The 144,179-nt window shown below is 45.6% G+C and overlaps 1 protein-coding gene across 2 annotated transcripts; it reads right to left on the bottom strand.

Annotated features, from left to right (window-relative positions):
• Nucleotides 1-27,843: 27,843 nt before the first annotated feature.
• On the bottom strand, nucleotides 27,844-126,969 carry LOC126534730 (uncharacterized). Of its 2 annotated transcripts, XM_055072571.2 has the most exons (9): nucleotides 126,434-126,969; nucleotides 96,213-96,308; nucleotides 79,130-79,300; nucleotides 78,060-78,085; nucleotides 66,105-66,251; nucleotides 59,713-59,729; nucleotides 56,539-56,597; nucleotides 40,261-40,353; nucleotides 27,844-28,022 (listed from the first exon to the last, which is right to left on the bottom strand). In XM_055072571.2, exons 2-9 carry the CDS (start codon nucleotides 96,277-96,279, stop codon nucleotides 27,886-27,888), a joined length of 717 nt encoding a protein of 238 aa, XP_054928546.1. In that variant the 5' UTR covers nucleotides 96,280-96,308; nucleotides 126,434-126,969; the 3' UTR covers nucleotides 27,844-27,885. The 2 variants fall into 2 exon arrangements, with proteins under 2 accessions (XP_054928546.1, XP_054928547.1); XM_055072572.2 differs by lacking the exon at nucleotides 79,130-79,300 and having other exon boundaries at nucleotides 126,434-126,967.
• Nucleotides 126,970-144,179: the final 17,210 nt, after the last annotated feature.

The raw sequence follows: 144,179 nt of genomic DNA, 5'->3' as shown, positions 1-144,179 counted from the left end.
CTGCGTGACGTTACCGCCTCGAAGTAGCATCTTCGTCCAGCCCTTTTTGCTGGATCGAGAAATTGGCGTCGCACGAGGTCTGGTACATCTCGAAAACAGGGAAACCACGATCCTAGTTACCAACTTCATTGGCGAATACAAGGAGTACCACAATGAGGCTTTGCGAGGCATGCCGCAATGGCCTACTTTGAAACAGTGACCGTTCAACGCCAGTGCTTCGGTGATGACAATCTTGGTTCCGGAGCCAAGCGATGTGCACTTGACCAGTCCCATCAATATCAACCCACAACTAAACCAACCCGAAAAGGAGAGGCTCCTCACTCCGCTATCGTCATTTAGCGACGGTGTCGCCACCACGTCGAAGCTGAAGCACATTCCTTTAACCAAACACAGAATAATCAACGAACCGACCGTCCAACCTGTTCGCCAACACGCTTATCGAGTGTCGCAGAGTGAACTGGATGTTATTCGGCATCAAGTTAAACAAATGCTAGACAATGATGCAATTCAGTCATCGACAAGAGTTTGGGCTTCACGTGTTGTATTAGTTAATAAAAAAGATGGTTCACTACGATACTGTATTGATTATCGCAAACTGAATAAGGTCCCAAAAAAAGACGTTTAGCCCCTTCCTGGGACTGAAGACTCGCCGGACAGACATCCGCCCGATGTCCAAGCTTGCCACAGACACAACATACATCCCACTACTTTGGATACAAGAAGCACCGGACCAGAGTTGGCCCATATCTGACGAAAGTGGGCGCTTTTAACCCGTCGACCACAATAATAAATCCTGTGTTTTTGATTCGTTTGACCGCCATAGCCAGCGGATTGCGATCGTTAACAATGTTCGGCTCAAGTGTCGCGGGGCCATCCATACCATCTACGTTGCGGCCATCCATACCGTCTACGTGTAAGGCCGTCTACGAGACGGCCTTACACGTAGTGTGTGGGGCCGCCTCGTACGCACTGACTTCGAAATCCTTGTTTGCCACTCTGATTGACCAGAGTCTCACATATCGTTCAGCGTTGCTCCTTTCTGGCGTACTAGCCACCAAGATATATTGAATAAAGTTAGGGCAAATAACATCATCCCTAATCTGCTCAATACTGAGGCCTGCTGCATCTACGATTACCTTGCCCATCGCTGTAGTGCTAACTTTCTCCAATTTCAGTCCACCCCGTGGGCGAATGACTATATTTATGTGTTCTTGTGGCATCGGTGGCATGCATGATTCTTGATTGCCGAGTCTCCGCACCTTTCACCTGCGCCCTGTCGTTCAGGCATCTCGCCTGGCGAACCGCCATCACCCAATCGAGGCATCGTCATAGCTCTAGATTTTCGGCTGGACACTGTCCCCCATCCCAGGTCTTCAGTAAAGTCCTCCGCCGGGAGCACTTCCCCTTCAACGTGCATTGCTGCCATGCCGCGCTAGGTCTACCAGACGCTAGCTCTCGGCCAGCGTGACCTGAGCACAAAACTTCCAATACAGTCCGAAAATGGGGTGGCGCACCTCGAAATCAGCCATCCGCTGAATCTTCTCTTCTTGACGGATCCGATGATATCAAGTTTGCACCACGAAATGATCAAGAAAGGCTCGGAAGCTTCGAATAATACGGACCCATAGAAGCCCACAAGCCTCCTTCGAACTTCGTCGTCGTCTTTTTATATTAGGCTTATGCCATTTCTTAAAAGACCACTTTTTGTGGAAATGTGCGTTCAAGTAGCTGACGATGAAGTTGTTGCTGTTTCAAAGTTCGGAATGAGCGTCTTTGGTTTAAAGCTAGAAAACAAGAAAAAAATACAATGGTAGGTTTCGTTTTTGTCAAGCGTTTTAGTTCTAACCAAAGTAGTCAGTGAAAGGAAAATGACAATCAAGCTAAGGCGACCGACGATCTGCACGCAGCCGCAAGCCTACATACGCTCCAATGTGAGTAGCCTGCCAAAGTTAGGGTCATGTGTCAGCTAGCAGCTCAAGCAATCCTTACTTTTTTTGGGTTTCTGCGACAAAAACGAGAAGTGGGAAAGCAGAGAAACCGAAAGTTGTGGTAGGAAGGGGCAATGTAACGGTTAGCGTGCCCAGCTCCCAAATGCAGAATGATGTGATTACATGGGCTTGAATCCCGGTTGTTTGTTTCTGAAGACTGCTTTCCGTGCTCTTTGGTGACGGCGTAGCTCACAATGAGGCGGCAGCCTGACGGCAACGGTGGCCCTCAGCGTAAAAGAATAAGCGGCCGTGCAAGGTCACAGCTAAAGCCGGAAGAATATATATTCAGAGGAAATGCAGTAGGCTCCACTCGACAAAGATAAATAAAGGGATGAATAACGAGCGGAGTTCTTGAGCGAGGGTGTAGACCTGTGTCACCAAGGGCAGCACCACGCGGCTATCAGTGTGATCAGCGGAAATCATCGAATGCATGTCAACTGTCGGGTAATTGATACTTCATTACGGTCGTTGCGTGTTTGTGTTGTATCTGGCACGAGCAAGTAGTGTAAGACATGACACTGGAGAGAAAGCGGCGAGCGAAGTCCGCGAAACGTACTTGGGGAATCGCCATATTGAACGTTAACGCCGTGTTGAAGGAAGCCTGCGACTTCAGCTAGTAAAGTCGCGAGAAAGGCTTCAGTGGTAGCATACCGTTGCGTATATTTGATAAACCCAGCGACATATGCACACTTTGCAGGAATAAACAGAGGAAAGGGGCCCAGTGAGCTGGACAGCCTTTTCTAGCTCTGGCACAGTTTGAAAAATGAATGTGGCGAAGTATCACGCACAAAATAGTATATGCCAGCTTAAATGAATAAGGGCGGTCTCACTTGCGCGACAAACCATGGTGGCCTGCCACCAGGCGATCATGGAGTTGCGAAGATGTCAGTTTACAGTGGGTGCTTGAGAACAAAAGACGAGCACAACAAAGATGTCCGAGGGTTGTTTCTACAAGCTCATATACCCTCCCTGCCCCTAAAAAAAAGCTTGCGAATAGGGGCATCAGAAGATCTAGCACTACGGTGCTTGTTGTTCTCGTTCAGGATGACGTCAACATTTCATTCAACGTTTATTTCTGAGAAAATAAGTTCAAGTCATGTTTATTTGGAATTCAATGGCGGGCGTAATCAGGCAAAAATTTAAAGCATTTCATTAGAGGGTGCCTGAGCACTCTGTGTAGATTACGTACGACAATGATAGCAAGAATACAACGTTATTAGAGAATATAATTCGAAAGCAAGTTCACTTATTAAGACGGTGTAGTAAAAAGGAAGTACCTCCGCAATATAGCCGTGGAGGGCCTAAATAATGAACAGGCTGAAAAAGAACAGTCTTGTAAATCTGTAGTAAACTCGATAGACCATTCGCGTCTTGGCAACAGGATCGGGTTCCAACTAAAGGCAGGAAGTCTAGTGGGCAAGCCGGCCAGTTGGCTCTCGCCGCTTAGAAATCCCGCAAAGTACGCGTTGACGCCAGGACAATACGCCACAGTACGCCAACAAATAAAGACAACTTTTTAAAGTGATGCTCTCTTTGCTTCTTCCTCCGACTTTTACACTGGTGCTGCCTCACGCGCCGTGTTGAAGAGGGGTTCAGAGCGTACAAATACATAAAATGAGCGTGGAAAAAAGAAAATGCGGCGCAAGAAATTGGTTTGGACCTTTGCATCGCGTCACACGTGCATAGTACCATCTGAAGTTCCCTGGACGACGTCACATTAGCCTCTTAACAGCTGTAATTATCTGTGACTCCCCGGAAAAGGCATTGAAGAAACTGCAGCGCTTATCCCAACATGCAAGTCCTGAAGAGAGCTACATAAAATGGAAGGGCGGGGGCAAGGAGAAGAGGTGGAGAATGTGTATTCATATAGGAGGTTATGAATACTTATTCTCTGCCTCTCCTCCCTGCCCCCCTCCCGTCCATTCTATATAGCTCTTTTCAGGACTTGCATGTTAGAATAAGGGTAACCGGTGCAGTTTCTGCAATGCCTTTTGCGGGGGTCACAGATAATTACAGCTGTCAATAGCCTAATGTGACTTCGCCCAGGAAGCTCCAGAATGGAATGGAAAAGAATGGAAGGGAGGGGGCAGGGAGAAGAGGTTAAGAATGGGTTGAGCCGAGGTATTCGCGAAAGGAACGACTAACACCCTTGCCATTCTTCGCTCGCCGTTCTCATACAGGGGGAAGGACGGGGCATGGAAAAGACGACGAGAGAAGATACCGAAACTCTACTACTAAAGACACCACAGCGGTTTCGGAGAAATGAAAGCAGAGTACTCTACGTTCCTGCTATACGGAGTACGTCACCACGGCGTGCCTCATAACCCGATAGTGGTTGTGCACGTAGAGCACCATAATTCTGCCAACATGTCTGCGGCGATGCGATGTTCCATATGAAGCAACGACAATGCTGAACCCTCTCACATGTTACAAACAATGGTGCTCAACACCTCAAGCAAACACGGCTTGGTCTGTGTTGTGTGCTACGCAGACAGAGAGTAGCAATGCACGCAAGGTAACAGTTGCCATCCACTCACTACTCTCGTTCTGCACTATTCGCTGAAGAAATCATACATTCGCAGTCAGCATTACAGCTAATTAACGTAAATCAAAACAAACAACGCAGAAATCTTGGCTTACATCGATTCGTACAGTGCATGGGATCTGCATAATCTTCAGACTATGAATTTATATGCTTATGAAAGAACGCTCATTATTGCAATAGTTGCATTCGCAGTGAGCCAAAGTGAATGAATGAATGAATGTTTGGTTTTTATTGGCGCAAAGGCCAGGTATGGCCAAAGAGCGCTAAGCCAGTGTTGATGAATTCGCAATGTAGTTATGAGTTCAATGAGGTTGATGTGACGTGGCTGTAAAGGGGCCTTAAAAATAGTCGCTCTAGAGTGCGTAAAATCTATCTGTTATAAGATTATGTCGATGATAATAACATGTTCTGTGAGCAATAAAATCCATCGTGAGAGAATGATACATTATAAGAGATATGTGAGTAGGTAAAATTACCTGGAGCACTGCTGCCTCGCCAGAGCCCTTGAAACACAAGGGCCTGGAGGCATGTGCTATACAGTATGACTATCACAGCGGCATCCTCTCAAGAGAGGAAGCGCTGCGAATGTATGGGACTAATAACGTGTAGGACAACATCTCTGAGGAAACCTAGGACACTTTGTATTACAAAGCGGTTCTGGACCGAGAAACATTACGGGATGAAGAAGAATGTGTTGACGGTATGCTAAGGAAAAATGTCTCCTTCTCTCAGATTCGGCTTTCCGACACTCCAGGAGGACGTGGAGCACGGTCAGCCTCTCCCCGCATCTGCCACAGTTTGGAGGGTCATTTCCGGTGAGTAAAAAGTTATGGGTGCCAAAAGTTATGGGTGCCAACCCTAATTGTGGCTTTATTACGTGCAGCTTATTTGTTTCCCTGTCCCACAAGCGTTGCCAGTAGTTTCGCAGTTTCCTGCGCAAGAAGGGCCTTAGATCTGTGACAGGGACTGCAGCAGTAGGATGAACAGAATACGATGCAATTGATGTGGCCATCTGGTCGGCCAGAACGTTAGCTTCGATGCCCCTATGACCCGGCACCCTGCATATGATGACATGCTGGTTACATATATATGCTTTACATACGACGGAATATAGTTCGTTGATTACTGGATTTTCGTGCTAACAAAATGACATCAAAGCCTTCACAGCGCTTAGGGAGTCCGTATATATAACAGATTTTTTGAGTTTTGTTTTCCTTATATGCTTTACAGCCGACAGTAGTGCGTAGGCCTCAGCCGTAAAGATGCTTGTTTCCGGATGCAGTACATCGGATTCCGAGAAGGATGGGCCGACGGCTGCATAGGACACCCCCTCGCGTGACTTCGATGCGTCTGTGTAAAATTCCGTGCAGGAGAGTTTGTATTGAAATTCCCGGAAATGCATTTGGATTTCAATCTCTGCAGCGTGTTTTGTAACTTACATGAAAGATATATCGCATTGTATCATCTGCCACTCCCAAAGAGGCAGCAGCTTAGCTGGAGGCATTAGGCGATGTTTGAGGATTGAGACATCCAATTCAACACTAAGCTCCCTCACACGAAGTGAGAAGGGCTGTCTTACAGAGGAACGATTATGAAAGAGTGTATCATATGTCATATCGTTAAGGGTATTAAAACACGGATGTTCAGGATTAGAGTAGACTTTACGGAAATATGTTTGACTGATGTATGTTCTCTGGAGATGGAGTGACCACTCATTTGATTCGACATACAAACATTCAATGGGACTTGTTCTGAAAGCGCTAGTGGCCAGTCGAATTCCTAAATGGTGTATCGGATCTAGCATCTTTAGCACGCTCGGGGCTGCAGAATGATAAATCATGGCACCGTAGTCCAATCGTGATCGAATGAGGCTCTTGTGAAGATTCATCAAACATTTTCTGTCGCTGCCGCATGTTGTATGGGATAAAATTTTCAATGAGTTCATTGTTTTTAAGCATTTCACCTTGAAATACTTTATGTGTGGAATAAATGTTAGTTTGTAGTCAAGTCTGATACCTAAGAACTTGTGCTCTTTGTTCATAGGGATTTGCTGGCCATACATTTCGATATTGGGATCTGCAACGAGGCCTCTCTTTCTTGTGAAAAGCACACAAGAACGTTTGTTCAGGTTCACTTTAAATCCGTTTTCGTCTGCCCATTTAGATACTTTGTTCAAGCCCTGTTGTACTTGCCTCTCAAACACTATAAGGTTGCAGGATTTGAAACCTATTTGTATATCATCTGCGTAAACAGAATAAAAAATGGCTGGCAGTAATGAAGCAGGAAGGGTGTTCATTTTCACGATAAAGTGTGTGCAGCTAAGCACACCTCCTTGAGGTACACCATTTTCTTGTATAAAAGGTCGCGACAATACATTGCCGATTTTCACGCGGTAGGCACGTTTGGACAGATAGCTTTCTATTATGTTTAGCATATTTCCACGGATGCCCATCCCCGTCAAGTCTCGCAAGATCCCGTATCGCCACGTCGTGTCGTACGCCTTCTCCATATCGAGAAATATCGATAAGAAGACCTGTTTATACAAATGCATTGCGGATATTTGCTTCAATGCGTACAAGACGATCAGTCGTGGACCGCCCTTCTCTGAAGCCACACTGTTAGGGATCAAGCATATTGTTCAGTTCAAGGAAATGTATTAGTCTACGATTAATCATTTTTTCAAATAGCTTACAAAGACAACTTGTAAGAGCTATCGGGCGATAACTTGCCGCCAAGACGGGAATAACAATAGCTTCCTTCCATGAGCATGGGAGGTATCCGGCAGCCCAGATAGAGTTGAAAAGTGCCAGAAGTGTCATTTGTGTGTCTTCGTGTAAGTTCTTAATCATGTCATAGATGATTCTATCAGCTCCCGGTGCAGAGCTTCTACATGTGCTCAATGCAGCTTTAAGCTCGGAAATGTTAAAAGGACGGTTATATGGTTCATCCGGACGGCATTTACGATCAAGTGTCTTCATCATCATCATCATCATCATCATCATCATCATCACCAGCCTGGTTACGCCCACTGCAGGGAAAAGGCCTCTCCCATACTTCTCCAACTGGCACGACGGCATTAACGATCGAGTGTCTTAAGTTCAGCTAACTGTTTATATTGAGGAATGATTTTGTGTAATGTGTGGAGCTTGATACATGTTCGAAGTGTTCGCCCAGAGCGTTCGCCTGGCCCTCCAAGGAAGGCCCTGGTCGTCCACTAAGGGCAGAGGGTGGATTTGTTGCCCCTTTATCTTTCTTACACCATTCCAAACTTTGGACTCTTGGGTGTAGGAAGTGATGCTTGAGAGAAATCTCTCCCAGCTAGCCCTCCTTGCCTGTCTCCGTGTGCGCCTTCCTTGTGACTTTGTCAGTTTAAATTCTGTGAGGTTTTCTGCAGTCGGGGAGCGATGCAGCAAACCCCACGTTTTGTTTTGTTTCTTTCGTGCCAGTCTGCAATGTTCATTCCACCAGGGTACCCGTCTTTTACAAGAGAGACCTTGTGTTTGGGGAATGAACTTTTCAGCTGCGTCGATTATAAAACAAGTAAAATATGCTACTGCTTTGTCTATGTTAAAATCAGTGATAAGATCTCGTGATAAGTAAGTTGCTTCCTTAAAATCATTCCATTCGGCGGAGGCTAGTTTCCACCGTGGTGTATGTAGGGGGCATTCATGTGGAGGCATTGAATTTACCATTACAGGGAAGTGGTCACTTCCATAGCGATTTTTTATTACCTGCCATTGCAAGTCCGGGAAAATTGAAGCCGAGTCAATAGACAGGTCTATTGATGAATATGAAATATTATGAATATTATAATAAGTTGGCTCCTTCTTGTTGAAGAGGCATGCACCGGAGTTCACAAGAAAATTTTCAATGAAATGACCTCTCGCGTCACATCGCGAGTCTCCCCACATGGTGTGGTGGGCATAGAAATCGCCTGCGAGTATGTAAGGGTCCGGAAGCTGGTCAATTAGGTTATAAAAATCACTTTTTTCCAAATAAAAATTAGGGGGTATGTATAAGGAACATACAGTGATCAATTTATTAAAAAGAATTCCCCGAATTGACACTGTCTCAGGGGCGTCTGAAGGGCGACCTGGTGACAAGCTACGGACTTGTCTACAACTATTGCTACACCGCCAGACGAGGTGTTCGCCTCGTTGCGGTCTTTACGGTAGATGGCGTACTGACAAGGAAAGTTTGTTTGTGTGCATTTAAGATGTGTCTCCTGAACACAAAGCACCTTTGGGTTATGTTTGTGTAAGAGTTCTTTAATGTCATCGAGGTTGTGGATAAGACCTCTAATGTTCCAGTGTATTATTTGTGTAGCCATATTGTTCGTGTTTTTATGCTGTGTGTCAAGAGGAGTCAAGTTAGAGAAATGACTTACGGAGCCTTTTCAGGCCCCATGATTATGGTACGGGTTTTGTCTTTCTTGGAGCGGTCGCAAGACTCGCGCCGCTCCCGAGGCGCTAGATGCGCCTTCTGGCTCGGGGTTGCGTCCATCGACTCTTGGGAGCCGCTGGACTTCCGCTCACACGAGCGGGAAATTTTCAGCGTAGGCCTTGCCTCGAAAAGCGGGGCCTTGGAGGCCACCGACCCAGAGGTCGATGGGCCCTCCTTCAGGGACGGCGCAGCAACGCTGGCTGCTGACGCCAGGGGGGCTGGTGGCAAGACCGCAACCACACTCGTTGTGGGCTGGGCTGGAGCCAGAGTCTGCTGCGACGTTGCCCCCTTGCGCGCCGCACCAGTAACCCTGAGATATGGAAAAAGGAAACACGTTTCCGCGCTTCTTGAAATGAGATGTTTCCTTTGATTTTCATTGTGATTATGTCTTTTTCTTTTTTCCATGTAGGGCAAGTTCTAGAGTATGCTGGGTGTCCACCATCACAGTTGCGACAGCGGAGTGTGCCATTACAGTTGTTTGATTCGTGTTCGTCTTCGCCACACTTTGCACAGGTTAGTCGGCCACGGCAGCTTTGCAAACCATGGCCATATCTCTGACACTTGAAGCATCTTCGGGGGTTTGGGATGTAAGGGCTGACTCTAATTTTGGTATGTCCCGTTTCTAGGGTTTCTGGTAGCACGCTCGATGCAAAGGTAAGGATGAGATGCTAAGTAGGAATATCTTGGTTGTCTCGCTTGACCTTTATTCTTTGAACTTGGATAACATTGTGTTCTTTCCAGCCCTCCAGGAGCTCTTCCTCGCTTAGGCTCAATAGATCTTCATCAAAGATGACTCCTTTGCACGTGTTCAATGATCGGTGGGGAGTAACGGTGATTGCCACATTACGGAATGCTAGGAGATTAGAGAGTTTGCCATGCTGTTGAGTGTCGCGGACCTCAAGAAGAAGGTCGCCACTGCTCATTTTCGTCACTTTGTAGCCAGCACCTGGTGTGTCAGTAAGGCATTTAGCTACGATGAAAGGTGAGGTAGTTCTAACTGTCTTTTCGGGATCTTGACTGTGTATCACATGAAAGCGGGGGAAAGTTTCTTTGCGCTGGCTGAATAGCTGAAAAGTTTCTTCGGTGCGTCCTCTTTTTGAAAGAGGACCATGGGAAAGGGGAGGGGGGAATGACGTCTTAGCCATGCAGAATATTTTAATTTCGGCAGCTACGCCAGCCGCCCACCACCGAGCTCAACAAGGACACGCCACAAGTCCGGGAGGAAACGCAGACGCCAGCTGTACGTAGCCACTATAACCCAATATAAAATACCCAAGGTTGGATACATACCCCATGTTAACCCTTGCCGCCACGGAGAAGGAAGTAAATAGAAGAGAGAAGGAGACAGGAAAGGTGGAAAGTAAGGGAAAGACGAAGGTTGTAGGAAGAGAGAGACAGGAAAAGGCGACTGCCGATTTCCTCCAGGTGGGTCAGCCTGGAGGTGCCGTCTATGCGAAGCAGAGGCCAAAGAGGTGTGTTGCCTCCGCCGGGGCGCCTTAAACGTCGAAGCACCCAGCATCGGCTCAACCTCCAGGATCCCCCTTTCCCCAGACACGGCTAAGCCGCGCACGGCTGCACGCGGGAGGGTCGAACCCTCGTGTGCTCGGGTACGTGGTGTTGCAACAAACCAAACGCCTGCTGACGCAGACGCCCCTGCGGGATGAGCAAAAGTGGCTGTCGTATTCATGGTAGAATTGATTTAAGCGGTTTGATTCCTATCGCCGTTATATTATTGCCAACTTACGTGGAATTGTAGGCGTCCAAATGGGATGCAAGTGACAGGGAAATCAGGAGGTTGATGAGCGACAAGAAGGCAGAAGCTTGTTCAAGACCACGGGAATATAAAATGATTGTTTGAGGAGCGTGTTCAGGGGGCCATGCTATGGTTTCAAAGTCTATTAAAAGTCCCCAAAAATGGGAACCGTGGCCGACAAAAATGCGAACATTTGGGGAAAGCTCAAACCGCTGAAAATCTCAGGACAGCATTAGCTTCAATATAAAAGATTACCTAAAAATAGAAAAACCGTAACATTTAGAGGATGGCTAAATTTGGCACAAATAAATTGGTGTTGAAGCAATTCTGCTGAAACACGATGCTGCGATATAAAGCAAGAATGTCGGCAACTGTTGAAGAGAGGTCAAGTAGGTCCTGTGGCGATGCCAGCGCCTGGCAGGTGTCTGACGACTGCACGACTGCAGCGAGATGCCTGGTCATAAGTCGTGACAGGGTGATTTGGGTCTGCAATTTTGGACGCGGACTCCACATTATATACAGTGCACACTACGGTGTCATTCTTCGACAGCTGGTGCCGATTCTCGGGCAATGAGGATGGAAACAAATGTTCTTACATGCCGACTGTCACCTTCCTTGAACTGCCAACATTCCTTACCCACCGTATTTGCTTGGTCGCTATGGAGTTCGACTGCTAAGCACGAGGTCGCGGGATCGAATCCCAGCCACGGTAGCCGTATTTCGATGGGTGTAAAATGCGGAAACACCCGTGTACTTAGGTTTAGAAGCACGTTAAAAAAATTCAAGTGGTCCAAATTATTTCCCAATCCTCCACTACGGCATGCCTTAGAATCACATCGTGGTTTTGGCATGCAAAACCCCATAATTTATTACGTAACATTCGTTAAGGATGTCTTTGGCAGTCGCACAACTCTTCAATTCAAGTAAGTGTCAGGAATTGTTCGCGAGTATGTGGGTAGCCTTTATGGCGTTCTGTACTTTCTAGTCTACATTGCGACTATATTATAAAAGCGGAACGGCAACATGGTGGACAATGTGGGGAACAGACAAATCCCTCATATATTAATGCACAAAAAATTTAGACTGCCGTCTTCCTTCGCGAATGTGGATAACAATGACAGAAGACTACGTTGGGAACTAACAGCAAGTACTATATACTCGTCATACCAAAACGTGTACTTGGCGCAGTGGCCGGTAAATGGACGTAATATTGTGAGCAGCTTCGACCATAGCATGCCAACGGATCACGACACAGAGAAAATTTGCTCAATTCTTGTGTCGTGCCTTTTACTTCAATGTGCGAAACCAACATATCCATGTATATATCCTAATGCTTAAGCAAATCTCGATTTGCAGCTGCTGCGGAAGCCCATGAGTGCGGATAGGAAAGTCACTGGGCAAATAATTGGGGGCACCTTAATGAAATCGATAGGTCAAGAACAAAAGCTGTCCACGACGGCGTCTCTCGTAGACGCTGTGCGATGTTCGGACGTTAAGAATGTGCCGACTGAAGAAAGGCTACCACGGAGTGCGTCTGACGGTTACCCTAGCTTCTTTACTCCGCAGCATCAAAAGAAAATAAAGCAAAACAAAGAGAGGACCGTATCATGAGCCCGGAATCAATCATGACTAATCGCGACTAAACGTTCTTAGGATGATGAGCCATTTCCAGACGATGAGCGGCTACGCTTTATCAAAACAGTGATAAGGCTGGCCGGACCAGCATTGGGGCGAAGTTGAATGTGCTGGGATATCCTCTTATTATTTTATGTTTGTTTTGTTTCGTCATCACCGCGTCAGCACGGGAAGTTTGAAAAGTTTAAAGGGGCCCTGAACCACTTTTCTCTGAAGCCTGAAAAGCACCTTCGGAGAAGTATTGTACCTCCCAGGCACACATAATCGAAGTTTTTAAACAGACCTAGCAGGAGCGTAGATATCCCGATAGGAATATTTATCTCCTTTACTCCTCAACGCCCTCCGTTCCGGCGGAGGAAGGCGAAGCCTATGGATTGCCCCGCCGACGGTGTTACGTCAGCAGGCTTCAATGTAGTGTTTCTTCTTTTGCTGCTACTTTTCCCCGGAATTAACGGGTGCTGGGTTCCGTTGGCAACATGGTATTACCGGTCACCTGCATCTCAGTACGCGCGGCTGTGCAACTGTGCACTGTTTCTTCGTTCGATTTCTTCTGTTCATTCTTCTGGTCCTCCAAACCGCTATTTGTCACGTCGTCTGTGCGCAGCCTGTTTCAATAGTGTGCGTAGTCACATCGCCAGCGCGCCTAAAAGAGACAGCCGATGGATTGCGCTCGCATTGAACGTATGACTAATGAAATGGGCTTCGACCTTTATGGCGCAACGCCTCTAAGGTGTAAAACTCGGGAACCGGATGACCCAGAGCCTCCAGAACTTCCAAAACGCAACAGTCACATGAATTTGTACGTGAAAGCTTACATCTTCACTGTACGTTGCCTTTACTGAGCGATGAGCAAAACGTCAACAAGGTGAATGCAGGAACCAACGTTTCGACAAGTGGACTTGTCTTCTTCAAGGCGACGTACGCTTTCCTCGCCACAGTATACAGTATACTGTGGGGAGGAAAGCATACGTCACCTTGAACAAGACAAGTCCACTTGTCGAAACTTTGGCTCCTGCATTCACCTTGTTCACGTTTTGCTCATCGTCTTGAATTTCCATCTCCCGCATTCCCCGCCTTTTCTCTTTACTGAGCGAGAAACATACGTTCAAGGTTCACGTCTATGTTGCTATTCTCCGTGTGCTTTCCAACCTCTCTTATAATTGGCGCAAGAGCTTAGTTGCTGAAAATATGGTTGGTTTCGCTTGTTTGCTTCGCTTCGCAGACGCTGTCTTGCGCAAAATTCATCGTTTTCTGAAGGCTTGCGTGCGAGCGCTTTTGTGTGGGTAATGGCTGCTGGCATATGTGCTACGCCGCAACGACATACAGCTGTGTTGTTGTCCTGCAGAGCGTTAAGCGAGCTGTGTCCAAGCGGGTCGTTTGTGCTTGAACTGTCGTGTGCGTCTTAATAAGCAATATAGCGTTGCCGGACCAGCTGCCCGGCTGCTTTTAACACGCTGGCTAATAAGAGCCAACCGTACCAGCAGTGTAGCGTTTGACAAATGGGCGGCACTGCAACGCATAGTTTCATTGGTAAAAGGCTAACATCGTTTGCTTTCAAGAAATATCTGGTTGCCTGGCTATGAACGCAGGTGTACCTGTGGGCTGTGTGTGGCGAGTGAAAACGCTGTAGAGAACCTATGCTCCCGAGATATTTCGAAGATCACTGAAAAAGGCAACGACGACTGCATAACTCGACAGGCACACTTTTCAAGCCTTTGCTTGAACCCAGCAATATTAGAAGCGATGTACTGGGAAGTGACAGAAAATTGTACCAACGTCACGGGGGAAATCCACAAGGAAGACCTGCAAAGCATGCTGTTAATGTGGCTTTTTCATGCGTACTTTTTGCTTCCAGAAGATATCGCTTCGTGGCCTCTCGGATGTTAACCCAGTGGATATAGAAGAGGCTTGCGCCACACAATCGAGTGGAGCTGCCTGCTTCTGTTCTCACAAGAATAAGGGAAGGCTTCCCATCTGCACCTTATGTCGGCTTCCAGTACCCTGCACTATGAAATGGGCTCGAGCAACTATGCACATATGTGGCACATTTATTTGTAGGGGTGTGCGGATACTATAAACTTTTGAATAACGAATCGAACATTGTCCAATTTGATTCAATCCACGAAACGAATACTCACTGTTCAATAATGAATATTCACTATTCGATTAGCTCATCAAGCTAAACAGCCACCACTTGAAAATGCAAACATTTTCCTAATACTTCATTTTGTTGACTGTACACAATCAAGCATGGAATTAAAGCAAAAATGTAAGTTTTGCCCCATCCACAGAGGATGTGACGTACTAGAGAACATTGCATTGCTCAGACCACCATACCTTTGCAGCTAAACACGATCCCTCGCAATAAAATGTTGTCAAGACACGGCATTCCGTAGTTGCTATTGTTGGTAGCCTATAGAAATCCAGCGCATTTCTCCTCTCAACCGATTAAATGAGGATACCTTTCATTGCAACATACTTTATAGAATAATGTCGCCATCTGCTATGACCATTTGAGCTTGATAGTGTTTTATTTTTTTCACTCTGCCCTTGCTGCAGACAGTGCACATCTGGTTTGGCTGCAAAGGTATAAACACATAATAAGTTGATCTACAATGTTACCTTTATCATCTTTGTACAATAATGCATGATCACATATGCTTGAAAGGGCACCGATTTTCGGAAAATTGCTATTGGTTCCTTTGCACTTTTAAGAAAGCATGGTTTGTAATCTGTGGTGTGCTGATAGAATACTTCCTTTTTTTGTGAATACCAAGATATGAAAATTGTTGGCGAGAAGGTTGTACATTGTTTGCAAACTATTTTGAAAGGTATTCTACATTTGATTCACTTCTGGCGTTATCATATTCGATTCAACTCCAAAAACTCCTATTCGCACCCCCTACTAATTTGTATAAATCAAGAGGAAGCATGTGCTTTAGCGATTGCTGTGTTTGCATTGTCTGGTGCACTCCTTGGTAATTATTGCCACTGAAGAAGCTTCTACATTTTGAATTTCATCACTAGCCATTACAATTAATAATCAACACAGTGCGCACACAGCCAACATTGCTGAACTGCTGAGGGTTTTCTTTTTATTATGCGTTCTCCTCTGTGTACCTTCAGAATTGTTCGAGGCCTACTGCTTACTGCTGGGAAGAATTGGGCTCCAAAGGGATGACTCATAAAGTGCAGTTTGATTTATTCATTTCAATACAGTCAGGGCCCAGTGGGTGTGGGTGCAATTAATCAGCATAAAAAGCACGCACAAGCAATGAATAGGAATACTTATGGGACAATATATTAGGTGAAATATCTCATAATGTATTCGCTAACAGCAGTCTATAAAAATGATACATATTTAGTTCAGGTAATGGAGGAGGTAAGGTGGTCCCATTCTGCGAGTGTTAGGAAGGAGTAAGGTAGACATTTTGTTTCTCATGAGGGAATATAAATTGCATGGTGAAGATGTTATGGCACATACACAGCTCTGAAATCACTTCTTTTTTAGCGCTGGAGATTTCAAACATCATCTGGAAAAAGAAGTTGCACAAAATTATTCTTCAAAGCTGTAAATTAAGAACAAGATGGTCTGCCTACATTAAACCAAGACTGGCTTTGCAGGAGAAGCTGGAGGAGGCAAAGTAAGCTGATCTGTTCTGAGCAGGTTTAGTGACATCGACTAATGTAATTTGTCCAGTATCTCACACTGATGATACAAACTCGAGTTTGGTATTGTTAGTGTAAAGCAATAACCCTAAATGCTATAGAGCCCAGTACAGTTCCTATGTATCTAGCCAAGGGCTGAGCTTGCATCACAAGTAATATGATTAATGTGTCTATACAAAGCAAGACTACTGCTTATGTCAATTCCTAGGTATTTGTACAGTTGTGATAGTATTAATTAATAAAAGCAAAACCAGACATCCACCCGTTCGTAGCCATTGCTACAAAGGAAACCAAAGGAAATATTGTAGCTGAATGATGTAGGTAGGTTAGAGAGATGTGAGGCTGACATAACTTTACATTTACTGGGATTGAGAATTAACCATTACGTAGATCTGATTGCTGAACGTAAATATTGTGCTGGTTATTGACATCTCTATCTTGATGTGATTGAAGGACATGTATGCCACCCTTAAGAGCTATGCCAGCAGTAGTGCACCTGCTGGCAGGGACACCTTTGTTAGAAAGACCCCAAGGATAGGGCCAGACTAAATAGAATATCCTGACTGCAGGCAGCAGTGCAGCCAGCAATGTCACCAGGTCAAGATGAGTAAAATTGGCCGAGCTGGTGCCCAGATACTCACACCCGTTACTTTAACAGCTGTAGCACCATGAGAGAGAAATCAGTGGCCAACTACGCCCTTATCCAATGCCAAAAAACGCCATAAGCTGGAACACAGTAAAGGAAGCTATGTTGCTGGAGGATGAGGTCTGCAAGTCTGAAAGCAACTCATCTGCTACTGGGAAAGTGTTCGGAGCTGTATCGAGGCTGACCGTTAGGACTTTCCTGAGGAAACTCCAGGCACTCAGCATGCCAGTTCCAAAATAATGACCCGGCAAACCAAGAGCGTTAAAGTAGGTATCTGGAACGTTAGAAACACCTATCAAGGAAAGTTAAAGATAAAAAAGGAAGAGATGGTAATAGCAAACATTTCTATTCTAGGGACTACCAAGCTGGAATCGGCAGGCATGGAGTGCTTTAACTTTAAGGACTTCGTGATTTTCTACTCAGGCAGCGAAACGATGAAAAGGCATGCTGCAGTAAGTAAGCAAGGCAGTAAAATATTCTATGCTAGGCTATAACACACTCAGCAATTTCATTACCTGATTTGAACATAGACACCACCTTCCCTACCTTCCATTCTGCTGGAAACTACAAGCACTCAATGGACTGGGTGAAAAGGTGTAATGAAATGCAGGATGTTGCAGCTGACTGGTGCCAATCTTTAAAACTCCACCTGTGCTACATGAGCATTCAATTATTCATCGTTCAACGTCCTCTTGGGCAACTCGGTATTCCTTTACTGTATACTTGGGGAGGCAATTAACAATACTTTATTATCCCTTTTACTGTTGTGATGTGATGCAGCCCCAGCGTTGTTTTTTTTGCTCAGATATTATAAAACGAACACAGTGGTTTAATTCTGGCTGTTCAGAAATGAAAAATTAACAAGGATAATGGCAAATGTTCTGGTGTGGTTCTCGCAGCTGTCAAAAGGAACATGGCGGGACAGAAACATGGAAGTTTACCAATACGTCAGCGATGCTTCATTAACTGTTGAAGTATTGCCTTAAACGCAAAATTTTCTACCGAGAGGTAGGAAAGCCTATTGACCAATATCTAAATAATTGCTTTCCATGATTTGCTGTGATTTTAATTTCTCCGGCCTGCAAGGAAAGTGCGCAAGATTTGGAAAATACCACATGACTAGGCAAGTATGCAGCAACATTAGAGCGCTCAAGTATGCTACTAGCACGCATTCGATGCTGTACGCAGACTGAAGGCACAGACAGGCCTCACGCAACGGAGATGGATCAAATACGATTATCTTAGCATCCGCGTTTGTGGAGATACATTTTCTGATAAAATAAATGAAGCCATGGGATATGCGATAAGTAACGCATGGCAATACTTGAATCTCTGTTAGCGTTTTGCTGTTGGGAGACAGCGTAAAGAGCTAGGAGGATTTGACTTTTGCTACTGAAGTATTAGATACAACAGGTGTGTCCACTGCCTATAACTTTGACTTGCAGACTTGCAGCCTATTCCTGTCTGCGGCCTGCATGCAGCATTAACTATTTGTTGGTAGCCTGTTTGAGGACACTAATGTCGCTGTGTGCAAGTGTCTACTCATGTGGCAGTTCTTCAAACGTCGCGCACTTTCCTTGCAGTCCATAAAAAATAGGGTGCTTTAGCAGCCCCCTTTCGTTCTTTATGTATCTCTTGCTTCCTTCATTTTTTCCGAGTAGAGTTAATTCAAGAAAATTCTATGGAATAGCAACTTACCCAAACTACTGCCCTCGAGCACAGCAGCTATCGCCACAGAAAGAAAATACTTAACTATTTTCAATCAGCCCTACAACCGCTTCATTGAGAATTTTGCTTTTAAAAAAATATTTTAAATTATTGCTAAAACCTAACCTCACAGTAAAAAAAAATAATAGAAGTTGTTCGCGACGACAGTGAATGATATTAGGTTGTTTGCATCGTCATAACGTACACATGAATTTCTTAAGGCTTGGCGCGGTTTGGCTGAAACATCCTGCATATAGATAGATTATTAGTAGCTTTATTCGGCAACATTGAATTGATCTGAGGAACAGCAAAGCAAGACATCTTGAAATAATGAATCAACTTGAATCTCTGCAAGGTCAACAAAAGCTCTATTCTGTCAAACCAGTGCTGTAGAATCCCGTAAAGTGGAGGAAGGTTTATGAAAGCGAGAACTGTCATCTAAATTTACCTGGATTGGTTTCCTTGGGAAGCTTTATGCTACATGCAAATGTATGACAATTTTTCCTTTCAGCAACAGGTGGAATCATTGAAATGTAAAGGTAATTGGGCACGTTTGATGCTTCAACAAAACATCAGAAAAGTTTTAGCAGAGGCATCGTTTCAGACCGCTTGAAATTCTTTGCTATCTAGTTCTCATCACATTACCATTTGTATTTGTCAGTGGTATGAAGCTCTTTATTACACTTGAACATGCTCCACAATCTTGGCAGGTTAGTGCAAAGAATAGAGTAGTCGAAAATGTGCTTAGAAAGATAGAAGAACGTAGTTGAAAGATGTGGTTTCCTTTTATTGCTGCACAATAAGGGTAGCAGTAAGTTGCCTGACAAGTTGAAGTATTGTTTCTTGCGATATGGAAAACGGGTGTTTGTTATTTGACAGTATTTTTTAGTGTCTCAGTATACCACGGTGTGCATCTCTTTGAAGAACGTTTACCTCACGGTACACACTTAGTTACAAGCAGTGCAATCTTTTTAGAGGTTTCAGTTTTCGTAAATGGTACGGTAAAAAAATTGTAGCATGCATTTGTCACGACAAAATGCAAGCTCGCTAATTGCAAAGTACTCGGCTTTCGCAAAATATAATTGTTTTGTCACAACTAATTGGATTAACAAAAGTGCCTTTTATGAGAAAATGGCTTAAACCACGAAAATGAGTGAGTGGATTACTAAATCAGTTTTGCTCGTAAGAGATTTGGTATAGGAGGTTAGATGTTGTAGGATGAAAGCCAAGAAACAAGATGCATAGAATTAAAATTTAAATCATGGTTAGCAAGATATTACCTTTTGGTAGATGTACCGACAGCGATGGAAAAACGAGTATTTCTCTGAAATTGAGATCGTTTGCTGGATCTAAATGGTTGGCGTATGCTGCACTTAGCAGGCGATGAGATAGCCAGGGCAATGCACTCTAATAGTTCATAACGATATGAACAAAAATCACTACTAAAGACACGATAAATTATGATATTGGACACAATATTGTCAGCTAAAGCAATCAGGAAACCACCATTGGTATTGAGTCGCGCTTGCACAGGTAAATGGTTTAGTCTCAGTCATGATGCAATAGCCTGCTAAAAATGGACTATGACGCAGGACAACGTAGGAAGCAAGGAGGAGAAGAGACGGAAGAAGGAGAAGCTAGCCCTTCCTTAGGCAAGATGTCTGAGTGCTTTGGCGACAGATCCTGGTTTATCATAAATTTTGGCTCCATGAAACCTGGTAATCGCCCTTCCGCGAACATGATGACTTCAGGCGAGTGCCTTCGGAAAGTACTTGGAAGTGTCGGGGCCTGTGTCTCTCGAAATATTATGCTCCTCACAGAGCTGCTGCAGGATCCTGTTTTCATGAAACGCAGTGTCAACAGACATGTCATCTTTCTGAAGTGCTATGAAGCTGAGAACTTCGACATTACGGAAGATGACGCTATAGAAATTGAACTTGAGGTAGCTTCCAACTACGAGAAGATCCTTTACGAGATCTGATGCCCAGTTCATCTTGGAGCAACGACAACAGTCTGCAAACACCAGCGACCCATCTCCAAGGAAGAACGATCCATATGAGCACTTGGCAGACTGCTGTGTCCCAAAGCCATGTGAGTGCACCATGTCACCAGTCAATTGCGCTCCTGAGACATCAGAAGCCTATGTATGCCAGCGATGTACGTCAGTGGCAAGAATTTTAGGATCACTACAGTGAGACAATCCACCAAAATAACGAGCCGCCACTTAAAGAAAAGCTCAAGTATCTATTGATGTACTTGACGGGAGGTGCTAAATGAGCAATAGAAGGAATCGGGCGGCCCGACAGCAACTATAACATCGCTGTGACGATATTGAGAAAGCGTTTCGGTCAAAACGAACTTTTGGTTAATGAATACATCGACCACCTACTTGCGTTTTAGCCGGTTAGGACCCCGAAGGACATGAAGAAGCTGCGCCTGCTGCACGACACCCTGTGATTCCACATAAGCATGCTCGAAAGCCAGAGGATACGCACCATGCTAAATACGTTAATTAATTTTTCGAATTCAGGTCGACATGCCGGAGGAGGGCATGCAAGAACAGTCAGCAGAGCAAACCAGCCACTCGACCACGGAGGATGCTGACCTGGGCACAATGTCAAGATGTGCGCCTAGCATTCCTCCCGTGTTTGCTCGGTCAGTGACAATACTCCTTGACTATTCTGTGAGAGAACTGGCACCTCGTAGAATGTACCGCACACCTCCCCGCCAACGAGAAATAACCAGGCTGCGCATTGCTTGTATGGAACACAGAATCATGTCGCTCACTTTTGCAGAGTTTCCTGTGGTCTGACATGCAACAAGTGCCAACGCAGACACCTTACAGTACATTATGTGTTGTTAAGTGCCGTCGCAAGGACCGTTGCACGCAGTGCAAGTGCGCAGCTTCCTGTGTCTGGGCTAACTCCATAACTGTTACCACAGCCAGAACGGGTGACACAGGAGCAAAATCTGTGCTGCTACAGACTGATCACATTTTTGCGGAATGTGCACACCGACGACTCATGGTTTGTGTGATGCTAGACAGCGGAAGCTAGCAGTCATTCATTCACACCGACATTGCCAGTGTCATGTAGTGCCAAGAACTGGGTATTGAAATACCTGTTGGTGATGTTCAGCAGTGCAAATCCTCGGCATCACTTCCTTTGTCGACGCATTTCTGTTACGCTGCGTATACTATTAAACAACACTCACACTGGAGGCTCTAGAAGTACCTCAGGTATGCTCCATGATTTGACGATCCGACCGGGTTCGTGAACGAGGGAGGGCTCGGGGCACCCTCCGTGAGACGGACGCTCCGCAGCGTGGTGGTGATGAACGATGACTTACCGCCGAGCAGCTGAGCTCGTCGGTGTTTATTGGGTGCGGTGCCCAATGTTGCCTAACGAGCATGGCAGGCCACCGAGCCTGGCGGGCCAACGAAGATTATGCACGAGGGGGCGTCACATGCTTGTTATACCACATTACCCCCATTTTGTCGACAACAAACGTTGAAGTTCAAAGTACGAGGCTCTGCCTCCGCCCTAGCCGGTCGACGGTGCCTGCTATGCAGTAGAGTAACGGTCCGGTCATCTCCGCCGTCGAGTACTCCGCCTGGGCACCACTATTGAAGGGCCGGGTGTGGCAACGCCGGGTGCTACCTAAGACAGCCTCGCGCCATCCGGAGGGCCCGCAGTGGTTGGCCTTGTGAGTGGTGCCGGACTTGACACCGGCCCAACAGGTGCCGCACCATTGGCAACGTTGCCGCCTGCGAGGTGGGCGGTGCTCCGCTGGAAGCGACGGGTGCTGCCGCTAGTCTTCTTGCGGGCTGGAACTCGGAAGTGGCAGTCGAGGGTGCTGGCCAGGTCCCGAGACGTGGCCTGACATGGTCGGCGTGTCTGTACCACGTGACCCCGTCTGGCATGCAGACGAGCAGCGATGAGGCGCTGGCAGGAAACACCACTTTCCGGCAGACCAGGGTGGGCCAGGACGAAAGTTCCTGGTGAAAACTGGAGCTCCCAACTCCGGCAAAGGCTTGGGACGGCACCCTCGGCGAGCAGCCAGCTCCTGCTTCAGCTGCTTCAGGACCACTGTCGATCGGAGGTCCGGATGCAAGACGTCCAAGGATGTCTTGACCATTCGCCCCAGCAGTAGCGCACAGGGGCCACGGCCAGTGACATCGTGGGGCGTGGTCCAGTACTGAAACAGTATCCGGGCAATCTGCGTCCGCAAATCCCCAGTCTGGCTCTTCTTGAGCTTGTCCTTGATGGTTTGCACCACTAGCTTGGCTGCCCCATTTGAAACAGGGTGGTACGGTGGAACCATCAACCAGCGGATTCCGTTTTTCGTCAGCCAGGCCATGTACACTGTGCCGGCGAAAGCAGGACCATTGTCAGGCACGATGGCGTTCGCCAACCCCTGGGCGGTGCAGACCTGTCGTACCGCTGCAATGGTTGCGCTTGCTGATGGAGTGGTGACAGGTAGAACCTCCACCCACTTCGAAAAGGCGTCCACCATCACCAGGAAGTAATGGCCCTTGAAGGGCCCCACAAAATCCACATGCAGACGGGACCAGCGTAGCTGTGGGAACTGCAAGGGGGTGATTTCCACATGACGTGAGGCCCGCTGATGCTCCTGGCAGATTTGGCAGCTTTGCTCCATGTAAGCGATGTCAAGGCCAGTGCACCCACCAAACATGGGACCGGGCCACCATCTTGGTCTTTTCCACGCCAGGATGACCCACGTGCAGCAACTATAGTACCCTGGACCTTGTCGGATCGCCACTCTGGAACGCCACAGTAGGCAGCCCTGCTGAAAGCTCAACTCAGCGGCCTTGTGGCTATAGGACTGCTGAACAAATTCCTCCCCACGGGACACCGCCTTGTCCTCCTGAGACACGACTGGGTCTCGGCTGGTGGCTTGCGATACCACTGATCTGGAGAGCACCTCCGGGTGCGCGTGCTCCAGCATGAAAACTTCAGCAGGTTCTGGAACAGCATTAGGCACCTCTGGCATGGGCAAGCGGCTCAGGGCATCAGCATGTCCCAGGTCTTTACCCAGACAGTAAACAAGCTGGAAACTGTAAGCTGCCAGCCTCAAGGCCCAGCGTACCACTAGAGGTGATGCCTGCACGGGAACTACCTTGTCAGGCCCCAGCAGCCCCAACAGCGGCTTGTGGTCCGTGACCGCCTCGAACTTCCGGCCCCACAGATAGAGGTGGAAGCGTTCAACACCGAATAAGAGGGCCAGGCCTTCCTTGTCCAGCTGTCTGTAGCATTGCTCTGCAGCATGAAGCCGACGCGAAGCAAACAACACAGGGCATTCCTGGCCATCCTTCTCCCGGTGCGCCAGGACGGGTCCGATGCCGTACGGCGATGCATCTACGGTGATGACGACAGGCTTGGCACGATCGAAGTGTACCAGCACTGGAGCCTTGTGATTAGCTCCTTTCTGCGCTGGAAGGCCCGGTCCTGTTCGTTCTTCCAGAACGAAGTTAGTGCTAAAGAATTTTTGACTCATGCCAAGACGCCTAACAGAATTTCGGAGAGCTAGTTTAATTTTTCCGGAAAGGCAGTTGTGAAGAATTGATAGGCGACTAACTTTTTACGGGCTTCCAACATCCGTATATTATAGAGTTTCATTGAATCTGAAGGGAAATCCAGGCGTTTGTACTTTCCAACAGTAAATCTAATTGCTTTCCTTTGAATTTTTTCAAGTTGCATAAGATCTTTTTTCTAATGCGGTTCCCATACGACGGAAGCATACTCCAGTTTTGACCTTATGCTAGCATTGTAAGCTAGACGTTTTGTACTAATTGGTGCATATTTAAGTTTTCTTTTGAGGAACCATACTTTTCTGAGGCCGGCTGCACAGATATTCGATATATGTTCTGACCACGTGAACGTGTTTATTAGCCTAACGTCAGAATATTTAAACGTCAACTTCTGAAATGGGATTGTCGTGAATTGAATATGTGAATGCGATAACTAGCTTTTTCTAGTAACACGGGGTACTGCTGTTTTTTCTGAGCTTGAAGCCATTCACTAACTATTGCCCCAATCTCCAATTCCATAAATACTGTTTTGTAGCAAGATGTGATCGTTAACAGAGGATATATCTTTGAACACGACACAATTATAGGCAAACAACGCCATAGATTCTGCACCCGGAACTACCTAAACTAAATCATTGACATAAGTAAGAAACAACAACGGGATGGGGGCGAAATGCGAAAACACCCGTGTACTTAAATTTAGGTGCACGTTAAAGAACCCCAGGTGGCCTAAATTTCCGGAGACACCCTCCCCCCCTTCGGCGTGCCTCATAATAAGAAAGTTGTTTTGCCACGTAAAACGCCACAGTTTAAGAACTGGCCTAAAACACTGCCCTGTGATACTCCCAAGGTAACAGGCAGCACCGGAAATCTGTATTTTTTTATTTCTACAAATTGGCTTCTATTGAAAAGGTACGCACTAATCCATCTGACAGTGAACGAAAGAAGGCCGAGGCATTCTAAATTATACAATAGCTTACCATGTGGCACTTTATCGAAGGCCTTCAAAATGTCGAGGAACAGACTATCAAGCTGTCCAGCGATATCAAGCACACCCAAGAGCTCATGCACAGTGCAAACCAGCTGAGTGACTGTGTACATAGCTTTTCTGAAGCCATGCTGATGTGGTGACAGCATTTTACGCTCAGCAAGAAACTCTTGAATGTAACGCAGAACAGCATGTTCCAACAGCTAGCAACATGCGCTTATGACCGAGACAGGGCGCTAATTATTTACAGAAAGCCAGTCACCTTTTTTGTGGATCGGTTTAACACGTGCAATGCACCAATCACTTGGGATGACAATTGTAGTTACTGACAGGTCAAAAACGACGGTCAAAAATCCAGAAATTTGCTCAACATAGCGTCTAAGAAATGCGTTCGCAATGCTGTCAGAGCCTGCTGACCTTTTAATATTCAGATTAAGAAGCATAGCAGTAACACCTTCACGAGTAATTACTAGTGTTTTCTCCGTTGTCGCCAGAGATCCTTGATAATCGTATTCGACTAGCTCAGAAAATGCAGTCTGAAAATACCGATTACAAATTTCCGCGAATTCCCTTGGTTCATATACAATTCGGTCGTCTACATTTAATGTATGTATACCTTCATTAGTTTCACTTATGTGGCGCCAAAATTTTTTTTTTTTTTGGGGGGGGGGGGCAGACGTAATAAAATGGTCAAAGTGTTGCTGAAGAAGCCTCTTGCATGTCTAACTTTTTTCATTAAATCATATTTTAATTCAATGACCCGAGACGTAGAAGTTTTGTGCTATTTTCTTAGGCGTTTTATTCGCCGTTTCGTCTGTATTATAGCTCTACTGATCCAAGGATTTCTGTGACATTTGTAAATTTCCTTTGTAGGAATGACATGACCAACGCAATATTCTTTAGTTGAGCGGACAAATTGCCACAAACGCCCAACATCCTGACTGAGAGTCAAGATGCGTGTCCAAATAATCAATTATGGCTGTATTGGCAGCCTTGTTAAAATCTATAATTACAGTCGAAAAAGACATTTGCCTATTTTAAACAACTTTTTCAGTCCAGATAAGAAATACTAAATTATGGTCTGAAATTTCAGGTTCCACGAGAACAGTTCCATTGCTAAACATTTTGGTAATAAATAACAGATACAAAGTTGAATTTCCGTGAGTGCAGTGTTTTACAATTTGCTCAAGAATAAGAGAGTACATAATATCCACTAGAATACCACTGCTAGTGGAACAGCCATATTGTAAACTGTTCCATTTAATACAGGGCAGATTAAAGTCTTCAGTAACAATCAGGTTTCTACCGGACAGTTTTAGAAGATGATTGTATAATTTGTCCAGAAAGGCAAGGCTTGTATTCGGAGGTCGATAAACGGCGCAAAGAAAAAACGTGATTCCCTGAAATGATACCCTTAAGATTAAACTTTCATGTTCACTGATTCGCATAAAAAATTGCTTGCGGCTTTCGTGGACCACTCGCTTTTGCCGCTGTCAGTGCCGTCGTAGGCCCATAGATGCCAACGTCTACAGCCCATAGACGCCAACCATTGGCCGATGCTTCACGACGAGAAAAATTCCCGAGCGGGAGTTCACGTGTGCATGCACACACTTTTAGTGTATTAGCAGAGCTAGATAATATCCAAAAGACTCTGGTATTAGTAGGATGGAATAATCAAATATGATGAAAGAATCGATGCTTTGAGGCTCCCTTGCACCTATATCAAAGGCCAAACTTGAAGGGCTACCATACGGGCACTGCCCAAAGAAGAAAGAAGCGAAGAAAAGGAAAGGAAAGCAAAGGCAGGGAGGGGGTTAACCAGGTTTGACCACAGAGTTCACCGCGACAGTAAAGGCCGTCGATAAGCTGAGACATCTTCAAAAAGAAAGTGCAGCAGCGCTCTTGGTTCTGTCTGTGGTACCTTCTGTAGTGCCATAAGCTTGAAGAAGCACACAATGTTTGTCTTTCATTGTGAAAAGAAGCTGAGTAGATGCGAATATGTTGTACTGTTTCATCTACATAGCAGACACTGCACGACACACTTCCAAATACATTATGCTGATCCTGCGCTCTGCGGAATCGAAGTTATGCGGAGCACCCTGCACGGTGCTGGCAAGTACACTTCTGAGAGTCCTTTCAAATTCTTTTAGGTTGTTTTTGTTCCCTAAGGTTTATAAAAACGGCTCAGCAACCGATTACTCAATACCAGCGTTTACAGTGCCAGCCGAAGGAGCTCGGTCCAGCGCGTTGCGAACTTTTCATGCACGTTCCTAATTCCTGCAGTGGCAGCTAAGGTTTATGATAAACATATACACTAAAATAGGATGAAACAGATGTTATTAGGGGACCAGAAGAGTATTTTCTGCCGTGAGAGAAGTGTATAACAAATCATTACTACGTGTAACTCCTACAACATTTACCTTGACTTTAATGAAATAAAGTTTGCTTTGTTGCAGCTGGTGGTACGTGGTAAAACACAAAATGTGTTTCCGTGCCGTGACTTTGCATCATGGGTCAGTAGCTAGCCTGATTACATGCTCTGATTCGTTTGTATTAGGCGTCCTTCAATAGTTTATTTGGTGCCGTATGCTCCTATAGCCATCGCAGATACTCCAGTGTGCGTCTCAGCTTTTGATAAAAGATTTCGCAGGCCGCCCTTAAAGCAGAGTTACTAAGGCTTGCTCATACATAATTCTTGTCTGCTGCTGAATCTCATATGAAACCTACAAAAACCGTGTTAGCTTGTTGCGCTTGTCGGATTGCGTTACATCTATGACTTGTAAAAAAAAGACGAAATAAATAGGTGTAGCCAGATTCTAGAGCGAAATACTTGTGGTGTCTTCTCTCACACAGCATTAAGAAAAGGCGTTCCATGTGTGATAGCTCGAAATTTCTGACAGACCAGATTACAGGTGGACTTGAAGAAGGCACAATTTTCTTCTATGAAAGTTTTCATGCGTTTAATTACAAGTGTGTAGGTTGTGTTTATTTACTACAATCGCTGGTCTCTTGCAAAAGGCATCAAATATGAAGTCACAACGCCAATTGCGATTTCCGACAACACTTCTGCGGACCCAGTAGGTGCATTCCGTTAACTCTGGAATAAAGAAGGAAGCGTTTAAATTAATGTCCCAGTAATGCGCACAATGAGGCATCAGCTAGGAATGAATCTTATTAGGAGACGAAAGGAATATTTTCTAGAGTACTACAAGTATATAACAAATGCTTGCTACACACAACTTACGCAACATTTACCTTGCTTTTAATGCAATAGATCTTGCTTTCTCACAGCTAGTAGTTCATGGTAAAACACCTAATTAAAGGTGTTTCCACACTGTGAATTCGCATCATGGATCACCAGCAAGCCCGTAAACATACTTCGATCCAGCAGTATTAGGCGGCTTTCGAAAGTTTCTTTGGATGTGCATTGTTCTAAAGCCATCGCACTTACTTCAGTGCATTTCTCAAGCTGGAATGAAAAATTTTGCAGGGCGCCTTTAAAGCAGCGTTACTAAGACTTGTTCATGTACATTTTTTTTTATTGCCGCTGAATTTCATACGGTACCACGAGTACCACGAAAATAGTTTTATGCGGTTGGGCAAGTCGTCTTGCGTTAAGCGCATGACTTTACATTGCGCTTCATCTGAGAGCATTGCGGTTCACTTTGCTCAGCCACAGAAAAACAACGCGAATATGCGTGCGCTAAGTGCTTGGCAATGACAGGGCAAAAGAAACGGAAGTTAACGCTTCGCTCAGTATGGTAAGGAAACCATGAGAGCACCCATGCAAGCAAGAAAGATATACTTCGCAGAAGGTTAGGGTCACTTAAAGCGAAATCATCCAACTGTTAAGCTCTACCAGCTCTTATTGCGAGGCATTGTTTGCCTCATGCATGACTCGTCCCAAAAACTACTTCTTTTTTCCTCGTAATAACATCGAGCAAAGCTATTAGGCCATCGACGCGTGCATACTTCTCCCGCGTCCACACCAGTTACCGCTTTGGGATGACTGGCGTTTTCTTCACGTCACGTCGCATGGCAACCAATTGCAAAAATCCAGGTCACGCATGCGTTCCCTATATTCTACCACCCTCGGCGTCGGCACCGGTACAGGTCGTGACGAAACAAGTTGTAACATTTATTTGTTGGAGCACAATAAATCATGCCCTTGTCGTGATACTATCGTGGTCGCCTTGCGCTTGAGTTATGCAAACATGTCCGTGCATCTGGGCACGCGCTTAAGAACCCCATACGATGCTGGGTGGCCCACCGTATGTTTTGTATAAGATAGGTTGCCACTGTCCGTGATATCTCCATAAATATTTGGTTTACTATTTGAATTCAAAGCACATATACGAACCAGACAGAATTAGAAGGGAAATGGCAGCTTACTGGTAACTGTCACAAGAATGGACACAGCGCGCCTGGTGGTTAAAAAGTACATATAACCATATGTATGTATGTGTGGATGCGTGTGTGCGTGTGTGTGTGTGTGTGTGTGTGTGTGTGTGTGTGCGTGTGTGTGTGTGTGCGTGTGTGTGTGTGCGTGTGTGTGTGTGTGTGTGTGTGTGTGTGTGTGTGTGTGTGTGTGTGTGTGTGTGTGTGTGTGTGTGCGTGCGTGTGTGCGCGCGCGCGTGTGTGTGTGTGTGTGTGTGTGTGTGTGTGTGTGTGTGTGTGTGTGTGTGTGTGTGTGTGTGTGTGTGTGTGTGTGTGTGTGTGTGTGTGTGTGTGTGTGTGTGTGTGTGTGTGTGTGTGTGTGTGTGTGTGGGATGTGCCAGTTCACGTGGACCAAGATTTTTAAGAAAAGCAAGACCGTCGAGAAATTGCACCCAGTGCATGGTAGCCGTAGTGATGCCTACTTACAGCCAGTTTATTTTTAATCACGAAGTATTTGTTAATTACTTTTAATTAGCGAACTTTTTAATTATTCCTTGAATCGCGAACATATCAATTACAAAGTTATAGGGACCTCAAATAACCTCCGAATCAAGCATTCGTATCGTGTTCAGCTGCACCTCGTTGGTTTTTCCGACAAAAAACACAACCGCGTGAGAAATTCAAAGTTCGAAATACAAACGCGCTCACGTGCCGCTGCTAAAGCGCTGCCAAGGAAATAGCCACGGATACACGGCTTTACCGGCGCCGGCAGCTCGGTACAGGGCTTCACACTATGTGATGGTCGCAGCATCATGAGAACACGCCGCTGACGCATTGAAAAGCGTAGCGGAGGTTTAGGGGCGATTTAGAAGCCTGAATATATTGACGGCGCACTTGCGACTGTAATATTGCGCGTTCATCTTATTCTGTAGATAGGCGCGTCAAGAATGTATGTTGCTTTTGTTCCCTTGAGCAACACAAACAAACCTTGCGCAGGCTGTCTCCGTCTAAGGCGTTTTGGCGTATCAGTACGGCCAACATATGCTGCTTTCGATTACGTAAATCCTATTTGCTTGACGTGCCAGTGAATATTTTATAACGGGAGATCTCAAGGGTATACATAACACGCCCGTGACCTGCTCTTCAAGAAGACCGTCATGCCTATCAGTTATGATCAGAAGGCTAAAATGACCCTGACTCTGGGGACGGCGCACGGCGACAAGAGGAAGGCAGCCAAGCTATTCGGGATGTGGCATTGTGGAGGACGCCATAGTCCGTCAACATTACTTAGAAGGTACGAAGTCCTTCGCGTGACACGTAGCTTCACAAGAAAGCGACACAGGACTGCGAGGGTTGTTCAAGAAGCGGAAACGGATGTTTTGGAATTCTTAGCTGCTAACCCAGGAAAGTGGCCAAGAAAGAGCGGCAGCCACAGGACTGCTTGTGAACTTTTTCTGCTTAATTGTGCAGAAGTCGCCTCTCCTTTGCGCGGTCATGTGCTGCTTCTACGGCGCCAATGAATGGGACTACGTCAACAATCCACTTTATCGCCATTCGCGCTGTTAAGCCCTCTGCTGCAGTCGCAGCTGTTTGGAAGCTCCCATTTTACCTCTTGGACCAGCTGGTACCATCGTCGACGTCGCCACTCGCTGCTGATTTAACCGCCCGGCCGTCGTCTGTCCTGTTAGATACGGGACCGTTTCCTGAGCCTACTTCGAGTTCCCCAGACCTCATCGAATCGCACCACAGCTAATTAAGGAGCGCAGAAACACGGATGCCACATTCCTGAGGCACGACACGTGCAAACAAGTTGGCGGACCCCCCATCGTGTGCAGCCGGTGGACCTAATCACTGCTTGGCTCTTCCCGAAACTGTGGCGCGTAAAGTGGGTCCGGAAGCAAAACGGCTGTAATGCGCCGTGACAACCTGGCGGCGTCGCCCCCTTCCCTCTGTGGTGACGGCGCATTGCAAGTCAGCAAGGCAAGACCGCAGGGGGACCAAGGAGCGACTCTCTTCGCCGGGTGTGACTCCATCGCACGGGCGCCTACCATTGGCCGCAAATGACGACACCCGAGCGGGCTCGCCGATTGGCCAAAAATGGCATCACCTGAGCGGGCCCTTTCATTGGCCGAACGTGACACCGAAGGGCTTAAAAGACGCAGACCGGGAGCAGCAGAGGAGCATTCCTAGAGATTCTAGAGCATTCCTAGAGCATTCCTGGATTCATCGCTTTCGAACTTCTTGCGACGGGCCGCAGCGTCCAAGTTGCTGCCGGCCCGTAATGACTTTACTACTGTTAATTGACGCTCAGTGTAAATAATGTAAATAAACTTCCCAAGTTTTTCATCTCGAAGTCCTCCTCAACTCCTACAGTCCCCTTCAGTGGCAAGGACGGAGCGGCAGCCACAGGACTGCTTGTGAACTTTTTCTGCTTCATTGTGCAGGTTGGTGACCGCCCGTTTTTGTACTCAAAGCGTTCCAATAATATAAACCTGCTGCTCTTCGCTGGACCATGTTTTGTCCATGAATATGTTTCTGACTGCATTCATGTCCTTAGGTCGTTGTTGTCCGGCGACACAGAACTAAACCCAGGTCCGGACTAGATGTTAGCACCAATTTCCAACCTTTCTGGCAAAGTTAACTCTCGTCACGTGGCGCTTCTTGGTGTACTAAACCAAGTTCAAACCAATCAAACTTTATTAGAACAGAAATTAATCCATCTTTCTACCAGGCAAGCTACAGTGAAGTCAACGGTAGGGTCATTGAATTCAGGTCAGCATGTTCCTGATCTTCTGCAAATAGTATGTACCGCCGTAAGAAACGAGACGACTGCACTCAATTCCAGACTTGACGCGTTGGAAGACAGGTCGCGTCGAGATAATTTGATCTTCTACGAGATTGCCCACAGGTGCTTCCAATAAATGGCACAGAGTAAAAAAATATGACATTATATCGCAAAAGCTTGATTTTGACCTATTCGTTGAAGCAATAGAACGCGCCCCCACAGGCTCGGCTCCTATGTATCAAATAAGTGCCAACCTAGTATTGTTAAGTTTACATCGCCGAAGCTAAAAGATAACGTGTTTTCTCAGGAGAAGTATCCGTCTCCAAAGGTTCTGTTAGTGAATATTTTTGGAGGGCAGCTCGAAACACCCGGAAAAGGCTGCTTGAATTTGGTAAAAACTCTGGACAGCCATTCTCGCTGCGCGTAAACAAATTATATGTTAAGAACATTCCATATTTGTATTGACATGTTACTGACCGCGTGTGCGAAGTTGACAATCACGAGGCACGCAACACCGCTAACATTGATAATGCTCCCTGCGTCCCTGCCTCAAATGCCGGCAGCTCACGCGCACTATCAGCGTAGCTAGCATGAACGAACTCATCCAGCTAGCTGTCCCTCTTGGATTCCAATGTACGTAGTTTGCGCAACAAATGCGATAGTTTATCACCGATAATCGACACATGTTCCGCGGATGTTTTAGTACTAACGGAAACGTGGCTTCCCTCTGTAAACACCAACCATTAAATACTGCATTGCGAATCGGAGTACAAATTTTATCGTTCTCACTCTACTGGTCATCCAGGCGGTGATGTATTAATAGCTGTCCGGAATACCGTTGCTTCCAATGTTATGGTTGACAGTAACTTAGAATTTCAGTGCATGTATATCTATAGGGCATAAAACATTGATCTTCAGCGTATATTACAGACCGCCCATGTCTTCTGCCACATTTTGTCACGACTCACATGATGTCCTAAATAAGCTAACTATGCAATTTCCCAACTGCCCTTTATTTCTTTTCGGGGACTTTAATTTACCTGCTATTAATTAGACTACTTACCCGCCAAGCTTCGCGGCAAGTTCGACGGAATCTCTGTCCTTATTAAATATTTGTCTGCGATTCAACCTTAGGCAACTTCTCCTTCAGCCTACCCGTTGCTCACCTCATTCTGCTATGTATTAAATTTGCTGCTTACGACAACTCCAGAACTCGTTTCACCCCTAGTTCTTTCTGCTCGGCCTAAGTGATCATTGCTTTATTACCTTCAGTATTCAGGCCTGTACGCCTCACAAGAAGCAGACCAAATTTATTAAAGATTATAAAAACGCCATTTTCTCTGCTATAAATAACAAACTTGCCAAATTCATCACTGACATTATGCCGAGCTTTTGCGGTCACACCGTTCAAGAAAATTGGTCTCTCTTTAAAGAAAAAGTCGCCTACTTGGTGGATCGCTACATTCATTAAAAATGCATTGTTTCTTCTTCCAAAGCTCCTTCATTTAACCCCCATCTGAAGCGCTTGTTAAAAAAAAAATCATTCCGCCGTGCGAAAGTGACAATGACGCCCCGGCGATGGTACGAGTACAACTGCGCAGATCAAGAGTACAATAATGTCATTGCGCAGGCAAAAGACGTGTTCCACAATTGTACCTTGCCCAGTCTCCTTAAGGATAACCCTCGGCAGTTTAGGAATGCAGTTCGCGGCAGCAAATTTAGCACGATTCACTTGCTCGACAGCAATGTTGATGCTGTTCCTAATGGTGACTGCTGTAATGTGCTAAACAAACTTTTTGTTTCTTGCTTTTCTGGCTTAACAGCCTTTTCTACGCAAACAATCGCCGGGTTTGGTTGTGTTCCAGTGGATTTCGTCTCTGTAAATTCAGCTTGGGTGTGGCGTTTGATAGAAAATTTAAAGTTGTCAGCTCTGCAGGTCATTAATGACAACATAAATTCAGTTCTTAAAAAATACAAAAGTTTACTCTTCTTTTGTTCTTGTTGAACTCTATTCGCAGTCTTCACAGACTTCTATTTTGCCAAATGATTGAAAGGTGGGTTCACAAATCAGGTAACACCCATTCTTCCTTAAACTACAGGCCAATATGTTTGACCAGGCCAGGGTACCCTGTATACTTCTCCAGCACACCCTTTACTCAAACTTGGCGTCTTTCCTTGAATAAAATGTTTTTTCTCCTTGTCATCACGGTTTCAGGAAGCACTTCTCTTGTGAAACGCAGATACTCTATTACTGACGATCTTTTTGGAGCTTTTGAGAAATATTTCACAACCAATTGCATCCTTTTAGGTTACGCTAAAGCCTTCGACAACGCTAACGAAACGTTCAATTAATGGAAATGAAAGCGAATGAAAAAACAACTTGCCGCAGGTGGGAAACGATCCCACAACCTTCGCATTTCGCGTGCGATGCTCTACCAATTGCACTACCGCAGTGCCGCTTCCCCATCCTCTTTCTTGGGTATTATAGTTCCCTAGTAAAACATTGGGAGTGTTAGCCAGCGCCACCACTGCGAAGGTTGTGGGATCGTTCCCCTCCTGCGGCAAGTTGTTTTTTCATCCACTTTCATTTGCATGATTTATTGTTTCTTAATTTCATTTATTAAACACACGTAATTTCTCCTACGTTGTACTTGGCGTTAGTGTTTGTTGGCTTCTTATGATATGACTAATGAAAACTGGCCCCTTGGTTAACCCCCTTTCTTCTCCTTTATTACATAATGAGGGTCTCGAATCCGGCAAGATTGTTGCCTTCAGGTAGCATGTGTGGGTCTATTAACCAGCTGCCTTCACCCAAAAAGATAACGTTCTCATGACGCCTGCGGCAAAAAGGATGTTCCACACCCGCCGCAAAGGTCTGTGAGTGGTGGCTTTGGGTAACACTCTCAGGGTTCTACTAGGGAACATAAGTACCCAAGAAGTGGATGGGGAAACGGCGCCGTGCAGGCTCAAGTGGTAGAGCATGGCATGCGAAATGCGCAGGTTGTGGGTTCTTTCCCCACCAGCGGAAAGTTGTTTTTTTCATTCACTTTCATTTCATTGATTTAACATTTCTTTATTTCATTTAATAAACAGGATTGATTTCCCCTATGTTGCCCTTAGTGTGGGTGTTTGCTGACTTCTTGTGATATATATATACAGGGTGTCCCAGCTAACTTGGACCAAGATTTTACAAATACCCAAGAGCTCGAGAGAAATCGTACCGACTACATAGTAGCCGTAGTTGTATGTCCTTACGGCCAGTAATTTTTTTCATCACGAAGTACTACCTAATTGCTTTTAATTAGTGAACTTCTTAATTAATGCTTGAATCGCAAACATATCAATTACAAAGTTGTAGGACACCTTAAGTAACCTCCGAGTGCTCAGCTTAGTGCTCAGCTTTGTCTCGTTGGTTTTTCCGAGAAAAAGCAAAAGTGCGCGAAACATCTAAAATACGAAATGGAAACGCGCTCGCGCGCCACTACTCAAGCGCTCACAAGCGAATAGCCACGGATACACGGCTTTACTAGCGGCGGCCGCTCGATACAGGGCTTCACGCTATGTGATGGTCGCGTCATCAAGAGAACACGCCGCTGACGCATTGATAAGCGTAGCGCAGCCTTGTACGATGCGGCGATAAGAGAATGCAGCCGTATATCTTTCAATGGTTGCTTGTAGGAGCTTGAGTAGCGGCGTGTGACTGCGCATCTATTTCGTATTTCGCGTATTTCGCAGGCTTTTGTTTCTTCATGAAAAAAATAACCAGGACCACTTCACCACGAAATAAATGCTTGATTCGGAGGTTATTTAAGGTGCCCTACAACTTTGTAATTGATATGTTTGCGATTCAAGCAATAATATAAATGTTCACTAATTTAAAGTAATTATTTAGTAACACTTCGTGATATACCGTTGTGGGTATGCGCCATAGTATGAACATTATCATCATTATTATCAACACGCGGACATTCTTCTTCGTCGATCCTCCGTTGTGCTAATGTGACATTGTGTGGAAGCCATCAGCGCGCGGCGATAACCTCAGAGCTGTTTGGCGATGGCACTATATGTACCACCCGCATCATGTCCGATCCCCCGTTGTGCTTATGTGCCATTGTATAGAAACCGCCATTCCAATGAATGTGTAACGACAATCTGAAAGTGCTAGTTGGTGTTGGCTCGAGAAAAGTTTACGTGCGGTTGTTCCTTAATGGGTGTTGCACGTAGGGTGGGGGTTGGAGTGGGAGGCAAGTTTTGAATGCCGTGCCCAGACGCGCTTCATTTTTTTAAAGTAATTACAAGTTTACTCGGCGAGAACCCGACCAGCGACCGACCGACGGACCGACCCAACAAGCCGAAACCACGGAATGCAAGGCAAAAATAGCTTCGGTTTAAAAATTACGCAGGTGCCAAGCAGTGTGGCGCTATATAGTATGCGAAGCAATTTGCATTTAACTGGCTGTCTAGCATCGTTTCGCGATCCGTCATGTGCCACCAGAAGACGCAGTATGACATTTCAATTCATTCAGCACAATTTAGACGAATTTACATAAACTTCTTCCGGCACCCAAAATATTTTTAGATTTCTTAAACCAAAAGTAACTAAAAACTATACAAAACATGTGTGCATTCGTGACAGCAACCAACACTGTCAACAGTTTTATTACGCTGCAAGTTTAATGAGCAACTTCTTTAGATTGGTATTAAACAAGTTCAAGGAATGAAAGCATGTAGTATTGTAATGAGTCTTACTTCAAATCAACGTTCCTAAAGATTCCAAGGAAATCGACCGTTATTAGTGCACACGTTGAGAATAGGAAACTATACCTAGTGCACTCAATGTTTTATGTAGACTGACTGGGGTAGCAGCATTTATTTGAATTTTCTCCTGCGTATGTGCAAACATCAAGGAAGCAGCGTTACATGGGATTAGGTCATAGACAATTAATATACAGAATGCTTTAAATTGGTCTGATGAGTTCGGAACGTGTGGGGAGTGCTTTATTATACGAAAAGCCCCTTTTCTTTAAATTCAGAATGGGCGGAAAGTGTGTCCGATAGGTTAATCTCGAAACAGCAATGCCATAATTGATTCGTGAATGAGCTAAACCGTACTACAGGTTAACTAGAATGGCTTGAGCAATAAAATGCGTGCAGAAATTTCATATCCACCCTGGGGTTTTACATGCCGACACCACATTTGTTAGTATAAAGCACGGGCAGTGTGGGACTATGAATCAACATTGACCACCTGGGGTCCTTCTAACACGAGAAATTGTGTGTGTGGCGACAATGACTAAGGCAACGGGAGGTCGTCGACGATAACACTATCATTATTTTATTATGGCAAGGAAACACAGTAACTAGTTCTGTTACAGAACCATGGGCGAAACGAGGATATATATATATATATATATATATATATATAATACAACGGGGATTGACTCACAAGTGAAATTAATTTATCAAACCAATTTTTCGGCCATCGGCATCCATGCTACCGCCTATCCGATTTTGGAGCCCAGCTCTTAGGCACCCATTCATGCGTTTATCGTCGGCATCCATCGGCGTCTTCCCTCAGCGTTACTGCGCGTAAGGGCGAATGAGGAGTGGAGCGGGGATGATAGACGGTGGTATAGAAAGGAGAACGCGAGGAGGAAAGCGGAGGAGGGTGTTGCGAAAGCGTGAGAAGAAAAGCGCAGTGCCGCGCATTATGAGCTCTGTAGAAACGACGGCTACGAGATTCGCCAGAGTAGTGTGCCGTCGTCTGTCTATCGATGTCATGCGGCTAGCACGTCCACCGATACCATATGTGGAAACAAAGCGCTGCGTGAGCGGAGGTCTGTCTGCCGCGGCTGCTGTGAATTGCGCTCACACGTCACCCACGCGCTGCCTCTCGCGAGTTGCCGATTAGTGAGGCCGTCGTGCCACACTTCGCTCCGTTTGCAATTTGCCGCATGAGACAGAATGGCTCGCGCCAGCCGATATATCCCGAAATTAAAGCACGTATAGAGTTGTGCTCAAATTTAGCGTTAGGGAGTATTGTAATCGTTGCTAAATTTCTTTCCCTACACGCTGCCAACGAAGTAGTCTGCTGCTCTTAGGTAACCAGACCGTTGACGTCCCAGCAGCCGCCGCGCTGGCTCAGCGGCTATCTCGTTGCGCAGCTAAGCACGAGGTCACGCGATCGAATCACGGCCGCCATGGCCGCATTTCGACGGGGGCGAAATGTAAAGGAGGCGACGTCCCTTGCATTGGGGTCACGTTCAGAATACCCTGGTGGTCAAAATCAAACCAGAGTCCTAAACTGCAGCGTGCCTTATAATCAGATCGTAGTTTTGGAAAGATCTGATGTAAAAACCCTGAACTCATTCACTCACGTCCGACCTGCTCAGAAACCAACCAATCCAAAATTTCCCTGGCGCAGCAGATTGCCCGCAATCCCAGTAAAAGTGACCTGACATAGTCCTTGGCGTAAATGCAAATTTTTACATACTAAATATGCGCAATTCTTATATAAATATTATTAAGTGCTTCAGGCCTCTTTTGTGCCTACGCTTGTGCTTAGCAGACGAATAGACAAAAATCAGAAAATATTCCTCAGAACTCCACCTTCGTTCGTGGGTGGTGTTGTTTTTAACGAAAGGGCATCCTAATACGCTAAAACTATTTACTAAGTACGAACAAAGTCGATCAAACATCGTTCGAGTCTGTTTAAACACAGCTTGTTTGTTGCACAGTTTGCATGAACGGTAACTCTCTTGTAATTCAGTATTTAGTAAGGGATATCTCAGTGACGACTAGGCTTAGATGCTACACATTATGGCTGGAGAAAAAACCGGTATTTTCGGGTGCTAAGACTCACAGCAGCGTCGGACATGTGAAATGATGCAATAATGGATGCAATGATAATTAATTAATAGAGGACATTAGTGGAGATTTAATAATTTTAGCTCACACAAAGCAATTTAATGATGGAAACTGACATGAACTTGTCCATTTAGTAAGGATGCTGACACTACTGTGAAGGGTCCCTTTCCCTTCCACCTCTTAAATTCAACCACATCAGTTGTACCCCGTTGTTGTCTGTAGAAGTAGAAAATGAAGGTTTAGTAAAAAAAATGATACGCGGAAAGGCTAAGCGGGAATAAACCGACAAGGCTTGGCACAACAATCTCAGAATGTTGATCAGCATCGCTATACTAAGTTAACATACATCGATCGTTGTAGCACAGCGCATACTCTGCAACGTTACTTTTGATCGCTCCTAACGTGGCTGCACTAAGGCCATGCACGGTTTCCAACATCACTAGCACACTTTGATCGTCATGCTGGAGGAAGACTCTTAGCCCTCACTATATGACGTCCACCCGAAGATGTGCGTCTTATGTATCTTGTTTGAGTTACGGATGTTCGACCAGCTTCGATTGTGCGAATGAAACATGTACGTTAGCGATTTACAAAAAGTTAGACTTAAATGGCTTTTATAGTTTTTAAATGTATAATTTCTAATCGAGTTAAAGAACGCGCTTCTGGACAAATTACACTCGCCACTATAGTCTGAATACCAGCCAAAAAGAAATTGCCATTTCGTCTAAAGTCCGTCGTTTTCTATATCTTCCGAAAGCCTTCTATGAAGCGCCCGGTACAGTTGTAAAATGGCCGCTTGATATGATTTTCAGTCACTTCAAATGGGGTCTGGTGAATTATCGCTGTGGAAAAGCGACGCTTAATGTCGCACAATGCCAAGCAATTATTTTTTTTTCTATTTGTTTGCATTGTCCGTTGCATTGAGAATCATGCTTCAAACGTTATATATGCATACATATATATATAACATAAACATGTAGATACGGAAAGGTAAGCCCGATGCCTCCCGATGCAGCGTTTACATAAACGCTGGATCTAATTTCTGACGGCCCTCATATGTGAGATTCATCTAAGCGCCGCTAGTTGCACTCCAGAGCACGTGAAGATTATTTTGGCAGGAACAAGGTTTATGTGATACGTACACTTGGCCCATTTGCTGATGTCGGCTATGAAAACGCAGCACATTAAAAAATAACACCGCTTAAGGATACACACCACACACCACAGATGAGGATTTATGGTCCTGTTCCGGCTAGTTTTTCTGAGTATTGCATTTCCTATGCACTTAGACCATAATTTTGCTTACTTCCAAGTGGAGGCAGCCTTGCCAGAATGATGCAGTCGTCGCTGGCGTGCAAAACAGGGAAACCGTCCATTCCATACGGCAGTAAGTCCGATGCTGAAACACCACAAGGAAATCGCATTCATTTATGTCTCGCAATACAGCCATATGATAATTCGCGCAGTAGTCACCCGCTGAGCAACAGGCATGAGTTCCATTTACTGCCGTAGCGGCCGTAAATCAGGTGGGCGCGGTTAGCAAGCGCGTTCCTGTAGCAAGCATTGCAGTAAACGCCTTGGGTAGCAGAGCTTGCGCACTAATGCACCAGTGCACAAACTTGTACACTTTGAGCTAGCTTTTGCCTTAGTAGCATGTACAATACATGAAATGCATTTGTCGTTGCTTAACTACTGAGAATCACTCTTTACTCTTCGTAGGCTACTGAGTGTTGTTGATAATTTATAATACTTGTCGCATTGGTGACGTTGTGTATTTCATACTATAGCGGGTGCGGGTGTGTATGCCAATGAGTGCACCTGCTTTATTTCTGCTTACCCTCCAAGAGAGTAAATCCTGACAAGCCAGAACTTACCACCTACACGTGCCTCAAACTTAGTAAACATTATGTATGATAACGTTCGATGGCTTGCTCATCTAGCAGCCACGCTTCGTACACATGCAGCAGCCCCGCTTAACCCAGTCGCCTGTCGTATATATGCGCCCATTGTGACCGGAGTGCCAATCCGTGCGAGCAGTGTTCGCGTGTGCATTATTGGTCGTATACGTGCTCGCAATCAGTGCTTCCCTCTAGCCTTGCCCCACATGCAACCAACCCTTTCATGGACGTCATTATAATCAATACAACGTAATCTGCATGCGAAAGCCGTTATTCCCGCTGTGGATCGCCACCATGAAGCTTTACCGTCACTGCGCTGTCGAACTTCTGAAAAAAACGAAAAACCCGTACGCAAGTAACTCGGCATTTAAACCTCACAAGGCTGCATCGTCCCCCAGAAACACAGGACGAATTTCTTACGCTCCATTCTTCTTTTCATGAATCATCTCCCTATGTTATTCACTTTGAACGGTACCAGTTTACTGCATTTATCTTGCGTTTGGTCTAGATGTTTAAGTACTTTAGTTTTGTTTTATTGATCACAAATGGTTCACAGTTACGAGCTCTTCCTTTGTAAGTAACCTTATTTTCAAAATCAAGAAAGGGGCTGACAGATGGAATAGAACATTGTGATATAAAGGTTACAACCAGGGATAAAGTGCCTACGAAAGGCTGGCCAACGTTTCGTTAGGAGGACCTATCTTCGTCAAAGGCGGCCTCGACAAACATGGCTACTCCTTTTGCACCAACCTACGCGAACATATCTATGGGGATTCTAGAAGCAGATTTTCTATCGCGCTGTACTGACAAGCCCCACCCATACCTACGATACATAGACGACATATTCATAATATGGGGACATGATCAACACAGTCTAGATAAATCTGTAGCATTTCTAAACTCTTTTCCTCCAGCTATAAAATTCACATTAGAATATTCCACGGAGCGCAGAAACTTCCTGGACGGAACAATATACACGGACAATGGGGCACTAAAGACAACGCTTTATAGGAAACCTTTCGACAAACAACAGTACCTAGAATATACTAGCCACCATCCCAGACATTGCAAACAAGGCATCTTTAAAGGACAAGCCACACGACTACGTCGCATTTGCGTTGAAAACCAAGACAACCTAGACAGACTCGATCAACATAAAGAAACCCTATCAAATAAAAACCACCTAAACAGAGACCTTCAAAAGCATACACCACTGCAACCAAACTTGATCGAGCTGAGGTCCTCAAGCCCCGCCCGAAAATCACATGAACAACAACGCCTCTTCTTACTGCTAAATTCTCAAGCGCACACCCAAACACCCTCAATAAATACTACCAAATTCTCTCCAGAAACCAGAAACATAAGATTTTTCCCTACCCGGCCTGGGTAGCTTATAGACGCAACACTACTTTTAAAGATATTCTTGTACATCCCCAACTAAGGACAAAGATGAAGTTAGGAACCGGTTCCTGTGGCCGCCCTAGTTGCTCTACATAGAAACGTATTCAATCTATTAGTACAGTAAAAAGTACAGCTTCGAATTACTCACAAAAGATAACTTCAGGTTTCACCTGCAGATCAATCAACGTAGTTTGCTGTCTAGAATGTACCTCTTGTAGCAAACATTACATAGGTGTGACTGTACAACAAATTCACACAAGACTCGACGGTCACCGCGCGGATACAAAACACAATTTACCTAAAGCAGTAGCCAGCCACATCAATGAACATTGTCATATGTTCGACAAAGCAAGGCTCTAAATACTACAAACAAATTTCTATTACCTTGCGAAAGGAAACATACGGCATCATACCTCATACAGAAGTTTAATTTCCTACACCCGACGGGAATTAATTTGACACGTGGCAACTTAGAATCTTTAAAAGCGGCAACTTAAATCTGAAATTCTCATATGAACCAAGGCACAAGACATGTTATGCCGCGAGCTAACCTTAATTCATTAACCTAACCCATTCGTCCACTTCGAAATTCTTTTTCCAGCCTATTTCTCAATTTAACATACTCTTTCATGTTTTCGCGTTTATATCAACTGTACGACCCCCTTTTCCCAAGTACACCTGCCCCCACCCGCTTCTGAGCACGTCACTCTCCTATTTGTGATTCCGGTTTCTGTTCCCCCCCTTTTTTGATCTGTTTAAATTATATATTTTTTGAAACACCCTCACCAACACATTCGAAAGTTCCAGACGCCAGCATGCCTTTTTCAGCGCCTGAGCCACACAGGGTATCGCCATTTCTGTATACCGCCTTAACGACACCTACGTTGAGCTACTGCGGCTAACGTCCCTTGAAAGACCATGCCGCTGAATTCCAGTTACCCCGTGCATTGCACCCCAGACTCCTTGTCGCCATCTTAACTCCTTCACAATTACTCGACGCATTTGTGGCTACGCTACTAAAGTCACTTTTTCAACTGATGTCATTATGGATTTCTTTTTTTTTACTCGCGCACTGACCGCCTGACCGGCTCTTCTAAAGCCACAAAAGCATGCCGCCAAAGACACCCTTGAATGCTCCCTAACCTCTCGCTTCCCCAACACCCTCCCATGCCCCTCTTTTTATTTTCTTGTTCTTCTTTCCCCTCTTGTGTCCCCCCTTTATTTCCTTTTTTTTCCTCTCCTTTGCTTTCGTTCCTTTTCCCTCCGCCTTGCCACTCTCTTACTCTTGTTCCCTCGTCTTGGGAACCACGCTCACAGACGTCAGGCGACAGCGCTCATTCTCTTTGAAGTCTCTCCCTTTACAACCAGCCGCCACCGACAACAACCGCACGTGACGTCACCGTACTAAACCTTTAAAACTAACATGCCGAGAATGACGAGGACACCTTTGACGAAGATAGGTCCTCCTATCGAAACGTTGGCCAGCCTTTTTGAGGCGTTTTATCCCTGTTTATAACCTTTATATAACAGCGTATTTTCAAAAGAAATTTTTTATCTTGGACAGCTTACGCTCTTCGTGATTGGCTTGGGTGCCTTCGCGCCGTAGTTGTTGCCCGGATATGACCACTCGGCGTGCCCTTTTAGAACAAAACGAATGAAAAATACACCTGAACGAGTTCCAGGCCACGGAAATGCCAGAAGTAACCGTTGTCGAACCACTTCGACAATCAGCACCACCTAAATGGCGGCGCATCGTTCCCCACAATCTTTAGTACTGTGTGCTGTTCCGGAGGTGCTGCAGAATGGAAGGCCTGGTAACATGAACTTCAGGAAAGCAGGACCTCTGGCGTAGGCGTTCCAGCTTTTTGTTGGTGCTCTTCTGTGATAACGCCAATTAAATCTACGTTTACTAACAGGCGTGCATAGAAAAAGGGCAGAGGGAGCGCACTGCGCCAAACTAATCTTGGCTTCAAACCAACTCGTATCCGAACCTCCTCCTTCTCAACAAGTTCTAGCTAACCTTATACCTCCCCACCTGCCCAGGCTGCGGTGCAACACCAACGACGTTCCACGAGGCGATTGAATGCCAAGAACTACCAACGGATATCCGTGTTCTAAAATCCCCCCAACCAACATATGAGCAGAGGGAGGCGATCCCCCGTCGCTCCGAGCCTCAGGTCTGGCTGGTCCTGATACGAACAGCACGAGTGGTGGCGGCAGGGATTGGGGTCCTGGACTAAGGGCCCCAACCACATACCTCCTTTCACTTTATATAGAAGCTTTATTTTTTCTTTCCAGCAGCGGAAACCGCCCCGCGGCGATGACGACGCTGTGTTTCTGTCCTCTCCTTCCCAGGCACACGGCACGTGCTCATACTGCTGCACCAGCTGCTGCAATAATCATGCCTTAATATTAGGAAATATTCTCAGGGGGAAAAAGGGTAGGTGTGTTAAGTGTGGGTAGCCGGTCACGTGGCTGATGGGATTTCTAATGAATGAATATATGATGTTTAATGGCGCAAGGGCCAGGTGTGGCCAAAGAGCGCCATGCTAGTGGTAATGAGGTAGCAGTGGACTGATGTGTTCTGTGAACTGAATGTGACGTGGCTGTAAAAGGCCTAAAAGAGTTGATATATATTCCATAAAATATACGCGTAGTAAAATTATGGGAATGATTATTGACGTGTACTATGAAGATTAGAATGCATAAAAAAAGAATGATGCAATATATTGTCTGTGAGGTGCTGAAATTGTCTAGAGCACTACTGCCTCACCAGAGCCCTTGAAAGTCAAGGGCTTAGAGGCATGTGCTTTACAAAGAAAACTATCGTAGCAGCACCCTCTCGAAAGAGGATGCGCTACGAAATTAATGGGCTTGTGACATGGAGCACAACATCTTTCAAAAAGGCGAGGACTGCTTTGGTCTTAAAAAGTGGTTCGGCACCAAGGAACATAGCCGGATGCAGGGGAATACAATGGCTATATGCAAAAGGGAAATGTTTTCTCCTGTCTCTTTCGGCTTCCCGGCACTCCAGGAAGACATGGAGGACGGTCAACCTTTCGCCACATGTACCACAGGTTGGAGGCTCATTACCGGTTAAGAGAAAGTTGTGAGTGCCAAATGTGTGTCCTATTCTCAGTCTAGTGAATAGGACATCGGTTCTTCGTATTTTCGTAGTTGGGCGCCAGAAACCTAAGTTCGGCTTAATTAGGTGAAGCTTATTACTTGTTTCTGCGTCCCACAAGCGTTGCCAGTGGCTTCGGAGTTTGTTTCTTAGCAAAGGCTTCATGTCTGTGGCAGGGACAGCAGCAGAACGAATGCCTTGCGATGCTATTGATTTGGCGATCTCGTCGGCAAGAACATTTCCCTCGATTCCTCTATGGCCAGGAACCCAGCATATTACTACATGCCTATGTGATAGGTACATGCTACATAAGAGTGAGTAGAGTTCATTGAAGACAGGATTCGTATGCTTTTGAAAAGAAATAAGTGCTTTTACAAGACTTAACGAGTCTGTGAATATGATGGCTTTGTCGAGTTTAAGTTTCTTTTTATGTTTTACTGCACACAGCACTGCGTAGACTTCTGCAGTGAAGATACTTGTTATAGGGTTCAACACGTCAGATTCAGTGAAAGAGGGACCAACAGCAGCGTAGGATACGCCAGCATTTGATTTTGATGCGTCTGTGTAAAACTTGGAGCAGGAGTACTTCAATTGAAGCTCACGGAAATGCATGGCAATTTCAAGCTCAGGAGCGTGCTTTGTGACCTTTACAAAGGATACGTCACATTCTATCACCTGCCACTGCCAGGGCGGTAATAGCTTAACTGGAGGCATTAGGCGATGTTCGAGAAATGGGACGTCCATTTCTTCACCAAGTTCTCTTACATGCAGTGAGAAAGGTAATCTCATAGAGGGTCTATTACGAAAAAGCGTTTCACACGTCAAGTCGTTAACGGTTGTGAAACACGGATGTTCCTTATTTGAGCGCACTTTCAGAAAATAGTTAAAGCTGATATATGTTCTCCGAAAATGAAGTGACCACTCATCGGACTCGACCTACAAACTTTCAACGGGGCTTGTTCTAAATGCGCCAGTGGCCAGGTGGATTCCCAGATGGTGAACGGGGTCTAACATCTTTAGCGCGCTCGGGGCGGCAGAGTGATATACTACGGCACCATAGTCTATTCGTGATCGAACTAGGCTCCTGTAAAGATTCAACAGGCACTTCCTGTCGCTACCTCATGTTGTGTGGGATAGGACTTTAAGTAGGTTCATTGTTTTTAGACAATTTGTTTTTAGACATGTTATGTGTGAAATGAATGTAAGCTTGGAGTCAAGTATAACACCTAGAAATTTGTGTTCTTTGTTAAAAGGAATTTGTTGTCCGCCCAGTTCTAAAAAAGGGTCTGGGACCAGGCCTCTCTTTCTTGTGAAGAGAACACAGGAACTTTTGCGGGGGTTGATTTTAAATCCATTTTGGTCTGCCCACATGGACACCTTGTTTAGGGCCTGCTGTACCTGTCTCTCGCAGACTGTGATGTTGCAGGATTTGAAACCTATTTGTGTATCGTCTACGTAGACGGAATAAAAAATAGCTGGTGGTAATGATGCCCGAAGTGTGTTTATCTTTACGACAAAGAGCGTGCAGCCGAGTACTCCACCCTGGGGTACCCCAGTTTCCTGTATGAATGTACGCGACAGTGCAGGACCTATTTTCACCCGAAATGTACGGTTCTGTAGGTAGCTCTCTATAATAGTCAACATATTGCCGCGGATGCCCAGCGCCGAAAGGTCGCGCAGGATACCGTACCGCCAGGTTGTGTCGTACGCTTTTTCCATATCCAGAAACACAGATAGAAAAGATAGTTTGTGCACGAAGGCATCGCGAATGCTCGCTTCGATGCGCACGAGATGGTCAGTTGTAGATCGCCCTTCCCGAAAACCACATTGAAATGGGTCAAGCATTTTACTGGACTCTAGGAGATGTATGAGACGGCGATTGATCATTTTTTCAAAAATCTTTTTCATTTTTTCAAAGAGGCAGCTTGTAAGCGCTATGGGACGGTAGCTAGTGAGCAATGAAGTGTCTTTACCATGCTTCAAAACAGGGATCACAATAGCCTCCTTCCACTTTGATGGGAGATAACCAGCAGCCCAGATAGTATTGAGAATTGTAAGTAGCGTGATTTGTGTGTCGGAGTGTAGGTGCTTAAGCATATCATACATGATTCTAACGGGGCCCGGTGCAGAGCTCCGACATACTGACAAGGAAGCTTTAAGTTCCGCAATCGTAAAAGGACGATTATAAGGATCGTTTGGGATGGATTTCCGATTCAGTGGCTTAAGTTGTTCTATTGCTTTATGCTTAATAAAGTTCTCCGAATACTGAGTGGGGCTAGATTCGCGCTCGAAGTGTTCACCAAGAGCATCAGCCTGGTCTTCCAACTTGTTTCCTTCTTTATCAACAAGGGGCAACGGCTGAAATTGTGTTCCCTTTAGTCTCCTCAGCCCGTTCCATATTTTTGCCTCCTGTGTGTAGGAGTTAATGCCGGACAAGAATCTCTCCCAGCTTGTCTTCTATGCCTGCCTTCGCGTCCGCCTTCCCTGCGATTTAATGTTTTTATATTTCCATCAGATTTTCTGCAGTGGAGTATCGGCGCAGTATGCCCCACGCTTTATTTTGTTTTTTCCGCGCCTCCTTGCATTCCTCATTCCACCATGGAACTCGTCTTTTGGATGAGGTACCCCTTCATTGTGGGATGAAGTCATTCGCTGCCTGGATGATAAAAGCGGTAAAATACGCTACCGCGTCGTCAATACTAAAATCGGTGATAAAATCTCGTGAAAGGTACGTTGATTCCTTAAAATGCTCCCAGTCGGCAGAAGCCAGCTTCAATCGAGGCGTATATGAAGGGCATTGATGTTCTTCAATTAAGTTTAAAAGTATTGGAAAATGGTCACTTCCGTATGGATTTTTAGTAACACTCCACTCTAGGTAAGGGAAAAGATCTGCGGAGCCGATAGATAGGTCTATGGAAGAGTGTGAGTGGTGATACATATTATAATAAGTCGGTTCGTTTTTATTGAAGAGGCATGCTCTCGTGTTTACTAAGAAGTTTTCTACTAACCGACCTCTCGCGTCGCATCGTGAGTCTCCCCACATCGTGTGGTGAGCATTAAAATCTCCCACAAGTACGTAAGGTTCGGGAAGTTGGATAATAAGGTTGTAAAGGTCTGTTTTTTTGATATGATGGTTCGGGGGAATATAAATAGAGCAGACAGTGATTAATTTATTAAAAAGAATGGCCCGAACTGCCACTGCCTCAAGGGTCGTCTGAAGGGCGACGTGTAGGCTAGCTACAGACTTGTCCGCTATTATAGCTACTCCGCCAGAGGCGTTAGCCTCATCGCGGTCTCTTCGGAAGATGAAGTAATTGCGAAGAAAGTCTGTGTTTCTAGGTTTCATATGTGTCTCCTGAACACACAGCAACTTGGGATTGTGTTTGTTTAGTAGTTCTCTAATGTCATCGAGGTTATTTAGAAGTCCTCGTGCATTCCACTGTAGTATTTGTGTGTCCATTATGCTATTTGCGTTTATTACTGTGTGTTTAAGACTCGAGGATTAGCTCACGGGCCTTTTTCAGGCGCCGTGACGGGAGTTTTGTCTCTTTTAGAGCGATCGAGAGTGCCTCGCCACTCCTTAGGCGCTGGTGGCGCCGTCTTGCTGGTGGTTGCGTCCATTGCCTCTTGCGAAGCGCTGGACACGCGCTCTTCCGAGCGCTTTGTTTGGCGTGAAGGCCTCGGCACGTTGGAAGAGGCCTTTGAGGTCACCTGCCCGGAGGTAGATGGCCCCTTCTGCGGGGTTGGCGCAGCAGCGCTAGCTGCAGCCGCTGGGGGGGGGGGGGGGGGGGGGGGCGGATGGCGTCACTGCCGCCTCAGTGGGTGTGGGACGGTCAGCCGCCGGAGACCGTTGTGGCGCTGCCCCCTGACGCGCCACTTCGGCAAATGGCGCTGCCCCCTGACGCGCCACTTCGGCAAAACACAGCCTGCAAACGCCAGCTGTACATTACTACTATAACCAAATATGATATAACCTAGGTTGGTTATTCACACAAAGTTAACCCTTGCTGCCTGGAAAAATTGGAAGTAAAGAGAAGCGAGGAGAAGACAGGAAAGATGAAAAGTGAGAGAAAGACGAATGCTAGAGGGAGAGAGAGACAGGAAAAGGCAACTACCGATTTCCCCCAGGTGGGTCAGTCCGGGGGTGCCGTCTATGTGAAGCAGAGGCCAAAGGGGTGTGTTGCCTCCACCGGGGGCCCTTAAAGGTCCAAACACCCAGCATCAGCTCAACCCCCAGGATCCCCCTTTCCCCAGACACGGCTAAGCCGCGCACGGCTACACGCGGGAGGGTCCAACCCTCGTGTGCTCGGGTACGTGGTGTCACAACACACCAAACGCCTGCTTCCGCAGACGCCCCTGCGGGGAGGCGATTTCTAATAAAGTCGTGAATGTATGTGTGTAAATTTAGTGCAATGGGCAGTGGCCTCCTCCGGACCACCGTCAGTTACACTTCGCTCCTCGAAGAGGCAGCTGCTGTGAGCTGCTAATCAATACTTTGCAGTGTGGTGAGCGCGGTTTAGAGCAAAAATTTGGCTCGTCAAAGAGGTGCGTCGTAAAGCTAACGCATTTCCCTCGCCATTATCGCTAAATCTCCACTGAATTCTTTTTGTTTATAGCAAGGAGCGCTAAGAACGGGACTAAACAGAAATGCGCTTTCGCAGTCATGCCAATTAGCTTACCAACGAGCGTTCCTGCTATGTAATAGCGGCGGACAACATGACCTGGAAATGAAAAGAAAAAGCTACGAGGGGGGAGTTTCTTCACGTGTGTATACCTACAAGCCTGTGAATGTTGAAATTCGTACTCAGCTGACAGCGGGGGCAGAGGGATGAGGGGAATAGCAAGAATATTGTTTAAGAGCTTTTCCTCAACCCATGACCGTTCAGGCATACATACACACTTTGTTGACGATGATTGCATATGCAGCATGGAGTTTTAGACCACAGTTACCTTATTCCAGCGACTCTGGTGTGGCGAATTTCGCTTGCTTTAGTACTGACGTGTAAAATGCGAATGTGCTTGTACCATCTTGCATCCCTTCCAACATCACAATACTTCCTATTGTATGGGATCGTTGAGTGAAACATATTGGTGAATACATTTGTCGTAAAGCTTGGCGCAACTTTCGTACAATCGTAAACTGAGTTCTAACGATGCGTAAACATTACCAAAGTTTTGGAAGAGTTGGCAGGTATGCATGTGTTACTGCACCAAGTAATCGGGCTGTGTTTGACAGCGCTTTCAGCTTCTTGGAACACATACTTAATTGGCGTAACTTCCAGTTACAACGGCTTCGTGTTTACCCAAACGCGAAAGAGAAAAGCAGGAAAATTAGTCGTATTCAATCCTCATTGTTGTATTTTATCGTTAACATGCGGCTGCAAGAAAATGATGCCTATACGTTCTCTTTCCCAGCATAAACTAACGCGAATTAGAATCTACTATTATTTTCAAGGCTTGATACTGCTCGCGCGAGTTTTGTCTTTGTAGTTTTTCCTTCCCTGCCACAAAAATTTATCCGCGAGCACATCTGCGCTTGTGGAGCTGGATACTGAAAGTGACCTTCAAGCAACCCTCACAAGCAGACGAGAGAAAAATATCGCGGTCAACGTTCGCAAGAATCGAGTAGACCTTGCGTACTAAAATAGTGAGAGCTTTAAATGATCTATGATGAAATATACTACGGCCCTTATTTATCGCCAAATTTAGAACGATTCCTAATGTAGTAGACAGGCGTTGCGATCGCCGGAGGAAAGCCTTTTCAGCATTAGCAATCATCTTGAATTATCTCCGCGTTTACTGCTGAAGCTCCTAAATATTTTATATCGAAATCCTCGCGCGCGCCTTTGGAGGCTAACTCTCAGCTGCCGCTGTTCTCGATCTATGCATAATAAGTGCTTCTATGTACATCTGCTAAAGTATTTCGCTAATTATAGTAGCGTACTAGGCACTGGTGCCTAGTAAGCTACTATAACGTCTTGTAATTATATATAATAACCATATGTTTGCAGTGCTTCGCAGAAGCTCGCAATAATTCCGGAGCCTGTCAAGCTGCAGGGCACATGATGTTATATGTAAAATAATCGATAGCTTCATTCTATAAGACTAAGGCAAGTATGTTAAATTACGAGAGACACTCATAAAGTTTGTTGTATATGCACCATAAATTTGAAGCACGTCAACCCGAGAGGCATCAACGTGACCACACGTTCCTTTAGCTTCAGCTTAATATAAAAATTGTGTCTTACGTACATGGGCACATTGCTAAGGGGCGGGAGAGGGATTTGACATCAAAACAAACTAGGTACGTAGGTCTGCACATGAAAGAGATCCTGTATTGGATGTAGCGTTGCCTCTGTCCTGTGCAGTATTTTCCTCGCAACGAATTGACAGTCTCATTTGCACCTCTATGAACAACGATCATGCGGTCCGTCTGTCTAGATGTGTTGAATATTTTGGGTCTTCTTAAAGGGAGACGAAAGGCAAATAATAAGTTGACATGGACTGTCTAAAGACCAGTCCAGAAATCTCGCAACGCTTGCATAGTGCCAAGAAACGAGTTTACGAGAAAATTGCATCTGAATGGCGCGAATACGTTTTACAGCGAAGTTGTATATCTCTACCACCCAAGGAAATTTTCGTGTCATAAGCAAAAAACTGCCCACACATGAGCCGATCCCGGAGATAGTGCAGTACCGGCCCCACCCGCGGCGGAGGTGAAGCAGGCGTTAAGCACTACCCATATGTGGGTCGATCCCGAAAATATTGCAATGCCGGGCCGACCCACGGCGGAGGTGAAACAGGTGTTAAGCACTTCCTATACGTGGGCCGATCCCGAAGATAGGGCGATGCCGGGCCGACCCCGGAGAAGCAGGCATTCAGCACTCCCCATACATGGGCCGATCCCGAAGATAGTGCAATGCTGGGCCGACCCGCGGTGGAGGTGCAGTACGCCATTAAGAGGCCCACATACACAGCTTCGCTGGTCATCCTTCTTCACAGAGTGGAAGGGCACTGCGATTTTTTCGAAATTCAAATCTTCCGCCACCCAACCGAAGGAGTGGTGACGCTTCATACGCTATCCCCACGTTTTTGTGCCGTTGGTGAGTACAACGGCGCCCGACAGACGGCGGCACCGAGCCAAGACAGAGCGGTGGATTCGCCATCGCAGTTGCTTTTTGGTCAAGTGGCGTAGACCGTAAGGGCATCCCGCGACATAAGATGGAAGTTGAATTCTCTGCTAGTTGCCGTTTGTGCGACTTTCGCAAGCCCGCAAAACCAGCGCTGCACTACGCGATAACGAAACTGCTGAAACGCGAAATTGTAGGCGGCGCAGAATCGAGCGAAAACGAAATCTTATGACTGCTCCCGTCGTTGTCAATGGTAACTTCAATTAGTCTTTTTTTCTAAATATGAAGTATAATTGGATATGTAGCATTTTATTTCGTCGTATAATACAATACAATTATGTTTCTTGCATTAAGTGGCTGAGCACTAGTGACGGAATTCAACTGAGGAGTGCTTGCGTCATCGGGCAAGTGCTTGAATGTCCCGGAGGAGTCTCTAATCGTATCCTTCATTTACCCTAGTAGCTCGGTTATTAAGTACCTGTTCGCGAAAATATTGACACCTTAGATATTCTATAGCACTAATCTATCACTCTAGCTGGACCTAACATTTGCCTTTAGTGTCCCTTTAAGGCTTTCACCAAGGGTCATATTAGATATTGCAGCACAGGATATTTTCTATCTGTTAAGGGCTGCTGTCGCAGTTATATTTCTCTTACTAGCTGCCGCCAAACAAGGGCATTAGGTTACTCAACTTGCAACTAACGTTTCACGACAATGACCATGTGTGCTGAACGTTTTCACCCCGGACTGAGAAGGCACTATTGCCGTATCATTCTAATCAGAATAAACTGGTTTAGAGGGGTGTAGCGGTTGAACGCCTTCTGGAGGCGGTGCAGAAGGCCCGCTGCCACGGCATGGTGTGTTGCCTGAAACAGCAGGTTGAGAGGTTGCTCACAGTGGGCTTCCTTCTCTCGGTCTATGGGGCTGTTGCTGAAGCCGGATCGCGGAAAATGAAGCGCCTTGCAGGCCAGAACTCGCTGACATCAGAGCGAAGGACGGAATTTGAAGTGCATACATATATAATATCTCCCACAACATTAAGAACGTGGCTGAGAGACGGGGTGTAAGGGTTTCATTAATGTGTAAGCAACCTTTGGCGAGCTCCCCATCCCTGTCATGCCAAAAGTGTAATTCCTTTTGTCTGCACAAAAATGCGTCATTTGCAAAGCTAGGGCACTTAATCATTATGGTTGTGTGATCGGTCCCCATCTGCGGCGCACTGTTTTTTCATCCACTTTCATTTCCATTAATTTATCGTTCCTTTATTCATTAATTCAGCACAAATAATTTACCCTATGTTGTCCTTGGTGTCAGTGTTTGTTGGTTTCTTGTGATATAACTAATGAAAATCGGGCCCTTTAGTTAACCCCCTTTCTTCTCTTTTATTACATAACGAGGGTCTCGAATCCGGCAACATTGATGACTTCAGGCAGCATGTGTGGGTTTATTGACCGGTTGCCTTCACCCAAAAGAGATCACGTTCTCGTGACGGCTGCGGCAGAAAGGATGTTCGACATCCGTTGCCATGGTCTGTGAGTGGTGGCGCTGGCTAACACTCCCAGGATTCTACTAGGAAACGTGAATACCCAAGAAAGCAGTTGGCTAAACGGCTCCGCGGTAATCTCAATTGGTAGAGCAGCGCACGCAAAATGCGAAGGTTGTGGGAAAGTTCCCCCCCTGCGGCAACTTTGTTTTTCATCCACTTTCATTTCAATTAATTTATCTTTTCTTTATCTAATTTATTAAGCACAAATAATTTCACCTATGTTGTCCTTGATGTCAGTGTATGTTGGCTTCTTGTGATATTACTAATAAAGATCGGGCCCCTCGGTTAACCCCCTTTCTTCTCGTAGGGTACTCAATATATAAACAGCTAGGGCTTCTTAAATAACGCATGGGGAAGCTTATAGTAGGCGTGGGTCAACTTGAAATTTGGGGTTGGGCCAACATGAAATTTGAAGGTAGGTCAACTGAAATTTAGTGTGGTCCAACATGAAATTGGGGGGAGTTAAAACTTGAAATTCGTGGGTGGGCGAAGTGCGAACCTGGAGTGGGCCAACTGAAAATTTAGGGCTGGGCCTTTTTGAAGCTTCAACTTGGGTGAAATTAAATTTCGGGGTAAACCAACTTGAAGCCTGAATTTCTGGTGAACTTAAATTTGTGGCAGGGCCTAGTTGAAAGCTGTGGGTGGACGAACAGAAATTTGGAGTAGGGCAAACGTATTTGGGGGTGGGAAAACATGAAATCGGAGGGCGGGCCAACTTGAAATTAGTGGGTAGGCGACTTAAAAATTTGGGGAAGGGCGATGTTGACATCTAGAGGCCAGCCAACTTAAATATGGGAGTGGGCCAAGTTGAATTTGTGGGGTGGGCCAACCTAAATTTGCCGGTGGACCATGTTGAAATTTAGGTGTGGGCCAACTCAAAATTAGGGGTGGCCCAACTTGATGTTTGCATGCAGGCCTACTTAAATTTAGGAAGTGGGCCAACTTGAAGTTTCAGGGCGGGCCAACTTCAATTTCAGGGTGGGCCTACTGATATTGGCGGTTAGAACAGCTGAAATGTGGCGGTGGGCGAACTTGAGATTGTGTGGTGGCCCAATTCAACGACGCCGAGCGCCCCTCGAGTTACGGACATCTCACGGCAAAGCGAGCGCATTGAGATGCTTGGGGCGTTTTCATTGGGCCTTACCGAGGCACAGTCAGAACACAGCCGAAAGCTTACGTCGGCAAAGAACGCGCGCATAACAAAGGTTTGCGAGAGCCACATCGAGCCACATCGAGGCAATGCAATCTCCCCTCACGCAACGCTTCACGCTCTACTACGGCAGCTGGGGTGCCGTTTCGACCAGTATGCTCCGTCGAGGCGCGCTCATGCCCGGCGTTCCGGCTTGATTGGTATGATTGCATTGAAGGGGCCCGATGGCACGAGAAAATCAGACACTTGTCTACTACAGCCTGAGTATTCTTTGCCACCGCAAAGTCAATGGGTATATGCGCATAAGTTACCGAAGGCAAGCAAGCAAAACTAAGCAAAAGCGAACTCACAGCCGACCGAACAAATGATTGCGCATTAGTAGACTTCATTGCATTTTTGTATTTTTAGCACCTTGCAAACTGGCTAGCGTATACGCGAGTATTCGGAACGAGGGAAGGCAGAGAGGGAGGGGCCTGTAAAGTTAAACACGTGACAGTATTTTTCGAGTGCAAAACTGGTGTTGTTTACCGCAATCTGTTGGCATATGGTAAAGTCTATATAGGCCAGACAGGCAAGTGTGTTAATAAGCGATTGCACGAACATAACACACCCTTAAGCAGGGACCAAAGAAGCAATTTGGCAGTTCAGTGTCGCGGTTGCAAGAAATAAAATGAAACTGTGGCAATGTTCGATCGTTTTACCTTTAGGGAGGGGAAAGATTAGATATGAGCGGAGAGCCTTCAAAGACTTTCACATTAGAAATCAGAAAAAAAATTGTATCGTTGATACGCCTTTCTGTTTAACCAACAAGGAACCTGTTTACCTAGCGCGTGTGTAAAAGGTGATAAAACTGACATTGCTACACGTGCCTTGGTAGGAGTACAAGATGTGAATGAGTTTAATTTCGTGTGCGGCAATGTACAATTCGATGTGAAATCAATACGTGTGTCTTGGGAGGAGGTGAAGATGCGCATGCATCGGGGGTTAGGTGCGGCAATGTGAATTCCAATAAGTCAAAGGTTAAAGTCCAGCGTCCGTCCTTGTATAACGCTTTTTCCTTGTTCACGCACCCTTGTGTGTTCACTGGTACCCCCTTTTCGATTTCATCATGCACCGGCTGGCCCAAGAGCATGCGCTAATGTTTTCTATTACGGTAACGATAGTAGGAATTTTACGAGAGCCCCTGGCGATTATTCTTACTCTGTTCAATTACAGCATTTTTTTTTGTTTTAGGTGCAGAGCCTCTTGCTAGTCTTCGTATTTAGCAAGCAATGACCATACAGATAACTTGTATACGTTCACAGGTGCGTTGGTAAAAATTCTCTGAAACCTCACCTTCTTCAGCTAGGACTCTTTCTCCATCGTATTCCGAGATCATCCTTAGGTCAAACTCCCTAAAAGAGACATCCTATAGGTTAAAGATCATATAGATTTATTGCAGCACACACACCTGTTTTGCTGCAGATCCTCGCGTACTTTTCAACCTTCACCCACTTAAATGCAGTAAGGATGTGTGGTATTGCTGAAGATATAAATACCCTGACTACAGTTGCAGCGTGGGGGATAGAAAAACATAACAAGAATTCTTGATGAACGTTCCTAATACCTATTTTTTTGTTTCGAGAAAAATTGTTTTTTCAATTTTTGCTTTATAGTAGTTCACAATACTCATGATCCCTCTATATGCCGCATTCACCCATTAGACAAAGTGAGTGAATAAATTTAATTATTTCCTGACATTTCTATCCGGGATATAACCGGACTAATTTGTCCTGTGCGCTCTTACGTAAAAAATCGGGGCCTGTATTCACGTTTTGATGCTTAAAAAATTAGCATGCAGAGGTTTTACCTGCCAAAACCACAATAATATTATGACACACACCCTATTGAGGTGGTATGCGCATTAATTTTGACTGCTTAAGTTTCTTTAACGTGCTCCTAAATCTTCTACACGAACGTTCTTACATTTCACTACATGGAACCCGCCACCTCGAGTTCAGCAGTGCTGCTTCATATCTACAAATCTACCGCGGCTGGTGTTTTTACGTTAAAATTGTTCGTAGCCATAGACGAGAGCTGAACTTGATGTCGTTCATATCAGGAAAGAACGCCGGCCAAGGGGAAATTGCAGCTACCAACGAAAAGTTCACGCATGCACGCACGCACAAAAACACAACAACGATACCGTGCCGAATGAAAAATAAAAAAGCTGCATTATTTTTTGCACCTTCTACATCATCGTGCTAAGTAAGGTTCAGGGTGGTTCTTTATGAGAGGGCACACACATGCGCATGCCCTGTGCTGTGCGGAGGATGCGGACGCTGCTTAGAGCGCCAGCAAGCAATAAGGAAAGACCCGTCCGCTTGTGACGTCACCTGTTGGCGGCCTGAATAGCCAGACATGGCTCAAAGGCAAGCGCCTAGTGGGCTGCTTCCCACGCCAGATGGTGATCATGGGGCGAGCCTCCAGCGCAGCGTCGGCGGTTAGCAAAACGCACTCAATACACTAACGCACTCGTAACGAAGAACGGCGAACATATGTCCCCTGGTTAACAGGTACTCCCATCGTATTTTAATGTAAGTACTCATTGCTGAGTAGTCCAGCAGGATTTTTCCGTTAGGCGAAAAAAGTAATGCCTTGTATCCTCACAAAAATGCGTAATTTCCGATGTTACGAAATTTAATTGCTATGATAGTGCACATGTAAGTGATTGGTAGCGTTATAAGCGATAAGGAACAATTGGAAAAAGATAACGCTGATCAGAAAATACCCATAGGGATACATAGCGTCCAATATAAAATGCATGGGGAAGCCTATAGTAGTGGTGGGCCAACAAAAATTGAGGGTGGGCCAACATGAACGAAGAATGTTGGGCGTAACGTCGTCCGGGTTTGCGCTATTTTTATTTACTGCTAACGTTAACAGACAGGAAGAGATCAGTGTCGACCAGAGTGCAAACAGGGATAGCCGATATTCTAATTTACAATAAGAAAAAGAAATGGGCCAGGGCAGGTCACGCATTACGTAGGTTAGATAACCGGTGCACCATTAGGGTTACAGAATGCGTGCCAAGAGGAGGGAACCGCTGTCGAGGATAACAGAAGACTAGGTGGGGTGATGAAATTTAGAAAATCGCAAGCGCTAGTTCGTCCTGATGTGGACATAAAATAGGCCTATGATGATGACGAACATGAAATTTGAGGGTGGACGAACTTGAAATTTCGGGGTTGGCCAAGATAAATTTGGGGATGGGCCAACTGAAATTTCTGGGAGGACCAACTTCAAAATTGCAGGTGGACCAACTGAAATTTGGGGGTGAGCCAACTGAAATCGAGGCGGTGTGCCAACTGAAATTTTGGTGTTCTCAAGAGCAAGTATGTTCTTGTTGGTTTGTGGTAGTCTTGACAGCGTGCACAAATATATGTGGTTGTGATCACGTGCGCCAGCATATAGTCATGCTTCTTTCTTATATATGGCAGTCGTAATCAGTGTTTGTCCTTGTCACTTCGTTTTGTGTTCCTTGTACACATTCACGCTGGTTATGTCATAATAGAGTACCAACTAGACCTGTCTTACACCTTTAAACTTGGGCTTCGGCCAACTTGAAGTTTCGGGGTGGGCCAAGAGAAATTTGGGGGTAGGCTAATGCATACTTATATAACTCCAGTGCAGTTTCTGGTTACTTTCTTGAAGTATGCAGCTGTGGCCTCCCACTTTCCTCACCTGATTCGCAGCAGTTTAAGAGAAAGTAGTGCACTCAGGGTCAAACTTTGGCCAAGCCTAATTCAATTGTTCAATTATTCTTAGACTTAGTTGTTTCTACAAAGAAATTTTTCTCAGTTCTCTTTTGCTAATTAGTTGAATATTTGTTTCGACTTCTCATGCTAGCCTCTTCGAATGTCATGTCAGCCTCTTCGAATATTCCAGCTCAAGGACAAGAATTGGGCTGTCTGCCAAAGGCGATTTTCTAAAATTTCATAAAACTTAAAAATGGTGGCTCTATGTACCTTCGTAGGACCTCATGTACCCTACGCATGCAGTGCATCGAGTCGCGCATTACACAGAGATAATCGGATGGATGAACAGACTGGCGGATAGCTCCGAGGGAAGTAGCCTTAGAATGCGTACGCAATAAGACACGCTGGGAGTACTTGATAACTACAGGGCGTATGTTGCCACTTACACGTTTCTAGTCTGCTCGCGTACCAAGCGCGGTTTTCTAACAGCAGACGCTGCACTGCAGACCCTAGTCTTTGAGCAACAGTCAGGCGAAGGGGTGTTCAGCTAATTCTAGCAGGCGCTTGCCTATCGACAAAGCCTGCCTATGCTGGCCGCCAATACATGAAGCCACCAGCAGACGAGCTTCCCATTGCTGCCACTTGCTGGTGCTCTAAGCAACCTCTGCAAAACAGAATCTACGCACTCACGCGTTCCCTTCCATAAAGGACCACCGCGTACCTGTACCGGTCATGTCATGAATATCAGTCATAAAATGGTATGATTACTTACATTTTCTTCCATTGATACTGAAAAAGAAGATAACAACAGAATGTTCGATTTACTGGTAAATCTTAAAATCTTTGTGCAGTTGACAAGAAAATTGGAAAGTTAGTTTAATTGGGTTTAATGGCACAAATGCGACTACGGCCATGCTGCGCCAGTCACAAGACATTAGGAAACGCAACGTTATTGCAGGTAAACCTGCATTGCGTTGTATTTCGTGTAAATAACCAGTTGTCTCTAAAAAGTGGAACAGGTTAGTAAATGGCACTAGCGGGTCATCCGTCAGCAAAAGGGCAGGGTGTAAAGTATATGTAAATTATCTAGGTTGTGTAAAAGCTTCCGTCGCTGTGTTTCAAAGAATGGACATGTTATAAGGATATGTATTACTGTAAGAGGTTCATTGCATTTTTCGCAAGTCGGTGGTGTGCTTTTCGGAGGGGAAAGTTGTGTGTTAGATGCGTGTGTCCAATCCGAAGTCGACACATGATCACCTCATAGAACCGTTGCTGATGAGTGCGCGACTTCCACTCGCCAATTACGGGTTTAGTGAGATGTAGCTTGTAGCTTATACAATGGCCCCATTCTTGCTGTCATTTTAACATCAAGGCCTTCCTGATCGCAGTGATACTATGCCTATGTGGAAGCGTTGGGTTTGTTATGTATTTGCGCGCTGCTATTGATGCTCACCTATCCGCAGCTTCATTACCCAGTATACCAACATTGCTTGGTACCCAGCAAAACCTAATTGACCTGCCGTATTTGTTTAACGTTACCATGTTTGAAATATCCCCTGTCAGGGATTCACATTCAAATTCATGTGAAGAGCCTTCAGCCTGCTTAATGAATCAGTGTATATGGTGGTGTTTTCGTGTTTTTCAGAGGTGACCTTGTTAACCACAGTCCACAGTTAACCACAGCCTTCAGTTGTGTAGACAGAGGCGTGCCGTGGCAAACGAATACTTCTTTCTCAGTTTTTTGTTGTGGCCGCTACGTCCACGTATTCTTTTATTTTACAGCCGCCAGTATAATATTCCATGTAATTTTTATATTTGTCTTGAAGAGCGTGGGATTCTTGTATGACGTGTTCGTGCGGGGTGTCATTTTTCTTTAGAGGTACCAATGCCCAATCACATAACTGCGTGGATTCCTCCCACGGGGGTAGTCGTTGTGGCCGTTAACCAACCTGTAGGAGCTCATCAGGAATATCGTAACCACGGCAGTATTCGTCAAATTGCAAAAGAAGCGGTCTAATCATGTTCGGCTTATCTGTGTAGTGTAATCGTGAGTTACACTGTGTGACGATGTTGTTGCACATGTGTTGTGGTGAGGACTGGACTTTGAGTATTTAGGAAAAAGTTAGCAGCGCTCTGCGATTCTTTAAATGAGGTGCATTACATTCAACGTGTAAGGTCTGGACATGTGATGTTCTACAAGCACCACTTGCCAGTCGCAGTCCTTGGTTTTGAACTGGATCTAGTTGTCGGACTGTCTGGCTGAACCATATATGATGCTACCATAGTCTAATATGCTGCCTATCAAAGTGCGATAGATGTGTAGCAGGCACTTACGGTCAGAGCCCCAGCGCGTCCGGGACAGGACTTTGAGGATGTTAAGTGCATTGTTCGCTTTAATTTTAAGGCTATATATGTGCGCGAGAAATTTCAACTTTTTATCAAACAGAACACCCAGAAACTTGCGTTCTTGTATTACCGGTAGTGTCGCTTCCTGTAGCCTAAGGACGGTATCTCGTTGTAGGCCTCTTTTTTTTACAACGCTAAGAGTTTTTCTTTACTTGCGAAGCGAAAACTGTTTTCAGATGCCTACTTTATTAGTTTATTTAACGTAATTGGAATCTGCCGTTCGTAGGTTGCCAGGTTCGATGCACGACAAGCAATTTGTAGGTCATCCACATATAATCAGTGCATTATAGACGATGGAACTGCATTACGGACCGAGTTCATTTTCACCACAAACAGTGTTGTGCTTAACACTAATCCCTGTGGCACACCATTTTCTTGAGTGAACACATGTGATAGCTCCGTTCCTAAACGTACTTGGAATGTACGGTCGCACATGAAATCAGCTAGACATCTGAGCATTCTACCGCGTATTCTTAATTCCGCTAAATCCCTGAAAATTCCAAACCACCATGTTGTGTCGTACGTCTTTTCTAGATCAAAGATGTCCTGAGTCCCACGCTTTTCAACCTTGTACTCATTGGTCTCGTGGAACGACTTCCGAACACAGTTAACATATCAATATATGCCGCCGACATCTGTGTCTGGGCATCTGGTGTGTCACGGCCGCAAGTACGCGCCAGGCTTCAAAAATCTGCCACGTAAACATCGACGTACTTAAATGAACAAGGCCTCAAGATCTCGCCAGAAAAATGCGCATTGGTCGCGTTTAGCCTAAAGCCAATGAGATCATACGATGTCTCTATCGACGGTCAAAGCATACCTTATGTCAGGACGCACCAATTCTTAAACGTAATCATTGATCGTGATCTCTGCTGGAGTCCTCATGTGGCCTACCTAAAGAATCGCCTGACGGAAATCTCTAATGTGCTTAAGTTTCTTGGAGGAAATGTCTGGGGTACTTCGGTGCATGCAATGATGCCACTGTACAGGACGATCTTTCTTGGGTATTTGCGATACAGCTTGCCTGTGCTGACCAACACCTGCAGAAGTAATAATATCCGTTCACTCGAAAGGGTCCAGGCCCAGGCACTTAGAGTCTGTCTTGGATTGACTGTCTTGGATTGCTGCGGTGCTTGTCAACGGCTGAAACAATTTCCATTGCACACGATTTTCCAGCCAAGACCCATATAGTCATGGAAGCGCTCAGAGGACCCGTAAGACACCTTGCTCGAGCCCCTGCCCATCCTCTAGCCTCACTGCCAGAAGATCGATCACGTGCTTTATTTTGTGACACAGTCCTGCCCTATCGTGCATAGTTTCCATCAGGTTATACAGCTCCAGCGAAAGTTCCGTTTCCACCATGGTGCTTGGCTCAAGCGAATGTTCGGCTAATTGTACCAGGAATACGAACAAAAGCCCAACTCACATCTCCAGCACTCAAGCAGCTTTGACTTTTCTTGCTGTACGAGACGTACAACGAGCATCATCATCTATATACTGACGCTTCAACTACGGTGAATGGGTCTGCAGGATCGGTAATCTTTCCTGCAAAACCTTCCACCAGACTACATCGACTGCCGCGGAGCTTGCTGCTATTCGTTGTGCACTTCGTGTAATTTCTGAAGAACTACCCAAGAAATGGAGCGTGTTCACTGACTCGAAGGCTGCTCTTCATTATTTCGTTTCTGCCTTACGCCGAGGACCCCATGAACAACTAGTTCTAGAAATCAGACTGCTGCTTCACCACCTCGTCGAGCAAGGACAGGACATCACGTTACAGTGGATTCCAAGCCACTGTGGCATAATGGGCAATGAACATGCCGACGCAGCAGCACGATCTGCACATGAGGAGGGCTTGCAAGACTCCATTCCATTCTCAAGAACAGACGCTGCAATAAAAATTCTTGTGCTTGTGAAAGTTTTCATTTTATGGGTATTCATCACTGTGTTGTTATAGGTATGATATTGTTGTATTTTGCTTTAGTTCCTGCTGCGTAAGTTATACTTTTGTTTCTTGCCACTTGCATATGTATTCTTAATTCCTATATTTTTCATCATTGGTCCTCCTAGAGTCTACGGACAATAGATAATATAATTCTTGTCTGTAAAATTATTTTTAGATATCCCGTATCGTTACACACGCGCTAGTACATTTTAATATTCTAAACTTCTGAATTCTGCTTGCTACCTGATGTGCTTGATACCTGATGTGATATGAAAATGATTAGATTTTGATATGCATTGAAGCAAGAAAGCATGTGGAACGACCATGTATTTCATCGCACATTTTGGGAATGAATATCTCGGAGTTGCTCTCATCCTTAAAATTTCGTTTGAATGGGTACACTTTGCGAACTGACCGGCTGGAATTCGTATGCAGTAGACTGGTTAAACAAAAACTAACTTGGTATATTATTATTATTTAGTTTAATCTGCATTTCGTTATCTCGTGTAAGTAATTTCCGCGTCCTTTAGTAATGCAGCTCAAGAATAAGAATTATGCCATTTGTCGCAGGAAATAAACGTTCTGAGCAGTAAACGCAATGGCACGAGCAAGTTGTTCTTCATCGACTGAATGAGTAAGTACAAGTAATTTCCCCTATGTTGTCCTTGGTGCTATTGTTTGTTGGCTGCTTACAATATATATATATATATATCAAGCGAGAGACAGAGAGGGAACTTCGTCCCGATGAACGCAGAACCGCGCATGAGCATTTCTGTGATGGCGAAGTTGCTCGAGTTGCGAGTTCACCTGCTAATACAAGCTTCAATATCGGCTCTACCGATATTGAAACAAAATTCTCAGAAAGCATTGAACCATCATAGACATTACCATCGTGGTTGTATCTGTTTAGGTGCTTAACATTGGCCACACCCACGCCTCCATCACCTATCTAGCACATCTATTCCGGAGTGTCAGCTTTAAGTCTGACACTGGAGACGAAGCATTGCATTCCCCTCGTCACCGCAACGACTTGGAGATCCCCTCCTTCTTGAAGCGCGCGAAGTACTTTGTTTTCTTGGTGAAGGAAGAGGCCGTGGCCAGTTATCGTCCGTGACAAAGACAGTGAAGCACTGCCAGTGGTCAAATGTCATTCAGATGGTTGAATTTCTTCAGCACGTGAAGGTCATGATGAGTGAACACCCTGAAAAGCCGATCATGGCCACTGACGATCAGCATCAGGTGGCAGAATAACAAATGAAGCTTCCTCTGCGTGACTTTGTAGGGCGCCACTCATAGATTATGGTTTAGCTTGAGCCCACAGTGGCTGCACGATTCAAGAAAGTTTGGTTGCGATTTTGGCGCCCAGAGCGGGACAGGCTCAGGACGACACTTGCAAATTGTGGCAGGAAGGACCAGCAACACTCAAACACCTGCTGTGGGAGTGTAATGTAGTTATAGGAAGGATGGTAGTTGCTCCGGAGATCCTGTCGTCGAGGTGGGCCGCTGCTCTGCGCAGCTCAGACCTCTACATCCAGACGTGGGCAGTCCAGCAAGCCCGTGAGGCGGCATTAAGTCAGGGCTTTGACGTTGCCCCGTGGGAGGCCTGAGCCCGGGTCGCGTTAAACCTTGCCGGACCTACAAGAAAGTTGCATCCATACATCCATTTTCGTCGACCACGTCACCCTCAATATGGCGTCCTAGTTCCGAACATCTAAACCTGTACGCCGCTACCCATGGCGGGTGTCGCTGACGGAAAGACAAACAAACGGCCACACAATGAGCAAACTTGGTTAAGCCTGCTACTGATGAAGTACTGCCTAACATCAACACGCATTGCCTTATCCGACTGTATAGACATTAGAGTAGCCGAATTCCGTCAGATATTCAGCCTGAAGCGCGTTTTATTAGAAGCGAAAGAGACACTGAAAAATATTTGTCCATAAGATACCGAATCTCGTCTGAATGATCGAGGCTATTGCTGAAGTCATCATTACATTCTCGAATACCTCGCGCACCTAGTAGTTGAGAAAACACCCTCTCAAGTTCACACCAACCGGTCAGTATGCATGCAGAGCAACGTAAGCAATTCGTCAATTCACTTCCAACTGCATTATCGCGGTTCAAAAATAAGTGACATCCGGAAAATACAATCCAATGCACCATTATCGTATTCGTTTAAGCGCGGCTACTAAAAAAAGCAACAAGCTTTCCTTGGCTCGAGGCTGGCAGACGCTGTATATGTTACATTTCTATATAGACAAGTTTGCGCACTACTAATAAGCAAAACAAGGCGTGTGGCTTATCCAGGTATTATTAATATTATTAGTATATGTTGACCACTTGCTCACAAAATCTGGGCAGCTTTCATTGGTATCGCAACAACTGCCTTTATTAGTATTATTTAAAAAGGATAACTTCGTGGGGAAATCGTACTTAACCCGATTTTCAGAAATTTCTTCTGGGGTGAAAAAATTGAGAAAAATTGGATTTTACCAGAAAATCAAGCATTCTACATGTATGCCAGTGCCATCGCATGCGGAACATTGAGGTCCCAGCCTAGAGAGTCATCCGTCACACCTTAAAATGAACAAATTCATTAAAGTTTACAACCGGGCTGCAGTTCCTGCCCGATTATCTTGAAAATGGCAGTAGCCTACAGACATAGCACAGATAGAGTTGAGTTCATTTCTATGTAGTGTTCTGCGCGAGGCTCAGCTTTAAGTGTTCTCAAAGCCAACCTGCAACGTGCAGATTCGCTCCTGCCTGAAATAAAAGCTGATGAAACAATTTTAATAAGACGCATATGCACTCACCGCTACCAACTTTTCGTACTTCACCAGACGGTGGTAGCTGTAATGAACTGGTTTAGCCCGGGGAGATATAAAGCATTTGAAATCCCTTTGGTCAAATATTGAGGTTGACAAGCCGACCATGATGAGGTCTTCCGCCACACTAAGCAACTGCACAGAGAAAAAGAAAACTTTGAGGGTCATAAAATGCTTTGCAGCCGATTAAATAAAGTGACTAGCAGCAAGCGTAGAGTTACGCCTCTTTACTGAGAGGCTATTGATAGAAGAGAAAAGCTACAGCGCGACGAAGTGTCGCAACATGTGTGCGCTGCTTAGTGTTTCCTGCTTATTAAATTATGGTGCAAACACATTAATTTTAGCAAGCGCATGTCGTTCATAGCAATTGGTAAATCAGTAAAAAGTGCCAGTAATCGTCACGAGCTGAATTCAACGGGATAACGGAGGATAATAACCAGTCACATGCGCTACAAACAGGGCTTTTCGAAAGAATAATGAAATTTACACGCGATGCTAAGCATTACACGCCCGATTGACTTCCTTCGTATCTTTTTCGAGGCGTTTATGGCAGGGCTCAGGTAGTAGACAATTTAAAGGATATTGAATAAAGGGATGCAACTCTAAGACGAAGCATCAATGCGACCATTGATGCTTCGTCGATGCATTGATGCTTCGTAGGAGTCGGGCTCTTACAGTAGAAATTTCAGGGCTTTCAGTGATCAATTCGAGGGACCTAATTAAGTGTTATGTGACTGCCCGCGAGTCATTCGGTTACCCTGGGGACTGGCGTTGCGTCATTTTGTATGTAAAGCTGGACCGTTTAGTAGATACAAAAGAAAGAAGACGCGGGGATGGGCGCTATACATTTTGACCGCGAAGTAATTTAATGGTTTCCTACCACGTCGCTGAATGTAATGTACGTAGCCTACAATACCGCTACTGTGTCTAATGTGCTAGTGTAATACAGGGGCTATGAAAGACCGCATAGTCGAAGGCACCTGACTAACTCTAATCAACGGGTGTTTTTTTACCCTGCACTCAGGGCACAGTGGCGAAAATTTCGCATTATGGGCCCATCGGAATGTGGCTCCCGCGAACGGCAATCAATACCGCTAGTTGTACTCAGCGGCGAAACACCCCAACGACTGACCCACAGTGATGGGTATAATCAGTATAAAAGGTATCTGCATTAAATGTAGTTGCCGGCAGTACTTTAACGTACATATAATTCTCAGCATTAAACCATCGCAGTGAAAGCACAGCAGTACTCGTAAAACATCTAAATAGGACATAGATATTAAAGTTTGTACAACTTCATGGTCCTTTGTCCAGTCATGTTGAACAAGCGTTGCAGTTTTACGATGGTGTGGAGTTAGCAATGAGAAAGGTGCAAATTCAGTATGCTGTAGTCATGGACGACTTCAGTACGACAGCGGGGGGGGGGGAAATTATGTGAGGCTCAACGTGGCTTGAACCTGGTTATATGATTGAAAGCGCTGGTAAGCGTGGCTGGACACGACGATAGCGTGACAATGATGGCATGGCGAAGTTGGAGTGGCGACGGTGAAATAACCATGACAGCCTCATGATGGCAGTATGACAACGAATGCATGACGACTGTAGATGGCGTGATAACGACGGCACGACAATAGTCGGATTAGAAACATGGAATGATGACAACGCAACAACCACTATAACATCAAGACCACAAGTATATGCCGAGTGGCCCAAGCTAATAGACAACTGGATCATCATCATCATCATCATCATCAGCCTGATTACGCCCACTGCAGGGCAAAGGCCTCTCCCATACTTCTCCAACTACCCCGGTCATGTACTAATTGTGGCCATGTTGACCCTCCAAACTTCCTAATCTCATCTGCCCACCTAACTTTCTGTCGCCCCCTGCTACGCTTCCCTTCCCTCGGAATCCAGTCCGTAACCCTTAATGACCATCGGTTATCTTCCCTCCTCATTACATGTCCTGCCCATGCCCATTTCTTTTTCTTGATTTCAACTAAGATGTCATTAACGCGCGTTTGTTCCCTCACCCAATCTGCTCTTTTCTTATCCCTTAACGTTACACCTATCATTTTTCTTTCCATAGCTCGTTGCGTCGTCCTCAATTTAAGTAGAACCCTTTTCGTAAGCCTCCAGGTTTCTGCCCCGTACGTGAGTACTGGTAAGACACAGCTGTTATACACTTTTCTCTTGAGGGATAATGGCAACCTGCTGTTCATGATCTGCGAATGCCTGCCAAACGCACCCCAGCCCATTCTTATTCTTCTGATTATTTCACTCTCATGATCTGGATCAGCAGTCACTACCTGTCCTAAGTAGATGTATTCTCTTACCACTTCCAGTGCCTCGCTACCTATCGTAAACTGCTGTTCCCTTCCGAGACTGTTAAACATTACTTTAGTTAAACATTACAACTGGATCATTGGATATCATATTGACCGCTAAAAACACGAGGACAGGGGTAGAGAACTCAAAACCACGGCATGGGCAGTTTTGTGTTCTCTTCCCCTGTCCTGGTCTTCATTAGCGGTCAATATGATATGCGTTAACCACCAACTAGGCCAAACTGACGTTTTTATGGGTCGTTGCTTCAGCGTACAAGATGTGACGACTGCATGACGTGTCAGTATGATAACGCATGCATGAACACTGTGCGACAACAATGGCGTGACGGTGACGGCACGACGACAGTCGGATGAGAAACTCGGAATGAGCAGAATGCAATGGCCACAAGAACATTACGGCTGCGAGCAACTACTGAATGGCTCAAGCTATTAGTCAACTTGAGCAACATGGTTGGTGTAGGACGAGTGATGAAGACATTGGTTGGTGTGACGACGGCGGCATGACGAGAGTTGGATGAAAAACGTGGAAATACCACAATGCAATGACCCCCACGGTATAATGACATGAACGCATAGCTACTTGCCCAAGCTATTAGATGACATGGAACACTGGCTTGGCGTAGAAGTCATGACGACGGCTGCACGACGAGAGTCAAATGACGAATCTTTGTGGACCCCGACGGCCTCACGATGATTATGAGCACAACGGCATGACGACAGTAGGGTGACAAATCTGGAAAGACGACAACGCGACAACCACAGTGACATCGTGGCTCCGAGGACATGCCTGGTGGCCCAAGCTATGAGTGAGCTTGGGTCACTGCAGTAAAACACGTTGTGTGGCTAGTTGGTGCATCGGCGTAGAAGGTTGACGACATCTCCGTGAGCGGAGTCACATGACGAAGCTTTAATGGCGACGATTGAACGACCACGATGGCATCATGACCACAAAAATATACTTAGAGGCCAAAGGTTTTTGACAACATGTGCAACTGGGTGGGCCTAAGAGGATCGATAGATAGATAGATTCAAAACGCCTAAGTAGGCAATGAATGCTGATCGCATTAAAAGGTAGTAAGAAGGTAGTAACCGGTGTAGTCACTGAGTTGGCCACCCATTCCTACCCATTTACTACCTATTTATGGCGGCCAATAATTTAATCTCAAAGTGATACCTTTAGAGAACAATTAGTAAGGTTCACAGCTCCGTTAAGTAAAGGCCATATACCACCGTCGCCGGCGCTCTCTTATGCGTTGTAGTGGCTGACCTAACACGATTTTTAGATAAACTGTAGCTCCTATCATTATCTTCAAATAATATAATGTGATGTGATTGATCGCACATACGTGCAGACTATACGTTATACAGATATAGGCTAATAACTTTTTTCATTTATCCAAACACGTAAGTTCACACCTGTACAGCCTGTGCTCTTAAGGGTTGTGTCTATGCCAGATGTCCGAGCTATCACGCTAAGAAATACATGTCATTCTACGCAAAGATAACCAAGTAGATATTGCTCACAGTCGAGTAGAGCAGCCGCCGGAAATTCTTTTGTTGTTGCCATTCAACTTAACAATTAATTGTAATTAGCTCATTTCTGATTTACTGCTCTGAATTACGTGCTATGACTGAGTAACTTTTAGAGAATTAGAAGAGACCTAGAACTGTTATTCTTTAGGCAGGTAACTATTGCCCTTTATTTCTTGCAGCAGATGAAGGAAGCCCTCGAAAATGACAAATATCACGCGTCTAAAAGAAAAAAACATGTCGCCGTTTTGCCCGAAAGGCGAAGCATCGTTTGCGATAGCGAATTAGCGGACAGCTATATATACGAAGTAAGGATAGTAATCTTATCGGTCGCGTAAATGTTTAGACATTGGCACGCTAACTAAATTAACAAGCGTGGCTTCACGCGCGCACAAGCAGACATAAACACATCTCACTCGATCACCACGGAAGCTCACTGTCAAAACGCTGGAGTGATGAAGCGCGGCCGCAGCAGCCAGTGAATCGAGCTACGTTCTGCGTTTCTGATCAACGGGAACTAAGCTGCGAAAACACAGCGCCCAGCTGACTATGTCCCCGCCGTAGATGGCTTTCAAGATACAGGGACCCGCGTGGCGCGCGCGGCCACTCGGGCAGGCCGGAGTAGAAAGCGCCCCCGCTTCACACGCTCCCCGCGAATACTTGCGTGCGATGGAATATTGCGCCCTTCCTCCCCGCTTTGCTCGCTTGAATGCGCGAGGTTGAGCCGCACTCGCTGGCTCACCCTCGCAAGCTTACACTGGCACATACAGCAAACGGGGCGCGGCGACGCTTTTATCGCCCTTGGAGTGTATACGGAACCTCACGCCGCCAGCGGCGGTGACGCCGACGGCAGAAATGCACCTGGAGGGTCCATATAAGTGCTATCGCAATAAACGCAGCGAATTGAAACACGCTCCACAGGAGCTAGCGCACTCTTTTCACGACGCATCGACCACAAGTTTACGGCCCTGTTATCCCCACCAAGGCACCGCGCTGTCGTGGGCAGGGCGCACCATATAAAGCGGCTGCTCTGCGACTAACTGCGATGGAGCTCGGTCGAAGGCGTTGCTTTTTGACGCGCGCGGATGGTTGGTCACGTGACATAGTTCATTTGCGTGCGCTTTTCTTATCAGCCAGAAAATAGACACGGGTGAAAGGAACTGTGCTGACAACATGCCAGCTTTGAGTTTTAAGTTTTTAGTTAAGCTACCCTTGCTGCGCGTTGTATACAAAGGCAAGCTTTCCAGCCTTTGTGGACACTCAGTGAGGCGGCCTCCAATCGTGTTAAGAAATAAAAAGTGTTATTGTTACAGCCCTAACTGCAAAAACAGAGCGTGTCAATGCGACCAGACCCACACAGCAGGCTGACGCGCAGTACAAACACTTCCGCACACTCCGTCACCGTGCCGAGCGAAAGTACAGGAAGAGGAAGTCACCATCACACTCAACTACTTCTCGCCGAGCCCAACGACGTACTTTGGCAGCTTGTGAAACTCGATAAGCAACGCTGGAGGACATTGTATGGTGTTCAGGACCCCCCACCCCCCACCCCAGCGGCCAAAAAAACTCTCTCTAGTATATGGCAGGTTGTACGGAGCCTCCATGCACATACGCAACATTGGCATCCACTTTGAACCGCAGCACTAAAGCAAGGTCGGAGTGAAATGGAAATGGTTGAATATTATTGCCAGTTACTTGTAGGCGCATCCAGCTCACCAGCAGAGCTTTGATATTGCTACTCGCCGCCATCTTCTGACGATCGCCTCGATATGCCCTTCACTATGCATGAGCTGGATACTGGGATTTCTGCCTCCTCGGTCTTCCGCTTCAGGGCCTCTTGACATCACTTTGCTCTTTGTGATCTCAGCCAGGGAGCGCGGATAGTTTTTCTGCCATTCTGTAATTACACGTGGGATACGGCGACAGTTCCGGAGAACAGTAAATGCAGTTGTATAGTGGTACTTTTGAAACGATGAAAGCGCAGATACAAGCTTTCTACCTATAGGCCTATCGATGAAGCCAGGTGCAACGGTAAAGCAATGGAACGCATGCTGCTGAGAAGATTGGAATGGCTCTTGGAGAAAAATGCCACCTTCCCAAACTTTATGAATGGACTCCGCAGAGAACGTTTATCAATAGACGCTGTTGTCAACCTCGTTTCATGCGTAGAACAGGAAAAACAACGTTGGCGATTAGTGAGCGCAATTTTTTTGAAATAAAAGGTACTTACAATAACGTCCTTCCCGATGTCATTCTTCATGCGCTTGAAGACCTTTCCATAAGTGGTAGACCATACGCGTGGATATTCAGCTACCCTAGCGGATGTACTATTTTTCTGTCGACGGCTGACGGTGAAACGGACAGACACCAAGTTGGCCGTATGCTTCCACAAGAGGTTGTTCTCGGTGCTATGTTGTTCAACATCACGCTCATGGGCCTTCGAGCTCAGCTCCCTGACAATGTTATCAGCGCAGACACGGACGGCATATGCATATGGACATATGGAGTAACGCGTCCATAAATACTTGCAAGACTACAACGGGTCACAACCATAGCATCAAAATACTTGCGCCGTCAAGGCCTGCTATTTTCCACAGCAAAATGTGCTGCAATGGCATTCGCAAGGAAAGCAATGACACGGTATCCGATATTTGTTGATGGAGCAGTGATCCCCGCTGTCTTGCACTATATGTATTTAAATGTCGGCATTGACCGTAGCCTATCTTGGTCGAAGCACGTCAGTGCACTACTACGAAGCAAATTATCCAGCTTTATACTCATCATCCCTGTTGTAGCTGAACTTACAGCCAGACGGGGCTCCCCTGAACAGTATTTTTCAACTGCATCACGCGTTGTTGGTGGGCTACCGCCGATACAGCATATCTCTGCTTTTCAATATACGCTAAATTTGTCTTCGGTCGTTGGAAATCGTTCATGCTCAAGCTCTGCGAAGATGCCTAGGCCTGCCACGCTGTACATCGACTTCCAGCACCATACAAGAATCACGGTCCTATCCAATTGAAGCTTACGTGTCCTACACTCGGTAGAGGTGCCAGCGAGATATAGACTGTGGCAGGACTTTTCGCCTCCCGGCTAAAGTCAAGTGGCGCCAAACCAGAATGCTTCACCTAATTCGCGTGGGCGTCGCCTTCACTTGACGCTCTGCACATCTTATCGGCCGTGAGGATAGCTCGAACTGTGAACGCTTCCGAGTGTCTGAGTCTTCAACATCTGTTTTCGGACAGCCCTCTCCACGGATCATAGCGAGAAATGCTGACTTCAACGCTAGCAGGCATTTGCAGGCAAACATCGTCCGAAAGTACTACTTTGTCCGCAATGTGCGACCGTACAATAATATCAATAGCTACAAAGGCTGCTCGGGACTACTTGAAGATCACCGGACTAGATGCAAGGCTTTATGGAAACCACTGTGTTAGCGTATATATGAATCCCTCCTTCCTGTCTTCATCATATTTCGATGGGGGCAAAATGCGAAAACACCCGTGTGCTTAGATTTACGTGCACGTTAAAGAACTCCAGGAGGTCGAAATTTCCGGAGTCCTCCACTACGGCGTGCCTCATAATCAGAAAGTGGTTTTGGCACGTAAAACCCCATAATTTAATTTTTTGTCTTCATCATAATATTCACATCGCTCTTTCCGTACCCTTTCCTTTTTCCCCTGTGCAGCGTAGCACATTAAAGCATGCTCGCTCATGCCGACCTCTCTGGCTTTCTCACCCGTTAAGTTTCTGTCAATTTCCTAGAAGTTCCTCATGGACAGCACGGCATTCAGGGTAGTAATTAAACATTTTCTAATTGCAAATAATCATTAATTTGAATCGCATGAATAACAAAAGTACTTGTGGTTGCTCTACGCCAATTTGATCAATATACACTTGGTTATCTTAGCGTAGAAGAGGCCGTCTTTTTCGAAAACGTGATGCTGGGACACCCTGTATATGTCCATACAGTAGTTCTTACCCACATGTCGCGTATTATAGCCGGATCATTGCATTGTGCAGCGCCTTGTGTTCCTCTTTGTCGTTTGTTCGTCTCCCTACAGTTTATTGCATACTACCCAATGTTCCCATCATGACCCTCTATAGATATCCCTAAACCGTGTAGCAATGCGGTCCGTGCATTTCCTTCTTTGTTTTCGCATACGCGTTCACAACACGCTTTTAGAACAGGAGCGTTCTTATTGTTCCTTGGCAATGGAATTACTGAATGTGAACAAAAAGGCCCACTAACTAAATGGGGTAGCGCATGCCACTGTACGGGGGCCAATACTATCTATGGTTCGTAAACTGACTGTCTGTGCTAGTCGTATGCACCGGTTGTGGAACTACTACCCCATTTGGGTAGTAATGCCACAACCAGCACGTTACTAGCAGACCTTACTAGAATATTAGTTAACTGTGACTTGCAGATTTTGGTTAGTAACTGACTTGATATTTTTAAGAGTGTACAAATTCTACTCAACTCGTACTTAGCGAAAGGGGAGTAGGGGGGATACTATGACAAATAAGAATGTTAAGGTAAATGCGTAAGAATCAATTACAAATTTTGTAAAGGAACACTCTTTTAGCAAGTGTGGAAAGCGTTAGATGGCAATTTTATGCCCAATGCCCCAGTCAGGTCCTTAAGATATTGTTTCGTCAATTATACTGACGTTAACTCCGCGTGCTGGCTTCATAACTCTAGCATGATATCTTCTGCCCAATACAGGATCGAAATAAACTAATATAACATCACGCGTGCTTTAGCTTTCGTTATACTAAAGCATGTGCTACAGTGTCGCATTGTGACAAAGTAACCTGAATCACCCTCCCCCTACGCATTCTGCCATCCTTTCGAGTTTTCAAACCCCGCGAGTTACAGGCACAGTAAATAATATTATTGAGAAAATTTAAACACCCCATATTTGCCTAAAAACATTAAAGAAACTTGATTGAAGTATACTCTACCACTGACGCAATGAAACTTAGGAGCGCAAATAAAGGGAGCAGAGAGAGAGAAGAAACATTATTAATGAATGGTCCGGCAGGAGCAGAGAAAAATAAAACACTGGTCGAACGCCCATTTGCGAGTGAAGTTTATTAGAGAAATCAGATGATATTGCTACGGAAGGCTGAAAGAAGAGAGAGGAAGACGAAGATCGGAGACGCTGGCTGGCTGCGTGTTGTTGGTGGTCAGCCACCTTAACTCCTCTGACTCATCCTGTATATATATTGTAAATATGGTCTTTCCATACTGACAACATCACCGTAACATATTGGTGGGAGGTTCTGGGTACCACGGCTGGAAACCGTGCTCCTCAGTGAACGTCGCATCACCGTCCGCACCATGAATGTCCTTGAGCACGCGGAATCAACGTCGTTGCCGCCTCCAACCTCACCATCGCCAGCTACGCTGCTATCACTTTCGGTTGTGATTGTGCAACCCAAGGATCCTGGAACTTTCTGCGGGACCGATGGCGCCCACGTCGAAGAGTGGTAGGTTATGTACGAACGCGGGAGTGGAATTACCAGATGGGACCTTACGGTATTGCTACCTAACATTTTGTTCTACCTAAGAGACACGGCAAAGGTGTGGTAGGAAAACCACGAAGAGGAGCTAACCGGCTGGGGCCAATGCAAAGAGAAGTTGACAGAGTTGTTTGGCAAACCAGCCGGCTGTAAAATTGCCGGAAAGCACGAACTGGCCTTCCGTGCCCAATCCCCCACGGAGTCCTATGCCTCGTACAACCAGGACGTGCTGGCACTATGTCGTAAAGCCGATCACGAGATGAGAGAAGCTGAGAAGGTCGAGCACGTACTTAAGGGCATTGCTGATGAAGCATTTAATCTGTTTGTAGGAAAAAGCTGCTCTACAGTTGATGTTATCATTAAAGAGTGCCGACAATTCGAGCAGGCCAAAAGCCGACGCGTCTTGCAACCATTCGCCAGAATTCCCAATACTGCCACAACGTCAACGTGCAAAGATCAACCCGCACACCAGCATGCGTCGCCATCAGAGGACATGGTCCGAATCTTTCGACGTGAACTGGATGCGACGGCGCCCGCAGCTTTTTGCTCGCGTAGCCCTAATACTACCACTTTTTCTGTTCCTCTCGTACAAGCCATCGTTCGGCACGAACTTGAAAAAATTGGTTTACATTCAGTGTGTGCTGTCGCCAACCCTATAGCTAGCGAACGCCCTTCTACTATTTTCGCTTCACTCCCACGCTTCTCTCCACGTTATCGCAACCGGACTGTGTTGAGAACTGTGGATGACTAGCCCATATGTTTCACCTGTCGCTGCATTGGTCATGTTGCCAGATACTGTTGCAACTCGTGGCCTTCAACACCTCGCACGCCGACCAACCTGATCCGTTTTGATGCAAATACCCGCAATCTTTCGTTCACCGCCCAGTCTAACAGCGCCGACATCTTTGTTAGCAACACGTGGTACAGCCGCTGACCATCGCCGCGCGGACAACAGTCTCGTTCAGCGCAAACACGTCGTCCATCTTCCTGTTCGCTGCAGCCACGTCGCCTTTCGTCCCCTGTGCCGCTTGGCCGCACGCTTTCGAAAAACTAAGAAACACAGCCCTCGGAGGTGGTGCTGCATTGCCTACTACCGCAGCAAATCCTCTGTCTGTGCCCGCAAGGAGAAGTGCAATAGACGTTTAGATATACGGTACCTGTCCAAGCACTCATCGATACTGGAGCCCACGTATATGTGATGACTGCTAGCCTACGTAGACGCTTAAGGAAGGTCCTCACCCCATCTGCTGCTTGGGTGCTTAGTGTGGCCGACGGCGGCGTGCTGGTTGTTCTTGGAATGTGTACTGCGCATTTAATTATAGCTGGCCTCCCTACTTATGTTCTATTTGCTGTGATCAACAACTGCCCTCATGACATTATCCTTTGATTGGACTTTTTATCCCCACATTCTGCTCTCATCTACTGCCCGACCGGCGTTCTTCAGTTAGAACTGCCTCAACTCGCCGGTGATCCCAGTACCGCCCCACCGCACTTGGGCTCGCTTCAATATGTGCGTCTGTCTCCCGAGGCCGTTACTTACGTCACTTGGACCACCCAGCCCCAGCGTCCTGACGGTGAATATGTGCTCACCCCAACATCGATATGCTTTTGACCCAGAACGTTGCTGTTCCGCATACGTTGTTCACAGTTAGTAATAGCGACGTCGTTCTACCACTTCTGAATTTCATCCTATGCCCTTAAGTGATTCCGACAGGCATGTTCTTGGCCAGCTTTTCTAGTTGTTCCGAAATTGACATTGAGAGTCTGAATGCCGAGAGTAGCTTATTAGCGCCAATTGGAGCTCACAGCTCTGGTTGTTTAACGGATGACTTCCAACCAACTAGCACGGATCGAATGTAGAAAGTCAGTAATTACATGAACTGCGCGATGGAGATCCCACTGTTTCATTCAAAGCTTGCTCATTATTGTCTTCTCGCTAATAAATGCCTTATGGTGAAGTATGGGATAATGCTTGTCTTCAACGTCTACACTAAACGCATAAGAATTTCCAGGATCTGTTCATCTTGAAAAGTATGCCTATACCTCAGAATTGGGAATCCAAGCAAGATCACGAAACAGCGAGTTGGCTTAAATGAGCCCGGGAATACCGAGACAATTGGGACTCCCATGTATTATTCAACACAGACATAGAGCACTCCCAAATCACAAAGAACTGCTGTAGTGACTCAGTGTTAATTTTTCTTCTGTCTCATCTCTGTTGCCTTTTCGCGCTACTAAACTTTTTTATGAAAGGAAACCAACTCGCCGGACATGTTGTAATAGTTCCACTTACGTATTTCAAAACCACTGATTAGTTTGCTGACAGACGAAGACTCTTATTTGACGTCTGTTTCCAAGACAGAGTGCCGGGAGAACATATCTAAGGCAAAGCAGAGAAGCCTGCCGTAGGCCAGAGTCCTCTAGACTGCTAGTATGCTCAGGGTAGAAAAAGAGCAACATTGATGAGGATCGTGATCGACAAGCTGTACTGAGTATAAGTATAATGAATTTGATATTTTATATTTACATTACTTACTTTGTCTGGATAGAAGGTCCTGAAGACTTTATTTCCAATAAGTATCCAAGGTTTTTGGGAAAAAAGAGAAACGAGAAGAGCAAGAATAAGCATTGTGTCCTTCTGTCACTAGGTGCTCATACAGAAGTGTGAACTGTTGGCGATTACAGTAGCCTGACGTCACAATGATGGTGCAAGAGACGCGGGTGATGCGTAAGGGTATCTGTGAGCAGAGGTGCCAGAAAGAAGGACAACTAGCATAAATCAGAAATTCACATTTCTTCGCGCTATTGACACGAGTAAAGAACGCTTGCGATAACCAAAATTTTATGGCACATAGTGCCCGACTATGCGGTAAGTGTCATGGGCAACGGGTTTATTTACAAGTTATTCCAATGTTCCATGTGGCTTTTTTTTTCTCTACAAAGAAATAGGCGCAGCTGCGCGAATGGAGTTCTAGGTTAAATAATGATCACGCTAAATAAACGTTTCGCGGCATGCAGGGTATTCTGTCTTAGCTTGTCTTTGAAACGGCGTGGTAACATTGTGCGTCCGTTTTGCATATCGTAAGTTTACTGGGAGCCAACCTTTGTGACACTAATGCAACTACATTCTCATTACCTTTTAGAAAAAAAGCGAGTTTTTGGGTGTGCTTATCCAGTCTCGTATATTCTTCCCTGATATGCCAGTCCTACTCAAGCAATGGATAATAAAATCCTGAAACTGTAGGACATTTTTCACGTTAGCATCATTATAGAAGTGGAACAGAATCGGTTTATCTGTCTGTCTGTCTGTCTGTCTGTCTGTCTGTCTGTCTGTCTGTCTGTCTGTCTGTCTGTCTGTCTGTCTGTCTGTCTGTCTGTCTGTCTGTCTGTCTGTCTGTCCGTCCGTCCGTCCGTCCGTCTGTCTGTCTGTCTGTCTGTCTGTCTGTCTGTCTGTCTGTCTGTCTGTCTGTCTGTCTGTCTGTCTGTCTACGATTTTGCGAAAGCTGAATGACACGATCGTACTTTTAATTGGTTCAGGCGAGCTGCCGCTAGCCCCTCGGTTCCGGAATGATAACAATGTGTAGCAGCAAGCGTTTGCATACTTACCGCAGTCTCTGTAAGGCACACAGTGGCCGTCCCACCTCTGGAATGTTCCTTTAACACATGCGCACCTTTTCCTTAATCCGGTGCATTCCCACCGCTTAACTCCTGGACACAAGTCTCCGGGGACCCCCACATTACGATCGCAAGGGACTTTGTGCTCGTCGTGCTTGCATCCTGAAGTGATGAGAAAGAAATAGACCCTTGTATAGCGCCATGTCTTTTTTTGATAAACGATGGTAGCCTGGGAATATAAATTACTAAAGCGTCCAATCGCCTAAAGATATATATATATATATATTAAGGAAGATAACCAACGTGCGCACAGAGTCAGCAGCATCGGCAGCATCAAGCGCGCGGCAGAGGCTTGAGCTCGGGAACTGCTCGGTGCATGCTAGAACCGGCGGTCGCTACGAACCCCAATAAATCTCCTTTATAAGTGGTGGAAGTGCTCGGTAACGTTCCATTCTACCATCCTGGAGCTCCGTTCTCGGACGCTACCCTCCGCCATGCCGGACGCCGACCAGCAGACTCTTCCATCGCCACCCGTCCCTTGCGCTGGCACCGTTCGCCAGCGTGAGCCTCCCATCTTCAGTGGAACCGACGACAACGACGCTGAAGAGTGGCTGTCGTCCTACGAACGGGTGAGCGTTCACAACAAACTCGGACAAACTGGCTTACGTATCATGCTACCTCGCGGGCGTGGCCAGACTCTGGTTCAGAAATCACGAGAGGGATATCCGAACGTGGTCGGCGTTCATGACGTCGATTACCGAAGTATTTGACCGACCCGCCATCAGGAAACTCCGAGCCGAGCAGCGTTTGCGTACACGCGCACAGGACACGGGGGAGACATTCACCAGCTATATAGAAGACGTTCTAGATTTGTGCAGGCACGTGAACGTTGCCATGACGGAAGCGGAAAAGATCAAGCACGTCATGAAGGAAATCGACGATGACGCGTTCCAGATGCTTCTGGCCAAGGATCCGCGCACTGTTGTCGAGGTCATCAGCTTGTGCCAGAGCTATGACGAATTACGTAAGCAACGAGCTCTGACAAGGCGACATGCCACACCAAATGCGGCGTCACTCTGCAGCCTCACCCCCGGCCAAGAACAAGCCTCCTTGATAACCCAAATCAAGGGTTTTGTCCGCGAAGAAGTCGCACGACAGCTATCTCTGGTGTCCGTTACTCAGGAGTCTGCCAGCACTTTGCCATCTCATCTCCGTAACGTGATCCTGAAGCGGTCGCGGAAGCGCTGCCGGCTGTTCACCAGCAGGATGTCGTGACTACACCAGTCCCTTATGCTACGGTTGCTACAATGGCCATGTTGTGTCAAAGGTGGGCATTCGCCCGGATCCCGAGAAGCTACGTGCTGTTACTGCATTCCGAAAACCTATCACTATGAAAGAGCTACGCAGTTTTATCGGCCTCTGCTCTTACTTCCGGCGATTCGTTCGAAACTTTGCGCCAATTATATCGCCTCTCACGCAGCTCCTTGGTGGCGCTAGAGATCTCTCATCATGGTCTCCAGCGTGTGACGGCGTCTTCACAACCATGCGCCGTCTTCTCACGATGCCACCCATCCTTCGCCATTTTGACCCTCAAGCGCCAACCGAAATCCATACCGATGCAAGCGGTGTAGGCCTTGGTGCTGTGTTGGCACAGCGTGAAGCTGGCCACACAGAATACGTTGTCGCATACGCGAGTCGCACGTTAACCAAGGCGGAGACCAATTACAGCGTTACAGAAAAGGAGTGTTTGGCCATTGTGTGGGCGCTTGGCAAGTTTCGCCCATATTTATACGGCCGATCGTTTGACGTAGTGACCGACCACATCGCACTATGTTGACTGTCGACCCTCAAAGATCCATCAGGCCACCTTGCCCGCTGGGCATTGCGAAACGAAGAATATGACATCCGCGTGGTTTACCGTTCCGGGCGAAAGCACTCCGACGCTGACACGCTATCCCGATCGCCGCTTCTCCCGAAGGCCAGTCACGACTTCTACTGCGAGTGCACATTATCCTCTCTGTACGTTGACACTATCGCTGCTGCACAGCGTAATGATCCCTGAACTGCATCTCTGCTGGACCTTCTCTCGGATACGTCGAAAGCTCCGGCGTCACGTACGCTCCGGCGCCAAGTTCCTCATGTCGCGATTCGAGACCAGCTACTATATCGACGCAATTATGCCCCAGAGGGACGCACCCGGTTACTCGTCATTCCGAGAATCTTGCGATGAGAGCTCTGCACCTCGTTCCACGTCGACCCTCATTGTGGCCATGCGGGAGTCTTCAAGGCCTACGAAAGACTTCAACACCGCTATTACTGGCGGGGAATGTACAATTTCGTTCGAGAGTTCGTCCGCTCTTGTCATGAGTGCCAACGCCGCAAAGCGCCACCGCACAACTCCGCCGGTAAACTCCAGCCTTCACAACGCCCATCCCGACCCTTTCATCGCGTGGGCATATACCTCTACGGGCCACTTCCGCTGACTCCTACCGGCAACAGGTGCATAATCGTTGCGGTAGACCACTTAACCCGTTATGCGGAGACTGCAGCTCTACCAAATGCTACAGCGCAGGAGGTCGCCAGTTTCATACTTCGCCGTTTTCTCCTTCGTCATGGAGGCCCACGTGAACTTTTAAGCGACAGAGGCCGCGCCTTCTTATCTGAAGTCGTCGAACAACTGCTTGCTGAATGCGCTATTGTTCATCGTAAATACACTGCTTATCACCCACAGACTAACGGTACCACGGAACGCTTTAATCGAACTCTTGGTGACATGCTCGCCATGTTTGTCTCACCTCATCACTATAATTGAGACCTAGTTCTTCCGTTTGCCACGTACGCCTACAACACCGCGACTCAGGTCACTACCGGATTCTCACCCTTTTACCTTCTTTACGGCCGTCATCCTTCGCACACAATTGACACCATTCTGCCCTAACGGCCGGACCCATCCGAATGCCTGCCGATCGCGGAAGCCGCCAGACACGCCCAGGAATGCCGCCAGCGGGCCCGCCGATTCACCTCGGGCGACCACAACCGTCAAAAAGCCATTCACGATGCCCAGAACTCTACTCCCACTTTTCTCCCGGGCGTTCTCGTCTGGTTGTTAGTGCCACACCGCACGCCTGGGCTCGCTTCAAAACTCCTTCCGAAGTACGACGGGCCATACCGCGTTCTCGAGAGAACATCACCCGTTAATTACCTGGTTGAGCCGCTAACGCCGCCGTCCGACATGCGACGTCGTAACTGCGAAGTCATTCACGTTCAGCGTCTCAAGCCGTATCACAATTCTACCGTCCTTCCGGAAAACTAAGTCGCCAGGATGGCTCCTTTATTTCCGCGGGGCCATTGTAAGGAGGATAACCAACGTGCGCACAGAGTCAGCAGCATCGGCAGCATCAAGCGCGCGGCAGAGGCTCGAGCTCGGGAACTGCTCGGTGCATGCTAGAGCCGGTGGTTGCTACGAACCCCAATAAATCTCGTTTATAATATTATACTAAGCCAGCAGGGACTTAGAAATGGGAAGAACAAAAACCTACAAACGTGGGAAAGTGTATTCAAGCGTCAAGTCACGCTTAGCCACTCCTGGTTTAGTGAGTTTGTAAGAATAAGGGTGTTCGACGCTCGGTCTGGCGGAAGCAAGGAATGCACGTTTTGACAGCTTGAGAACGGAGAGTCGGCGGGCTTTATTCAAAAGTAGAAGCAGTTTTGCCGAGTGGCTGTGGTGGTGCCCCAGTCGGGCAGCTGCTTCTGTTTCGAAGCCGACGACGAGGCACGGTGAGGTAAACAGGATTTCCGGATCGAGAGGCAAATGCCCCAATGCGAGGGACGGCAAATTGATGTTCGGCAGCTGCAGGGGCTCCGCCCCCCCCCCCCCCCCCCCCCCCCGTAGTATGCCGGAGGATTAGGTGTGAATGGCAGAAGGAATGCAGAGTAAATGTTTAAGATAGGCTGGTTTCACGCAGTCACACGACGCCGTCTCTTCCTTGTAGCGAACTTCAATCTTGAAGGTTTTCCCTGAACGCAGTCACACAAAAGGGGCCTTCACAAGAAGGAGTCAGTGGTGGCTTGATAGAGTAGCGCCGCAGAAAGACGTGCGTTGTTGTGTGCATTGTCGGGGAATTAAACACAGGCTTCCCGCGGGTGATACGTGGAAGCGTACGTCGAAGCTGGTCGAGCCAAGAATGTAGCCTCTCTAAATGCTGCGCGGCCGCTGGCGGAATGCCTTGCTGGGGGCGGAGAATTTGGCCTGGAACGCAGTTTGCTTACGCATACAGCATCTTGGCTGCGATGACTCCGAGGTCATCCTAGCTCCAGTAGTACTAGAGGTAGCGTTTCCACCCTGTGCTGCCAGTCAAACATGGCCTGACTGGCAGCACTGGGTGCTTCTGCCACTGTGTCGGCTGTGATGTCTTGTAGAGGTGTCGCCCCAGGCCACCTTGAGTACCGATCGAGACACGTGAGGAGGTACCTTAAATTTTGGGCGGGAGGAAGAGGCCTCACCAAGTCTAAATTCATGTGATCGAAACGACTCTCTGGTGGTCGAAACGTCTGCACTGCTGGACGCATGTGCTGGGTCACTCTCCCTGGTTGACAGACTTCGCAGCGTCTTGCCCCGCTTCGAACATCTTTGTTGTTCTCTCGCCAGACGAAGCGGTCTTTGATGACCCTCTGTGTCGCTATGACACCGTGATGGCTTTATCCCGTGCAGTGAATCGAATATAGGCCGCCAGACATGGCGGGCACAAAGGGGCGAGGAGCTGCTTGCGATCTGTCGCACGTGACCATTGTTGTTGTCTAGGGAAGCGGCACCTCCCCAAGCTTGTGTGCCGAGCCTTTTTCCCTCAGTTGGGGCCGCTCGGGGTCATTTTTCTGGGTGGAGGCTACAGCTTCAAAATCCACAGGGCCAGCAGGTACAGCGCCGATCCGCGATGGTGCGTCAGCTGCCTTATTTTCGGCCGCTGAGATTTCCGTAGAAAATTTTAGATAACAGAAAGTTGCCGTAGCTCACGTTCTGAGTACGAGGAACTGTTGTTCTTGAAATCTAAAATTAATTGCTTTTGCGTCAAAATTTAAATGCTACAGCCTTCAAGAAAGTAAAGGAAATGCTTGACAGCGATATGGATGACCAACATCTCCCTCCTGAAGGTAATGTCGCAAGCTTCTGTAGGTTCGAGACGAGTTGAGAAGAAGCCCAGCGGTCTCCAGTTTGAGCCGTTGTGTGCTGCAGTACTGTACTCACTGCTGTCGTCAACTCGTCTACCGTAAGGCGAGTTGGCGCGTCGGAAAACAGATGAAGCAGCAACACTGCACTCGACAACTATGGTCTTGCTTCCTGGAAGGTGTTTTCGTTCTCTGAGGACCTGTGGCAGGTAGGCGCTCTTTTTTGGAGTCTCGAAGCAGCAGGTCGGTAAGCGACTGAAGAACTTGCGCACAGGGTGGTATGAAGCGCCTGTGAAAACTTATCATCCCCAGAAACTCGCGCGGCTTTCAGAAAAGGGCTGTACAGGGGAAGTCCTCGATTGCCCGCACCCGAGATTCCAGTAGCTTAATGCCTTAGAGTGAAGTGCGACAGCCGAGAAAATCCAGCCCTTCTACTCCGAAATTGCATTTCTGGGGCTTGAGGAGCAGGCCACGTTCATCCAGTCGCTCAAATAGAAGGCGGAGGTACTCTTTGGGCTCCTCGTCTATGCGACTTGCAACGAGAATGTCGTCACTCATTAAACAGAAATGAACCGATGTCCGCGCGTAGCCTCGTCTACAAACCCTTGACAAGTTAGTGGTGCATTCTTCAAATAGTAAGGCGCACGGGCAAACTCACATAGGCAAAATGGAGGAGTTATTGTTTTCTTCGGAGTGTCGCTCGGTTCGACAAGAATTTGGTCGTACGTGCTCATCAAACCGATTTTGCTGTATATTTTGGTGGAGACGGGGATAATGACCCGAAGTAGTGACGGCATTCAAAGCTCGGTAATCACCACAAGGACGCCAGCCTCCCCTGTCCTGTCTTGGAACTAGATGGATAGGTGAAGACAATTTGCTGGAGTGAGGACAAATAACGGCGAGCTGAAGAATGGGTTGGAATTCACGGTGGGCGACTTCCAACCTCCGTCCAGCGAGCCTCCGTGGCCAGGTGGCGACAGGTGGGCCGCTGGTGGTGATATGATGTTACCTTGTGTTTCGCTGGCCGTGCATCCTTTCGGGGCTTCGTGAGTTACGGAAATCAGCAAGTGTCAATATCGTACGTTGAGACCGGCTGAAACGTACGGATACCAGATGAGGCGAAGTTGGACTGCAGGCAATGTGCATAGAGAAATGTGACGTTATCCTTTAGGCGCGTACCGCGAATACTCACATCCAGGTTGAAAGGGCGGAGGAACTCCGCTCCCAGTATGGCAAAGCCGACATCGGCGATAACTAATACTCATCTGTGCAAGCGCTGGTCTCCGATTTCTAGTGCTATTGACCGGAGTCCATACGACGCGATGGCAACGTTGACCGCGTGGAGCGTGGTTATTGACTTGCCACGTTGGCGATCTGCAGCCGTGGGGCGAACGATAAGACATCACGGCTTCCCTGTCTACGAAGAGGTGGGTGCAGGTGACGCGGTCGACTACGAAGAATAGGCGGCTTGCGCGAGGGCCGATGTCGCATGCTGCCGTTAGCCGCCGGCTGGTGTGTTTCCGGCCCACAAACTGGGCTGGGTGCAGCGAGTTCCTTGTTCGTGAAAGCGACGGTGGTGGCAGCACAACTGCCGCGGCTCTTCTCTAGGCACTCTGCGAGACTGTGAAGGCGAGTGGTTGCGCCGAAGTTGGTCGCCAGTGTTGCCACTCGTCATTAGCTTCCCCAGTGCACTTGTAAAGCGATTGACTGTTTCCTGTGAGCTCGAGAGTTGGTCTGCTGGCTCTGAGAGTCCCGCAGCGGCGATAGATAGCTATGCCACAGGCTAGCAGTCGCATATCGCGTCAGCGAGTGCAGCTGGCCGAAGGAGACTTGTCTCCTCTGAAACCGCCAGTATCACGTGTGCGGACTGTGGTAGACATGTGGTAGACATGTGACAGACTGTGGTTGGCCACCGGGTTCTTCAGGCAGGATCTGCTGGCGCCTACTCTGTTGCTTTGACTCGAGGCACTGCAGGACCGTGAGTTTCAGGTCGTCGTATGCTGTCGCCGAGTGTGTACCCGCTGGCAAGTCGTCTATGACATCGGTGATGTCGGAGAGTAGTGCGGCGATACCGTGCGGCTACTTTGGTGTCTGTGAATCGATGCACCGGAGTTGAAAGTACGACTCTACTTGCACACAACAAACTCGGGGGCTCCTGTGCCAAAACCTGGGAAGCTGAAGCTCTGCGCCGATGGCAGGAGGCGTAAACATGGCGTCGTCTCTGTCAGCAGGTGTAGGATCAGCGTCGTCTATGGCTAGTGTTCGAAAAAAACGTAAATCGAGGTGTAAAGATGAGTGTATTTTTCAATAAATCAGTTGTAAATCTGGCGACAGTGTGCGTGTGTGTGCGTGTGTGTGTGTGTGTGTGTGTGTGTGCGTGTGTGCGAGCGTGTGTGTGTAAGCGTGTGTGTGTGCATGTGTGTGTGGGGGGTGTACCTTCTTTTAGTCCGGCGTCTTGGTTCTCGCTCGTTTCTTTTTCAATTTCGTCATCTCAGTATGCCTCGTTCGTTCAACCTCAAGTGTTTTCAAATTGGGATGAACAGTGAGCCTCCGACCGTGCAAGAAATAAGCGAGAGTTGACACTTCTGGTTCATCCAGTGTAGTATACACACATGGGGCACTGCACAATTCGCTCCTACTGTGTCAAAAGGCTCAGCTATTGGCACGCGCTCTGCACACAGTCCTGCCATTGGGGCACCGGTGGGTTTCACACGGAAACGAGCACACTGCGAGCACTTCGCGATCACTTTCTTGATGCACTGCCCGGGAAGCCACGATCCGGAATCTCCCCCGTAGCTCTGCCGCTGTAACTGCGATTCCAGCGGGAAGAGACGTTTGTGGCACTGTGGCCGATCAGCTGCATCACCTGATGATCGCCAGAAAGAAGTAGAGGGCTCGTGATATTAGACTGGGTTAATGCGTTTTCTAGTGCTCTTATGCGCAGAAGTCCGTTGTCCTCCCCAAGAAATGGCTGAAGATCGTTCATCCGCGATGATGTCTTGATGGTGCGCCCAGCTTTCACTGATGCTATTTCGATTGAGAAAGTTTGAGCTCGGGTGCAGGAGAGCCAGTAAACTTGTGCGCGTTCAATTTTCACAGCCAGTAAGACATTTTTTTTTGAACCTGTTAGTCGTCTAGAATCATCGCAAACGTGAGGACTCAGGTGGTCACTCTAAGCAGGCGAGACGAGGAGCTATGTCGGCTCAATTCGAAGAGTGCGGGGCCGGGCTCTGTTTACGCATGTATAACGGCGGTATCAGGCGCACATTGTTCCATCACAAGCTATTTCCAGGTCCCGACAGTTATAGTCGGAGGCCATTCGGTCCGCGTTGGTAGCCAAGTTGGCCCTCTCTGCCAGAGGTCGTTGGGGCAGAGTGAACGCGCTGGCGTTCCCCTACAAGTAAGCCTGCAGGGTTAGTCCCTTCCAGAGCAGTGGTTCCATTGTGAAGATTCTGTTACGTCACGTATTTCGGAACAATATCAGGCACTTTACGCAGCCAGTTTTTCCAGTCTTGCGCTTGTTCTGAATTTCCGTGATCACACGACTTCTCATTTCGCCAGAGGCAATGAGAAACTATTTTCAATGGGATAAGAAATGATGCTGCAAAACCCAGTTGGTCACGCATTCGAGCCTAAGTCTGCAAAATGACCATCATCGAGATACTGCGTGACCACCGTATCGTACTGAAGTAGAACATCGTCACTCTTGAACAGTCGGCGGAGGATTTTCTGTAACCTTTTCAACACTACCTACCGGTTATTTTTATTTCGACGTGACGCACCTTCCAAGGGAGGCTTACTTCTTAGCGATGCTCCCGTACCTTAACATTGTTGTTAAATTATTTCAAAACAGTATTATTATGCTCAGATCAAACTCGCTGCTCAGTTATACCCATACTCTCAACCTGTCCGAATTTCTGCAGCGATGTTGACAGATTGTCGAACATGGAACATGAAGTTCGAAGCACACACACATTTGTCTGCCTCCGTCGATGGACCAATATGTCATTTCTTATTGGGCCGTCCAATATCAATCCGAGTACCGAGTTCCTAGCCAACAGCTCTTTGCGGGTCTCATTCCATGTCGCGTCTTGTCGTAATGTTTTCAGTATTATATCTACCCCGATTACCAAACTTGTTCGCGGTCCCTGTAGTGTTCCAGGATAAGCAACCGCGTCAGCGAGGGATCAACAACGACTTGCTATTATTTTGACGAGGTCGTTGTCACGCGGAATCATAACAGTGTATTCGTAAATTTCCGGTATTCCAATATCCTAAATCCGTCAAACTGACTCTGGAGTGAAAGTTTACCCACCCTTCATCGTGCAATGCGGCTGGACCTTTACGGCCAATGACGCGTATGCATAATTCCTGTATGAATTTGAGCTTCAGTTTCCACTATAATTCTTCCCTGACGAAAGTATGTTCGCTGCCTCTTTCAAGAATGCCTCGAACGTAGCAGCAAAAATTTCGGTCCTCCATCCATGGTCTGAACGTTTGAAGTGCAACAGGAGTTTAAATTTGGCAATGGTTCTGGCTGCCTACTTGCCTAGCATGCATTGACTCACTGCTGAGATACTGTTTTCGTTCAGATGTAACCACCAGATGTTGTCATTCACCCTGTCGCGGAAGAGGTCCCAAAACCACTGCCCTTTCATCGTGGATTCATCGAACCTCAGTAGGTTCAGATTGGGCAGTGTTGGCCCAAGTATGTCACGGGCACTCACTTGGGGGCGGTTCTCGGCAAAAGGCTTTCAGCTGATAGGTTGTATGGGCGGTGTCTCAAAGCGAATACGTATACAGGTGGTCGAATGATTAACCAGCTCCAAAATGTGGTGTAGCAGCAGTCCAAGAGGGCCTGCAGCCTAGACTTTATGTTAATGTGACAGCGTTAAAGGCCACGTGTTGCAGAAAATCCAGCGTTGACGTCCCGCATCCAGCGTCGATCATCTTGAAGCGAAAAATTGTTCCGTACCAGGCGCACCCAACCACGCAATACCTCCGTGTAGCACAAAGACGTTAGCAAACTAATTGAATTTCTCAATGCAAAATGTGTCATAATCATCGTAAAGTACGACTTACACACAACCCTACAGACATGCTAACGTGGGACTGCAATTTGAATATACCAACAGGCGTTTGACCGCCCGCTAAACAAGGGCCCTATAACATAAAACTATTCGAATATGATTTTATTCCATTCTCCTGACGTCAACGTTGCGTAACCGCCGACGCACGCATCGAGCGGTAACCCCCAGGGTTGCCTGAACAGACCAATGAAACGCTCTCCTCGTTCATAGGAGATCACTTTTGTTTGCTTGAAAAACGAATAACATTGCCTACACTGAGCGGCTTGCCTTATCTAATTGGCTGACAAGAGGTGAGGAGCACGCTCACGTGGAGAGGGATTCGATGGGGCCGAGCAACTGCACTCAAAATCGATAACCGGATCAAGAGGGTCGTGCCGGCGTCTGTGATTGGTCTGCTTTCCCTTACTTAGCTTGTGCTGGCTGGTCGAAAGTCGAAAATCGCGGCAACATGCAACGGAAGCTTAAGTATGACGCCGAAACGGGTTCTCAGCAAAGAAGAGTTGGCAGAACGAGGTCGTAAACGTGCCGAAAGTGCTCGAAAACGTTATACGGCCACGCAAAAAAGATTTAATATACGCAAATAAACCTGTGCTCTCCGGCAGGTGCGAGTCGCCAGTGCCTGATCGATAGGCGGCAGCCATCTTCTATTCCTTTTGGAACGGGGCAGCGTGCGGCTATTCAGAAGAAAATTCAGTTTTGTTCGGCATATTAATGCATCTTTCAGGCGTACACATCACTTTGACGCGGTGAGTTTTTGCGCTTTTGTGACGTCGCGTGACTAGAAGGTGAAGTGGGTGGATCTCGAAAACTTGTGACCAATAGCCGAGGGCTAATGGCAAAAAGGGGTCGAATCAGAAATAGCTATTTTTCTTGTGCTCGGTCAAATCATGCCCTTTCAGTGCGTACACTACATATCAAATGGAGAGCTATCATGGTTTGCGTGACGCCGTGTGACAGACAGGATAAGTGGGGGTGGTCCAAAAAAGTTTTTGACCAATCGCGGTGGGCTGATTGCAGAATTGGAATAGAAATGTTTGGAATAGTTTTACGTTATAGCGCCCCAAGTGAGAGTTTCTTTAGTGGACGCCGTGCTGTCACAAAAAATCACCGCCCCTTCTAGTCCATGAAGATGGTGGAACAGGGAAGCTGTGTTAGTTACACCGAGTGCTACACCATGCAAGTCAAGCTTCGCAAGCAGTCTGTATTGCCAATCTTTTGGTTCACCATTCGTTCACCTCATTTTCGCTTTTGCGGTAGGCAGCTTGTTCCTCAAGAGTACCCACTGCTCGTGGTATTCCCATACTTGTAGCTGGGATTCAATGTGTGGAACCGCTAATCCTATGCTCCATATATACGGCGCCAGGCCCACCACTGGAGTTGGATTAGCTTGACGATTGGTGTAGCTGCCGGCACTTCTTGCGCCAGCAAGAAGTGCCGGCAGCCACGCGCTCCTAGTATACTGTTTCAATTGCAGGGCGCTGTTCGTTGGCCGCAAACCGCCAGCATAACATTTTTTTTCTTTCGCGGCAGGGTGGAATCAATCTTCGATAAATTTGGTGCAGATCCGGCTCAATCGCCGAAAACGGCATTGAGCCAACTCCGGAGGGGCCACCTGCCACTCCGTAGTTTTCAGGAGGAGGCAGAGCGGCGATACACGCACACCTAGAATGTCATTAAAACAGCTTTGTCATCCACATAATTTGAGGTTTCTTTTGACTTTCCTCGACCGTTTCCCTTGAAGTGTTACTGGGGCTAATAGCTTACTGCATTATTGTTGGCGCCGACGTACACGGCTTTTAATTCATAGTTTCGCTTTATTTACGCAAATCGTGACAACAGGAGGACACGCGCATTACAAGCCCTAGTGGCGGCTGCCTGGTCCGTATTTTCGCACTTCAACATTATTTTAATCTTCCACTGCAAAGACCACGCACATACACAATATATTTGAACTTACACGCACGACAAAGCTTATAATATTTTTGAGAGAGAAGGCGGTAGACAATTAAAATTATTTCTGGAGGTATGGATAGCCTATGCCTAGATAATGAATGTGTTGCTGTAAGTTTACATCGCCTCAAATTGCATTGCGTGCTTTTCTGACCCAGAAAAAAGCTGTAGACTTCAGTGATCACTTCGGCAGATACTTTATCAACGGCGTCTGCAATGCACGTGAGAGATGTGTGTATCAGTATTGGTTCTCTTTTCAGTAAGCAGTGCTAAGGATTCATGAAAAAAATTCGCAGTTCAGCCCAAAAGACGAAGCACTGACTGTGATAGCAAATTGTTAGATCGCTGTACGAAGTAAGTATAGTAGTTTTATCGGCCATATTAACTTCTATACATTCGCTTACTAAGTAAATTAACAATGATAAAATATGTAAGAGTGGCTCAACGAGGACGTAGAAACAGACACACATAGACGGCGCTTCAGTAGAGCTTACACATTCTATCATGGATTCAGATCAACTAGCCCGTCAACGTGTTTAAACTAAATTAACCGACAGGGTGTCACGCGCGCGCTGGCAAACATGAGCACACGTCGCTCGACGACAGCATAAACTGTATGTGAAAACGCTTGAGTTTGGAATCGCGGCAGCAACCGCGAGACAACTTACCTACGAGCATCTCTCGCTTCAATGCGAAAGACTCGTCTAAAACACAGCATATACGAAGCTACCGGCAAAACTCGCACTCTGCGCATCGTGGATCGCTTTGACGATGAAGTCAGCGCGTGCGTGCAACTTGTCCACGTCGCAGATCACTTTCAAGGCACACGAGTGCTGGCAACGCGTCCCTACGGCGTCCGCAAAGGCGTCCGTAATTCGCGTGGCCAACTCCGTAGTAGCCGCTGCGACTGTCTCCACCACGGAGTGGTCTCCACTCTGTACGGAGCGGCTGGTGAGGAGGACATCGAGGTACCATAGTAGCAGCGGAAAAGAACGCCCCTCCTCCTCCGCCTGACCGACCTGCCTCACGCGCCACCGGAGAGGCCACGCATGCGGGCCGCGGTCCTCAATATCGCAGCGATATTGAACCGTTTTCGTCGGCTTCTCCTCACACGCTTTCACTCGTACGGAACCTCACGGCAATGACGACAGCGACGCCAACGACAGAAACGCATCTAAATTTATCATGTAATTCCTATACCTCTAGTAATTTGCGACCTTTATTAGGAATGGAAACATTGCCACTTGCAAGCGGAGGTCATAAATATATACAGCTGTCCCAATTAACTATCGTGCACCCAAATTTAAAGAAAGAACAATTGCGTACATGTTACGCGGCGATTTTTTCGGCGTTTCAAGCAAGCTCGTGAAATATGAAATAAAACCATGCGACTGCGCGGTACCAGTACCACGGCACCAGGACAAGTTGCTATTCAATATGTGGTTCAGAAATTACGCCGGTGCCACTTGTCTCTGGTGTGTGCGATAGCAGAGCCACGCGTAAATTTTTTATCTTTTTTTTTGCCACAATACCTATAATCACAAAAGCTAATTGACAAAGTCGGTGAAAAGATTTAAAGGCGTGTTTTCTTCCATCCCAATCGTCATGTCTTTCTCTAATGAGCAGAAGTAAAACATGATCCTTCCCTTGGGAGCTGCAAATGGCAGCAAGAAGAAGGCCGGAAATGTGAACGATACATCTTCGATCGCACACCGACTGGACAGCGCTACGTGGGCGAAATTCTTGAAGGAGCGGTGGATGAGTTCCTCAGCGAAGTCCTGCTATCACGACTTCCACTTCTGTGGTATCGTCAAGATGGGGCACCAGCACAGTAGCAGCCAAGCACGAATCTGACTAGTTGCGACTTTTCATGCGCACTGGATTGGAAAGCACGGGCCTGTAAAATGATCGGCTAGGTCACCTGACCTCTTTCAACTCGATTTCTTTTGTTGCGGTTATGTGAAAGATCGTGCTTGCATGATCGAGACGCACGTGAGAATAGCTCAAGGCGAGGATAACGGATGTTTGCCGTAGATATACAGCGTCAGTCATTGGGAAAGCCACCGAAGATGTGATAAAGTCGACTCAGCATTGCCTAGCTGCAGGAGGAGACCTAGTCGAACACGTCCTCTAGGCGGCAGCTGGTGTTCAAAGGCACCTACCAATTCATAGATAGTCAGGGCACACTGAAATCTGTTGGTTTTAAATGCGTAAGCACTTCTATCCTTACCCAAGGGAAAAACTGTCCCTCCATCCGTCCCGTTAGACGATCGCTTTCAACACAGCGCCCACAGCAGTGAGCGAATTCGCCTGCGCGATGCCTCTCGCTTCAACGCCAACGAAGCGGCGAGAACACAGCGCTCACGCAGCTCTCAGGGCCTGCCGCACTCTGCTGCTTTTGCAGATCGCTTTCAAGATACGGATCGCTCTGCCTCGCCAGACATACCTACCACCCCAGCACGGTTAATCACGGTTCATAGTGGTTCAGTGTACCTAATTAATGTTGCATACGTTTCCTTCCTTTGCTACATCTCCCTAGACATTTCATTCCACGTCTACAACCGCTGCGGGCTATCTACAACCCCAGCGAACAATGCTTCTACTCGCCCCTTCTACGTCGTCTGCTGCAGGTCTCACTTAACAGTTCGGTGTTGCAGCCGCGCTTCCCCGTTTCACGGTTCTTTCACAGTCGTTCTCTGAATTGTGCGAAAGACACCAGCGTATTGCCATTAAACACCACGTCAGTACTTCGAAATGCTTACGCATCATTCAGATAAATCCCAGGGAAGATTCTGCGTGGATTTCTTTTTTGTGTGTTCGTGTAAGTGCAGATGTCCGATTGTCAATTCGGCTCATTTAGAAGTGTTACATTTACTTCCTTGAAGACATCGATTTTGCCTTTTCCATGCACGTGAGTCGCTTCCAGATCTGTTTATGTCACTTTTATTTTTCGCCACAAACCAGTTTTGGCAGCACGTATACACCAGTATAAACTCTAATAAAATATAAAACCGCCAGTTTAATTTAACTTTCGTCCGAAGGAAGTTCCTGGCGCGAAATATACGTGGGCGCGCACTCTTTCGATGCGGTGAGCACAGGCGGGATTTCGAAACATTCTGTGCCTATTCCACTGCTTTTCTCGTTTCGTGCGTGGTCACAGCGGCGGTTCGTAGAGAGAGGAAGGAACACCTACGAAGCCGCGAAACCTGCTGTTTGTGCTCCTTCCGCACCATGATCAAGGTGCCAGGCGCAACAGTTACTTTCAGTGAGCTTATATAAGGGTGCTGCTTTATGATGCGGGTGGGGAGCGCGGTCACGTGGTATTTTTCATTTATCGTCGGGTTTAATTACCAGTCTGGAAAAATTTTACGCAATTAGTACGTCACTGAAAACACCTCTATCAGATGTCATTTGGGGCTAAATGCCTCATTGACACTTTGATAATTACGACAGTATTCTCGGGTTAGATGATAATTATAATTGCCATATTAAAGATCAGTAACGAAAGAATTACTTGCGGCTACTCGACTGTACCGGAAACAATATGCAATAGGTTTTGTTCGAGTAACGCAATTGCTCTTTCTTTAAGCCTTGGTGCATGATAGTTGAAACACGCTGTGTGGTTCACTCAGTAGGCGAGATGACGCCAAGAGGGATTCGCTCGAAATCAGAATCAACAGCAGTCATGGGCAGCAGCTCTTATACTTGGACTCACAGAAAAAGAAAGAGAGATACTGCAGTTACTCCGCATTGGCGAAGCAGTATTAGCGATATCAAAGTATGATACGAATACATGAAGGAAGATTACACTACCGCGAGACGCCAGATTCGTGGTGGTGACAGTAGACTCAGGCTGTGAAAATGAACTGCCTCATACTGTGAGGTCTTGTATATACTCATATTATAAGGCCTTCACTTCAGTGAGCAATTCTTCGAGGTCACACAAAGTTTCTTTAAGTACCACTGTTAATAAATGTTACAATTGAGTAAATCAAGATATATATATATATATATATATGTGCAGTTCGGAAACCTGTTTTGGACCCTGCGTCACCCCTCCCCCGGAAATACTAGAACATTCCCCCTTTGTATTACGATATTTCTCAGTAGGGCACGATGAGTGAAACAACGAAATGGCGCCTGGGATTGGACCAGGACAAAGGGTGTATGCGAGGGGTTCCCCGAGCGTTGGCAATGCGGAACAGTTATTCAACGTCCATCAGCACTGTTTTTAGGAGGTATTATGCTGAAGTGAATGAGTAGTGGCTGTCAGTCGAGATCTATGAAATCTTAGTGCTTATTGAGTATGACAGCGTCTACTTAGAGTATTCACTTGTCTGGTTTGCGTGCTTCCTTCTTTTGTTCAATTGTTTCGGGAAATACGGTAGCCAGCATGTTGCTACTCTATTTTCATGCTATTTACCATGCCCTTCTCTCTGTCGTAAGCCCTGTGTTCCGTTTTCTTAGATGCATAGTAGCAGACATTCAGGCAAAACGAGAACATGAGAGATTGAAGTGCAACTCAAGTCGAGGAATTGTTTGGACAGAAACTGAATGTTGCTTCTTTTATTTTTATTTTTCCCTTCGATCTCTGTTGCTCTTCGCTTTTCATTGCAGTTGCCTTATCTCCTAATATGTACTAATCTTTTCTGTGCTGTATGTGTGATTCACCTTGTTTATTACCGATGTTTTCACTTTATTATTATTTTGTGCTTTTTTTGTTTTTTTGTATTAGTACGATGTACAAGCTGTGACGAATGCCTGCCCCCTCCCCCTCATGTAATACCCTCGTAATGAGGGCCTTTGGGGGTACCTTGAATAAATAAATAAAGTTCATGTTTGGTACGGATATATATATGAAAAGCACTAACCTTGAACAATGCACCATTCGCCACAAATTAGAAGGAAGATGACGCTTGTTTGAATGAATGTGGTCATGCTTGTAGTAGTATATGATAGCTGCCGACCTAAAAAAGGTAAGAACATTGAAACAGTTGGAAGAGTGAGGTATCCTAAAACGAATGTCCGAAGCATGCCAGTAATTTGACATCGCGAGCAACTAGGAAAGTGTAGACGTGACATTTCACAAGAAATGTCCGTGAACGCATTACTTCAACTTTTGCGATCCACTTACTTGTTCACATCTATGATATGAACGTGCTTCATATATTTTCTTCGTTTTGCTTATTGCTGCGCATGCGCATTCGCTGAAAAAAGAAAAACGTCACAAGAGTAAAATGTAATGTGTCAGAGCTAATGAACTCATGAAATACGCCTTTCGAGTACCGGTTCTCGCCTTTCCTCAAGTTGAGAGACGTGTCACCAATGCAGTCGCGCAACCTTCCTGCTGACGAAAAAAAGCTTCTAAAGGCTTATGTGCGACGGTGTAGTCAGCATCTTAATATTGTTACGGTGCAACAAGGAGTGGCGTCAGTAAGAAAAATACAATTTGACGTGTAAAGTTTTTGAATGTTCTTTTTGTGTTTTTGTATGTCTTTAATCTAATATGTAATACCTCAAAAAAGTAAATCAAATTTACAGCACACAATTCTAGGCCAATCCCCCAGTGTGAGTATGGGCCATATTATGAGGCCATTATCGTCATCATCATCATCATAATGATCATCAGGTGCGAACAGTCTCGACAGCCATCTTGTCTATGTATCGTTGCCTTTCTTATATATATTGCAAATACGCATATATATTTCACTTCCGCAACGTAAGAAACTGGTGAGATGCGGGGTACCCCCGAGAGGCAACAACGGAGCTCCCCAGTAGTCACCTCAGACTGGACAGCATGAAGAACCAAACAGGACCCCAAATGGCGCAGCCTACATCAACCCCTAGGATTGTCCTGACTCAGCCGCGGGATCCAGAAACTTTCTGCGGCGCCAATCACTACGACGTGGAAGACTGAATCGCCACATATGTGCGTGTAAGTGCCCGCGACAAATGTAAAGCGACGATTATGTTGACTAGCCTGGTGTTCTACCATAATAACCGCGAGGAAGAGCTTAACGACTGGGACACGTGCAAGCTGAGGGACTTGTTCAGCCGTCCCACTGGGTGGAAGAGCACCCCTAACAAACCACTAGTGACCAGAGTCCAAACGTCCACAGAAGCATACCTCTCTCACATCCAGGACGTGCTGGCTCTACGCCGTAAGGCCGAGAGCGTTATGGCTAAGCCAGACAAGGTCGGACATGTACTGAAGGGGATCACTGATGATGTTTTGACCTGTTCGCGTGCAAAAATTGTGCAATAGTACAGGACATCATAAAAGAGTGGGCTGGTGATATAATTGGCACGAGGGCCAGAAGTGGCCAAAGAGCGCCATAAAAGAGTGTCAACGCTTTGAGCAAGCCAAAAGCCGCCGCATCGCAACGCATTCGCACGTCTTCCGAACAGAGCTGTGACGTCCACTTGTGACGACAGGGGAGGAATGCAGCGACCATGATCGCCAAACGACCTGAGGCGGATTGTGCGGCGAGAACTTGAAATCATGTCTCCTGCAGCCCTTTATTCCTGCCCCCGTGAATGGAACTTGCCTACAGTACCATTTTTGCAGGCAATAGTCCACGAAGAAGTCGCTAATCTTGGAGTTCATGTTGTATGTGCCGTTGCCGCTTTACAGCTACTTAATGCTACTTGTGCATCACCGAAATCCAGCAGAGTGGGGCACCGCAGATGGTCGGTCAATCTGCTTTGCCTGCGGGCGTGCAGGTCACGTTGTTTTCCACTTTAATAACCGTACTGTCTCCTCCCCTCCGCGACAGCCATTCACCAGTTATTACCGCCCCAAACAGAGCCAACGTCGTTACCAGCCCCCATTAGAACCGCAACAGCCAAACAATGACCTTCGTGCAGCTTCTAACAATCCCTGGTCATCATTCCCAGGTCACCAGACCCGTTCGCCACCAGCTCATCAACCATCGTCCTTACTGCCGCAGGATCGTCGCCCACGATCTCCGATGCAGCCCCCACGCCCGCCTCTGGAAAACTAAGCGATGCAGCTCCCGGAGGTGACGCAACATTGACGACTCTACCGCAAGACCCTCTTTTCATTTTGCCGACCAAACAGAACGTGATGGACGTTGTAGTAGATGGCGCCAGTGTCCCAGCTCTAATTAGCACTGTCACGCACACTTCAGCGATGATGACTAAAGTTGCACGTTGGGCTTGTTGGTACATCATGATGGAGGCAAAAGGCGCAGTGTATCAGAAACGTGACAAAATATCAAAGCCGACACACACGTTTGGCGCCCAACGCGTGTGTCGTCTGTGTTATTCTTTTGTCCGGTTTCTGATGCGCTACGCCTTTTGCCTGCATCCGTGATGAGGGCCCGATTACGCCGACGCCTCAACGAAGTTCTCACACTCACTGCATCACACAACCTCCGCGTCACCAACGGAGGAACACCTGCCGTGCTTGGTATGTTTGCTGCTCGTATTGACACTGCGGGGTAGCTACCAACTATTTTCTTTGCAGTTTTCGAACAATTCCCTAACGATGTTATGCTTGGCTTATACTTTTTATCGTCCCATTCATTCCTCTTTGACTGCGTTTGTAATGTCATTCGTGTTGAACTGCCCCATGGCTGCTATAGTCCGAAGACATCCGCCGGTCGTCTCAAGCCACTGCGTACGTTGAAGTTGAACTTTCTAATTGAAGTTTATTTACAACGTAAGTACACTGATGTACAGTGCTCACGGATTGAAATAGGACACGGAGCATTTAGTACAACCCTACATATGTGCAAAGTACGCGAGAGCACAATGTCATGTCGCTAGGAATTTGGTCACCAAAGGTGACGAGGGCTCCGATGTAAGTGTACGCGCCAGAATTACGTCGATGTGACACGAACTGCAGCCGGTTGAAGCGAAAGTATGCGCATTACTTAGCCCTAAATTGACGCGTTTCATTCCGTGAGCACTGTACATACGTGGTGGGGGTGGTAGGATAAGAGGTGCGCAGCGGCAGCTTCGCTAGTCCCACCTCCCCGTGAACAACAGTCAGAAGCATGGCAACATATATTCGTTGTACTTACTTGTGGCAAGAAAATTATATATATATATATATATATATATATATATATATATATAGTCAGAACCGGCCCCGAGCGTAAAGCGCTGGTGATGCGCCTGACTGACCGGGACATTGTAGGTACATTTCATACGCTGGATATGCGCCGGGCTAACCGGCGCTTCTTCTTCGTTAGAATATATATATATATATATATATATATATATATATATATATATATATATATGCACCAAGAGCAGAAATGATAACCTTGTATTGGTAAAGAACTTCTTTTGCATTGACACCCAACAAAGTTAATATTCACACACAGAAATGTTTGCGGTAATGTGTTCTTTCATATATGACATGTGCTTACATAGCTTATTTGTTTGTATTTGTTAAGTGTGGAGTGAAGGCAGTAGGAGAGTGAAGGCCGTAATTAGTGCGTGGGTATGGAATTGCCCAACGTTCGGTGCATTGATTTAGGCGAAAAGCAGAATTCTGTTGCAAGTTTGCAATGTTTTTTTATATAATTAGTACCCTTAATCACACCACGTTTAAATGAACACATAAGTTAATACTTGTAAAGGTGGTCTATTCGTTAAATTTTAAGCTTCGGGAATACATCACGCCTATGTGCATTGTAAGGCAAGTCTGAAGTAGCGCGTAAGGCATTCTTTTGAAGTGAACCTGAATGACCTAACGAACTTAGTATTGAAGGTCAAAAGCGTGGCAGTTTGGGCGAGTTGGTATGTCATGACCGTTTTAGGCTTGTAGCGCAGCTCAGGAAGAGCAAAAAAGGAAGGAGGTAGGGCTAATCAAAGGGAACGGAAAACAGCGCTCACTCTGTTTTCCGTTCCCTTTGATTACCCCTACCTCCTTCCTTTTTTGCTCTTCCTGAGCTGCGCTACAAGCCTAAAACAGATCTTAGTATTGTTTGACCAAACGAAGTGACAATAGCGCAGGTACGAAGCAAATCGTGCGTTATAAACCATGACTTTCGTGGTATTGGTAGTAACCTCTAGCATCTGCGCAACATACGTAACGCTTCACTAAGTTTACTTTGCAAGTAATTAGTGTGACGGCCCCATAGTATCAGTTCATGAAAGTACACTGAAATTTTTTGTTGCAGTGGAGAGTTATATCTTCGTGTCACTGACTGCGAGGCACTGAATGAGATCGCGAGGCGTGGACTTCGCTCTACAGAGGAACGCTTTTGTCTTGAAGAAATTTAAGCGAGGAGAGTTTTTTACCGGGCAGTTATATATTTTGCTAAGTATTTCATTACCAAATTGATCAGTTCATCCTCCTTAGTACCTGACAAGAACAAACTCGCATCATCTGCGTAAATAATACAGTAAATTGAATCATGAATATTCACAATGTCATTTGTATTAATGATAAATAAAAGTGTTCCCAATATGCTACTTTGAGGCACTCCCTAGTCACTACGTTTAAACGAAGATAATTTTCAATTTATTGATAGCATTGCTTTCTGTTGGTTATGTAACATCCTATTAAACCTAAAACTTTTATCCGTCCACCCTAACAATCCAATTTTTCTAATAGTGTTCCATGGTTAATACTGTCGAAAACTTTTGAGAGATCTAGGAATACTTCCGATTTTAGTTTCCTTGTCCATTTGATTTCAAAATTACTTCTGTTTACGAAGAGCAGTTTCAGTCGAGCGGCATGACCTGAAATGATGCTGAAACGGTGGTAAAACAGTACACCTAATTGAGGAAAGCTGTCATCCTCACGAGGATAATTTTTTCTAGAACCTTTTGAAAACAATGCAAGAATTGAGATTGGTCTATACCTAGGTTATCTAGTTCTCCAGCTTTCTGCATTAGATTTACCCTTGCAATTTTATCTGTTGAGAAAAAATGACAGAGGTTAAAGACATGTTGTAAATGTAAGTGACGCCAGGCATGAGCAGGTCAACAACAAAAAGAATAGGTTGTATTTTCAATCCGTGCATATCCTTACTTTTGGTTCGTCTAAAGTTTCTGAAAAAAATAAGAACTTTAATGTCATCTTTCCCATGTAGATACAACAACGTGTAAGGGGTCTACGCAAATGCATCAAGGCATCCCTATCTTAAGTGCTTTGAACTAGAGATACAATGTTACCAAAAATTTCGTTGGCTAGCACTTCATCTTTAAGAACCTCATTACCAATCTTGAGCCCTTTAATAGTGCTGACGGGTCGCCTTGATGATATAACAAAATTCAGCTTATTCCATGTCTGCTTTGCATCAGCAATATTGTTGTAGTACGTCAAAGGTAGTGGAACAGCATCAGCATCAATAGCAACAACATGAAGAGGGCAGCGAGGTAGAGGAGTACGACGTCAGTACCGGCACCCATTTGCCCTACGGCTCCCTCATATAAACGCCTACCACACACCCCGTAACAGAGTGGTGGAGGTGCTGGGTAACTAAGCGTACAACGACGGAATCGCAAGCGCATGAACCTCGTCGCAGTCGTCGACAGGCGGGACTTCCAGCGTCCTCAACAGCAGGCATGTTCCGAGAAACTGAAGCTCCAAAGCCGACGGGCTCTTCGCAACTTTGCCGGGACTGGCGGTGAGGACGTGGACGAATGTTTGAAGCAGTACCGACGGTCGAGCAAACATAACGGCTAGGACTCCGCCGCTCAGCTGTTGAATGTTCTGTTCTCGCTCACGAATGCTGCTTTGATGTGGTACGACAACGACGAGAGCAAGCTTACGATATGGGATACGTTTGTCCAAGAACTGAAAAAGTGCTTTGGGAACTCCGCAACGAGGGAGAAGCGAGCTGAAGAGACCCAGTCCCAAAGGGCGCAACTCCCTGGTGAGACTTGTACTGTGTACATAGAAGAGGTCCTCAAGGTATGTAGACTCGCGGATTCTAGCATGTTCGATGAAGATAAGCTGGGTCATCGTCTTAAGGGCATAGTTGACGATGTATGCCAGTTCTTGATAGCCAAAGAAAACCTGACATCTGTGGCGTCCAACATAGCCGTACGTTTGAAGCACATAAGATGAGTGGCGTGGCACCGAAATTTGGCCGTTTGACTAATGTGCCGACATTGGCTTTCGTTGACGCAAGCACACCATCCGACCTGTCGTATGTGATACGACAGCCAGTCCGGTAAGAGCTCCTCCGGTGCCACGAAATCGTCTGTTGAGGTAGCGGAGCCTCTCGATCCAACAAGCCCGGACCGAGGAGCCCGAGAGGGTTGCCACCTATGTCGTGGCAACCCTCTGATAATGCAGCGAACGTGGACGATTGTAGAGCTGTGCTTCCGTCTGAATCCACGAACCGGCCTCGCTTTAACAACGAGCCGCAGCGCCGCACTTCTTATCCGGGGCAGTGGTACTGGACCACTTATTCAGCGTACAGAGAACATGACGATCATAACAGATACTCCGTGCTCGCTGGCGGAAATCAAGGCTTTGAGCAGAACCGTGAATGCTGGCCTCCTCGTGTGTAGTACAGTTGCAGTGTCCCTGGCCACATCAGCAGGTTTTGCGATCGCCGCCGACCATTCCGGGAAGAACCTCCATTAGTGACGTGCCAGTCAAATTATCGGCCTTATTCCACGTCATGGCCTCCGTGCCCGCAAACCAATCGTTGACTTCATCAAGGTAGCTTCCGGAACCCATCACCAGCCAACGATCGCAGCTTCACGCCACCGCCTACTCCACGTGCTCCATGGTCTCCATCGCCGCGGCGTCGTCTCCTATCTCCACCACCATAAAACTAGGTAGTGCGGCCCGTAAGGATGACGTCGCTGGACACCGTTCGCTGCCAACCGACATTCCTCCGCCAGTTTTTATGCTGAAAAACAAAGTTCACGTGCTTGTTGACGATGTACCTACAATGCTTTTATGAATACTGGGGTAACAACTTCCATGATGAGCGTAAATTTTAAAGTTCTACTGAAATAAAAAGTGATGTTTTCTTGATACAATATTTCTACGTTGTGTAGTGTCAGTGGTGACACGTTGTGCCCGGTCGGTATTTGTACTGCGGATGCGCATTCGTGCGGCAAAGTATTTACCACTGAATTCGCCGTTATTCCTCGATCCACGCACGATGTTATTTAAGCATCAATTTTTTGCAGAAGTTTCGTGCGACCGTTAACTATCGAAGCGGGGAGCTTTCGGTGCAACACGGGGTTATGACAGGACTCATGGAGAACTTGCCACGTGAAAACAGTGCCTTTTGCGTTTCTGAGGACATCGTCATTCCGCCGGTCATTTGCTATGGTACCAACCCCGCCACATTTGATGCCGCAAAGGAGCCTCTTCATTCAACCTGTCTATAGAAGAACGGTCTGGTTCCGCATTCTTTAGTGTCGGTAGCTGAATGTCACTCTTAACTATGGACAATGAACTACGCGGCCCAGCCCAGACTTCTCCATTCTGGCATGAAGCTCGCTCTCCTTAAAGAAGAGACACCGGCGTTACTGGCTGTACTTGAAGCTGCAGACGAGCCCTCCATCCCCGCACATCGAACTCGAAACTACTTCAGATGGTGACCAAGTCGCTCAGCACGAGTGAGCGCTACACGCTATTGGATGTTCTATCCAAGCACTCACAAGTGTTTGACTTTTCTCGGACTGACAAGACGTCCCAAATTCCGACGTTTCGAATACGCCATTGTACAAATACCGGATCAATGCACCCTACAAACCAGAAGTCTTGCAGAGTATCCCCGACTGGGGGGGACCGAAAGTTGATTGGCGAGCATGTTCAGGAAATGCTGCACAAGTGGATAATTCGGGAGTCCGTGAGTGCCTGGGCTGCACCTCTCATTCTCGTGAAAAATAAAGATGGAAGTTGGCGATTCTGTGCTGATTATCGGCGGCTAAAGATTGTTACCAAGAATGATGTCTACCCACTTACGCTTATAGATGATGCCTTAGACTACCTTCATTCGGCTTCGTACTTCTCTTCTGTAGACTTGAGATCTGCCTACTGTCAAATCCCGATGCATGCCGAGGATGACGAAAAAACAGTGTTCGTAACACCCGATGGACTTTTTGAATTCAAAGACACGCCATTCCGCTTGTGCCACGCACTTGCCACTTTTGAACGATTCATGGATAGAATTCTGTGAGTTTTAAAGTGGCAGATATGCATCTCCTACATCGACGATGTTATTACATTTGGGCGCACATTTCACCAGCACAATACGCGTCTCGGCATTGTCCTCAGCTGCGTACAGAAGGCTTGTCTTGCGCTCAACTGTAAAAAGTTCCATTTTAGGGAGCGCCAAGTCTTCGTGTTGGGACATGTTGTGGAAAAGGACGGCGCCAGGCCTGACCCTGCGAATACAGAGGCTCTTAAAGCATTTGAACCACCTCAGTCTGTCAAACAACGTCGAAGCTTTCTAGGTCTCTGCTCCTACTTTAGACGGTTCATTCCTCGATTTGCTGACGTCGCTTATTCCTTGACAAGCTTCCTGCACAAGAACGCTGCTTTCGAATGGTCGCCTGATTGTTCGGCTTCCTTTCGACAGCTGAGGTTTCTGCTGACGTTGCGACCGATCCTCCGACACTTCAATCCTACCGGGCCAACGGAAGTCCGCACAGATACGAGTGGTGTAAGTCTGGGTGCTGTTCTGGTTCAGCGCTTGGATGACAAAGAACACGTTATCGCCTATGCAAGCCGGTGATCAAGTAAACCCGAGCGCAACTACGTGGTGACTGAGCATGAATGTCTTGCTGTTACTTTTGCGGTGCAGCGATTTCGGTCGTACCTGTATGGGCGTCACTTTACGATCTTCACCAATCCTCATTCTTTATGTTGGCTCGTAAACCTTCGCGAGCCATCTAGACGCCTTGCGCGATGGGTCCTGCGTCTGCAAGAGTACAGCTTCACTGTATCCTACAAGAGCGGCCTACGGCGCGCTGATGCCGACTGCCTTTTCGGGATGAGTCTTAGTACAACGGAATGCGACGCCGACAGTTTTGACCACCTGGTCGCATCCCTACACCGCGATTTCCCAGATGCCACAACCTACGCAAGAGAGCAACATGGTGATTTTAGTTTAGAGCCACTTTTCTCTGAGGGCGAAAGAGCCGACATCATGTAGTTTTTGTGTTCGGGATGGACCGCTCTCTAAGAAGAATTTCTCCGCGACAAAACATCAAGATTCACGGTATGCAAAAAGAAGAGAATGAAAACCTTCTTGATAAGATGAACTGTCTGGCACGTACGCTTGAGCTTCCCGAGCTATCAGACTCTGACCTTGATTCCCTTCATCGGCTGCATCCACGCGCTGGTAAAAAACCTGTCGTGATAGCTCGCTTCCGATCTGTCATGTTGAAGGAACGGTGGATGCAAAGTCGCTCACGTCTTCGGGAGAAAGCACCAGACTTGCGAATTTTCGATAATCTAACTGCGATGAACAAAAGGCTTTTATGGCTAGCGCAAACGAAGGGAAAAGAAATGAAGTACTGCTTCGTGTGGCAAAACAATGGTCATGTTTTTGCACGAAAGAATAGCGGTGACAGTGTCATTCGAATTTGCCAAGAAAGTGACCTCGCGAACGTGGTTTAATGTTAGCGCTTCAGGCATTGTTTGATAAACTTTATTCTTTCCTATGGCGGTTTCATGTTCTAAGTCTTATCTCGATTTCGTTTGTTTTCGCGATTTTGCTTCGGAGGAGAGTAAGCACTCGAAGTTCTTTTCCTTTTATCATTTAAACGCGCATAGTTTACAGAACAAAAAGGACCAATTAAACACATTCTTCACGTCCTTAGGCTTTGGGTTGATATTTTGGCCTTTACGGAAACTTGGTACAATACCGCTGAAGATGCAATCCAAATCAACGGTTACAAACCTGAATGCTTGAGCAGGTGTAGTAAAAAAGGGGGTGGGGTTGCTTTATACATAAAAAACGCTGTCCATTATGAAGTAACGGCTGAACACTGTGCTATGTTGTCCAACTACGAACTTCTTTTTGTCAGATGTAGAACTTTCATGATTGCCGTTGTTTATAGGCCTCCCGCTGGGTCTCTGGTTGAATTTTTCCGTCGATTTGAAACATTGCTTGATTCTCTGTCGTCACTGAAAATGCCTGTGGTAATTTTGGGTGACTTTAACATTGATTTGTTGCAACCTGCTAACACATCAGTTAATGAATTTGTCGACTTGTTATCAATGTATGGCTTTTCAAACAATATTGCTCTGCCTACTCGCATCTCTGCATCCAGTGAAACCTTGATTGATTTGTGTCTGACTAATCATGATGAAAGTGACGTGAAAGCGGGAGTGCTTGTAAGTGCAATCAGTGATCATTTACCTTTGTTCTGCTTCATTCCTAAGCGCACCTTTCCACAGGTTACCATAGAACACTCGACAAAAACTACACGGGTGATAACTAATCGCGCGATAGATAACTTCCGTCCAAATATTGCATCTGTAAACTGGAATGAAATTTTAGATAAAAATAAATCTGATTCACACCTTTTGTACAACAGTTTTCTCGAGAAAGTTATTGAAATTTACGAACATTCTTTTCCTTTGGTAACTGTTACAAAGCTTAAGAAAGCGAGGAAACCCTGGGTTACCTACGACTTCGTCAAGAGAATGAAAGCACGAGATAAGCTCTTCAGCAACTTCCTGAAATATAAGGACGCAGAAATTTTTAAGCAATATAAAAAGGTCAGGAACAGGTTAAATGCCGACATAAAAAAGTCACCTGTTGATTACTACGCTAACAAATTTACGGACATTCTTTATGATCCTAAAAAAACTTGGCGAACTCTAAAGGACCTATTGCGGCACACAAAAAATAGCATTCCCCAGGAACTTACGTACGGCGATAAAGTGCTAAGTGGTAAATCCCTCGCTGAAGTATTCAATCAGCAGTTCTTGTGCTTTGGCTCCTTTGACTCAGAAGTTAGCAACAGCTTTAAGGACTATATTAACACCAGTTTGCAAAATACTATGTATCTTCGTCCTGTTACACCTACAGAAATAGCACACATTATTAGCAATTTAAAGAACAGCTCTTCTTGTGGTTATGACGGTATTAAAGTAGCACCAATTAAAGCAGTCGCGGATTTATTATGCAATATTCTTTGTGACATAACAAATATTGTGTTTTCTACAGGCACATTTCCGGATAACATGAAGATTGCTAGGATCGTCGTCTTGCATAAAGGTGGCACAACTGATTGCATCACTAATTACCGGCCGATATCCATACTTCCAGTTTTCTCTAAAATTATTGAAAAAGCCTTAAATTCTAGAATAACTGGACACATGCAAAAGCATAACCTTATATCCTCGAATCAGTATGGCTTTCAAAGGGGTAAATCCGCTGAATCTGCGTTACTTCAAATGCGTGATAAAATTGTTGCCAATATAGAAAACCAACAATACACAATAGGCTTATTTCTAGACTTTAATAAAGCATTTGGTTCAATTAAACATGACATACTTTTTTTCTAAATTACCCTTTTATGGAATTAGAGGCATTGCTTTAGACTTACTGCGTAGCTATGTATCACACCGCTCCCAATTTGTGGAAATCAACAGCATAAAATCAGATTTAGCAGACATTATGTATGGCGTCCCGCAGGGTTCTATCATAGGTCCTACGATTTTACTTCTTTATATCAATGATAGCGTGGAGATACCAGAAAGACCCGATATTGTATTATATGCCGACGATACAAACGTTTTTTTCTCCTCTGATAACTTCTCTACTCTATTTCGTCTTATTAACAACTGGTTAAATTCCCTTTCAGTGTGGTTATCGGCTAATCAGTTGAGCCTAAATGTTAAAAAACAAAATATATTGTTTTTACTCCTATTAAAAAGCCAGTTAAGTTCGCATCTTCTTTAATACTTCAATCGCAACCACTTGAAAGGGTTTCCCAGTACAAGTTCTTGGGTGTACTCTTCCATGAAAATCTACGGTGGACGCATCACGTAAATTATATTAAACGTAGCATAGCACAAATAATTGGTATGCTCAATAAGCATCGCACGCTGTTACCTTTAAAACTTAAACGTCAGGTATACTTTTCTACTATTCATTCTAGATTCCACTATTGTCTACTTACTGGGGCGTCACTTCTAAGGCTAACTTGGAAACTCTATTCCGAATGCAGAAAAAGTGTGTTCGTATTATTCATAACCTATCGATGTACGAACATACCTCTGAGTACTTTCACCAGGACAGTATTTTGAGTGCCACTAGTCTATAAAGACAAAAGTTATCCGAAAAAGCATTTTTAGAATTCATAAGTAATCGTGAGAACTTTTTTTCTATATATACTAATACCACAACTAACTACACCTTAAGAGCTAGGAACATTATTAAGGTAAAAACTAGAACATACTACGGTAATCAGCTTTTACAGTGGCAGATTCCTAATTTACTTGATGATGAGCATGCTTTATTTGATATCATGCAACATTCCCCAACCATTTCAATATTCAGAAAGAAATCAAAAATGTATTTTTCGAACAATTGACACCTGTTCTTTGAATTTATTTTCTGTTTTTCGACTAATATGCAATTTCATGCGTTGCAAGGCTTTTTGTTCCCATTTGGCTTTTGGCCTTCCTGTATCTTTCTGTACGTACTTTATTTCTTCATTTTCACTATTTGTACTTATTGTGTTGCATTGATTTATTGTATGTATAATTGTATCATCCGTATATATAAGTATGTATATGTGTGTATTATGTGTATATATGGATACATATTTTTGCACTGTTGTCTGCTGTGCTCGTGGCGCCAGGGGCCTAGTCAGGCGTGTATAGTCTCGCCTCTTGCTCCGGCGCCATGACAATCTTCTATTGTCAAAATTATAATAAACTTCAAACTTCAAACAGGTTCGCGGTTTCTTCTGGTGGTGCCTGAAGCCCTCCGCTCTTCTGTGTTGCGCGTCCGGCACGATGACCCAACTTCAGGTCACTTAGGGTCCACGCAGACACTTCATCGTGCCAAAGAAAGATTTTACTGGCCTCAAATGCACAAGACAACGAAGAAATACGTAGCCACTTCCACCGAGTATCAAAGTCACAAGAGAGCTACTGCAGCTCCTTTTACAGTCTGTGTTGCCATCCAGTTCCCCTTTGAGCAAGTAGGCATCGACATCATAGGACCGTTCCCACGTTCTTCCAAAGGCAAACGACTATGTGCCGACTACCTGACTCGGTTCTGCGAGACGGCAGCACTGCCCTCTGCAACTGCAGGCAAGGTTTCAAAGTTTATGCTGCATTGCATTATAGTTCGTCATGGTCCCCCTCGAGTGGTCATTAGCGGCCATGGCCGTCAGTTCAAAGCTGATCTTGTGGAAAAACTTCTACGTTTGTCCGCCTCCAACCTGCGAGAATCAGAGCCTTATCGCCCCCAGACCAATTGTCTGACAAAACGCACGAACAGAACACTTGTGAACATGATTTCCATGTACGTAAGTTCGGACCACAAGAACTGGGACAAGGTATTACCGTTCGTTGCTTACGCATACAACACCGGGCAACAAAAAACCACTGGGTACAGTAGGTATTTCCTTCTTTACGCTCGTCCGCCGATGTACACATAGGACAATGTCTTTCCTTTTGGTAATCACAAGGACGCTTGTATCGCGGAAACTCTCTGCCGAGCAAAGGACGCTCGGCGCCTCACTCTATTACGTACTCTAGCTTGACAAAAGCAGTAAAAATGCCGATATGATAGTCGACACTCCCGTGCGACACTACTCGACACTACCGATAGCCGACACTCCAGCGTTTACGCACTGCCATGCGCAAACGCGGTCTATGTCAAAAACTGCTCGCTTACTAATTGCGACCGTTCATTGTGTTTGAGCGTCTTGGCGAGGGCAATTATAGAATCACGCGCCTCCCTTCCAGTGGGACACAGTCATCCAAGACTGACATCGCGCATGTAGCCTGCCTGAAGCCGTTTACTCAACGAAAGCCTCCCTGACTTCTCGCCCCGAGGGCTTCGTCTGCGAGAGGAGCCATGTTACAGTGCGGCAAAGGTAGTGGAGCAGCAGCAGCATCAGCAGCAACAACATGAATATGGTAGCGAGGAAGAGAAGGACGACGTGCAGTACCGGCACCCACTTGCCCTATGGCTCCCTGAGATAAACGCCTTTTACACACCCCGTAACGATATAATCAAATATAGGGTAGTAATGGACGTGTTTAGCTTGTTTTTTGCAATTTAGTCAGGTTACTTCGGTATTTTTAAACCTTCTTCAATGCGTCTATTCCCGGTATTAAAAAACACATGGTGCCGTTTGTTCTTTCCTTTCATCATTTTGATTAGCTTAAAGAAGATCCATTGTGTGCGAGCGTGTTTAGGTTTTTATATGCTTGTAAGGAAAGTATACTGAGCACAAGATGTTAATGAAACGGTCGTAGGCACTATCAGGTGATGAACAAGAGAGTATGTCATCCCAGCTCAACGATTTTATTTCGTCACGAATGCGAGATAGAGATTCTGAATTGATGTCTTGGAAATAAAGATCTGATTTCTCTGATTGCCTCTGTTTAATATCAAACGTAGTAATTCGACAATGTGGAAAATGATGACTGATAGTTATTCTTATCAGACCATGGCGTAGTAGGTTAGCAGATTTCGTCATAAATAGATTTATCAATGTTGGTGTAGTAGCTGCAATGCGAGTTTGGGTAGTTATAACATTTGAAAGGCCGTGCGAAAGAATTAGATTGGACAGGTCAGTTTTTTGCTTGCGTTTGTGAGCATGTCGATGTTCTTATCACCTCAGAGTACTAATGTATAATTATCATTAAGATACCAAAGAATTGATGTAAACATTGAAAAAAAATTGTTAATGGTGCCGTGATGCAGTCTATACACAGCAGTAAAAATTTCGAGCTTTTAACCCACAACTTCAACGGCTACACAGCATCGAAACCATTCATCAATATATTGATAGCTGATACTAATTTCCACATATATGCACCCACCACCTCCTCTAGTTTCTTTGTTTATACAGGGTAGATGATACCCATGAATATGCGCAACAACCGTATCGTTGCGGTTCCAAGGGTCAGTTAACGTAATGATCAAAAATTTACACTTACATTCATACAGAAAATTCCACAATTAGCTTTCTTTGGAGCGGGCTGACTGTATGCACAAATGCAGAAAACTCAGAGTTGATAGGCGCTGATCCGCAACAACAGTACTTAATTCAGAGGGATTAGTGCACTCTAGAGCCACTTTGAAGCTTCATTCTTAGCAAAAACAAGACAGCTATTGCTATGTAGAAGCAGTGCTGTAGTATAGTGACCAAGAAAATGCTATATGTGCACGGCCAACTGCTGAAGAAAATAATTTATGAGAAAATTTATTTGCATGAGGGTGACGCCTTCAACAGCAACACTGCAGCAGGAATGAACGAATGAGTGCAGCAGTGATGTACTATAGACTGTAAAGTATACAATATTGGTCGAAAGGGTAAAGTTCATAAATGTAACTTGTGTTTCCAACAGTTCTTTGGGCGGAGATACACAAAGACACTATCAGGCGAATTTGCTCGGTACAAAACTGCAGCGCTCCGGGAAATGGGGCGGCTGTCTCAAAAACACGCCTTTCATTTTTTTGCAGAAACATCGAGAAAACCAAGAATAGCCGTAGGTTGTTCGAATGTTTATCAGCCATTGTATATGTGGGCACCGTGACTTGAGTGGTGTCGAGTATGGAACAGCGGGTAACCTAACGCACCTTGTCTAAGTCCAAGTCAGAGGCAACATGTAGGACAGGCGATTTTTCAGACTTCAGCAATCAGGGTCTTTTCCTTTGACACCCAAACAAACTTCCATTCTTTTTCTTGCCTCAGCTGTCGAGTTTTCCCCAACAGACGCTTATTTTCAAAGCGCAGGTGCTCATTGATTTATGCTGGATTACTCTCTTCAAAGGTCAGGGTTCCATTGTTTAATTTAACGGTTTGCGCATCGGAGTGTACGTTGTCTCATGCAGACTTAGTCGAAAACTTCATGATGACATTTAGCTTGTTCATATGTTTAGAAGGGACACGTAGTACTACATCAATGTCGTTGTCCGAGACACTTGTGCCTAGCCTTTCAATTTGTCCAACACTTTCTCTCAGATCTTCGTCTGCAGCTAACGGTAGTCCTTTGATGTAGAGGTTCATGTTCCTGCTTTATTTTTTCAGCTGAATTATTTCACTTTCCTTCCTTCAGCTCACTATTATTTCCTTATTTTCTCTTTCACATCGCTTAATTTCAGCCGCCACTGCAGTGAGACGATGCAGTGGCGGACGATGATCTATGGACGATTCGTGGATACCGAGGTTGTTTCAGCAGAATGGCGGACGCTGGGGCAGCCATTGTGCTTTCTGACTGCGGCTTGATCCCTTTGGTTTTCTCGGAAAGAGGTCCGTATTCCGGTAGCAGTCCTTCCTGCCTAAGCTGGCTCACTGGTCCTTGGTGGCGCTTTTGTCATCCTCAGGCTTCGGGCTTGGATCTCTGCTTTGCGGGGGCGTTCGGTACATGAATGCACTAGCACCTCCACCAAATATCACGTAGTAGTGACGGTGAAGAAAGCAGCAAAACGTGGAATGACCAAACTAGCGTTTGATTGTACGAAACAGGCTACAATTAAAGAACGGCGATAGCGGCGAACACAGTCGGCGATCCTCGAAAATCTGATCAGCGGGTCAAGGGCATTGGCTTATATACATCAGTCATCGAATGTTCCAGAGTAATCGCTGGGACCCGCGTGCCTTCCCCAAAGGTCTACACTATTCGCGTCGCACATACATGCAATCAGATTACACAGGGATCGGTGACAGGCAGCGGATGGAACCATCGATAACATTCCACAAACTTCCGATACATGCACGCGCGTCCTACGCTTTGCGATAACATTTGTTAGGCGGTGAAACGTGTCGCCCGATAAAGACAAACATGTACACGTGTCAGTATTGAGTTAGCGACAATACCGACGACATTTCTAATGTCCGTCGTAAATACCTAAAGCTTCGCTGTGAGCTCTACCAACATTTTAGTAACTTGCTTAATTGTCCCTGGCTGCCTATCAGCCAGACACTTCACATCGCGTAGGCTTCCAGTGCCAGAACTATCCATAACTTATAGATGGCACTGATATAGCATATACGACACTACAATGAAGAGTCATAGCAAGACAAAAGCACTACAACACTCATGGCAACAACAGCGACGACAGGAGAGAAGCTATGCCAAAGCAAAAAATAAGAATCCCTGTAATATCGTTTCCATCTATTCTTGATGGCGTGTATGTGCTATTCCCTACTACTGACATACTGCTTGAAAGGAACTTAGATGTTCCCCACACCATTCTCACTATTACAGGCAATCAGAACTCGCTTCCCCTCAATTTTAACTGCTCACGTCAAATTCGTCCCAGAAGCACATCTTTGTGCGACATCTTGCCTGTCAACGATTGCGAGATACCAGTGCTTGACGCTGAAATTCCGTCACTCTCTACAGGAACCACTGAATCACCGGCTCTAATCACAGGCTAATTTAGCAATATGATTGCATCTGACCTTTGTTCTGCACAAGTTGCTGACCTGCGCCGTCTCTCGGAAACTTACGGCGGCATTTTGGCATTGACGGCCGCCCTTTAGCCCAGACATCGGTGGTCACGCAATGTATTTACACCGGAGACTCCAATCCGATACGCCGCCGGCCTGCCATGTTCCACATGCTTAAGGACAAGTGACACAACCAGATGTCAATAAGATGTTGACGAAAAGCGTTATCGAGCTATTTTGCAGTCCGTGGGCGTCCCGTGTTGTCCTTGTCAACAAGAAGGACGTCAGTTGGTGCGTTTGTGTGAATTACAGACAACTGATCAAAATCATGTCCACGGATGTCTACCCCGTGGCGCGTATTGGTGATGCCTTGGACTGCTTGCATGGAGCCAAGTGTTTTCGTTCATGGACCTTCGATGAGGCGATTGGCAAATCTCGGTAGATGACATGGACAGTGAGAAAACTGTCTTAGTAACACCTGATGTCCTCTACCAATTTAAGGTTATGCCGTTCGACCTTTGCATGGCCCCGGCAACCTTCGAAAGAATGATGGACTTCTTACTCCTCGACTATCAATGGTCTACATATCTGGGTTATCTAGACTGCGTTATCTAGACGATAACAAGATGTTGCGAGTAATCTAACGTGTCTGTCGGTCATTCTTGCTGTTTTCTGACTCGCCGGAAAGCAGTTGAACTCACTCAAGTGCCACTTTGGACGTCGTAAAATTACCGTTCTTTGCCGTATTGTCGTTACCACTGGCGTTCAACTTGACCCTGACAAGATCCGCCCTGTCCAGAACCTTTCTGTTCCGTCTTCCACAGCAGACGTCAGAAGCTTTCTTGGACTATACTCATATTTCCGTCGTTTCATCAAGAATTTAGCTGACACCGCTGGCCCACTCACCGACATAGTTGAAAGAACGTTGCATTCACATGGCGCTTAGCCCAAGCCGAAGCTTTCTCCGGCCTCGTACATTAGCTAACGACTCCCCCATTTCGGAATGCATTATGTAACCGCGCAAACGACGACGGACGAATAAGGAAACACACAGCACAAGCGCGGAACTTCACCTCAGTTTTACTCCAGGAAAGCTACACACTTATACATGTATCATAATCACACTTGATAATCATCAGACAGCCACCACTTGACATTGGCATGCGGGCGTTAGTGGCACAAATTTTTATGTAAATAATTTAAATCTTTTTCACTCAGTGACACTGAAGAGCTGCTTGCGCAGCTGCCAGATTGCATTTTTATACCGTAAGCTTCAAAATTTCTTGGCTCAGTTGTGATTCAAATATCTTCAATACTTTTGTATCGCGTAACCTAGGCGTGCAATTACGACAATTACAACAGCCAGTTTGCCACCCCTCGCAAATTCTTTTACCCCTGCGCGGTGCTCCTGCAGTCTGACGTAGCTGTTGCCACACGAGAAGGGTGTCTTCTACACTACCCCTATTCTGCATGGGACGAACCTGTCAACGTGCTTGATACTGCATTCATTTCTTCTCCCTTCCCTGCACCATGTTTCACATGCCCGCCAGTTTCTTGGGTGTCGTAAAAAGCGCCGGGACTTCACATTTTTCAGCCACCTTCTTGAGGCGGTGAGAGATTTGGTGGTAGTACGGGATGGAAAGAGGTCTCCGGCGTTGCGGCTCTACGCTTGGACGGACCTCTGATCGGCCCCGCGCTTCCTTGTCAAGGTCTTCTAGCACTGAGGTGACCATCTCACACTGAAATCCTGCGCGGTGCAGTCTTTGCAGCTGTAAAACACGCTATGTTGCATTTCATACTGGCAGGCCTTATCAAGAGCAGCACGCAGGCAGTTTTTCGCTGTTCCCCTTTTAACAAGCTTCGAATGAGCAGACTGGTAGTTTAAAATACCCTTTTTTTTTATCGAGGCTGATACTTCCAGCACGCATGAAATCCAGCAACAACAATGGAAATGTCTAGGAACTGCAGGCATCCATTGCGAAGGCAACTCAAAAGTGAACCTCAGCCCAAAGGCGCTCTCACGGAAAACTTCAAGAACACGGTTAACTGCAAGTTGAAGGCCCTCCCTCCGATACCCCTATCAAAAAAATGGCATAATCATCAACATCGAAAAATGTTAGCCGAGTAGGCTGTGTGAAGGCCTTCAGCAATTCGCTTGTCACAATATGATAAAAATACGTTACTTAATAAAGGGGCAATACAGGAACCAATGTAGACCCCGCGTTTTTTCCTTTGAAATTAACGATGGTCGATGCCGGATAAAACCGAAGAATTTCTAAAAAGTCGTCCACACTTACGCCGCATGCGTTCTGATAGGCCACTGGGCCGTAGTCAACAATGGAATCCCTAATGGCGCAAAGCAATTTATCTTGTGGAATAGAAAAAAATAAGTCAACTCCAAAGGTCAACTCCAAAATTAACTCCAAAGGTTGCGGTTTCTACTCCCCCAAAGGTCGAGTGCAATAATTAACTGTATCCTAATTAACTGTACCTCAAATAACTCTGTCTTAATTAACACCACATGTCGTTGGCTCGAGTGCCATAATTACCTCTATGAACTCTCCTTTAATGAACATGGCCTTAATTGACACGAAGGCTTGCGAGTTCCACCAAAGGTCGTGGGCTCGAGTGCCTTAACTCGATCTTAATAAACTGTGCCCTAATTCACTTTACCGTAATTAACATCAAAGGTCGTGAGTTCCAATTTCACCAAAATTGAGGTTTAGACCCCCAGTTTTGGTACCATTGAATTTAGGTGCAATAATGCCGGACGGTCACATTTTCACTTCATCTGCCGTCTAAGGCTTTTGCCTTAATTTCTTAATTTATACAATGAAAGGTCTCTGGAGCGCCAGCGCCCTTTTCCTTCAGTCCGCGTTTTTTTACTCGCGCTCTCCTATATTCTTACAGCTCAGTGTCGCGAATTCGCGTCATGCCGAATAATTGTAGACTCCCTAATAACGCACAAAAATTATGGGTTAGTCTTATTGTTTGTGCGTTCTTCTTGGACGGCCTTACGGACGGCTTTCCGTGGTTTTGTAATGATACACGATATGAGAATGAGAACCATCTTGAAATATAGCGCAACGGGACATATGAGAACGGGGGTGAAATATAATTGGTTTTTTGTTCTCGTGCTGGCTGTACGTTTGTTATTACCAGTATAAGCCCTACGCAATGTGAATTTATCTACGGAATGGCTGGCTTTTCATTACGTCGCGAATTCGCTACAACGGCAATCGCGCCTTTTTTGTACTCCCACAGTAAAGTGGGATTGCGCCGTGTAGTGAGTAAACAAATAGAACAAGAGCCCGATTTAGCAGCGCAAGTTACACGAGGTGAGCAGGGAGGCCTTAACACATGTTGCTGGGACAATAGCGGTTCTTCTGATCTTCAATTTCACGGGGTCTGCTTCAATGGAATATTCAGGGTGTGGCTGTTGTGACACTTTGGTGCTTTGTTTATTTTTTTCAGATTGGCTCATGCCTTGGAGAAGGGGTTTAGCTAATTAATAGTTGGCAAACTTGCTTTATATAATAGATGTACATGGTTTTGTTGTATCAAGTCTATTGAGAACATTTCTTCCTCCGGAAGGTGACAGTGATGCCAGGAGTCCTACCAATAAAGATGGCGAGTACTATGCGATAATATTTCAATACACAACGTCTCAATTTATTGACATGACCAGCGAGGACGAAGCGAGAACTGTAGTTGCTCCAAACACGTGCATATTAGCAATTTAGAAGTAATGAACGAATATATCTTGGTCTGTGAAATGTAATAGGATTCTGTGGCAAGCATCTACCTGAGAGTGAGAGGGAGGAATGCCCTGGTAAATATTTGAGGATTTCCAAATTGAGCAGCATAAGACGCAGCAGTATAAGACGAAAAGTGAACTCGTCCAAAGCAGAGCAGCAGACTGCCATCGTCCACGAAACTATTTCTAACGGCGAAGAGGAGAGGGGTCTCATCAAGCCAGTTCCAACTTCTGGCGTCAGGGTCACCATGTGGGGTACTCGCCACTTCTAAAAGACAAGCAACAGAGGTGCAAACAACATAACTGTCAAGAACAGATGGCTTCTTTGTGTTTCAGTTGCAATGTCTGTCTCTGCCTCAACAAACACGAGAACTACGTCTTTAAATCTCATCAGCACTTGAGCCGAGTAAGACCAATCTGTAACCTTTTAGAGATAAAAAGCCTTTCACAAGACAAGAAGCAGGCAACATTCCAGTACGTGCTCGACTAAATAAGTTTTCATAATTGGCCAAAGATGGACCACATGCCCAGCATGGCGAATTCGTGGCATAGCAGTTTTGGGAAAAGAAGCTCTGAAATTATCTTTTACAGGGTTCCTCTTCTTATTACATTTATTTAAAAGCCTACAGAAAGCCAACAACCATTTACTTTTAAACTTCGTTGAGTGCGCATAGACAAATGTATTATAACTGTTCGTAGAATGCAGAATGATGATCAACGCATCATCATGGAGAGGTCCCGCAATGCCCTCTTCTTTTGTACTTGACAAACGTATTCTCAAACGATCCTTCCTCGACCCTCCTCTTCATGACAGGGATGAGTTTATTGCCACCCCCTTTAAAACAGGCGGGTGACAAATATCCTACTTGATTTATTCAGCTATACTGTAGACACTTTTCATTCTATTATTCTTGTATACATCCCAATAATCTTTTTCCAGCGCAGCTCTTAGGCGCCCGTTATTGCGTTGAGCTTCGACGTCCCTCGGCGGCGCCGTTAGGTTTCGTAACTGAGCTAACGAGCAGAGGCGAAAGATGAAAGGGAACGAACGTGGAGTGCAGCGGCAAATAAAAGAAGAGCGCATGAGGAGGAAAGTGGAAGAGGAGCGAAGGGGAAACGGCTTTCGCATGCGTTTAGTTCTCGGCGTATAATTGTATTGCTTTATTTCTTCTTTATATAGCTGAAATATTAACAGTTTCTCATAAAACTAAGCGGGATATAGTACGTCAAAATTATTGTTGACCAGCTCGTTGAAGGGCAATGTGTGGTCAAAAACTGGTGCTTGGTAATTGCTTCAGCAAAGTCATTTCGTGTTCTTGCGATGCACCTCTATCGGGTAAAAAATAACAGCTTACATAAACAAAGAAAAAAAAACGCATTGGCTAAAATAGACAGTTTTAGAGTAGCGTTTGTCGCCTTACGTACGTTAAACCTAATCACCTTTGCAGGACGTTACAGTGCGCGCCTTTTCAAGACTTTTCGTTTACCGTACGGGAACGCAAACGTAAGGAAGACGTTATAAAGCAAGGCGCCGTCTGGTGCCTTGTGCCAAGCGTATACAAGCCACGAGAATCCATTACTAACCATTCTTTCACTATGCGGACGCATCTCGTTAGGCCTACGGCCGCCGGAATCGCCGAACGATCTCAGAAATTGGCCGTGCTATGCTTTCATAACTAACATTTCAGGTGAGTTTAGAGAAAGCGAAAGCTCATTTCAATAGTTACTGGCGATGAACGAGAGGGAGAGCGCAGCCATCACAAGAATTCACGCGGAAGCGGGAGCCATGGGCGCCGCCATAATCGACAACGCTATTTCTTAGCGTACGTACACATTCGAATGTTAAACTCGCCAAATAACGTACGTTATCATAGCGCACGCAAACAGCAGAAATCCAGTAACGTTCAGTGCATACGCAGTGGTGACCACGCTATTTCTTTACGTCCGTAGCGCATTTACGTTTGGTTGCAAACGCTAAACTAAGTCTGTATAATACGACCACCGCGTGCGCTAAGAAGAGAATGACAAACTCATCCAGTTTTTTTCATCAAAACATATGCTGCTGCTGATGATTGAAATTTTTGTGAATGCCGCTGTTGAGCAGATACATAAACTAACGTAAATAGAGAGGCGATGACTAATACATAGATTTGTCTTGTTTTTGACGATGCGTTTGTCCAGCAATATTGTAGAGCTGCCGCCTAAAGGGTTATAGCAGTTTGCGAATATTTGGTTGCAGCTCCGAGTGCTCTTACCTGGTTTCAGAATCTTTTTGATTACCTTTGTATCTTTTGCCATTGTTAGGCATCCAATGTTCACTTCTGAATTGAATTTCCTTTTCTTTTTTGCAGGGGCTTACTCGCCTTCCTTTTCTTTTCTCGATCGGTATTCATTCCACCTAAGAAGCACCTCTTATTCGTGCAAGCCCAACTTTTTGGCTTCTATATGGCCGCGTGATGCCTTCTTACGTTTATCTATAGCTTGCTTTCTTTTCTTGCGGTTGTTAAGTGGTTGCGGCTGTCCAACAATTTTTGCCGTGTCTGTCTTATCTCCTGCTTCATAAAGTCCACCAGTCCTTTATATTGCGTGACTGCCTCAATTTTCTTCTCCTTTTTTGCGAGCTCTGTTATTTGCTTTTCATTCACTTTTAGACATTATGATGCTATTGGTTCATGTCTTGCGTTAGTATCTCTCTCAATTTTTCAAGTCATACATTTACGATCGCTACTAAGGCTATTTTTTCAATGTTATTCTATCATCATTTCGCCTAGTCGTCCGTGGACACTAAGGCGTTGTCAATACATTTGCCTGTTTCCGCATTGCCACGGTACCTGTCTATGACACTTATTCTGTCGGTTAACTACTACAAGGTTATGATCATCGCACAGATCCAGCACTATCGAGCGTTTGTAATCCATAAAACCTTCTAAATGCTCCCTGTACGCATCCATATCCCCTACTAAAACAACTTAGCCCAATTTTTTGAACTCAATGATGTCGCTTCTAAGCCAATCAATCAATTAGTCATCTTTATCTCTGCTATCCTGTCCATAGGTAAGCGACTGCAAGCCGCGTATTTTTGCCTTCCCATGTGCCGTTAGTCTAGAAATGCTCCTTACATGTCTCTTTTACCCTTTGCCACTTCATACCTCGGCTAACTAGAATGCCTCCGCTTGCGCGTTTCCTTCACCCAATCAATCTGTTGCACCACTCGCAGTGGGCAATACAGCAACAGCAGATTCAGCATGCTGGCCAGACGCTTCTTCTTGCTTTTACAGCTCCCGGATTTCATCGCTGGTCATGCCGTTCGTCTCCGGGGCATGGAGCGCCCTGCACCCTTTAAACACGTGCTGATTACCGGCATTTCTTCGTGGTTCAGCCCTATCGACCAGGCGTGTGATTGGCGTGAATTTCCAGCGCACGTTCTTCCTTCTCTGGTGATTCTGAGTCATCCTGTGGATGCTCCTAGCGTGGCAACTCCGACAGGTGACGCAATCAAATCGGTGACGTCAAGCTTCATCAGTATAAAAGCTCCGTCGTTGCAGCTCCCCGGCAGTTGGCAATGTAGCAGCAACAGCTTCAGCAGCTTCAGCACGTTACCTAAACGTTTGTTCTTGGTTGAATAGATACGTTAATTGGACAATTCGTACTGTATCCGATCTGACAATCATCTCCTGCGGCTGCTGTGTTGCTCACACAATTATTTGCGTAGTAGACTCATGCGCAATTTTTCTTATGCAGTCGATTACCTTAGTCGTCTTGCGCTAAGCGGTAGCGTAGAGCCTAACCCCGGCCTCTGCTGGTCGGCGTCTAAAACTGGCAAGCATGACGAATCCCAAGAAAGCGTTCTTAACACCCTTGAGACGTCGGCCAAGCTGGTAATGTCTAGTTGCAATAACCCTTCTCTTGTGAAGGTTCTTTCCGAGTTAGTTGCTTGTCGGAAAAATACAAGGTATAATACACTTTTCGATGCCTTAGAATTACGTCTGGCTGTTCTCGAAACCTCATGTTCGAAGGTACTGTCTGATCAAAACTGATCAGCTTCGTTCTGAGGCGGTTTGCCTGAAGCGCACTGTTGCCGAACTAACTGCCAAATATGACGATCTTGAAAAGCACTCACGAAGAAATAACATAATCCCTCATGGCATACCAGAATATACCAAGGAGTCTCGTGACACACTGCACTTCAAAGTTGCGAACGTTTTCAATAGGCTTTCTCTTGACTGTCAGCGTATTGAACGCTTCCATAGTCTAGGCAGAATGCGCCCTGGGCGTTCTCGCCCCATCATTTTAAAATTGCTTCATTTTAGCAATAAGCTACTGATGCTCAAAACGCTTATAAGCTGAGAAATTGCGGCATGAAAAAACCGAAGGCTTTTCCTCCGGAGTGCGCACAGTACGTGAAAAGCTCAGGGACGCTTCGTTTGAGCAGTGGAATACCGGCTCGGTTATTAAAATGGTTCGATTATTTATTTGTCGATAACGTTTGTTACAGCTTGGACGGTGCCTCAGATAGTTTAGTAATAACTCCTGCTTTGGTTCTAGCAAAAGATTTCTAAACCTATCATCATCACTATGATGACAGTGTCATCACTCTGCCACAGATCTTCAGCCTTTGAATGTTCATGCCAGAAGCACACCTTACAAATTTCCACAGTTTCTTTCGCCAGTTTCTTCATCTTCTCCTCATGTCATATGCGTCACAGAAACATGGCTCCATGAAGATATTCAAGACTAAAAATTCGCGCCTACGGCTTAGAGTGCTGTCCGGTGTGACCGTCAGAATAACAACGGCGGTGGTGCCGCTTTCCTTTTACGTTCAGATTTTATGCGTAAGATTCTACCAGGTCCCCCCGATGTAGAATCCTTTTGGAGCAAGTTACTAGTGCATAAGCAGAATTTAACAATTTGTGGTTTTTATCGGCCCCCTGTTAGCCCTTGTGGCTTGTTCGATAATATTTCGCCTTTTATACATGACCATATCCTCCACAGTTCTAACCTCATGGTTCTTCGTGAGGTTCTAAACGTTGCTGGCATTCACTGCCTTTCCTTACATACTCTGGCACTAGTGCCTCTATTTCTAGCGGCAAATTTTAATTTTATTTGTCCCATACCATGATACAATTAGTGGATAAGAATTCACGGCAGAATTCTATACTTGACTTACATTTTATCAGTGACAGACTTGCTCATTTAGGTTTTAAGTATGATATCCTGGAAGGATTCTAGGATCCTAACACAATTCTTGTACACCTTAACTGTCCTATCCAACATGAATGCTTTAGCTATTCCACATTTTATTATTTTAACAGCGCTGACGATACGTCTATCACTGATACTTTGGCAGATAATTTTCACCATTTTTTGTCACTCAATATTAACATCATGTTGACAGTCTTGAATATTGTTTTGAGCCGTTAGTAAAATCATGCATCAATAATTACGTTCTATTAAAAACAAAAAATATAAATAATAAACTTCCTTGGGTTAACCGGGACATTTTGCACCAGTCACGCCATGTAGCTAGACTACGTAAATCAAAGCATTCTAATCCTGCACTTCGCGTTCCTTTTGAAAAAGCCTAGCAGCAACTTCGTCATCGTACTAGAAATGCTAAAGATTTCTATTTTTCAGTGCATCTCCTTACACAACTTGAATCCTCGCAGGCGCTGGACAGCAATTTTACCTAGTCCAACGTGCAGTACCTCTTTGAAGATTAACGACGTTATTACTAACGGCCCCTACGTAATCATGAATGTTTTTAACTCGTACTTCCAATTTGTTTTCACCCTCAATAACCATGTAGTGCCAAAGTTTACTTATGATGCACGAAGTAATAAATAAGGTGATGTCGTAATACGTTCTGATGGTGTCTTAGGCCTAATCTTGAATCTCGACACTAAAAAGTGTACAGGTTCAGACGGTATCCCCAATTCTTTCCTTGTAAGACACTCCTTATGAACAGCTCAGTACCTTACTCTAATCATCCAGAAATACTTAGGCTCTGGTGAAGTACCAACCAAATGAAAAACAGCCAAAGTCCTGCGTTTGCACAAATCAGGTGGTAAACAACTTCTCTCTAACTACACGCCAATATCTCTCAAACCCTAGTTATGCAAGATGTTAGGGCACATTATTCACAAACATATCGAATTTCTTAACTCTAATAGTGTTCCAACATCTGCGCAGCATGATTTCCGTCGTGGTATCACTGTAACACAATTAGCACATTTTGTTCATGGTATCGCTTCTAACCATGACATCAAACCTTGAATCAAGTCGATGCCATCTTTCTTGACTTATGTAAAGCTTTTGCCTCTGTAATTCATTCTGAACTTCTGGTAAAACTAAACGCCATATTCAATAATCCTTGTCTTGTTTCTTGGATAGCTAGTTTTCTTTGTTATCACTCACAATTTGTTTCTTTTAACTCAGTGGAATTAACTCTGTCGATGTTACGTCAGGTGCTCCTCAGGAATCTGTATCACGCCTTTTTATCATTTGTAATACACGTCAACAATTTACCTCGTAGCGCCTCAACAAAAATCAGACTTTATGCACATGACTCGTATCATACGAATCTATTCATACCACTGATGGCACCACCGTCTTGCCCAATCCCTTATGTCTTTGTGTAATGTATAGTATAGTATTTATTGTGTAATGTATAGTAGTGTACAATGTACCCACTCTTGCTGTAGACCTATATTGGGCCCCAGTATAATAAAATGAAATAAGAAATAAGAGAAATTCTTAATAATGGTGGTTGCTCCACATCTGGTAGGTGCGTTTCACTGAAGGCATACACGCTAATGGCTTCGTCATTCAGCTACGTTTTAATTTATAGCCATATTTCGTGCTTGTGACCACTTAGCATGTTTACGTAACAAACGTTACCGTCTCTGTACTTATCATTTGTGCATCTTTACTTACGTCTTTGCGGTCTAATTCTGCGCCTTGCTGGTGTGTCGCTAGATTCAATACCTAATATTCCTTCCTGATTGTCTGGGACCTGCCTAAAAAAGCTACTGGCCTTGCCACGAATCGAGGTCCTAACGGCGTTGCTAAATTAAAATTAAATTATGGGGTTTTACGTGCCAAAACCACTTTCTGATTATGAGGCACGCCGTAGTGGGGGACTCCGGCAATTTCGACCACCTGGGGTTCTTTAACGTGCACCTAAATCTAAGTACACGGGTGTTTTCGCATTTCGCCTCCCATCGAAATGCGGCCGCCGTGGCCGGGATTCGATCCCGCGACCTCGTGCTCAGCAGCCTAACACCATAGCCACTGAGCAACCACGGCGGGTCCTAACGGCGTTGCTATATAAAATGTATTCTGTCACGCGCAAAAACGTCTTTGCAGCCTGCTCGGCGCACCTCCCGGTTGACGTCAATGACCGTAAAATTCATTGCCTTAGCTAGCGTCCAAATTTGCTTGTTTACTGCAAGCACTGCCTTTCAAACTCTGGCACCATGAACACTGCGATTAGCACTTCCATTGAAAGATTCTGCAGATCGGTAACCCCTTTAGCTGTTTGCTTAGCGATCCCTATGCCCCGTCCTTGCGATACGTTATACACTCCGCCCATTATCACCACTTGGTGCCTCTCCTCAATTGTATCCTACACATGTTCCTTCGCTTTTGCTATGACATCCCTAATCCGTTTTGTCTGAGCGCTAAGCTGGACTCCTCCGCCTGCACCGACCACGATCAGCTGTTCTACTTTACGCATGTTTGAATCCCCAACAAAAACAACTCGATGCCTTCACTTCTCCCTGTAACCGAAAACAGTGCGAAAGGCTGCTGTGCCCTCCCCTTCTGTGTTATCGTCACCCTCGCTCTGTCGTCTTCTCCCTCAGTCGGCAAGTCAGTAGTAGCCTCCTCGGGAACATCACTGACCATCATATAGCTCTTCCAAATTATACGATCAAAACTGTGCTTTCCCATCGAAGCTGCGCCTATTTCCAGCACGTGTTCGTAACGGGCACTGTGTGATCATGTGCCTAATTTCTGGTTATGCGCACAGCTGCTCAATTACGGAACTACTGTTTCACTTTCAATCTTTAAAAGAACGTCATAATCCTTTTCTGAGAATTTTCAGACACCAATCTGTTTGTGGAGTTTCAAGCCGCTTCATCAGTCGCCGGAACGACTGACATTGAAAATCGTGTTGACATTAAATTAATTTTACATTTTGAGAGTGAAGCAAACTTTTCTCTTTGTTCTCTTGTGAGAGTAAATCAAAACAACACAATAGTTATTTCAGGAAAACAACAGCTTTTGCAGCACCAACGCGTGAGTTGGTCTGAATAAGGACGTTCTCACAAATATTGAAGAACACCATCGTCAAACCCAACTGTGTTCTTGTCAATGACAAGGACATTCCCACAGAGTACAGTACTTGCGATTATATTTCGTTCCCATCATTTCTATCACCATTGCCGGCGCTGGAGTGTTTTTATGAGACTAAGCGCTGCAAATTCAAGTCTTAATTAGAGGGTAGGTGCATTAAAGTAAACATATGTTGTGAGAATTATGAATTTACATTTTGATGTGGCAATAACTGCGACCAATTTATACCTGCCATGCTTGCAGAAAAATCAGAATTTAGTTGAAACAAAGTGAACCTATGTGGTCATGAAGCATAGATATAGGACGCAGTCCCACATACTTTGTCATCAACAGTAGGTAACATCTCAATGCACTCGTGTCGGAACCACTTTGGCAAATGATACAGAAATTTGAGATCTCAATTTGTAGAAAACTGCAACTCACTCTGTGTCCGCCAGCCACATACGCGCACAAAACAAGCCTTCTGATATTGGCCCAAATCAATCTGCTCAGTGAGTCTCCTGATGGCTCAGCATTAACGAATATCAGGCGTTACTTAGGTTGGGGCACGGGAATAAAAATCTACCCTTATCAAATCGGTGCCTTCTGAGAAACATCTATATATATACACATATATATATTCCAGCTTGCATAGCACACAACGTAAAAAAAATAAAACTTGGTTGTCAACTCGGAACCCAATCTGACAGTTCCAAATATCATGTTTTAAGTGTCTACGCTTGTCTGTTATCGTCCATTGTTCTTCGACTTTGTATAGCGTGGCTACAGCACGCTAACCCGCTCCTCTTTTTTAGAGAAGGTTCTTTGCACATAGACTTGCCAGGAAAATATCAGGCGAACAGAAACATACAGAAACATTTATTTACGTAATAAGGTAATAATATTGGGAACGCAGACAAAAAGCCTTCCACAAGTTTGGCGAGGGCTTACGACAGCTACAAAAAAATTCGCTTAAATGAACATAGATAACAATAACTACAAAATAGCAATTCTATAGGAAAACTTAAAAATAAAAGACATCTAACAGCTTCCTCTCCAGTAATGATTGTACAGACAAAAGCAAACGGAAATCACTTTCTTAAAAGAGAGAATCGTTGCGTCAATTTAATAGAAAAATTTATTCACATGAAATCATTTGTCGACCATAATTCGTACGTATTTCTGCTCGGAAATCGTATGTGTACGTTTTGTGTACGTTTTGTGTATGTGTACATGGATAGCCTAACAACAAAGGCTAAATTTATATCTTTTAGGCAACCTATTATTGTACAATCCTGTTATGAGTACTATGTTAGGTGCCTCAAAAATAGGTTTGGACGGTGACGAACACATCGTTGGCAATATTCCGTACACGGAGTTTTTGGATTGTATATAGTTTTCTACTAGCTGAAAAGATCTGGTGCCTTACGCCAGAAAACAATAGTTTCTGGTCAACAATAGTTGACATGCGCTTCAGTCAGTGTTTTTAACATTGGGCGCATTTAACAATTTTGCTGATGACTCAGCGTTAACCAGACCCTGGCGTTACATTGGATAGGGACATCCGTTTAACAGTCTACCGGTTTAAAAACAGGCGACCTCTGCGACATTTCTAAATGTTGGAGCTCGCATCGCACACGCTGCAAACAAAACTTCTTTGTCAACTCGCCATCTGATTTGACTGTTATAAATGTATTGTTCTAAGTGACTGCGCCTGGCTGTTGTTGTACTTAGTTCATGCACCTTGCGCAGGGCTGCTACCGCACACAAACCCACTAGACCTTCTTAGGAAATACTTCTTACAAAATACACTTGCCACGGATGAGCTTGGCACGTTCTTTGGTCAGTTTTAACGACATGTCACGAATATAATGCTTGCTGCTTTTCTTACACCAGAGCTGTCGAGGGGAGTTCGACAACGGTTATCATTCGGCAATGGTCAATGGCAGTGGAATAGCAGGAAGCAACGAAGCCTGGCTTGAATCGCCACATTTGTACCACCAAGCTATTGGTGTTTCCGATATAAATCTAAGTCTCCCCATGAGTAAGCAGCAACAGCTAAAAAGTCTTCTCGGACGATAGAAAGACTGCTTTTCTACGTCATCGAGGATTCGACAAACACCCGTGGTGAAGCATCGCATAATAAGCGAAAAATTGTGTCTTTGAGGAGGTCGACCTAAAGCGCCACATGGGTATTTCACACTGCGGCTCCTTATGTTTTGCAGGAAGTCTGACCCCTCCGATGCTATAACTTAATGCATTCGCAAGTGCGCAGCATGCTATCACCTTCACGTGTTACAGGAGTGCGACATGCTGCCGAACTTTTCTGTTTCCAGGGCAGTACGGAAGCCACACAAATTCATTCTAAACCATAGCAGTCTGAAAGCAGATGAACCATCCCTTTACACCATCAGTAAATTTTCAGCGGCATAAAGCGATCGCTGCGAACACATATACATGTCTCGCGAAAGTTACATCTCCCGATACAGTTCGTTTCGATTCCTTGCATGTAAACATGAAGGCCGCTTGAGCACCAGAGCGAAATAAAATTAAAAAAAATAAACGGAACTGGCAAGCAATTTCAACCACACGTCGTATTCTGCCGGAGTAGCAAAGATATTGTCTGTGCGCTTTCTAACCTAGAATGCCTTTCTAAATTAGCATGGCCTTAACACGAGACAAAACATGCTTTGCAACAATGTTACATGCCATGTTAACGTTTAAACTTTAGTGTGCACCGCCATTTGTTAAGGAGATGCTGTCGATGGACAGAGATATCAAATTTGAAATCATTTGTGCAGACAGAGTGTGGTGCCCTACACAGCACGGTAGCACCATGCGTTCGTTGATCTGTCATAAAATATCCGACGAGCAGGGATACTACGTTTAAATGTTGTCCGGCTAACACATATTTAAAAGTTATGTCTATCTCAGTCGCATTAAACTTGGTGACCAGTCATTAAAGAAATATACGCCGCAACTTCCCATGCTGATCGGGGCGTCAGAGCATAGCGTAGCGTTCATCGTGTAACAGCGCAGCGAATAGCCACGGACAAAAAGGCACGACGCAAGCGCTGCCTTTATAATATTTAACATCGCTTTATAATCTATATCATTGTGGCTATTGAAATAATAAAGCACAGTTATGAGATTTATCCAATGAGGATACAATACGGAAGTATCACTCGGTAGTAAAAATTTACCTAATTTATCCCATAGATGTATCTTGGGCCTCTATTTAACAACAAACAGGAAGTAGGGAGACTTGTTCTTGTCCCTTTGATTCAGCAATATGTACGAGTGGGCCTAAAGCAACCGCATTTGTAATCAAATAAAGCGCAGCCTTGGTTGGACAAAGATGAACAACATGAGGAGTGTCAGTACTGAGCTGAGGGTTTTCGAAGTCATTTGAGTTTGTCCTATAACATGGGAAACGTTTGCTGACTACTAGATAGTTTGAACGTTTGTCCAACATTTTCCCTCTGGCAAGCTATATGAGAGCGTCCAAAGTGATTTCAGAATCATGCGTTCCACCAATAAGTTCGGGTTCAGGAACAACTACAATGTGGATAAAAAATAAAGTTTTTGATCCGGTTCAGCTGAAAATAAAGCTGCGGCTTCGGTTTTCGGGTTCTATTCTTGTTCAGTTGAGCACCCTGCCAGAAAGTGCATTGAGCTTAGATGAAAACACTGTACAGGTATCTCATCGTCACAAATGGATAAATTGGATAGCAGAAGCCCGTTTTCATTCTTTATATTTTGATGAGTAGAAAAGGAACAATTCTATTCTCCTGCAGTAGCCACGTCAGCTCTTTTCGACGTGCAATGTCAAACGTGAAAATACCTTTTCACTCCGATCATCCGAAATCACAATTCAGTCGACCTCGCAAGCGTCTGACAATGATGGTGCATGACCTGAGATTCTTCGGAACTTTCTCTTTCCGTCCGTCAGGAATGACTCGAATAAGAATTGACGTATGCGATATAGAACTTTCCGGCCGTAACATTTCAGAAGCGGCGTCAAGGAAGTTTCAAGACGTAAGAAAGCTACGTAAATCTCCGCATATCACTGATCTATCTGTACAGTGTTTTCGTATATAATGTTTACGAAAACATAAGTATTTACGAACACCTATAAGTTTAAGCTTAGCACTATATGCAATATATTTGAAAGCCATTGATCTGCGTTCGCCAGTAAAGGTAATCTAACGCGGACGTTTATTTATATACACCTTTTCTTTGCGATTCAACAAATTTGAAGTATTCCTTGAGAAAAGTAATACTATCCTTTTAAAACTTGAGAAATCCGACATGAATATAGATATATAAGATACTGCAAATGATGAGTATTTCTATTACCATAGAAAGTTCCGGTTAATGAAAAATATCCATACTGTTGATTTGAGTTTTGCGAAAGCTTTTAACACGCGATAAGACGATTTTCTAAAACTGTGTGCAACAAATATTAATTCTATTTCAGATTCCCTAGCAGATGCTATTTATAAAACTTCTTTATCTGGTTTTGCTGCTGAACAACAGACGAAAACGTGCCGCTTCAATTTCATTTCATGCTCACACTTCTCGTAAGGTGCTGTAAAACGGATAAACGTGATGACGTAAGCAATGAGTTTGCTTTTAACAGTCACTACATTGTGAAAGGCTATTTGAAATGCCTCAAATCTCGCTACAGTCGGTTCTGCAGTTTCTTAATGACAACCTTCCTACGTTTCCCATCTATTGTGTTTCGGTATTAACCCACCTAATTTCCCCGAAAAAAGCATAGCTTAAATATGGAACAGCCCAAGTGCTACAGTATGCGCGCATGTGCAGCTGCCTGAGCATTTGCTACAAGGGCTCTGAAAACGCGCCTTCACAGCACCTGGTCGGAAATTTGTTTCAATGGATTAAAATTAGGAGTGTCAAGGTCGGAAAAATTACTGCAGAACTGACCGCATGACAACTTTCGACGATAATCCAAATATGAACCGAGAAATGTAGCGACAAACCATTTTTTGTAGTCGCGTTTATTTAACACATGCAACGTTAATTCTGGGATTTTCGTCGCTTCGGCTAAACGCCATTGAATCCTCGTTGAAATAATTGAATCCTCGAAAGCGAAAAATTGAGAACGCCGACCCTGTAGGCCACGGAAATTATGAGATGACCTGTTTCCTTTCCGTCGTGTATTGGAGTGCGCTGTTTCTGGCTGGTCTGTGTTTTTCAAAATAAAAACGCTTGCTTCAAAGGAAGGGCTCCTCAATACAAAGTGTTGCTGCACTTTGCATAGAACTTGTCATAACACTTCTCACTTGCAGTTCATTGTGAGTGTTTGCAGGTGTAGCTGAGTAACATGCGGCTAAGCAAGCACTCGGAAGAGTTCTTAAGTAATGTGTCTTGGTGATACATGTATGGTGATAATATGTTTTGGCGTTTTGGCGATGTTTTGGTGGTACGTCAATATTTATGCTCACTTTGGTTATTCCACACATATCCGATGCATCTTACCACTATTTCAAGGATAACACTGATACGCAGAGCGGGCTCACATGAAAACGCTCAATAAAAAAAAACGTTCCTGTGCTGAGCGCGTCGATGAAACCAAATACGCGCTCTTAACTTTCGGACTACTTGGTGTAGTATGGTACATACAAACATGTGCGCCCTTATAACTTTGAATGCGCAGCCACAGAAAGTTGTTGTCAGGCACAGTAACACTAGAGGCCTAGTACATTTTATTACCGACGTTGCATTTCATCGTCCAGGTGTAAAATTTTGTATCCGTACGTGAATATTATAGCTTTGGTAACCAAACAGTGCCTGAAAACCACCTGATATGCTTTTTTTTTTCATTTATTTACCCTTAAGGCCCAGTTTTGGCAGCAAATGGGGGGGAGGGGGAATAACGATGCCAATACAAAAAAGGCAAGCGAACGTGCATGCAAGTCGAGCACCCTATATGGTGATCTACGTGGTACATACAACCTATATATTTATTTTCATCCAACATTACACAATTTTTACAGTACAGAAACAATACTCTTACGTACAAATTTCAACTGGCGAAAAGAAGAGTCACACCCCCGAGTTCACTCAAATGGGACGTCCTTAAGTAGCAGGCATGTCAGCGGATACACGACGTTGGCAAATTTGTCAGTAAAGCGACGGAAATAGGAACGGAGCCCCAAAGGGTGCACTAAGGGCTTCAATGGCTGTTGTCTTCTGGGGATCAGGGCGGATGCCATCCTTATCGACAAGGTGCGCAAGCACAAGGGTTTTCCGGTTCCGTAAGTCGCATTTCTTTTAATTTAAAACTAGGTCAGCATTTCTGATGCCGTTCAGGACAATATACAGACGCGAGTTGCGTTCGCTGAAGGTGCGGTCGAAGATGACGACGTCGTCGAGGTAGCACGTGCAGATGTTCCACTTCAAGCAGCAAACAAGAGTGTCTATAAATCTCTCGAAAATCCCGGAGCGTTGCATAGTACAAATGGAATCAAATTAAATTCGAAAAGCTGGTTAGAGGTTACAAAGGTAGTCTTTTCATCGTTCTTGAGGTGCATCGGAAGTTGCCAGTAGCTGGATCGTAAGTCTACTGAGGAAACGTAAGCGGCGAAATGAAGGCAGTCTATTGCTTCATCAATACATGGGAGTGGGTACGCGTCCTTTTTGGGTCCTTTTTGGTTAGAGCCTTAAAACGCTGATAGCCGATGCAAAATATCCATGATCCATCTTTCTTTTTTTTTAGAAACACTGTAGCGGCCCTTGGACACGTTGACTCGTGTATGACCCCTTTTTTATCATTTGGTTCACTTGTTCGTTGATAATCTGGCACCCTGATGGCGAAACGCTATACGCCTTTTGTATAATCCGATTTGCCGAACACGCATTGATGGTAGGACGCATTCGAGACGCGTGGATTGAAGGAATTTTGTCCTGAGCAAAGTCAAATAGCAAGACATGCTTCGAAAGCACACCCACTAATGCTGGGCGTTCACTCGTGCTCTGACTTATTTACCATTGGCAAAAAGTACGTATCGGAACTGTGGTGACCGCGTTTATCCGTCACATCTGTAAGTTCAGCCACCGATAAGAACGAGTGTTCTTTGACGAAGGCTAATTTCAAGCCGCCTGGTAGTATCACGTGCTCCGTAGAACAGTTTATGGAGTCAGCGCAACCGCGTTTCGCGACACCACACTATGTAGTACCTACTCATTCTTCGTCACTCAGATAATGTATATTGGTTTTCTGGCAGCATTGAAGTTCTTCGAATGGGCGCCACAACAGACAATGGGAACACCAACGGTAGATGATGCAGGTACGGCCATACCACCACAAGTACACAGGGTAGTCTCGTGATCTACAGGGTTCTCCAAGTGTCCTGACGGCATCCTACCACTTATGAATACCTTCTCTGTGCGGCAGTCGACAGTAGCACCACACTCCCGCAGCAAGTATGCCCAGAATAACGTTATGGGTCGACCGAAAAATAATCTCAAATTCTGCCGTAATAATCCTCCCAATAACACGTCAGCACTACACACCACAATAAGTCGCAACGGCTCGCCGCTCACTACACAGAACCTCAAAACTTCGTCAAACATAAACACAACCTTTTAGTCTAACACGTCTTTAAAACACACTCATAACCGGAATCGTGGCGCCTGTGTCCACCGGGTACATTACCACACGCACATTATCCACAAAAACGCGCACCTTGGTTTGAAGCATTAACACTACCGAGTTCCACCCACCTTGGAGAAAAAGCAAGAGGAGATGCCGAGTGGCTAGTCCACTCCAAACGAGTGAGCAAGTCCAACGAGTGAGATGCAACCTCTCAGCTCACCAATGTGGTGTTTTCTCTTGTCGATACTGCACTCGTGTGGTACGAGAACCGCGACGGCACGCTTACGGCTTGGGAACTTTCTGTTGATGAGCCAAAGCCGTGTCTTGGGGATTCAGTCGCCAAAAAGATGCGGGCTGAGCAGGCACTGTCGCAAAGGACGCTGTTACCAGGTGAGGCATGCGCCACATATATCGAAGTGTCAAAGCTGTGTAAGCTTGTCAGTGCTAATATGTAGGAAGAAGATAAAGTCTGAAATTTCCGGAATGGAGTGTTTGGGGACGCGTACAATTTTCTAATAGCAAAGGAAAGCTTAATTTCCTTGTCCGACATCATTTACCATTGCAGAACTATTGAAACGCTGAAGATGCGTCGGATTACGCCAAAGTTTGGTCGGTTGGCAAACGTTACGACGGTTACCAGTGTGTACACGAGCCCTTGCCTCGACCTTCCTTCAAGAATCCGACAAATTCGTGAGGAACTTTCACAACCCGGGACTGCAAGCACACTCACAGGTCTTTGGTTTCCTTACACGTATGTGCAAGAATATTTCTGATTATTTGTCCACAGGCATGAATTTACAGGTGTTTATTCTAACTTTATGTCATATGCTGTATTATGGTATATTATGGAAACTTATGCTCTTAGCACAGTGACAAGACCAACGCAGATTAACTTTATGGTGTGACGTCTTAAAAGGACACGAAACAAAACACTATATCATTTTATACTGGTGAAGTATTATTTGAAAACTCTGTTGTCGTTAATCTCCCGATAATTGGTTGATTACTAGAAGAGAAAGGTGAACGTCCGAAACAATTTTTTTTTTATTTTGCGCCGAAACCCCAAAGCCAGTACGCAGGGTGAGGTCGCGGATTTCAAAGCGTTTTTTTATTATTTCTATTGCATCGGTTCTGTAAAAGTTCCTGTAACTTACCATGTTCACTCAGTGGCTCCTTTGGAAGACAGTGCAGTCCATTTTTACAGATAAAGAAATAACCAGGACTTATCAGTTGCCGTCGAAATCCGTGACGCCACAGCGAACTGATGCGTAAATTTAAAAGTGGCGTTGCCACCCGTATTTTATTTTCGCGCACTTACTGGCTTACCAATCGTCTTCTCGCGGTAAAATTTGCGTTTGTGGTGCTGTAGAAGGGTACCTTACTAAAACAGGTGAAATTATTTTTCTCTTTAGTATTGCTTTTAACAAAGCAGAAGGACAAAGGAGACGGACAATGGTGCGACTGGCAGCTGAAAGATTTGATAAAAAAGGAGAAAAAATAAATAGTCCCAGCAAACCTAATTGGCGGTTCTTCATATTTTCTTCCGCTTCTTCCAACTAACCATTTGTTCGTGTTTTCTGTACCCGTAATCTCTTTTGCACAGCGCAAGAAAGTATGAAGTGTGAATACAGGCCAATCAAGATCAGATCCGGTTAGCCGAAGTTAGCTAGGAGGACGGACGGGGATTGCTTGTTAGTATTAAACCATGCAAGTATCTTGTTCTGGCACAGGAGCGAAGCTACGCAAAAAGGTTTCAGAAGCATGACATATCATTGAATTCGGTAATTCTGTGGGCTGTTCGTTAGTTGCACGGTCATTTAAGGAGGCATACCTTTCTTAAGGCCTGCGGTGGGGGTGGTGGGTTGTAGAAACAGGCGGTCTTCTCCTGGTAATCAATCATAAGGCCTGTAATCGGCGTTGTGGCGTGCATCATTTCACGTCTGGCTTATTTGTGCATGGGTCTTCGGTTAAAGTAGTATAGGTATATTTATTCTCGTGGTTTTAATAAATTATTTCAGTTGCTAATAGCACTTTTGTTCATCCTTTAGCTTTTGTGTTCTGCTTGCCGCTTGAGATGCCATGATAAAATTTTGTCGACTAGGACAAATTTCATGTATCTTTCTGCTGGCTCTCACAATAAAAATCGTACAAAATTATTTTGCATGCAATGGAATGCAAAGAGCATTGCACAGTTTTTAGAATTTGTTATTGCACCAACTGTGGCAGTGGCCTCTCCAAATAAAGGTAATTTCATAAGTCATCGACGTTGGGCTTGTTGGTACTGCATGTTGAAAGTGAAGCCTTTTTTTATCAAGCTGTCTGGCCGGATAAGGACCAAGAAACTCCTTGTACAGCTGAAAAGCTTCGTCGCCTACGAAAGCATACGGTGCATTTCTTCGAGAGTCAGAAAGCCGACTCAGTGATGGAATATCCAACTCACCTTGAGGGAGGGCATAATTTTCGAATCTGCCACCATCACTGCGGTGACCCTCGGAAAGATGTAGTTGCAGTCGCTATCGACCCCAGCCTAGGACCTCAGAGAATTCGCCCTACAATGCTGAGTGCAAAACACACCATCCATACCAGTGAAATTATTATCAGTGATGCACCAAACTGAATAAGCACAATATCGGCATGTCTTGCTCTACAACTACGCAGTCACTTAAGTGCAAAAGCAGCGGCTTTTATCCCTGTGAAGCCTACAATCACAGTAGAACTGTTTTAGCAGACTGTAGTCGTAATATATCAGCGTAAAAATACAATAAAGAGGTGTAACACACCCAGTGTATCCATTCTCGTGTCTTTATGATCATTGTTTGTACATCAGTGGAAGGTTATAGCAAATACAAACTAACGGCATGTTTATTGTGTGGTGCAAAAGTAATCACAGTTGATAAGTCGTAACTGGCAATTGTAACAATAAAAGTGTTTGAAATGACAAAAGTCCTTAGTCGCCTGGTGCCAAGATTCAATTTTAGAGAAGTAACTTGTTAAGCTGTCACAGCTAACATCGATGATGTCATAATCTTAAATATTTGCTTATTCAACATTCGCGACAGTCTTGTGGTATATAGTTTATATCATGTGGACGTTTGCAAGCAAAGCAGTGCACACTGGTATGGACTTGCCAAGTAAGCAATGGCTGGCTAAGCGGCTAAGTTCAGCAATAAATAATTTCTACATGTGCATGAAAAACACGTTTATGGAAGCCCTTTGCACATATCATATCAAGCACTACATGAATGCTGTTCTACAAGCCTTTATAAAGGTATATTTTGTTTGGGTGGCTTAAACTTGGTCCGCATTGAAGCGCAAACAAAGGCTGTACTAACGATCCCATAGTTAAATATTTAGGTAACAATTTAATGTAATTAGTTCTATGTTTTAGGGATACCTTGTCATGCCGTACAATGTGCGGTCAGAGACCGTCGTGTACATTGCGTGTACGGGTGCCTATTTACAAATATTTGGAGAAAAAAACAGAATATTAGGCCGCACGCTTAGCATTTCCTCATAAATTTGATGGAGGATTACGTTTTAATAAGTAAAATTGATAATCACCTGTTCGCCTTTGGCGATGAGTGTTGGAAAACGCCTATCCACCCATGCAAATACCAATCATTACCAGCCCAGCTAAGTGATGAGCCCGTCTGGTCAAAACAAGTAAACAAAAGTAATGTTACCTCGTAGTTGAAGTAGACGCTGCCAGAGTTGGGAGGGCAAACAATGCGACGTGCTTGTCGGCCACGGCAATAAAGCAGTTAGGGAGCTGGCACCTCATGGAAAAGCCTAGGGTTATCTTCTCCCACTCAGCTCTACTGGGTGCCTAAAGAGTTGCACAGAATCATCAATACTGCTCTACACGAAGTAGCTGATTTGATGTTGACAAATGTTCGATGCTGTTTTGAAATATCCGAGAAGTTGTAATGACACATTGAAATCACCTTAGGCGAAAATCGCAAAGCTGCAGACCAGTCATACCCAGAAGAAATACTTTTGAATTTCTTTTTGCAGGGGGCTAAAGCAAAATAAATTATTGTCAACAGTTGTGTTTTTCAGTTAATCATTACGAAACAAAGTACAATAGTGACAGACGTGCCGACTCTTAGAAAGCACTCAGAGTATATAAGAAGAGTAAATTTCCAAAATTTTTTCATCGGCAAAATAAAATAAGTTTTGCCAATAAGCACTCTGAGGAGAGGAAAAGCAATGAAGCTAAAAATTGCCATAATAAAGAGATGCGGTGTCCAACTGAATGGTCACCAGTAAAAAATTTTGCACAAAATTACGATATTCTCGAATGCGATGCATTGGCTATATATATATATATATAGACGATGCGCGCTACTCTGGCGCCACCTCGTAACCATCTTCGCCGTACTATGCTTTCCTTCATATCCTTTGGCCACGCCCTCCTCATCCGCTTTCCTCCGCGTAGCTTTCATCTCCCGCTGTGCTCCGCGTTCGCTTTTTAGCTTCCGCAGTGCTCGCTGCCTCGGTTACGCCGACGCCGAGTCTCGCCGTAGGAACGGGCACCTAGAACTGCGCTCTAAACGTTCACTCAGCAGAAGAAGAAGACGCAGTAGCCAAGTTCTGGCTGGAAAAAAGTTACCGGTCCCTTTGCACCTCTTATACAACATCTGCACCATTTTCAAAAAGACATTTTACTATACTTCGTCTCCTTTGGAGCTGAGTGACGTACACAAAGAACGTGATAAACCTGGCATTGTTACCTTACATTCATCTCGTACATCGGCACTATACAATGCCTTTGTGGGGGACTTGTTCCCTCCTCTCAGCAAACTTTTTAATCTATGTGTGTGCTGCTCGTTTAGTCGCAGCATTATTAATGTACAAAGATAACATAGCCTGTATGGCATAACATACGCAACAGACGGCCACGCTGCCAGCCACAGTGAGCGGATGGCCGAACATGGTATATTTGACGCCAAACGACTTTTTCTTTCGGTGGCATTTACAAAGCATTATACGTAAAAGCTCAGGATCTGAGCAAGACTGAGACATTCGTTTGGCTAAAGCGTTCACGAACTATGGTAAAATAATATGAATATTTTACCTGCAGCTCTTCTTTAACAAAATACAAGTTCTCAACGTATCGTAACTCAGGAAAATAAGATATTTTGTATAGCGCACGGTTCTGACAAATGACTGGAAACAATGGGAGAGCCATGTGACGAGCGTGTCTAATGAAGTTTCGCTAACTTTATAAAACGGACTACAGTATTGTGTTATATGTATTTGTCTTTGGTGATTGTTACTTTTCCAAAACATTTAACCACTGTATATGATAAAATGGAGGGTTGTGCTGTACATATAAGTTTTGCCTGCTTAAATATATCATTGGTTACCTGCCTGTTCAAAAACGTGAAGCTGAATAATATCTCATGAAATCGAATCCAATCATATCCTGGTACTCTAGTAAATGAAAATGACCTTATTGCAGCCCAAACATCGAGATCAATTGCCGCATTCAGATATGCAGAGCTGACGTTTGGTTTAATTGTTATGTCACATGCAGCCCTAGGCGAACTTTCTCGAAAACAGTATTGGCAAAGCAGTTATTAGATTCATTTGCTACTTCAATCATCTCTCTTATGGGAAAATTATTGCTTATGGTTCCGTATACGTTGCGTTTCGTTTATCTGCCTGTTAGCGAATTTACTATGTTTGACAATTTTCTCAAATTAAATGTGCAGTCATTTAGCTTGTTACTATAGTACTTATTCCTTGCCAGCCTTACTCAAACCAAGTCCACTGCCGTACAAGATCAGAGCGCAATGCGGAAAAAAGATCCAAGAGCAGCAGCACAGGCGGAACTCGAATTAAGACTCCAACTTCCCGGAACTATCGGAATCAAGCAATACCTCACTACACAGTACATCAAGGTCCATAAATGACTCGAAATCAAGAGGTGGTCAAGCATACGCCAGACCCCGGTTAAGATCACGGTCTCGATCGCGTACCCCCAACCCACAAAAGCGAGTCCCGTATGCTGATGCTGCAGGAGGAAGCACACGAGCCCAAGTACCCACGGAAACCAAACGAAAACTTCCATGACAACTCCAAAACCAGCACATCTTCATTGACAAGCTCATACAGAGTTCAAAGAACAAGACACCATCAATCGAGCCTCAAAGCCTCAAGGAACGTGAAACAACCCGGAAGAACGAATCAAGAACCTTGTAACAATGGAGGTGCGAAAGAAAGTGCAGGAGGCCTTGACCACTTTTGCAAAGGAAATAGCACAACAGCTCCAGCAACACATCATCGCTTGACTGTCCACTATACATGCTACCCTCCAAGAACTCAGTAACTTCATGTCCTATACCAAGCAGAACAACGTAACGCAACCAGCAGTCGAAAAGTTATTCAACCACATCGACACGGCTTGCAAGAAAGCACGTAAGGACCTCCACAACGCGGCCAGACCGCAATCTATTACCCAGGGAAAAAACAACCATATCGAACAAGATGGCGAGTAATACCGATAAGAAATTTCCAAAACTACCGATGAGCATATGGCAATGGAAATGTCGCTCTATTCCAACGAAAAGAACAAAGCTCCAGGAACTGACCAAACAGGAATAACCAGATATCACTGCTATTCAAGAAACGTATCACACAAATTTCCGCATACCGGGATACGATACACACACCGGATCACAAAGAACAGTCATATTCACGAAGAAGAATCTCCCCACGCAAGATTGCGCAATCCAGGTAACAACCGTAGAACACAGCCTAGTGGAACTGCAGCCCGACAAAAACACACAAAAGTCTATGCGTCCTATGCTTATACAGTCCACCCAGGGATTCCTTATCCGACTTTGGAAACCTCCTCGCGGCAGCCAGAAGGCTCTTTAAACGCCATAAACTCATAATAATGGATGATTTTAATGCCCCCCACACAGCATGGGGTTACCAGAACACCACCAAGAAAGAATCGTGATTGCACGATATGGCGCAACAGAATCACTTCCCCTATGAAATGATCCTAAACTAACGACTCGAATAGGCAACAGTGAATCAAGGGGCCAAAATCCGGATCTCACCTTTACGACACGAATCTTCAAGGCCGAAGGACATGCCTGGAAGAAAACCTCGGTAGCGATCACCACATCCTTCAGCTTAAAATTCTGCGCTACAAGAAGCCGCGCAGAACTGGAACAGCAAAGCTGAGGGACTGGAAGGCCTTTCGAAAAAATGACGTACAGAAAAGATCGAAATATTAAAGAGTAGCTTACTGAAGTGGTCAAGACGGCGCAGAAGCACACCAAATATATCCAACTCTCAACGGACACGCCGGCAGCAGACTACACCTCCTACATCTTTGAGATGCCAGAAGAGGACTACTGAGGCCGTGGAAAAACATGGAACATAACCGCAACCTGAAAAAACAAGTCGCCCACGTAACAACGCAAGCAGAAAAATACGGAGATCAACTCAGCAGACAGAATTGGTATAAGCTGTGCGATCAACTTCAAGGCATGCTCAGCACAAGACCTCGCATATACTGCGAGTGCTTCTAGCTACCAACAAAAGCTAGAACCAACAGATTAATGAGCTCAAGAAAGTCATTTACTCCCATCAAGGAAGTGAAAAACAAATTTTGGAGGAAATCACGCCTAAACTTGTCGGAGACAACGCCCCTAAGGTCACCGGTCACTGACCGTACAATAGCAACCAAAACCTCACCTTCGACAGCCCTTTCACGCTTCCTAAGCGCCACGCCGCTATTGCCAAATTCACCCATAACACACCGCCAGTAAATGACAAGGTGGCCAACAGGATCTTACGAAACCTCCCAGATAAAGCCATAAATTGACTCCTCGACGACATGGATAACTGCTTGGAAAAAGGCAAGATCCCGGCAGTACGAAAGCACACAGAAGCCATTATGATACGAAAACCCAACAAGCCACTACAAATCAGCAACCTGTTGCACACCTCCCTCACTTCCTGCGACAGAAAGCTCCTCGAGCACATAGTTCACGATCGTCTCACTACATACATCTGAGACTCCGGACTCGTGCATGACACAACGTTTGGTTTCCGACAACTAATCTCAGCACAAGGTCTACTCCTACAGCTCAAGGAAGACCTCATGGACTACCTGGAATACCACAAAAAGTTCTCTATTTTAGCAATAGATCTAAAAAGAGCCTTCGATAGTGTGAAGCATGAAGCGATCGTCCAGAATCTTCAAGACACAAACTGCGGAACCTAGACCTACCAATACGCAAAGAACTTTCTCAAACATCGCATGGCTACGGTAGGTATTGACGCCCTCCGTGCCGACCAATTCTAAATGCCCAACAAAGGCACTCCCCAGGAGTCAGTCATTTCACCTTTACTGTTCAATCTCACCATCATTAAGCTTCCGCACTAATTTGATGACATCGAATGCTTAAACCATGCAAGATATGCCGACGATATAACGTTGTGGAAAAAAGCCTCCACAACCGGCCAACAGCAAACTACCCTCCAAAAGGCATTTGATCTGATAGAACAGTGCCTCCCAAATGCGGTCTCCAATGTGCCCCCAAGAAGTCAGAGCTACTGATACTCAAGGGAAGGACACCAGGAAGACCATCAGCCCATGTCGCCGCAGATCCCAACGTCACACTCAATGGAATTGATAACGCTCAAGTAGGTTCCCTCCGCGTCCTTGGCCTCACAATACATAAACACGGCACTCGTGCAGCTACACTTCCCAAGCTAAAAAGACCATAACACAAGTCACTCACCTCATAAGGCGTATTACCACCCAACGTAGAGGACCTAAAGAGCAAGAAACCATTCAAATAATTCAAGCTCTCCTTATAAGCCATATCATATATGGCATCCGGTATCTACTCCTCAAGAAAGTTGAAATTGAAGAAAGCCGAGCGCTCCCGCAGCAGTTTCTTCCCGGCTCCGAAATGGGTGGACCACGCGTCATACGTATTCCTGAGGAGCACCAGCTCAGCCACCTTGGATACCATGCATGACCCCCCCCCCCCCTTCGCTTTCGTTCCCATAGATCACGAATGCAGCAGGTATACACGCTGTTTTATTTTCTGTGCCAAACAACATAGGGTGCTGCGCTGATAACTTGTGATAAGCCCATTTTCATATCTTCTGTGAGACTCTAAGGCTCGGCAGCCGATACAGCTACGGCATGGTGGAAAGTATGACTCACAAGTAACAAAAATATTTTAATAAAGTTTCAATTAGCAATTTCAGAGGCAATATTGCATTTGCAAAATGAAAGCCTGAAAGTCGAACGATGCCCAGCAACAACTTCACAAAAATTGTCGCAGGTACTACGGCGCGCAGTATTTTAGGTGTGGGCAGCCTTATCCCAAAGGGAAATTAAAGAGCGCCTGAGTGACACGGATCTACGCACCCTATTAGAAAATGCCTCCGCTTCAGTGCTGCGCAGGCGCCAATGCTATGAGAATTACGAGTTCTTTTCATTCTGTTCCATAAAGCCTTTCTTTCGAAGTTTTTTAGAGCCATCAAATGCATCGACTGACCAACATTTAAATAAATTCTCAAGGACTGCTGCCGAGACGACATACCATCCAGCCTAGAGGACACAATAAAATGGCTCTTACAGGATGCCACACATTAGAGTTTGACAAGTTCCGCACGTACCGAATTCGAAATCGAGCTAAAAAAACTTCAAGCAGTTCGCATGTGTGCGGAACGAAGAAATAGGCGCACAAACTCCGTCCATGATTTGAAATTGGCCTGATGCACACAGAAGAAAGTACAGTGTCGTGTGAATAAGCTGGTTTCACAACGATGGATGTCTTTCTGTGAGTTTCTGGATCCTTGAAAGCCTCTGTCTCTTATAAGGAGAACTGTTCGTGGCCTCCGTGCAACCCCTCGAAAGCTCCACCCATTTATTTCCCTGGATATTTACCTACAATACAAAAAGATTGAGTGCACAGAATCCTTCTATAGGAGGACTGCCGGTGAGGATGTTCTACGGGAATGCACGCTCGCGACCACTCACCATTCTAACGTGATTCAGTGCCATGTAACATTGAGTGCCCCTTTTCTCTGGAGAAAGTAGAGGCTGCGCTTGCCTTTTGCAGGCATTCCTCAGTGCCAGGGCCAGAACGCATTACATCCCACGCTCCTTGCAACCTTGGTGAATGAACTCGAAAGGCACCCCTGCGCAATAACTCGTGGCAGACTGGCAAGGTTCCCCAGGTGTGACATGGCTTCAGCTTCGCGCTCGACTTTAGAAGGTGGCCTCATCGACATCATGCTACCTTCGTAAACAAGGTGACGAGGGAGAAGTGCGCAGTGGTGGTATTTACCCGGAAGACAATGTCTGCATACGGCATACCAATCAACGGGCAAGTGATATCATCCAGCAGAAGTCACAGGCTTTTGGGTGTTGTGATTGACAGAGACCTGTCCTGGACTCCTCACGTGAACCATGTGAAAAAGCGACTGAGGGCTATTTGTCGTCTGTTCAGGTTCCTTGCAGGAAAGAACTGGGGTGTGTTCGCATAATCCATGTCACAGCTGTACAGGGTGTTGTTTGTT

This window comes from Dermacentor andersoni, chromosome 7 (assembly GCF_023375885.2).
Source record: "Dermacentor andersoni chromosome 7, qqDerAnde1_hic_scaffold, whole genome shotgun sequence".
In the NCBI taxonomy this organism is placed as follows: Eukaryota; Metazoa; Arthropoda; class Arachnida; order Ixodida; family Ixodidae; genus Dermacentor; species Dermacentor andersoni.
Note: the sequence above shows the minus strand (reverse complement) of the source record. Positions and strands in the feature narration are given on the sequence as shown.

Excerpts from the sequence above, each read along its gene's own strand:
- LOC126534730 (XM_055072571.2), bottom strand. The coding sequence starts at position 96,279 with ATGACCACATTCATTCAAACAAGCGTCATCTTCCTTCTAATTTGTGGC. Across the intron at positions 79,301-96,212 it reads CGAATGGTGCATTGTTCAAG|GATGCAAGCACGACGAGCAC; the intron begins GTTAGTGCTTTT and ends TCATCACTTCAG. Across the intron at positions 66,252-78,059 it reads GGACCTTCTATCCAGACAAA|TTGCTTAGTGTGGCGGAAGA; the intron begins GTAAGTAATGTA and ends TTCTCTGTGCAG.